The sequence below is a fragment of the Somniosus microcephalus genome, chromosome 2 (assembly GCF_052327205.1).
Source record: "Somniosus microcephalus isolate GS21.2 chromosome 2, FLI_Smic_1.0, whole genome shotgun sequence".
In the NCBI taxonomy this organism is placed as follows: Eukaryota; Metazoa; Chordata; class Chondrichthyes; order Squaliformes; family Somniosidae; genus Somniosus; species Somniosus microcephalus.
Genome location: NC_140988.1, coordinates 383360130 through 383503277, shown reverse-complemented (window position 1 = coordinate 383503277; position 143148 = coordinate 383360130). Strand labels below are relative to the sequence as shown.

At 48.8% G+C, this 143148-nt stretch overlaps 3 protein-coding genes, 1 long non-coding RNA gene and 3 pseudogenes across 4 annotated transcripts; 3 read left to right on the top strand and 4 right to left on the bottom strand.

The window, feature by feature from the left end:
• The window catches only part of LOC147123815 (uncharacterized), a 3274-nt pseudogene extending 3204 nt beyond the window's left edge, over nt 1-70 (bottom strand).
• A 20565-nt stretch (nt 71-20635) lies between these two features.
• Nucleotides 20636-23628, top strand: LOC147123814 (uncharacterized). The gene is made up of 3 exons (XR_015075089.1): nt 20636-20705; nt 22485-22587; nt 23109-23628. It is a non-coding gene; the product is annotated as an uncharacterized LOC147123814 (long non-coding RNA).
• A 4175-nt stretch (nt 23629-27803) lies between these two features.
• On the bottom strand, nt 27804-31342 carry LOC147123813 (uncharacterized; annotated as a pseudogene).
• Nucleotides 31343-51021: 19679 nt separating this feature from the next.
• On the bottom strand, nt 51022-54442 carry LOC147123812 (uncharacterized; annotated as a pseudogene).
• A 6311-nt stretch (nt 54443-60753) lies between these two features.
• On the top strand, nt 60754-72762 carry LOC147123811 (protein TEX261-like). The gene is made up of 5 exons (XM_085976235.1): nt 60754-60844; nt 67892-68045; nt 69738-69805; nt 71579-71681; nt 72243-72762. The coding sequence occupies exons 1-5, from the start codon at nt 60836-60838 to the stop codon at nt 72356-72358; spliced, it is 450 nt and encodes a 149-aa protein (XP_085832361.1). The 5' UTR covers nt 60754-60835; the 3' UTR covers nt 72359-72762.
• Nucleotides 72763-76995: 4233 nt separating this feature from the next.
• Nucleotides 76996-99403, bottom strand: LOC147123810 (ankyrin repeat domain-containing protein 53-like). The gene is made up of 5 exons (XM_086005035.1): nt 99179-99403; nt 94253-94452; nt 87420-87584; nt 80438-80558; nt 76996-78211 (listed from the first exon to the last, which is right to left on the bottom strand). The coding sequence occupies exons 1-5, from the start codon at nt 99314-99316 to the stop codon at nt 77171-77173; spliced, it is 1665 nt and encodes a 554-aa protein (XP_085861161.1). The 5' UTR covers nt 99317-99403; the 3' UTR covers nt 76996-77170.
• Nucleotides 99404-107562: 8159 nt separating this feature from the next.
• LOC147123809 (protein TEX261-like) lies at nt 107563-138714 on the top strand. The gene is made up of 6 exons (XM_085976222.1): nt 107563-108622; nt 116543-116622; nt 130976-131129; nt 135576-135643; nt 137423-137525; nt 138195-138714. The coding sequence occupies exons 1-6, from the start codon at nt 108406-108408 to the stop codon at nt 138308-138310; spliced, it is 738 nt and encodes a 245-aa protein (XP_085832348.1). The 5' UTR covers nt 107563-108405; the 3' UTR covers nt 138311-138714.
• Nucleotides 138715-143148: the final 4434 nt, after the last annotated feature.

Genomic DNA, 143148 nt, shown 5'->3' with positions numbered 1-143148 from the left:
GGGAGGTATCAGCGCTGTGTTACAATGCACTTGGCTTAATACAGACCACTCCCATTACATGAGGCTCCATGATTCCCCTCTGAATACTTACTTCCTTCACAGGCCCTTTATCAGCACTTTACAGCAAAGAGCTGGGCACCTGTTCTAGGGTAGGAGACCAACATAACTCGAGACAGCATGCCATTTTACAGATCTGTGAGGTTTCCCTTGGCTGTCAGGTGGTACTTCTTAGAGGTGGACGGAAGTACTGAGTGGGGTGCCCTAGGGCTCAGTGCTGGGATTATTACTGTCTCGAACTTGCGTCAATGGCTTGGATGCAGAAACTCAATGTAAACTGGTTGAATTTGATGAAGATATCAAACTCGGAGGAGCTCGGGAGTTGGAGGGGGCAGCTCCGAAATGATAGAATGAGGTGGACATAATTTGCAAGTGTGCAGAACAACGGAAGGTGGAATTTACAGTGTAAGGTACAGTAAACAGGAAGGAAAAGTAGATAAAACACATACTTCATGAATGGTATTAAAACAGATAAGGATGATGCTGAACGAGACCTAGGAGTCTCCGTCGAATGGACAGCCAACATGTCCAACCAATGCAGAGGAACAGTGAACAAAGCCCGTAATATGTTGAACAGCATCGTTAGAACAGTAGAATAAAAGTCAGGGGATAACGGTCACACTGTACAGGGTCTCTGGTCAGACAGCTCCTTGAGCACAGTGTCCAGTTCTGGTCAGACCCACCTTGAGCACTGTGTCCAGTTCTGGTCAGATGCACCTTCAGCACTGTGTCCAGTTCTGGTCAGTCCCACCTTGAGCACTGTCCAATTCTGGTCAGTCCCACCTTGAGCACGGTGTCCAGTTCTGGTCAGACCCACCTTGAGCACTGTGTCCAGTTCTGGTCAGTCCCACCTTGAGCACTGTGTCCAGTTCTGGTCAGACCCACCTTGAGCACTGTGTCCAGTTCCGGTCAGTCCCACCTTGAGCACTGTGTCCAGTTCTGGTCAGTCCCACCTTGAGCACTGTGTCCAGTTCTAGTCAGACCCACCTTGAGCACTGTGTCCAGTTCCGGTCAGTCCCACCTTGAGCACTGTGTCCAGCTCCGGTCAGACCCACCTTGAGCACTGTGTCTAGTTCTGGTCAGTCCCACCTTGAGCACTGTGTCCAGTTCCGGTCAGTCCCACCTTGAGCACTGTGTCCAGTTCTGGTCAGTCCCACCTTGAGCACTGTGTCCAGTTCTGGTCAGACCCACCTTGAGCACTGTGTCCAGTTCTGGTCAGTCCCACCATGAGCACTGTGTCCAGTTCCGGTCAGTCCCACCTTGAGAACTGTGTCCAGTTCTGGTCAGACCCACCTTGAGCACTGTGTCCAGTTCTGGTCAGTCCCACCTTGAGCACTGTGTCCAGTTCTGGTCAGACCCACCTTGAGCACTGTGTCCAGTTCTGGTCAGACCCACCTTGAGCACTGTGTCCAGTTCTGGTCGGTCCCACCTTGAGCACTGTGTCCAGTTCTGGTCAGTCCCACCTTGAGCACTGTGTCCAGTTCTGGTCAGACCCACCTTGAGCACTGTGTCCAGTTCTGGTCAGTCCCACCTTGAGCACTGTGTCCAGTTCTGGTCAGTCCCACCTTGAGCACTGTGTCCAGTTCCAGTCAGTCCCACCTTGAGCACTGTGTCCAGTTCTGGTCAGTCCCACCTTGAGCACTGTGTCCAGTTCTGGTCAGACCCACCTTGAGCACTGTATCCAGTTCTGGTCAGACCCACCTTGAGAACTGTGTCCAGTTCTGGTCAGTCCCACCTTGAGCACTGTGTCCAGTTCAGGTCAGACCCACCTTGAGCACTGTGTCCAGTTCTGGTCAGTCCCACTTTGAGCACTGTGTCCAGTTCTGGTCAGACCCACCTTGAGCACTGTGTCCAGTTCTGGTCAGTCCCACCTTGAGCACTGTGTCCAGTTCTGGTCAGTCCCACCTTGAGCACTGTGTCCAGTTCTGGTCAGACCCACCTTGAGCACTGTGTCCAGTTCTGGTCAGACCCACCTTGAGCACTGTGTCCAGTTCTGGTCAGTCCCACCTTGAGCACTGTGTCCAGTTCTGGTCAGTCCCACCTTGAGCACTGTGTCCAGTTCTGGTCAGTCCCACCTTGAGCACTGTGTCCAGTTCTGGTCAGTCCCACCTTGAGCACTGTGTCCAGTTCTGGTCAGACCCACCTTGAGCACTGTGTCCAGTTCCGGTCAGTCCCACCTTGAGCACTGTGTCCAGTTCTGGTCAGACCCACCTTGAGCAATGTGTCCAGTTCTGGTCAGTCCCACCTTGAGCACTGTGTCCAGTTCCGGTCAGTCCCACCTTGAGCACTGTGTCCAGTTCCGGTCAGTCCCACCTTGAGCACTGTGTCCAGTTCTGGTTACCGAGACACAAGGAAGATATTCAAGTGCTGCCGATGATGCTGAGAAGAGGCACGAATCGAATTCCCAGATTCAAGGGTCTGGGTTATCGGCAACGTCTGGAGAGACCTGGCCCTTTTTAAAATTTACCTCCTAACTCCCTATATTCAGCTTTTAGGACCTCATCCCGGTTTTCACCTATATCGTTGGTACCTATATGCACAACGACAACTGGCTGTTCACCCTCCTCTTCCAAAATGCTCTGTAGCCGCTCCGAGACATCCCTGACCCTTGCACCAGGGAGGCAACATACCATCCTGGAGTCTCGTTTGCGGCCGCAGAAACGCCTATCTATTCCCCTTACAATAGAATCCCCTATCACTATAGCTCTCTCGCTCTTTTCCCTCCCGTCCTGTGCAGCAGAACCACCCACGGTGGCAGGAAGTTGGCTGATGCTGCCTTCCTCTGATAAGCATCTCCCTCACCAATATCCAAAGCGGTATATCTTTTTGAGAGGGGGATGGTCACAGGGGACCCCTGCACTACCTGCCTGCTAGGGGGCATAATTTCAGAATAAGGGAGCACCCTTTTAAATCGGAAATGAGGAGGAATTTCTTCTCAGAGGGTCGTGAATCTTTGGAATTCTCTTCCCCAGAGAGCTGTGGAGGTTGGGTCATTGAATGTATTGAAGGTGGAGATAGACAGATTTTTGAACGATAAGGGAGTCGAGCGTTATGGGGAGCGGGCAGGGAAGTGGAGTTGAGGCCAAGATCAGATCAGTTATGATCTTGTTGAACAGCGGAGCAGGCCCGAGGGGCCGAATGGCCGACTCCTGCTCCTATTTCTTATGTTCCTATGTTCTGATGAGCCCACCTATCCACTGTATTCCCTTGGTGCGTTTCTAATAACCCTGAATCCCATTTGTTGATAAGAACCTGTCTAGTTCCTTCTTGAAACCCATTCAGGTTTCTTGTTCCATTATCCCGTGCTTTTAAAATCATCTAGCTGTTTGATTTAGGTGCCTGCGTGGCCCAGTGGTAGCACGTACTCTAAGCTGACACTTCAGTGCCATACTGAGGGAGTGCGGCACTGTCGGAGGTGCCATCTTTCGGATGAGACGTTAAACCAAGGCTCCATCTGTCCTCTCACGTGGAATTAAAAGATCCCATGGCCAGTATTTTGAAGAAGGGTCGGGGAGTTCCCCTGGGCCAACATTTATCCCTCAACCAACATCGCTAAAAAGACAGATTATCTGGTCATTATTTCATCGTTATTTGTGGGAGCTTGCTGTGCGCAAATTGACTGCTGCGTTTCCGACATTGCAGCAGCGATTACACTTTAAGGAAGTGCTTCATTGGCTGTAAAGTGCTTTGCGATGTCCTGATGTTGTGAAAGGTCTATCAATGCAAGTTCTTGATGCACTACTGAGAAATTGGAGGACGTAAATCAAACTTGCCTTGTGCTATTGTTTACCTGGTATCAACATTGGAAAGTTGGTCTTTGCTAAATTCAGCAGCAACCTTTCAGTCGGTCCTTTATCCTTCACCATTGTCCTTGTAATGACCAGACCCTAAACTATTCACCCATTTTTGACGGCAGCACATGGATTGGATCTCAAGGTGCAATATCCTCACTGTTTAACAAAAAATCAATTTGTTTGTGTTTCTAGGCGACACGTGTGAGCATGTTTGTCTATCAAGCTCCAATAGCTCACGTTTGCAAATAGAAGACAATGGGGTAATAAAACCAAGTAATTTAATGTCGGGAGCCGGATAAGAAACAAAAAGGAGAATAAATCTCAGGATTATCATCCAGGGTCATTTCTCACCTTGAAGAACGAGCTGGCTTGACATCTGTTGTGAGGGCGGATTGAAGGTTATCGTCAGCAGCTGTCCAGTGAAGGTGCAGTGTTACTTGTGTCCATTGCTTCTTTCTTAGTATTACTATTTGGCATCTCATTCTACTCTCTAAAGTGCCTCGGGGCACTAACCATGTGAATAGTGTGTTATAAACTCAGTTTATCTGGGGAGAATCCTGGCGCTAAACCGGGGAGGCAGTTCCCAAAATAGTCATTCTCAATGTCAATTGAAAATGAAAGTTCTTTAAACTTCTGGGGAGCGAAGGGTTAACACTGTGCTGATTGGTTGTGAGTTCTAACACCTGTGATTGAAAGGCGATCCAGTTGTTTCTTGGCAAGCCGTGAGGTAATGAGAGTTTGGGAGTTAAGTACTTCCAAAATAAAGTCCATTATATCCCAAGTTAATTACTGTGCCATTAATGTGCAGCCATTCTGTTTGTTAAAGTGTTATTTAGACCCACTTGTGCCTCAGTAGTCAGTGATTATTCAACAGGCTTCACATTCTGCACGTGTGTGTCTTGGTGCCACCCACAATTATCAATGCCTGCTATTATTTTATTTTGTCGTGGTATATAAATGGCGTGAGTCACACAACACGAGTCGCCATCTCTGATTGGACGTATTCCCGGCGCTTTCATCACGTGACCTGCTGGATCCAACCACCTTTTTCCCCCGTCTCCAATATTTTTATAAATGAATGAAAGTGGTCAAAGAAAATGGAAATAAAAAATCATTTTCTTTAATGCCCTGGTGACTTTTATCCCAGGTTTGCTCAAAGCTGCAATTGGGAATGATAGCATAGTGGTTATGTTACCAGACTAGCAATCCAGAGACAGACTTAGATTAAACAATCTGAGAGACATGAGTTTAAATCCCACCACATGGCAGCTGGGGAATTTAAATTCAGTCACGTCAATAAATCTGGAATAAAAAGCTACCATCAGTAATGATGAGCATGAAACTATTGGATGGCGCTACAATCCCACCTTGTTCACTAATGTCCTTTAGGGAAGGACATCTGCTGGCCTATATGTGACTCCAGACCCTGCTGGCCTATATGTGACTCCAGACCCTGCTGGCCTATATGTGACTCCAGACCCTGCTGGCCTATATGTGCTCCCTGTGGGAGCACCTTCACCTCACGGACTGCAGCGGTTCAAGAAGACAGCTCACCACCACCTTCGCAAGGGCAATTAGGGATGGGCAATAAATGCTGGCCTTGCCAGCGAAGCCCACATCCCATGAACGAATAAAAAAAAATCCAGGAGATTAAATTCCTGGAGACTCCGGGACATCCTGCAGAGTTGGAAACCCAAGACACGACTCTGCCTCTCAGTACATGCCAAGTGGTGTCTTGTTTCCCCCACTCAATTCTTCACCCCCAGCCCCTCCCCACTAGTATTTGTTTTTGTACCAATTCACTACTTTGTTGGTTAATTGTGTTTGGAGGAGTTAATTGACGTGGCCTGGGACTTTGAAAGTGCCACTGGTGCTTTAGTGACTGAATAAGCCCAATCCAGGTTTTACTGACTGGGGGATTTGGCAATTTAGTTACTGGAACTTTGGGGATCACATGACAGAATTCCACCAACTTATAATTCCATCCACTGCAACTTTCAGAAGGGAATTGGGTAAATGCTTGAAAAGGAAACATTTGCTGGGCTACGGGGAAAGAGCGGGAGAGTGGGGCTAATTGGATAGTGCATTCAAAGAGCTGGCAGAGGCACGATGGGCTGAATGGCCTCCTTCTGTGCTGTATGATCTTGACCAGTCCCTGAGAGGACATTACCAGTTACAGCGAGAGTTAGTGGTTAGTTTAGATTGTCATGTGTTGGGAGTTGGAGAGCAATTGGCCAGAGGTTTTTCCTGAATTGGCCATGTTTCTTTGTCTGTTTCCAGAGATAGCGTAACTGGTAGGTGGGACGGCAGCATGTGAGGTCATCCTGTCTACTGGATGGGGTGAGCTTAATGGGCCTGATAGTCTTCATCTACTTTTGTATGTCTTTTTGTATGTTTGTATGTGCAGACTGGGGAATCAATCTGGGTCCAGCCTAGTGTGTGGCTCAAAGAGTTCACCCAGTCAGTAACTGAGCCCAGGGACAATCAGAACTCATCTCTTCCCCTTTCTGTTCCCTTCAATGATCCGTGCACAAATCAGGAGTCACACAGTAAGTTTATTCATTTTCAATCCACGTTTATTTTCAGATGTTAAACTTCTCACATTTCAGTTATTGAAAGATGACTTGTACACGAAAAGACTCTCTGGTCCATCCAGCCTTGTCCATCGCAATATATACACCCCCCCACCATGTGATCTCCTGGGAGAGGTGAAAAACCAGACATAAAAACCCAGGCCAATTTGGGAAAAAAATCTGGGAAATTCCTCTCCGACCCCCTTAGGCGATCGAAACTAGTCCAGGAGATCATTATGGCCCAAATATTCTAAGACAATTACTTTCTCACTTCAGCTCTGCTAACATCAATTGAACACAATCCCCGGGAGCCTGGTCTTCAACAATCTCCTGTCTAGTTCTGTAGCAGCAGTCACAAACACAATATTCAGCGATGACGAGAGACTGGTTGGCAGGTTGTCTAGTGTTTCCATTTCTGTCATTCCAGGTTGAACGAAAACTGTCCCCAATCTTTTCTTTAAAGTGTTAACTGTGACACCATTTAATTTGCTGGGAACATCCGTTCCTAAACATTGACAGGCCGAATTGGGGGTGGAACGTGGATCTAATTACCGGGATGCACCGGCACAATTTGCCTGGGGAAAATCTCTTAAGGCGTGACCTTCCCTGTTAAGACATTTTGTTAAGACATCCTAACTTTGAAGGACAAACCCACTTGTTTTTCCCCTCCCTCCCCGACTCCCGTGCAGTGTTAACTTTTAGCACACCCCAGAACCCAGTTTGTTGACACCCAAAGACAACCCAGAACGAGGAAAAGACATACCAACACTCCCCACTAGACCCAAGAGACAACCAGGTGGGTGGCAAATGCCGCGTCACTTGAAGAATGAAGAGGAGCTTACAAGGGAGCAGCTGACATGGGAACAGCTGACAAGGGAGCTGTGATCTTCATTCAGGCATTCTGCACACACAGCTGGCGACTAACCAAGTAGTACAGAGGACGAAGAGGGTGGAGGTACTTGTATGGGAACAGAGGCTTAAATGACCAGGACAGACACAATAAAGTGAGCATTACCCATGAGTGCCGCACTGCTGGTATACCCTAATCTGACGGGCATTCCATCTCAACTGCCAGGCCATCAATCAGAAGCTGGCAGGATCCAAATCCAGATCCTGACGGTTCAGCTTACTGTTTGGATCTGGCGCTGGCGCCCGTGAATAACACCCACTTTGATCTATTTGTCCTGGGAGCCGGAGAGTCTGTTCGCTTGCAGGTACGGTCCGCCCTCCTCACCCTGAGTACCAGTTGGACAGTGTCCAGCAGTGTGTGGAGGATGTCAGAATGAAAAATTCCCTAAAAAAGGTAGGGTCCTCTATACTCTAAAAATGACTTGGATTTCTCCCGTGGGCTCCTGAAATCAAAGTGTATATTCAAAACCCGGGTGTCCCTGAATCACGGTTTGTGAGGTAACCAAAGGGTTAACCAGAACCACCACCTGCTGCAATTTCCTGGAGCATCCTGGAGATCAGGCAACCCTGAGCAACAGAATCCAGAAACAAAAGCACGAAAGACTGTCGGGCCTCCGCCCTGACAGCCTGAGGTCCTCCAGCAGATTGGTGATTATCCGGTGATGCGAGCAAGTCGATCGACCTGGTAAACCCCCCAAGTCCTGAAGGTGTTCTGGACTACCTCACTGTGGATCATCCACTAGTTAGGGTGGACTACAGAGCAGCTGAGTGTGCCGACTGTTGTGTTGTCCTCCCCGGGCCAAATGTGGCACCAAGAGTGTCACCCCGTCGTTCAAGCACCAATGGGAAGCAATGCGTCAACTTGACAGAGGGACCCAGGAAGGAGGGTCCCACCCTGTTTGTTGACTTACCGGACCCTTGTCATATTGTCTGTCTGCAGACACACTGACTTACCCTGCACCGAGTCTGAAAGTGGAGATGTCCTATTATACCGTTCAGACCCCGAGCCTGTTGAAATGCCAAGTGAAATCACTGGCCAAGAAGACCATTCATCCTGAATGTGGCTCCCACCCATATGTCAAAGCATTAGCTGAAGAGCCTGATGGCTGTAGCACCAATGTATGGAGAACACTGCGCTCCCAGGACCACCAGCTCTAGTTCAGATGCTGCGACAAAAGAGACCTGTGGATACATTACTGGCAGAGTGATGGTCATCCAGAAGGCTCAACTGGAGAAATACCCCCAACAGTTGAGCCTTCTGGATGACGATCACACGCTCTCAGTGTGGATGGTAGAAGACCTGCCAGTATGCCCACTAGTAGATGGTTCCTCTGATGGACAAACCAAACATCCAGAGTGATCCACTTGCACAGGGAAGTACTGGAAATAGCCCACCCACACAACTCTGAGGTGGGCTATCCAGGCATGATCACTGCTGGGGGAGGTGGAGCTGGACAGGGTCTCGAATGTTACTTGTGAGCTACCTGCATTCCAGGTCCTAATCTGGAATGACAGGCTAGCAAGATACAAAGGACATTGTGCTCCGGATAAGGCCTTGAATAGGCTGGTGGGGGTGAATGGATTGGTGGTGGTGAGTGGATGGTGGTGGTGAATGGATTGGTGATGGTGAGTGGACTGGTGTTGGTGAGTGGAAGGGGCCTATAGATGGGGTGGGCTAAGCTACAAAGTGAGCAGTGCCCTCCCACCCTTGTGTGTCAATTCGGGAATGCCTGAAGGTTCTGCTACAGCAGATCCTCCACTTGCTCGCCAAAGAAGCCCTCAGCACCAATGGGCATCTGCAGAACCTGAAGGATCCCCAAGGTGTGAGGACAAACTAAGTGGTGATGCAAGATCCACTGGACGATAGATCCTGCTCCTACATTGAGAGCACCCACACAGTCTGCTGCTGCAGCAGATACTCTCTGAAGGTGGTCCTCTCTGGCAGGGATTGCTCCCTCAACTCACCTACTGGTCAGTGAAGCCAGCCCCAGTGGATTTGATGGCAGGGAATTCGGGATATGCGCCAAACCCTGCAGGAAGGTCCGCCAGACCCACATGTCCCACCATTTGGATTCCGGTGGGTGGAACAGGACTAGTTTCCTGAGGCTTTCACGACTGAAGTTCACCAGCTGTACCAGCGAACCTTAAGTTGTGAGGCAGAGTGGCGGGGCTGTCTACCTTGGCCATAACTGGGGCGCGCCTATCAAGTCTGCCCAAACCGCCTTGGAAATTGGGAGGGGGAATCCAACAAAGGTCGCTGCCTGAGGCCTTTGCAAGACCCCAGGTAAAGACTCAACCCCCACAAGTGATGGGACTTCCGGAACTCACAGTTTCAGACTCGAAGTCACCCTTGTTTTGAATACATGGAAAAACCTCAACGCACGGAAGCCGTGGTCAACTCAGGCTCCCAGTTTGGTTTCTGGAGCGCACGCACCCTCCCTGGGAGTGCCTCTCGAGTGTCGTAGGGAGCGGCTGAAGGTGGGTCCACAGTGGTGGGTGGGAGCCACAGATCTATAAATAGAGATCTGCAGCTGCACTCACCAAAGTGGACATCACCTGCAGCATAGGTGACCCTGTGTAGGGTCGAGTCCACCGAGGGTGGTGCCCCCAAATGAGCTGGCGCCAACTGGAGACAATGTCCCGGGGCTGCGTTGGTGTCACCAGAGGGGACGGATGCCTCTGGGGAAGGACACACCAACAGTAGCTGGTGGCGCTTGGGGGAACCAGCCTGATTCTGGCACCAGTAGGCACGGACACCTCCGAACCAGCTGGTGCCAGAGGAGGACTCTTCCTCTATCCTGGGAGGCCTCAGTACAAGTGGTACCGGGGTTTCACCCGATGGAGTTGACTGGGATGGATTGGCTTTAACCAGCTCGTCCCATTCCACACCATCGAGGCAACAACCGGAGCGTCCACACTTGAGACTTTCCTGTTCAGTCCCAACACTTGGACCACCGGTCGACATCGGTCGGAGATGACTGTATGGACTGGGCCCTATCCAGTGCCAGTGCAGTTACCCCTGAGCAATGCCGAACTGAGCCTGGAGTTGGAGCAGGGTTGGTGCTTGATGCCGATGCGGGGACCTGAGGGCTGGACGTGAAGGTCCAGCCCAGGGGAGAACTAGGGAGGAGGGAGAGGGGCGTGGGAAATTTTTTAAAATGGGAAAGAAACGTGCCAGAAGGGAAAGAGTTGGTTTAACACCATCTCCAATCATTGGCTGCGAGTTTAAATGGACCTGTTATTGGCCGTCAAATAAAGAAATTAAAAGATGTACAGTTGACACTAAAGAAATGGATGGGTTGAGGGGTATTTCAGTGTTGCTGTTTCCTCCTTTGTGGTATCTCTGCTGGCATTGATGTGATGTCAGGATGTGTGATCCAGTTGTCTTTGTGGTTTTGTTACTGACAACTTTAGTCTGTTGGTAGTTTGATGAAACCGTCCATTTCCTCTCACTCGTCCTGACACCAACCTGTACCTGTGGCAGAAGAAGAAATGACAAAAATCACTGGATTGCAACAAGGACAACGACAGGCATTTTATCGCTCCCCTCGTATAGTAAACCATATAACCTGTAAAAGGATTTATCAAATTCCCTTTAAAAAGTCAACACCTGTACCAGCGTCGAGCTGTGTGGGCAGGTACCAAGCTCGGTCAAGGCAGCTCCAGTGGCATTACTGCCCAGGAGTACATTCTTCGAGTCTTAACCCTGAGTTCTCAGTACTGGTGAACACTTTGAGAAACTGATTATTCAGTTGTTCACTCTCCCTGTCAGCCTCTCCTCTTATTTAGAGCCGTTCATTCAACACCAATCAGCGGTTTCAAGAGGGACGCTCTTGACTTTTTAATGGTCGGGCTGAGCTGTCCCACAGACTATCCTCGTGTCCAGGACAAGTTGATCAGAACAACCAGCATGTACTGACCTGCTTTCAGTTTCCAGGATTTGAGCCTTTATATCTGCACGGATTTTGCTGTAACTGACTCTGACTTTCACAGGGAATGATACAAGCTGGAAGTACAGCTCCAAACACAGTTAGTCACAGTCAGTAAATAGTTGTCTACATTTACAGATCAGGGAGTGAGCATTAAACCCCAGGACTGGGAGGAGCCGGTCAGTGAGGTGTGGGTCTCAGTAACCATCAGTAACCAGGCTCCGGGACCCAGACTACCTATGAGCAACGCTATGGAAGAACTACCAATAACAAACTGAACTATTCCACCTGACTGTGCATCAATATTACTGTATCTGATAAACTGTTCCTATTACTCATTATGACTTTCACTAATAATACAAGATAAACAGGTTAAGACATAGAAACATAGAAGATAGGAGCAGGAGTAGGCCATTCGGCCCTCGAGCCTGCTCCGCCATTTAATGAGATCATGGCTGATCATCCAAATTCAGTCCCCTGTCCCTGCTTTCTCCCCATATCCCTTGATCCCTTTAGCCTCAAGAAATATATCCAACTCCTTGAATATATTTAATGAATTGGCCTCAACTGCCTTCTGTGGTAGAGAATTCCACAGGTTCACTACTCTCTGGGTGAAGAAATTCCTCCTCATCTCTGTCCTAAATAGGTTACCCCTTATCCTTAGACTGTGACCCCTGGTTCTGGACTCCCCCACCATCGGGAACATCCTTCCTGCATCTAGTCTGTCTAGTCCTGTTAGAATTTTATAAGTTTCAATGAGATCCCCTCTCATTCTTCTAAACTCCAGCGAGTATAAGCCCAATCGACCCAATCTCTCCTCATACGTCATTCCTGCCATCCCAGAAAGACAAACCTTTCAAAGTTCACGAATTCTGTCCAAGCCGCTGGTTGATGATGTTTCAATTGTTCGTGTTGTCTTCACAGAGCAAAGCTGTTCAGATGTTCGAGCCGACCGCATTCAGTCCTGGAAAGAGCAGCCAGTTGTTCAGACTCAATGCAGCTCCCTTGCCTACACAAACTGTTGTATCTCGTCCTGGCTCATTTTTATCTACTTTACAAAGCTGTTGTGATGCCTCATCTCAGTGTGATGCGCAGTGTGAGGGTGGGGCTTACTCTGTGATGTCATGGATTGACCTCACCTTGAAACCATATTTGGGAAAAACCTTTGGGCTTTACTGTGGGACAGCTCAGCCCGACCATTTAACCTTTGGGTTAAACTGACTTGTTTCGCTAGAAAGCAATAACAGGTTTCCATGTGGTCACGACCCAGAGCACAGGGTGCGTGGGCGATGGGCAGTGATGGGATTGTTTGCCTTCTACCAATTATGTTAAGTAATTGCATACATTTAAAGCAACAGGAGTCGGCCATTCAGCCCCGCGAGCCTGCTCCAGCATTCAATTAGACCATGGCTGCTCTGCACCTCAAATCCATTTACCTGTCTTTGATTGATATCTCTTGATCAACTTAGGAACAGGAGGAGGCCATTTGGCCCCTCGAGCCTGCTCCGCCATTCAATGAAATCATGGCAGATCATCCAAATTCAGTACCCTGTCCCTGCCTTCTCCCCGTATCCCTTGATCCCTTTAGCCTTAAGAAATATATCTAACTCCTTCTTGAATATATTTAATGAATTGGCCTCTACTGCCTTCTGTGGTAGAGAATTCCACAGGTTCACCACTCTCTGGGTGAAGAAATTCCTCCTCATCTCAGTCCTAAATGGCTTACCCCTTATCCTTAGACTGTGACCCCTGGTTCTGGACTCCCTGACCATCCGGAACATCCTTCCAGCATTTAGTTTGTCTGGTCCTGTTAGAATTTTATAAGTTTCAATGAGATCCCCTCTCATTCTTCTAAACTCCAGCGAGTATAAGTCCAATCGACCCAATCTCTCCTCATACGTCACTCCTGCCATCCCAGGTATCAGTCTGATAAATCTTCGCTGCACTCCATCCATGGCCAGAACATCCTTCCTCAGATAAGGTGACCAAAACTGCACACAATACTCAAGGTGTGGTCTCACCAAGGCCCTGTACAACTGCAGCAAGACATCCTTGTTCCTGTCTTAATGCGAGGAGCATTCGTAATAAGGTGGATGAATTAGCTGTGCAAATAGATGTAAACAGATATGATATGATTGGGATTACGGAAACATGGCTCCAGGGTGATCAGGGCTAGGAAATCAACATCCAGGGGTATTCAATATTCAGGAAAGACAGGCAAAAAGGAAAAGGAGGTGGGGTAGCATTGCTGGATAAAGAGGAGATTAACACAATTGTAAGGAAGGATATTAGCTCTGATGATGCAGAATCTGTATGGGTAGAGCTGAGAAATACCAACGGACAGAAAACGTTAGTGGGAGTTGTATACTGACCCCTAAACAGTAATGCGGAGGTTGGGGATGGCATTAAACAGGAATCATAGAAACATAGAAGATAGGAGCAGGAGTAGGCTATTCGGCCCCTCGAAGCTGCTCCGCCATTCAATGCGATCATGGCTGATCATCCAAATTCAGTACCCTGTCCCTGCCTTCTCCCCATACCCCTTGATCCCTTTAGCGATAAGAAATATATCCAACTCCTTCTTGAATATATTTAGTGAATTGACCTCTACTGCCATCTGTGGTAGAGAATTCCACAGGTTCACCACTCTCTGGGTGAAGAAATTCCTCCTCATTTCTGTCCTAAATGGCTTACCCCTTATCCTCAGACTGTGACCCCTGGTTCTGGACTCCCCGACCATCGGGAAAATCCTTCCAGCATCTAGTCTGTCTGGTCCTGTTAGAATTTTATAAGTTTCAATGAGATCCCCTCTCATTCTTCTAAACTCCAGCGAGTATAAGCCCAATCGACCCAATCTCTCCTCATACGTCATTCATGCCATCCCAGGTATCAGCCTGGTGAATCTTCGCTGAACTCCTTCCATGGCAAGAACATCCTTCCTCAGATAAGGCGACCAAAACTGCACACAATACTCAAGGTGTGGTCTCACCAAGGCCCTGTACAACTGCAGCAAGACATCCTTGTTCCTGTACTCAAACCCTCTCGCTACGAATGCCAACATACCATTTGCCTTCTTAACTGCCTGCTGCACCTGCATGCTTACCTTCAGCGACTGGTGCACAAGGACACCCAGGTCTCGTTGCACTTCCCCTTCTCCCAATCTATTGCCATTCAGATAATAATCTGCCTTCCTGTTTTTGACACCAAAGTGGATAACCTCGCATTTATCCACGTTATATTGCATCTGCCATGCTTCTACCCAATCACCCAACCTGTCCAAATCATCCTGGAGTTTCTTGGCATCCTCCTCACAGCACACACGCCCACCCAGCTTTGTGTTATCAGCAAACTTGGAGATATTACATCTAGTTCCCTTGTCCAGATCATTAATATATATTGTGAATAGCTGGGGTCCAAGGACCGATCCCTGCGGTACCCGACTAGTCACTGCCTTCCACTCAGAAAAAGACCTGTTTATTCCAACTCTTTGCTTTCTGTCTGCCAACCAGTTCGCTATCCAAGTCAATACCTTGCCCCCAATCCCATGGCCTAGAATTTCAGTATAGCCAGTTTTGGGGCGCTAACGTTAGCGCCCGCCCGAAGTTAGCGCCCGCCCCAAAGTTGCGCCCCCTTGCCGGAAATTCAGTGGCTTCGCCCTAAGAGGTTGCTGGAGCGCTAAAAGAAGCGTTGCACTACTATCTTTAGGCGCTAAGCCGGCGGTGCAGAGGGATAGCGCCGAGGCGGGGCGCAGCGCGGGTGCGGTCATTTTTTGATTGACAGCAGACCCCGTGGCGCCGACCAGCTCTTAAAGGGGGAAGGGATGAATTGGTCTGCTGCCACGCCCTGCACACTGCAGCTTTGCAAATAGGCCTCAACACTGCTGCTCAGCCCCAGGGAGTCATGGCAACGCCAGAGAAGGCCCGTGAGCGTGCCCTGCACTTCTCAGAGCGTGATCTGGAAATAATGGTGACAGCTCTGGAGAAGAGGCGCAGGATCTTTTTCCCAGAGACTGGGAGGAATCCGAACCACCAAGAATACACCAGAGCCTGGAAGCAGATCGCCAACAGGGTGACGTTCACCGGCGATGCCCCCAGGACCCACAAACAATGTCGGAAAAAATACAACGACCTGACCAGGATTGTCAGGGTGAGTACCCTTTCCAGTCTCCTCCTCATTCTTGCATGTACACCTGACATGATGGGCAAAGGGAGCTGAAAGTCCTAATGGCCAGCCCTCAGCCAGCAGCTTTGGGACAGTCATGAGCATCAATTGCCCATTCTGCACTCTACACTCTGGCCAAGCTATTCCACCATGGGAGGCAGTGCACAGTACATCAGGGCTACACTCTGGCCAAGCTATTCCACCATGGCAGGCAGTGCACAGTACATCAGGGCTACACTCTGGCCAAGCTATTGCACCATGGCAGGCAGTGCACTGTACATCAGGGCTACACTCTGGCCAAGCTATTCCACCATGGGAGGCAGTGCACAGTATATCAGGGCTACACTCTGGGCAAGCTATTCCACCATGGGAGGCAGTGCACACTACATCAGGGCTACACTCCGTACTTACAGCCCGTCCTTTCTCTTGCAGGCTAAAGTTGCCTATAATCGCCAGGCCCGTGCCAGGACCAGGGGAGGCCGCGCCAAGCTGCAGAAGCTCACTCGCCTGGAGGAGCACGTGAGTGGGCTCATGGGAGCCCGGCTGATCGTGCCCACAGCGTGCGGAGTAGCCGACCCTCCACTGCCCGGCAATGGTAAGGACCTCGCCTTTTGGCCCTCTCGCGTCGCACTTGCGCATCCGAGCTACTTCCTTTGCCACTGTCCCACCAATGCGCTGAATGCCACCAGTCCTGACTCCCTCGCTGATGCCGTCTCCTCACTCTGAAGCTACTCTTGTGCATTCCTGCTTTCAGCTGGTGACGACCAGGTCCGTGAAGCTGCCAGTGACAGCCCCTCCGAGCAGGAGGAGGAGGAGGAGGAGGAGGAGGAGGAGCAAGAGCAAGCCGGACCATCAGGGGAACACTCAGGTCCCGCAGGAGAGGACGAAATGATTGACACGTCCTCACTGGATGAGTGCCTGGACCAACTGTCGCAGGGGATTGCAGCTTCTGGGACCAGTGGCGTCCAGCCACCCAGGAGCCCTGCGCATGGGCCGCGGCCTTCCCCCCAAAGGGGGGAAGGATCAGAGGGGAGTGCAGTTGATCGGGACACTCGCCGCCACCAACGTGGCAAGGTTCCCCTAGTTCGGTCCCCTGCTCCCCAGCGGGAGAGTCCCGACTCCAGTCCGGACACCTTCACCTCGGAGGAGGCGCGGAAGCTGGACAAGATGGCCGAGGATTCGGACCGGCGCCACACGGAGCTCATGCGTGTGGTGGGGCGCATGCCTGAGGCCATCGAGTCGCTGGCGACCAGTGTGCGCGAGTTCGGGGCATCAACTGCCGCGAGTGGCCGCATGCTCACTGATGCCATCAAGTCCCTGGCGGGTGTGATGCGGGCGCACACCAGGACAACAGGGGCACTCACTGCTGCCACACGCGCTGTCTCAGGCAGGCATCGCCAGGGCACCCGCCGCGCTGCAGCATCCCAGCGAGCCGCCCCTCGGCTGATTGTTGCGGATCCTGCAGTGCGGGCCCGGCCGAGTGCCAGCGCGCCACAGCACCAGCCAGCGCATCCCAGACGCCAGCTTGCCCACATTGCGCCATCCGTCGCCGCCACTCCCCCACTGGGGCGTCAAGGGCAAGCGGCTGGAGCTGATGTTGGCCAGGCTCAGGTGCGCCACTCAGCAGCCGGCCCCTCGAGGTCCAAAGGCCGTGTAGGCCGCCCCCCAAGGGCATCTGGCGGAAGGACATCTGAGCCTCAGGCGCCTTCCCCCAGCCTCGCAGCAGCCACTGGGCAGAGCTTGCGAAGGAGCAGCAGGCCGGGCAGGGGAGGCAAAAGGCTGGACAAGGTCTCGCCCTCGCGGGCCACTCAGTAGAGGGTGTGGCCAGCTTTCGTTTTATATGGCGGTGGCCATCTTTCTTTTGCCCATGGTTGTTTGGTTCGTGGGCTTATTTTTTGCGTTAAGGCCGAGGTTGAGGCCAGGTTTGTACAAATGTGGAGTTACTCCTGCCCAGTTTGTGGGAGTGAGTCGTTTGTTGGGCTTTTTGTGGGGCCCGTTGATTGTTTTTGGGGATTCATGTGGGAAAGGGTTTTCATTTTTGTGTAATAAATAATTATCTTTATTCATAGAGTCTCCATGGTTGTTGTGATGAAATATTTCCATTCATCACTGCCTGTGACTGAGATCGGTTTCAGTGTCATTTCCCTTCCCCCAGACCTCATTGTATTGTGTACTGGAATGTGCTGTATTGTATACTGGAATGTGCTGTGTGTAGGGCTCCGCCCATACCTGGCCCCGTTTGTAAGCTAGCTTCAGTCTAGCCCCAATCTCCAGAAGGACGACATCTCTCTCGCTTACGTGTTTCGTTCTAAGTTAATAAAAGCCTTGTTTTGTTCTGCTACCTTCGAGTCTCGGAATTATTGAGGCACATCAATTTTATTAACTTATTTTTTCAACACTATGGATCAACTCCTGAAACCCGAACGTTTGGATTTGGATCAACATGCTCCGGACGCATCAGCATGCTTCGGACACTGGTTTGAGTGTATGGAATTCTTCCTGGACAATTCCGCAGCCGTCAAAGACGCTACGGACGCTGCAAGGATGAGGCTCGGAATTCTGCGGAATTGGGTAAGCCACCGGGTTTACCCCCTCATCCAAGACGCCGAGACATACCTGGCCGCCTGCGACATCTTAAAGGCGCATTACCAGCAGCCTACGAATGAGGTGTATGCTAGGCACCTGCTCGCCACCTGCGCACAGCGACCTGGGGAATCGGTGGAGGAGTTCCTAAGCACCCTGAAAATGCTTGGCAAAGACTGCAAGTGCCGAGATGTAAAAGCCGCGGTGTACACTGACGAGCTTGTTCGCGATGCCTTCATCACAGGCCTCAGCTCCACTTACATCCGGCAAAGACTGCTGGAAAAAACGGGGTTGGACCTGAAACAGGCTGCGGACACCGCGCGATCCCTGGATGTGGCCCAGAGAAACTCGGACGCCTACTCTTCAGCCCGCGCCGTCCACGCCGCCACGTGTGCACCGAGGGCGCCGCCATCTTGGAAGGCATCTTCCCCGCCCGACAGCCCAACACCGGCTGGGCCCCGCTCTCCCCCCAGAAGCCCTACGACAGCCGCGACGCGTCAGGGACCCAACTGCTACTTCTGCGGGCAGCCAAAGCACACCAGAAACCTGTGCCCGGCGAAAGGCACCACCTGCTTTAAGTGCGGTAAGAAGGGGCACTTCGGGAAGGTGTGCAGAGGGAACCCCGCCGGAAAACCCGCCACCGCCGCGTGTGCGCCGTGGGAGCGGCCATCTTGGACGCCATCTTGCCCGACCTCATGGGGTCCGCCATCTTGTGAGCAGACAGCGTGGACGCCATCTTGTATTGATCAGGGCCCTACAGTGGCATCGGTCACAGTGGACCAGACCAGGCCGCACCCGCTATCCAGATCAATGGTGGACATCGAGGTAAACGGGTGCTGGGTTAAATGCTTAATTGACAGTGGAAGCACGGAGAGCTTTATCCACCCAGAACTGGCACAACAACTCTCCCTAAAGGTGGTCCCTACTCAGGGTACCATCTCTATGGCTGACAAAACCCAGACATCGACCATTCTGGGTTACTGCACGGTACAATTGTGCGTTAACGGAACTGTATATGATAATTTTAAAGTATTAATCATGAAGAACCTATGTGCGAGCGTGATCTTGGGCCTGGATTTCCAGTGCAACCACCAAAGCATCACGCTCAAGTACGGTGGGTCCCAGCCGCCCCTCACAGTGTGCGGTCTGGCTACCCTGAAGGTAAAGCCGCCTTCGCTATTCGCGAACCTTACTGGTGGGGACAGGTCTGTCACTGTATAACACTGGGGTACAGTACTGGTAGGTACAGTTCTTTCACTATAACACTGCGGTACAGTACTGGTGGGGACAGGTCTGTCACTGTATAACACTGGGTTACAGTACTGGTGGGTACAGGTCTGTCACTGTATAACACTAAGGTACAGTACTGGTGGGTACAGGTCTGTCACTGTATAACACTGGGGAACAGTACTGGTGGGGACAGGTCTGTCACTGTATAACACTGGGGTACAGTAGTGGTGGGTACAGGTCTGTCACTGTATAACACTGGGGTACAGTACTGGTGGGTACAGTTCTTTCACTATAACACTGGGATACAGCACTGGTGGGGACAGGTCTGTCACTGTATAACACTGGGGTGCAGTACTGGTTTGTACAGGTCTGTTACTGTATAACACGGGTACAGTACTGGTGGGTACAGGTCTGTCACTGTATAACACTGGGGTACAGTACTGGTGGGTGCAGGTCTGTCACTGTATAACACTGGGGTACAGTACTGGTGGGTACAGGTCTATCACTGTATAACACTGGGGTACAGTACTGGTGGGTACAGTTCTTTCACTATAACACTGGGGTACAGCACTGGTGGGGACAGGTCTGTCACTGTATAACATTGGGGTGCAGTACTGGTTTGTACAGGTCTGTCACTGTATAACACGGCAGTATAGACCTGTACCCACCAGTACTGTACCCCAGTGTTATACTGTGACAGACCTGTACCCACCAATACTGTACCCGTGTTATACTGTGACAGACCTGTACCCACCAGTACTGTACCTCAGTGTTATACAGTGACAGACCTGCACCCACCAGTACTGTACCCCAGTGTTATACTGTGACAGACCTGTACCCACCAGTACTGTACCCCAGTGTTATACAGTGACAGACCTGTCCCCACCAGTACTGTACCCCAGTGTTATACAGTGACAGACCTGTACCCACCAGTACTGTACCCCAGTGTTATACTGTGACAGACCTGTACCCACCAGTACTGTACCCCAGTGTTATACAGTGACAGACCTGCACCCACCAGTACTGTACCCCAGTGTTATACTGTGACAGACCTGTACCCACCAGTACTGTACCCCAGTGTTATACAGTGACAGACCTGTCCCCACCAGTACTGTACCCCAGTGTTATACTGTGACAGACCTGTACCCACCAGTACTGTACCCCAGTGTTATACAGTGACAGACCTGTACCCACCAGTACTGTACCCCAGTGTTACACCGTGACAGACCTGTACCCACCAGTACTGTACCCCAGTGTTATACAGTGACAGACCTGTGCCCCCCCAGTATTGTACCCTCCTGTTGTACAGTGAACTGACGTCTCTGTGGACATGTATATTATTTAATATAACTAGTGTGCCGTGTGTGTGGAGGTTGATGGCGGTTTTACTTGTTCCCACAGTGCTGGTGGTCTATAACCATTACCTGGCATTTCAACACTTTGCCGAAGAGTACTACCCCTTCACTGAGGTAAGCCAGTGTACTGTGGGCGGCAGTGTCTGTCCGAGTTGTGTTGAGCCGCTCTGTGTGAAGAGACTGAAATGAGTGGCCATTGTTTCCCCTGGGGGAATCTAGAACTAGGGGGCAGTTTCAGAATAAGGGGTCGCCCATTTAAAACTGAGATGAGAAATTTCTTCTCTGAGGGTCGTAAATCTGGAATTCTCTGCCCCAGAGGGCTGTGGAGGCTGGGTCACTGAATATATTTAAGGTGGAGAGAGACAGATTTTTGAACAATAAGGGAGTGAAGGGTTATGGGGAGCGGGCAGGGAAACGGAGCTGAGCCCAAGATCAGATCAGCCATGATCTCATTAAATGGCGGAGCAGGCTCGAGGGGCCGAATGGCCTCCTCCTGCTCCTATTTCTTATGTTCTTATGACCCACTCCGATGGATTGGAGACCATCGAGTCACTCAGGCAGTGGCGAAGGTGGGATGTCGCAGATACCCCAACGCACTGAGTGTAGTGGCTTCCTTTAACTGTGTCAGAATGACAAGTCCCAATTGAAGCTTCTCGCTTGTGAAGAGACCCAAGCAAATAAGGTTCGAATCCCACAAGTTAAAAATGAGGAAGTTGGGGGTCAGTCGAGGGGAAATTTCGCACCCAACAAGTAACTAAGCTGTGGATTTTTAAAAAAATCATTTTTGTCATGTGAGCATCTTTGGAAGACCAGCATTTATTGCCCATCTTTAGTTGCCCAGAGTTTGAAACAACTGAGTGACTTGTTAGGCCTCTTCAGGGGGCAGCTAAGAATCAACCATGTTGTTGTGGGACTGGAGTCACAGATCAGCCCAGACCGAGTAAGGACGGCAGGTTTCCTTCCCTAAAGGGCGTTTAGTGAACCAGTTAATTTTCTTACGACAATCTGACAGCTTCGTGGTCACTTTTACTGAGACCAGCTTTTTATTAAGTGAATTCAGATTCTCAAAGGGCCGTGGTGGGATTTGAACTCGCGCGCTCTGGATTACCAGTCCAGTAACATAACCACCAATAAGTTAACCAGGGAAGGATGGTAAAAGCACAGTGGGGCCTGAGCCGCTAGGCTCTGTCTCTGTGGAGAGAGTGGGTGTGGCTTGTCCCAGAGCTTCGTGCGACAGGAGTCCCGGCACGTGGGTTGGGCGAGCAGTCTCACGGCCCCGACCACCTACCGGCCGTTTGAAACTAATGGGCAGACAGTCGTTCCAGGTGTGGTGTCCTCAGAGTCTGAATTCCCAATCTGTTCTTCCGTATGCTGAGGGCAAGCGAGAGGGTTTGTTATATTTTGTTGGTTTTTAGGCGTCGCTGGCAAGGCTGGCATTTATTGCCCATCCCAAGTTGCCCTTGGGGTGGTGAGCCGCCTTCTTCTTGAACTGCTGCAGTTCATGTGGTGAAGGTGCTCCCATAGTGCTGTTAGGTAGGGAATCTCAGGATTTTGATCCAGTGATGATGAAGATATGTTTTGCTCAGTGCCAGTTGGTGTTGGGGCAGTTTCTGGAGATCTTGGAAGTCCATCTGTGGTTGTTTGGCTCTGTCGGGAGGTTGGACGATTGAGTGAAGTCCAGGAGGAGGAATTGCTGCCGGATTGTGTGGAATGAATGGACCGGTGGCTTTTTCCTGCTCCTGTTTGATTCTAGTTACCTTGGCATTGGAAAAGCTACAGCGAAGGGTTTATACATTGGATTGGAAACCTATTGTTGGTTATTCGGTCATTCGTTTGGTTACTCGGTTAATATTTTGGTTACTCAAACGCCTCGTTCTCCTGTGTTCTGTCCAGGTACTAGCTTACTTCACACTGTGCCTGTGGATAACCCCTTTCTCCTTCTTTGTGTCACTGTCCGCTGGAGAGAACGTCCTTCCGTCCACAATTCAGCACGGAGGTGAGTGTCGAGACGCCCGTCCTTAATACTGTCGGCAGGTTTTTGGTTTGGTGGATCGGTTAATGGGTTGAATGGTAGTTTGGTTGATCAGTTTATGGGCTGAATGGTTAATTTACTGGTTGAGTGGTTAGTTTATGATTTGGTCGATTGGTTCATGGGTTGACTGGTTGGTTGGTGGACTGGTCAATTGGTTCATGGGTTGAAGGGTTGTTTGGTGGATTGGTCGATTGGTTCATGGGTTGAATGGTTGGTTGGTGGATTGGTTCATGGGTTGAATGGTTGGTGGATTGATCGATTGGTTCATGGGTTGAATGGTTGGTTGGTTGGTGGATTGGTCGATTGGTTCATGGGTTGAATGGTTGGTGGATTGATCGATTGGTTCATGGGTTGAATGGTTGGTGGATTGATCGATTGGTTCATGGGTTGAATGGTTGGTTTGTGGATTGGTTTGTGAGTTGAATAGTTCGTTTATAGTTTGGTGGGTTAATTGGTTGGCTTATAGTTTCCTTGATTTTCCACAGATGACGTCGTGTCGAATTACTTCACAAAGGGTAAGAGGAGTAAGCGATCGGGTATCCTAGTGATCTTCACCTTCATCAAAGAGGCAATCCTGCCCAGTCGACAGAAGATGTACTGACAGCCACCGAGTGTATACGTTCACGAGCAGTAGCAGAACTGATGGAGAGGATGGAGGAGGGGAGGGAGCAGAGAGACCAAGAAACTGAATAACACGGAGGATGATGAGCTCCTGCCTTGGACTTTAATTTGGAATTAATGTTTGATTTTTTTTTCTTTAAATGGTCCCTCCTCCCTGAAGGAATTTCTGTTGGAAGGTGATTTTAAACGCATTATTTTTGCACAGATTTTGAAATTTAGAAGGACTTCAAACACACAACAAAAAACAAATCTTGTTCCATTTGGAGGGGTCTCCATCGGAGCTCCCCACGCGATGTATTAAATGTAAACGTTGCCATTTTATAATGGAGTGGATGATTGCTGTACATGGTCATTGATGCTTCCAGTAAACCTTGCTCAGTTTAATGCAAATTTCACTTCAATTCCACTTAAAATGTGGTGTCTCTCCACCTCCGCTCCTTCCAAAAAAACCTCTGCACTTACTTTCTGTTGAATTTTTGCTTTCCAATCGGCAGAACTTGCATTGTGTTGTGCTGAGGCTAACACTAGAAGGGAGTAATATTAACATCAGTAGAGGTACAGTCAGTAACACAGGGCACTGGGGGGAGGGGTTACTGAGTGACAGTGTGAGGGAGCTGGATTAACATCAGTAGAGGTACAGTCAGTAACACAGGGCACTGGGGGGAGGGGTTACTGAGTGACAGTGTGAGGGAGCTGGATTAACATCAGTAGAGATACAGTCAGTAACACAAGGCACTGGGGGGAGGGGTTACTGAGTGACAGTGTGAGGGAGCTGGATTAACATCAGTAGAGATACAGTCAGTAACACAGGGCGCTGGGCGGGGGGGGGGGTCACTGAGTGACAGTGTGAGGGAGCTGGATTAACATCAGTAGAGATACAGTCAGTAACACAGGGTGCTGGGGGGAGGGGTTACTGATGTGAGGGAGCTGGATTAACATCAGTAGAGATCCAGTCAGTAACTCAGGGTGCTGGGGGGGGGTTACTGATGTGAGGGAGCTGGATTAACATCAGTAGAGATAGTCAGTAACACAGGGCACTGGGGGAGGGTTGCTGAGTGACCGTGTGAGGGAGCTGGATTAACATCAGTAGAGATATAGTTAGTAACGGCACTGGGGGAGGGGTTACTGAGTGACAGTGTGAGGGAGCTGGATTAACATCAGTAGAGATACAGTCAGTAACACAGGGTGCTGGGGGAGAGGGATTACTGAGTGACAGTATGAGGGAGCTGGATTAACATCAGTAGAGATACAGTCAGTGACACAGGGCACTGGGGGAGGGGCTGCTGAGTGACCGTGTGAGGGAGCTGGATTAACATCAGTAGAGATACAGTCAGTAACACAGGGCACTGGGGAAAGGGGTTACTGAGTGACAGTGTGAGGGAGCTGGATTAACATCAGTAGAGATACAGTCAGTGACACAGGGCGCTGGGGGAGGGTTGCTGAGTGACAGTGTGAGGGTGCTGGATTAACATCAGTAGAGATACAGCCAGTAACAGGGTGCCGGGGGGAGAGGGGTTACTGAGTGACAGTGTGAGGGAGCTGGATTAACATCAGTAGAGATACAGTCAGTAACACAGGGTGCTGGGGGAGGGGTTACTGAGTGACAGTGTGAGGGAGCTGGATTAACATCAGTAGAGATACAGTCAGTAACACAGGGCACTGGGGAGAGGGGTTACTGAGTGACAGTGTGAGGGAGCTGGATTAACATCAGTAGAGGTACAGTCAGTGACACAGGGTGCTGGGGGAGAGGGGTTACTGAGTGACAGTGTGAGGGAGCTGGATTAACATCAGTAGAGATACAGTCAGTGACACAGGGCGCCGGGGGAGGGTTGCTGAGTGACTGTGAGGGAGCTGGATTAACATCAGTAGAGATACAGTCAGTAACACAGGGCGCTGGGGGAAGGGTTACTGAGTGACAGTGTGAGGGAGCTGGATTAACATCAGTAGAGATACAGTCAGTAACACAGGGCACTGGGGGAGAGGGGTTACTGAGTGACAGTGTGAGGGAGCTGGATTAACATCAGTAGAGATACAGCCAGTAACAGGGTGCCTGGGGGTAGTTACTGAAACTGACTGTATCTCGACTGTTAAACTCTCAGTTAGATTGAGGCTCACACAAACACCATTACTCAAGTCCTGGATTAAATGCTTGTTCTGATGAGGCAGGCTCAGTTTCGCTAGCTGGTTTCGAGGGCTGTCATCTCCCTCGATAACTCTCTCCCAACAGTGTCCGACTCTCCCTTGTGTTTCCCGGGCCGGCCGAAAGGTGGGGTGAGAGGGGTGGGGGCTATTCTTCATTTGAGAGATCAGACCGCGTGTTGGCAGACTGTTGCACTCTGGGAAGCATCACCAGGTGGCATTCTGAGTATCACACGAGGGTTTACTGGGCAGTGATCAGGAACAAGAACCCTGGCTGATCTTGTCTCCTTTCTACTTAGATCAGCTAACTAGGCAACAATATTTTTTGATCCAAAAGAATGCAGGATGGAAAGACACCCTCTTTAAGGATGTGTTCTGTGTGGTGTGTATTTTAATTCACCTCCTGTTTCTTTGAAGGACAGAATAAACAGGAGCTGCACAGGTTTTATTTGTAAGATGAGAATAATCTGCTGCTTTGCACAGTCGGTCCGTTAAGACAGCGTATAACCTTTAACCTGTCAGGCTCTGTTCAAATACAGGCCGGACTCCATGACAGGGATCTGGCTGATACTGGAGTCACCACTGCAACGTGGACTCAAATCTCGTCGCGTTTGATGGGGATCAGTTCTCTCTGCTGGAGATTGGTGAGGCTCTATTTTATTGCAGAGGCGTCGGTTCAAAGCCAGCCTGGACTCCGGCTGAAGAATAATGGGCCTTATCGGGCTAGAGTCCATGTTAGGGGAGAGTGTACATGGGCTGTGGGAGAAGATTAAATGGGTGGGTAGAGTCCATGATAGGGGAGAGTGTACATGGGCTGTGGGAGGAGATTAAATGTGTGGGTAGAGTCCATGATAGGATAGAGTGTACATCGGCTGTGGGAGGAGATTAAATGGGAGGGTAGAGTCCATGATAGGATAGAGTGTACATCGGCTGTGGGGGGAGATTAAATGGGTGGGTAGAGTCCGTGATAGGGGAGAGTGTACATGGGCTGTGGGAGGGGATTAAATGGGAGGGTAGAGTCCATGATAGGATAGAGTGTACATGGGCTGTGGGAGGAGATTGGGTGGGTAGAGTCCATGATAGGGGAGAGTGTTCATGGGCTGTGGGAGGAGATTAAATGGGTGGGTAGCATCCATGATACGGGAGAGTGTACATGGGCTGTGGGAGGGGATTAAATGGGAGGGTAGAGTCCATGATAGGATAGAGTGTACATGGGCTGTGGGGGGAGATTAAATGGGTGGGTAGAGTCCATGATAGATACATACATAGACACATAGAGATAGGAACAGGAGTAGGCCATTCGGCCCTTCGAGCCTGCTCCGCCATTCAATGAGATCATGGCTGATCTTCGTCTGAGATCATAGCTGATCTTACCAGTTCAGTACCCCGTCCCCGCCTTTTCTCCGTAACCCTTAATCCCCTTAGCCTTCAGAAATATAGGGGAGAGTGTACATGGGCTGTGGGAGGAGATTAAATGGGTGGGTAGAGTGCATGATAGGGGAGAGTGTACACGGGCTGTGGGAGGAGATTTAATGGTAGGGTAGAGTCCATGATGGGGGGAGAGTGTACATGTGCTGTGGGAGGAGATTAAATGGGTGGGTAGAGTCCATGATAGGATAGAGTGTACATGGGCTGTGGGAGGAGATTAAATGGGTGGGTAGAGTCCATGATAGGGGAGAGTGTACACGGGCTGTGGGAGGAGATTTAATGGTAGGGTAGAGTCCATGATGGGGGAGAGTGTACATGTGCTGTGGGAGGAGATTAAATGGGTGGGTAGAGTCCATGATCGGGGAGAGTGTACATGGGCTGTGGGAGGAGATTAAATGGGTGGGTAGAGTCCATGATAGGGGAGAGTGTACATGGGCCGTGGGAGGAGATTAAATGGGAGGGTAGAGTCCATGATGGGGGAGAGTGTACATGAGCTGTGGGAGGAGATTGGGTGGGTAGAGTCCATGATAGGGGAGAGTTTACATGGGCTGTGGGAGGAGATTAAATGGGAGGGTAGAGTCCATGATGGGGGAGAGTGTACATGGGCTGTGGGAGGAGATTAAATGGGAGGGTAGAGTCCATGATAGGATAGAGTGTACATGGGCTGTGGGAGGAGATTAAATGGATGGGTAGAGCCTGTGATAGGGGAGAGTGTCCATGGGCTGTGGGTGGGTAGAGTCCATGATAGGATAGAGTGTACATGGGCTGTGGGAGGAGATTAAATGGAGGGGTAGAGTCTGTGATAGGGGAGAGTGTACATGGGCTGTGGGAGGAGATTAAATGGGAGGGTAGAGTCCATGATAGGATAGAGTGTACATGGGCTGTGGGAGGAGATTAAATGGATGGGTAGAGTCTGTGATAGGGGAGAGTGTCCATGGGCTGTGGGTGGGTAGAGTCCATGATAGGATAGAGTGTATCCTGTCAATGAGATAATCTGTTATAGTGATGCTGGTTGATGGGTAAATATTGCCCAGGACACCGTTGGGAACTCCCCTGCTCCTCTTCGAATAGTGCCATGGGATCTTATTCATCCACCTGAGAGGGCAGCGGGGCCTCAGTTTAACGTCTCATCCAAAAGACGGTACCTCCGACAGTGCAGCATTCCCTCAGTGCTGCATTGGGAGTGTCAGCCTGGAGTACGGGGCTTAGGTCTCTGGAGTAGGGTTTGAACCCACAACCTAATGATTCAGTCGCGAGAATGCTACTTACTGAGCCATGGTTGAGACTTTGACTCCTTGTTCTACCTTCAAATAAATACTGATTGTCCAAAGACCCAGGTGTCCTTTTGGTACTTGCAGTGGGGATAGTAGACTCCACTTTGCATATGGAGCGTGAGCTGGAAGCGGGGAGGCAGGGTGTGCTCGGCTCCACCCACTCGCGCAGGTGCATGTCTATCTCGGACTTTGCCTTGACCAGGTGCCGTTTCTTGGGAAGGTCGATGACGTGCACCGGCTTGAATTCCTCGGGTATCCTTATCCTATGGTAACTGGAACCCGGGAACAACTCCCTCTTGATGACATCAAAAGGCAGGGTTGGCAGGGGCTCCGATCTCATCCCAACCTTGGCCCTCAGCTCAGGGTGGCCCGCGCTGTCCAGCGCCAGCTCGTGAAAGGGCCCAAAGTCGTGCTGTTGGACCAGGATTTCCGGGCTGATATCCGGATTGGCCTCCACCTGTCTGGAGATATCCGTCACCGGGGGCATAGCCGGATTGGTACTGACGTTCCAGATTGGCTTGATCACGCAGACGGGGGCCTTGCCCTCGCGAGGTGCGTTGCAGGTCACGGTTTGCGAGCCTGGGATCTCGGGGACACCCCCCCCTCTCCTTCCCACTTCGCACCCACAGCAGCCCGGCCTTTACCCATCCCGGACCCCCCTCCGATCGGCAGGGACCCTTGGGCTTTGTGAGCTGCTTGACTTTGAGCGTCTTTTTGCCGCTGCTGGTCTCGCCAGTCTTCACCGACTCCCTCAGCTGTTTGAGCACCTGTTCCACGGCGGTCTTGCGCGGCTTGTAGAAGCTGGAAGATGTCCTCACTATATTGGGCAGGTTCTTCTTCTCTAGCCACAGTGTGTAGGACTCATTGGTGAAGTAACCCTGCTCTTCCTACATCAAAACAAATAAAATCATCAGAACCCTTTAATACATTTAAACCTTAGTAAAAAGCTTGTTTTCATATCTTCGCACTCTTCACTTGGAGAACAGTGTGAAGTGGCAAAAGTTTCGCAGGCTGATCGATGTGAGTGATCCTTCCATGGTCATCTCCATCATCGTTAACAAAAAAGGGAGCATATGGAATGGGAGCCAACCTATTTTAGTTACAAGGAAAGATTGGATAGGCTGGGGTTGTTTTCTTTGGAACAGAGGAGGCCGAGGGGAGACCTTATTGAGGTGTATAAAATGATGCGGGGCCCAGATAGAGTGGATAGGAAGGACCTATTTCCCTTAGCAGAGAGGTCAATAACCAGGGGGGCATAGGTTTAAAGTAATTGGTAGAAGAATTAGAGGGGAGGTGAGGAGAACTTTTTTCACCCAGAGGGTGGTGGGGGCCTGGAACTCACTGCCTGAAAGGGTGGTAGAGGCAGAAACCCTCACCTCATTTAAAACGTTCTTGGATATGCACTTGAAGTGCCGTAACCTGCAGGGCTACGGACCAAGATCTGGTACCTCCCTGGTATTCAAAACTGAAAACCGGTTAGCGAGTGCCACTGGCTTGGGGGATTCCTGCGCTACCTGAGTCTTCCTCCTACTCTGTCTGGTGATCACCCACTCCCTCACCTCCTGCACCTTCTGTGGCAGTAGGGTGACCCACTTCCAGGAAACTCTCGAACTCCCTGATGCACTGCAGTGACTCCAGCCGCTCCTCAAGCTCCGAATCTCACAGCGTGAGCTCGAGCAACTGGCAGAGCTTCGTGCACACCGTGATCCTGCTCTTGGATCACTGTCCAAAGCCCCGGGTTAGGGAGAGGATAGCTCAGCCAGGGTCGCTGCTCTGATTACTATCCAGTGCCCCCATCGGAAAGGTGCATGTGTGTGATAGCATGGGCTTGGGCTTCGCTATGAAAATTCCAATGGTTCAATAACCTGTGATCCTCACTGTTTAGACTCTCGCATTAAGAATGGCCGCATGAGTGAAGGATCGGAGAGGGCCCAGTCATCGTGGAACAATACCGAATCCCCGCCAGAGCCAGCACATTCAGGAGAGGGGAAGTGAAGGCGACAGACACCGCCCCACGCTGGGTACAGGTACCGCCCCGCGCTGGGTACAGGCACCGCCTCACGCTGGGTACAGGCACCGCCCCGCGCTGGGTACAGACACCGCCCCACGCTGGGTACAGGCACCGCCCCGCGCTGGGTACAGGCACCGCCTCACGCTGGGTACATGCACCGCCTCGCTCTGGGTGCAGGCACCACCCTGCGCTGGGTACAGGCACCGCCCCGCGCTCGGTACACGCACCGCCCTGCGCTGGGTACAGGCACCGCCTCGCGCTGGGTACAGGCACCGCCTCGTGCTGGGTACAGGCACCGCCTCGTGCTGGGTACAGGCACCGCCTTGTGCTGGGTGCAGGCACCACCCTGCGCTGGGTACAGGCACCGCCCCGCGCTCGGTACACGCACCGCCTCGCGCTGGGTACAGGCACCGCCTCGTGCTGGGTACAGGCACCGCCTCGCTCTGGGTACAGGCACCACCTCGTGCTGGGTACAGGCACCGCCTCACGCTGGGTACAGGCACCGCCTCACGCTGGGCACAGGCACCGCCTAGTGCTGGGTACAGGCACCGCCTAGTGCTGGGTACAGGCACCGCGTCACGCTGGGTACAGGCACTGCCTCGCGCTGGGTACAGGCACCGCCTCGCGCTGGGTACAGGCACTGCCTCGCGCTGGGTACAGGCACTGCCCCGCGCTGGGTACAGGCACCGCCTCGCGATGGGTACAGGCACCGCCCCGTGCTGGGTACAGGCACCGCCCCACGCTGGGTACAGGCACCGCCCCGTGCTGGGTACAGGCATTGGCCCACATTGGGTACAGGCACCGCCCAGCGCTGGGTAGAGGCACCGCCTAGCACTGGGTACAGGCACCGCCCCACGCTGGGTACAGGCACCGCCCCACACTGGGTACAGGCACTGCCCCATGCTGGGTACAGGCACCACCTTGCGCTGGGTACAGGCTGTGCCTCGCGTTGGGTACAGGCAACATAAGCACAGATTCACGAGGAACATTTTCTCCTAATTGATCAGATCTGGTTCGGTCCAATCAGGTAACATTCAAACATGGCCTCTTCATTCGAGCAGGCCATGACATGTAAATTTTGATTGGGGCAGAGGGGTGGAAGAGGAAAGACCCACCCCAGGAACTTTGGGCCGTGGAGCGGCCCTTAGCATTATTACTAGCTGGAGTATAACACGTGGAAGGTATCAGCGCTGTGTTACAATGCACTTGGCTTAATACAGACCACTCCCATTACATGAGGTTCCATGATTCCCCTCTGAATACTTACTTACTTCCTTCACAGGCCCTTTATCAGCACTTTACAGCAAAGAGCTGGGCACCTGTTCTAGGGTAGGAGACCAACATAACTCGAGACAGCATGCCATTTTACAGATCTGTGAGGTTTCCCTTGGCTGTCAGGTGGTACTTCTTAGAGGTGGACGGAAGTACTGAGTGGGGTGCCCTAGGGCTCAGTGCTGGGATTATTACTGTCTCGAACTTGCGTCAATGGCTTGGATGCAGAAACTCAATGTAAACTGGTTGAATTTGATGATGATATCAAACTAGGAGGAGCTCGGGAGTTGGAGGGGGCAGCTCCGAAATGATAGAATGAGGTGGACATAATTTGCAAGTGTGCAGAACAACGGAAGGTGGAATTTACAGTGTAAGGTACAGTAAACATGAAGGAAAAGTAGATAAAACACATACTTCATGAATGGTATTAAAACAGATAAGGATGATGCTGAATGAGACCTAGGAGTCTCCGTCGAATGGACAGCCAACATGTCCAACCAATGCAGAGGAACAGTGAACAAAGCCCGTAATATGTTGACCAGTGTAAGAGCCATAAAAGCTTAAGAAAATACTTTAAAATAGTGGCTAAATGGCATAATACAGTTAATTTACCTGAACGACTTATTGTATTAAGAAACCCCCTATTTTCTTGCTCCAGTAGTATAGTCCGACAGCCCCTTCATTCTTGCCACAATGGAACAGTCCCTAAGCCACACATGGGTGCAGCCATCTTACAGTTTAAACTGCACGTGGCTGAAGGAGGCAGAAGCTGTGAGGTTTGGAGCAGTACAGTTTTTGACCGTGTTCGCTTATACGTGTTTGCTTTGTAATTCTGTTTGTTAAGTGTTATAGTAAACAGTTTAAAAGACAAAGCTACGTTTGGGAACGTTTTATTTCGACACGCGTCTACTCGTTGTTAAAAGCCCCACAGCCCAGTGGCCTGCCTGTTTGGAAACTAAGAAGCGCCACTACATTAGTCAAAAACTAGCTCCCTAAGAAGGAAGGGACGGAATCGTCGGCGAACGTATACATGAATGGTCACGGAGCCAGACGACAATTTAAGAAAGCAAAGGTACAGTGACTGTTACCTGCTTTGTTCATTCTGTTGAGAAGCTAAATAAGAGCTGCGGGTAAAATGGCCGAGGCCTTACGGAGCCAGGAGCTTCCCCCAGCCAGAAGGATTGCTGGCCAAAAGAGGGAAATAAAGCTCACCCCAAAGGCAAGGGAAGAGAAGTTACATAGAAGCATAGGTGCAAGGAAGGCTAAATTAGTTCAGATAACTGGAAAAATGAAGATAATTGATCGTCTCATGGAAGATAATGCTAATATTAAGAAAGCTGAAGACATGATGTATTACGATTTCTCCAAGCTGCATGAAGAATTTAATATACTCAATGAAGATGTATGAGCACTTCTGTCTGAAGAAGAGGGAAACACTGATCAGCACGACTGGTTTGATCTTAAATCAACCAGCATTAAGGACTATATCAAGGCCACGGAGCAGTGGATGTTAAAAATTCGTCAAGATGCTGATACAGCAGAGAAAGATAAGGTTGACGATGAAGTCGGACCAGACGATAGCATTTCAGAGACTTCCGCCAGACCGAGCAAAAATCGAAAAGAAGGTAGCTCTGTTTCTGGACGCAGGTCAGTCGCTTCTACCACAAGCTCGGCGCGACGCATGAGAACGGAGGCTGAACGGGCGGCGTTGATGGCGCGCACAGCATCTTTAGATGAGAAGCAAGCTCTTGAACGGGAAGAGGCCCAACTGCAGGTCCAAGAGGCCCAACTGCAGGCCCAACTGCAGGCCCAACAGGCCCAACTGCAGGCTCAACTGCAGGCCCAACAGCAGGCCCAAGTGCAGGCCCAACAGGCCCAAGTGCAGGCCCAGCGGGCCCAGGTGCAGGCAAAGAAAGAACGGCTGGAGATGAAAACAGCTATCGAGGTCTCAGATGCCAGGTTGAGTGCGTACGAAGATTATGAAGGCTCACGGGACGGCGGGAGCCACTGCCAGTCAACGTTGCCACATAGAGTTGGATCCAGGGCACCTTCAAGAGTTACAACAGAGCCCGAAAGCAATTCCCCGGCATTACAGCGTGGAAGAGTGGCCTCTCCACTAACAGGAGCACGTGATGCTACCCCAGACGTCAGACGGTCTAGCCTAGACCCTGCTGATGACCACCAGAGGCCTGAAGACACAGGGAGAAGCCTATACCGAGTGATGCAACGTCAGAACGAAATTACAGAGATGCTTGTAAAACAACAGAATCTGTTTCGACTCCCTCAAAGAGACATACCAGTGTTCCAAGGCGACCCACTCAAGTATAAGCCCTTCATCAGATCCTTTGAACAAGCCATTGACTCCAAGACAGAGAGCAGCAGTGATAAGTTGTACTACCTGGGACAGTACACCAGTGGTAAACCACAAGACCTGGTCAGAAGCTGTGAACACATGAGACTGGACCGGGGATACATAGAAGCCAGGAAGTTGCTGCAGGAGCACTATGGTAATGAGCTGAAGATAGCCACTGCATATATCGAAAAGGCTACCAAGTGGCCACAGATCAGATCGGAAGACGGAGAGGCATTGAACGCATATGTTCTCTTCCTCATAGGATGTCGCAACACCATGGAGGATGTTGAATTCATGGAAGAGATGGACAATCCTACGACTATGAGAATCGTCATCTCTAAGCTTCCTTACAGGATGAGAGAACAATGGAGAAGAACAGCCTTTGAGATAATGGAGAGACGGAAAAGTAGAGCCAGGTTTGCAGACTTAGTGAATTTCATAGACAAACAGGCTAAAATTGCTAGGGACCCATTGTTTGGAAACATCCAGGACGCCAGCCCGACCACCGATGGAAGAGTGAAAGCCAAGCCTGCTGAATCAAAGACTCTCAGGAAAGGTGGTTCCAGGGGAAGCAGCTTTGCAACTATCGTCACTCAGGCCGAGGAAGAAAGGCTCCAGAACTCATCTCCCAAAAAGAGCAGCACAGTGACGCCTGCTAATGCCTTTCAGAAGCCATGCTTATTCTGCCAGAAGAATCATACATTGGATTTCTGCAGCGACATCAAAGCACAGCCACATAAGGACAGAATCGAATTCCTGAAGTACAACGGCCTATGTTTTGGATGTCTCTCTCAGGGGCACCTGAGTAGAAACTGTAAGCAAAGAACAACATGCAGAGAGTGCACTCGGAAACATCCCAGTCTGCTGCATATCCATAAAGAAGAACAAGTCTCTAAGAAGAGTGAAGAAAACAATACCGACGAGAAGGTTGTTTCAAGTGCTCTGGTGTCGCTAGAACCAGAGACTTGTGGACTCACTGGGGCCGGTGACAGTGACTGTATTCTTGCCATCGTACCAGTAAGGATCAAGTCTAAGAGGAGTGAGAAGGTTGTGGAGACTTACGCCTTCATGGATCCAGGTAGTTCAGCAACGTTCTGCACAGAATCACTCATGCGACAGCTGAACGTTAGAGGCAGAAGAACAGAAATCCTATTACGCACCATGGGTCATGAGAAGTCAATGCAAAGCTATATCCTGTCAGACCTAGAAGTGTGTGGACTTGAAGAGAAGGACTTCATAGACCTGCCTAATGTTTTCACACAGAGGGAGATTCCTGTTAGAATAGGGAACCTAGCCCTGCAGAAGGATGTGGATAGATGGCCCTACCTAGAAAAGGTGCGTCTCCCATACATTGAAGCAGAAATTGGCCTATTAATTGGAACCAATGCCTACAAAACTATGGAGCCATGGCAGGTGATAAACAGCAAGGATGACGGACCCTACGCCGTCAGGACAGCCCTTGGATGGGTAATCAATGGACCGGTAAGGAGAGATGATGGCCACAAGTCGAACAAGGAGGAACGACAAAACGTCACAGTTAATCGCATCTCTATCGCAAGCATTGAAGAGCTGTTGATACAGCAGTTCAACGCAGACTTCTCAGAAGGCAGCTGTGAGGAAAAGACAGAGATGTCACAAGAAGACCATCAGTTCATGGGTTTGATGACAAGGTCTACACAGTTCATTGATGGCCACTATCACATTGGTTTGCCACTGAGAAGACAGACCGCGAAGATGCCGAACAATCGCTGCATAGCAGAGCAACGCGCCATCAGTCTAAAGAGAAAGCTGAACAAGAACCCCGACTTTCACGAAGACTACAAAGACTTCATGAGAAACATCATAGCGAAAGGCTATGCTGTAAAAGTGCCCGAAGAACAGTTGAACAGAGACGATGGAAGGGTCTGGTACATTCCTCATCACGGGGTGTATCACCCAAAGAAGAAAAAGATCCGTGTAGTGTTTGACTGCGCCGCCTCATTCAGAGGAACCTCATTGAATGACCAGCTGCTTCAAGGTCCTGATCTCACTAATACCCTCATTGGCGTCTTGACTAGGTTTAGACAAGAGCTCGTTGTCATGATGGCAGACATAGAATCAATGTTCTACCAAGTCAGAATCCCTGACGAAGATGCTGATCTTCTGCGTTTCCTTTGGTGGCCAGATGGCGACGTTAGTGAAGCGATGGTGGAATGTAGAATGGCCGTACACCTGTTTGGAGCCACATCATCTCCCAGCTGTGCAAGCTACGCTCTCAGAAAAACTGCAGAAGATGGCAAGGGCAAAGCACCATCCGAGGCTGTGGAGACAATCTTCAGAAACCTTTATGTCGATGACTGTCTGAAGTCCGTGTCAACAGAAGACGATGCCATCGCACTGTCAAGAGACCTTAGAACTCTGTGTTCGAATGGAGGATTCCATCTGACTAAGTGGATAAGCAACAGCAGAGCAGTTCTAGCTTCTATCCCAGAAAAGGAAAGAGCCACTGAAGTCAAAGATCTGGACCTGAGCCACGATGTCCTTCCTATCGAGAGAGCTCTTGGTGTACAATGGTGCATCGAGTCAGACACGTTCAACTTCAGGATAATGGTGAACGAAAGACCATCCACAAGACGAGGGATTCTCTCCGTGGTCAGTTCCATCTACGACCCTCTCGGATTCCTGGCACCACTCATTCTGCCGGTGAAGCTGATGCTACGAGAGCTGTGTAGAGACAAGAGAGGATGGGATGAAGATATCCCAGAAGGTCAAGCTCAGAGATGGCACAGATGGCTGACAGATTTGCAACAACTTTCTAGCTTCAACGTCAGTAGATGCATCAAGCCCGCGAGTTTTGGAGTTACAAAGATGGCTCAACTACATCATTTCTCGGACGCCAGTGAGGACGGCTATGGCACGGCTACCTACCTCTTGCTGACAAATCAACAGGGCCAGAAACATTGTGCCTTCCTCATGGGAAATTCTAGGGTGGCTCCGCTGAAGCAGGTCACCATCCCGAGACTGGAATTGACGGCAGCGGTTGTTGCAGTTAAAGTTGACCAGGTGATGCGTAAAGAGTTACAGCTCCCATTAGAAGAATCTGTCTTCTGGACGGATAGCACGACGGTGCTGAAGTATATAGAGAATGAGAAGATACGCTTCAAGACCTTCGTAGCAAACAGAATCTCATCCATTAGAGAAGCTACACAACCATCTCAATGGAGGGATGTAAACACCTCATTAAACCCAGCAGATCAAGCCTCACGGGGATTGAAGGCTGAAAACTTCATGAGGAGTGAAACTTGGATACAAGGCCCAAGTTATCTGCTGGAAACAGAGAGATCATGGCCAGAAAGACCAGATATGCCAAGTCAGATTACTGAAGACGACGTCGAAGTCAAGAGATCAGTCACAGTAAACTTCATAACTACGAAAGAGAACTTTGACACAGTGAACAAACTTGTTAACCATTTCTCAGGATGGCACCAGTTGAGGAAAGCAGTTGCATGGTTTCTAAGGTTGAAAGAGTTGCTGCTACACCTGAGCGGTAAGAGAAAAGAGTACCGAGCCACTATCAGTCAGTCTGAAAGTAACCCTGATAAGCAGAGAATGCTTCTACAGCAGTATATGCATCAGCACAAGACCACATTGAGCAAGAATTCATTGACCGTGGAGGATTTGGCCAAGGCTGAGAAGGAGATAGTTTGCTTCAGTCAAAGACAAAGATACCCAGAAGAAACCGAAGCTCTACAGCAAAATACTCCAATCAAGAAAGGTAGTCATATCTACAAGCTGGACCCTACACTGCAAGATGGAGTACTGAGGGTGGGAGGGAGACTAAACAAATCTGCTATGCCAGAGGAGGCCAAGCATCCTGCTATCCTTTCTAAGGACCTCCGGGTTGCTACTCTCATTCTTCAGCATATACACCAGAGTATTGGACACAGTGGGAGGAATCACGTGCTTGCGAAGCTAAGACAAAGATACTGGATTCCAGGAGCTAATTCCGTAATAAGAAAAATACTCTCTGAATGTATTGTTTGCAGACGGTTACACGCTAGAGCTGGGGAGCAGAAAATGGCAGACCTGCCTGAAGACCGTTTGTTACCAGACAAGCCCCCATTTACAAACGTAGGGGTGGACTATTTCGGGCCTTTCGAGGTAAAGCGAGGACGGAGCCTTGTCAAGAGATATGGTGTGCCTTTCACTTGTTTGACCATCAGAGCAGTTCATATTGAGGTGGCACACACGCTTGACACTGATTCCTGTATTAACGCCTTGCGGCGCTTTGTCTGTAGAAGAGGACAGGTGTCCATTATGCGTTCTGATAATGGCACTAATTTCGTCGGAGCGGAGAGAGAACTACGGGAAGCTATTGAAGGTTGGAATCAGCTTAAAATACAGGAAGCCATGATGCAAACAGGAATTAAGTGGATCTTCAATCCTCCGGCTGCATCCCACCACGGAGGTGTCTGGGAAAGACAGATACGCACCGTAAGAAAACTACTCAGTTCTGTACTGAAGCAGCAAGCGCTTGACGACGAGGGACTCCAAACCGTTCTGTGCGAGGTCGAAGCCATCATTAATGACCGACCGATAACTAAGACATCAGATGATCCCAATGACCTCGAAGCCCTGACTCCGAACCACCTGTTGTTGTTGAAAACACAGCCAGCCATGCCCCCGGGAGTCTTCAAAAAGGAAGATCTGTATGCCCGTCGGAAGTGGAGGCAAGTTCAGTATATGTCAGACCTCTTCTGGACCAGATGGACAAGAGAATACTTACCTCTGCTACAGGAGCATCAAAAATGGTCCAAAATAAAGAGGAACTTCATCGTCGGAGACATTGTCTTAACTGTGGATGATTCAGCCCCTAGAAATTCTTGGTTGATGGGAAAAATAATTAAGACCATGCCAGACTCCAGAGGCGTCGTTCGTCGCGTCTGTTTGCAAACCAAGACCAGTACCCTGGAGAGACCGATCACAAAGCTCTGCCTGCTACAAGAAGCAGCGTGAAAAGCTCCTGAACAAAAAAAAAAAGTGGACACTTGTATTGTAAATATGTTGAACTCATTAGTTTATGGCTCTTAATGTTTGAGTAATTGATATGCTTCATGTGCCTAGTCAATTAGGGGCCGGAATGTAAGAGCCATAAAAGCTTAAGAAAATACTTTAAAATAGTGGCTAAATGGCATAATACAGTTAATTTACCTGAACGACTTATTGTATTAAGAAACCCCCTATTTTCTTGCTCCAGTAGTATAGTCCGACACCCCCTTCATTCTTGCCACAATGGAACAGCCCCTAAGCCACACATGGGTGCAGCCATCTTACAGTTTTAAACTGCACGTGGTGAAAGAGGCAGAAGCTGTGAGGTTTGGAGCAGTACAGTTTTTGACCGTGTTCGTTTATACGTGTTTGCTTTGTAATTCTGTTTGTTAAGTGTTATAGTAAACCGTTTAAAAGACAAAGCTACGTTTGGGAACGTTTTATTTCGACACGCGTCTACTCGATGTTAAAAGCCCCACAGCCCAGTGGCTGCCTGTTTGGAAACTAAGAAGCGCCACTACAATGATGAAGATATGTTTTGCTCAGTGCCAGTTGGTGTTGGGGCAGTTTCTGGAGATCTTGGAAGTCCATCTGTGGTTGTTTGGCTCTGTCAGGAGGTTGGACGATTGAGTGAAGTCCAGGAGGAGGAATTGCTGCCGGATTGTGTGGAACGAATGGACCGGTGGCTTTTTCCTGCTCCTGTTTGATACTAGTTACCTTGGCATTGGAAAAGCTACAGCGAAGGGTTTATACATTGATACCTTGGATTGGAAACCTATCGTTGGTTATTCGGTCACTCGTTTGGTTACTCGGTTAATATTTTGGTTGCTCAAACGTCTCGTTCTCCTGTGTTCTGTCCAGGTACTAGCTTACTTCACACTGTGCCTGTGGATAACCCCTTTCTCCTTCTTTGTGCCACTGTCTGCTGGAGAGAACGTCCTTCCGTCCACAATTCAGCATGGAGGTGAGTGTCGAGACGCCCGTCCTTAACACTGTCGGCGGGTTTTTGGTTTGGTGGATCAGTTAATGGGTTGAATGGTAGTTTGGTTGATCAGTTTATGGGCTGAATGGTTAATTTACTGGTTGAATGGTTAGTTTATGGTTTGGTCGATTGGTTCATGGGTTGAATGGTTGGTTGGTTTATGGTTTGGTGGATTGCTTTATGAGTTGACTAGTTGGTTGGTGGACTGGTCAATTGGTTCATGGGTTGACTGGTTGGTTGGTCGATTGGTCGATTGGTTCATGGGTTGAATGGTTGGTTCGTTGGTGGATTGGTCGATTGGTTCATGGGTTGAATGGTTGGTTCATTGGTGGATTGGTCGATTGGTTCATGGGTTGACTGGTTCGTTCGTTGGTGGATTGGTCCATTGGTTCATGGGTTGAATGGTTGGTTCGTTGGTGGATTGGTCGATTGGTTCATGGGTTGAATGGTTGGTTCATTGGTGGATTGGTCGATTGGTTCATGGGTTGACTGGTTGGTTGGTGGATTGGCCGATTGGTTCATGGGTTGACTGGTTCGTTCGTTGGTGGATTGGTCCATTGGTTCATGGGTTGAATGGTTGGTTCGTTGGTGGATTGGTTGATTGGTTCATGGGTTGAATGGTTAGTTCGTTGGTGGATTGGTCCATTGGTTCATGGGTTGAATGGTTGGTTCGTTGGTGGATTGGTCGATTGGTTCATGGGTTGAATGGTTGGTTAGTGGATTGGTCGATTGGTTCATGGGTTGACTGGTTGGTTGGTAGATTGGTCGATTGGTTCATGGGTTGAATGGTTGGTTCGTTGGTGGATTGGTTCATGGGTTGAATGGTTGGTTGGTTGGTGGATTGGTCAATTGGTTCATGGGTTGAATGGTTGGTTCGTTGGTGGATTGGTCGATTGGTTCATGGGTTGAATGGTTGGTTGGTTGGTGGATTGGTCAATTGGTTCATGGGTTGAATGGTTGGTTGGTTGGTGGATTGGTCAATTGGTTCATGGGTTGAATGGTTGGTTCGTTGGTGGATTGGTCAGTTGGTTCATGGGTTGAATGGTTGGTTCGTTGGTGGATTGGTCGATTGGTTCATGGGTTGAATGGTTGGTGGATTGATCAATTGGTTCATGGATTGAATGGTTGGTTTGTGGATTGGTTTGTGAGTTGAATAGTTAGTTTATAGTTTGGTGGGTTAATTGGTTGGCTTATAGTTTCCTTGATTTTCCACAGATGACGTCGTGTCGAACTACCGGCGGCAGTTAAAAGCGGCGGCAGATTCAAATCGGCGGCAGTGCGAGGCGAGGCCCGATCAGAGCATCGGACCTGTGAAGGGGCAGTGACCGGCGGCAGTTAAAAGCGGCGGCAGATTCAAATCGGCGGCAGTGCGAGGTGAGGCCCGATCAGAGCATCGGACCTGTGAAGGGGCAGTGACCGGCGGCAGTTAAAAGCGGCGGCAGATTCAAATCGGCGGCAGTGCGAGGTGAGGCCCACCAAATCAACAGCAGAGGAGAGAGGTAAAAAGTAATCAGAGTGTGACGTCACCAGGGAGCAGGTAAGTGATTGGTTGGTGAGTATTTCTCTTTTTTAAACTTTAACTCTGTAGTTTATAGTTACTAGGGTCTTTTCTGGTGTAGCAGGGACTGTTGGTAGACTATACAAGCGCCTTAGAGATATTTTTAATTGGTGGTAGTAAATTAATTTAAATTAAGTAAAGGGAAGGTCATGCCAGGTGAGCCCAGCCCCGTGATATGCTCCTCTTGCTCTATGTGGGAATTCAGGGACCCCGGTGCCCCTGATGATCACGTGTGCCAGAGATGCATCCATCTGCAGCTACTAGCAGACCGCATTGAGGCGCTGGAGCTGCGGGTGGATGGGTTGTTGAGCATTCACGATGCTGAGAGGGTCGTGGATAGCACGTTTAGTGAGTTGGTCACACCGCAGGGAAGGGCTGCACAGGAAGACAGGAAATGGGTGACCACCAGGCGGAGCAATAGAAGCAGGCAGGTAGTGCAGGAGACCCCTGTGACCATTCCCCTCTCAAACAAGTATACCGCTTTGGATACTGTTGGGGGGGATGACTCACCAGGGGAAGGCAGCAGCAGCCAACTTCCTGGCACTGGGGGTGCTCCTGCTGCCCAGGAAGGGGGGAAAAAGAGTGGGAGAGCAACAGTGGTAGGGGATTCTATAGTAAGGGGAACAGATAGGCGTTTCTGTGGCCGTAGACGTGAATCCAGGGTGGTTTGTTGCCTCCCTGGTGCCAGGGTCAAGGATATCACTGAGCGGCTGCAGGGCATTCTGGAGGGGGAGGGTGAACAGCCAGAGGTCGTGGTCCACATTGGTACCAACGACATAGGTAAAAAGAGGGATGAGGTCCTGCAGCAAGAATTTAAGGAGCTAGGTGAAGGATTAAAGAGCAGGACCTCAAAGGTTGTAATCTCTGGATTACTCCCGGTGCCACGTGCTAGTGGGTATAGGAATAGGAAGATAGAACAGATGAATGCGTGGCTAAAGGGATGGTGCAGGGGGGAGGGCTTTAGTTTCCTGGATCACTGGGTCTGCTTCTGGGAAAGGTGGGACTTGTACAAGTCGGACGGTTTACACCTGAACCAGAGGGGAACCAATATCCTTGCGGGGAGGTTTGCTAGCACTGCTGGGGGGGGTTTAAACTAACTTGGCAGGGGGATGGGGTACAGAGTGGAGCTATAGTAGGGGGTGATTTACAGCCAAATACAGAGGAAAAAACAAGTCAGCTGGGAAGGCAGAGCAAATATGTGAAGGCAAAAGGGAATATGGCAGGGCTGGAAGGCATATATTTTAATGCAAGGAGTCTTACAAATAAGGTGGATGAACTGAAGTTGTTGTTGAACACATGGGAGTACGATATTGTTGCTATCACGAAGACATGGTTGAGGGAGGGTCAGGACTGGCAGCTCAATATTCCGGGGTATAGAATCTTCAGGCGAGACAGAGGGGGGTGTAAAAGGGGAGGGGGTGTTGCAATATTAATTAAGGAGTCAATTACTGCTGTAAGGAGGGACGATATATTAGCGGGTTCCTCTAATGAGGCCATATGGGTAGAACTTAAAAACAAAAAGGGGGCAAGCACTTTGCTGGGAGTGTACTATAGGCCCCCAAACAGTCAGGGGGAGATAGAGGAACAGATATGTAGGCAAATCTCAGAGAAGTGCGAAAATAATAGGGTAATAATAGTGGGGGATTTCAACTTCCCCAATATAAATTGGGATAGTCAGAGTGTGAAAGGCTTAGAGGGTGCAGAATTCATAAAGTGCATCCAGGAGAGCTTTTTGAGCCAACATGTAGAAAGTCCTACAAGAGAGGGGGCGGTACTGGACCTAATTCTGGGGAATGTAGCCGGGCAAGTGGTGGAAGTATCAGTAGGAGAGCATTTTGGCGACAGTGACCATAATTCGGTGAGATTTAAGGTGGTCATGGAAAAAGACAAAGACGGCCCGGAAATAAGGGTTCTAAATTGGGGGAAGGCCGATTTTAATATGATAAGGCAGGATCTGGCCAAAGTGGACTGGGAGCAGCTACTTATAGGAAAATCCACATCAAAACAGTGGGAGACTTTCAGAAGGGAAATAGAGAGAGTACAGCGCCAACATGTTCCTGTAAAGGTCAAGGGTGGGACCAACAAGCAAAGGGAACCTTGGATGACAAGGGATATACAAAAATGCATTAGAAATAAAAGGGGGGCTTTTGGCAGTTACAAAAGACTAAAGACGGAAGAAGCCCTAGAGGAGTATAAAAAGTGCAGGGGCATACTTAAAAAAGAAATTAGGAGGGCGAGGAGGGGCCATGAAATAACACTGGCGAGCAAAATAAAGGAAAATCCTAAGATGTTTTATAAGTATATTAAGGGCAAGAGGATAACCAGGGAAAGGGTAGGGCCCATTAGGGACCAAAGTGGCAATCTGTGTGTAGAGCCAGGTGATGTAGGCGGGGTTTTAAATGAATTTTTTGCATCTGTGTTCACTATGGAGAAAGACGATGCAGACATAGAAATCGGGCAAGGGGACTGTGACACACTTGAACATATTAGCATCGAGAGGGAGGAGGTGCTAGCGGTTTTAGCAGGCCAAAAAGTGGATAAATCCCCAGGCCCGGACGAGATGTATCCCAGGCTGCTGTGGGAGGCAAAGGAGGAGATTGCAGGGGCTCTGACACAAATTTTCAGAACCTCTCTGGCCACAGGGGATGTACCAGAGGACTGGAGCACAGCTAATGTAGTACCATTATACAAGAAGGGTAGCAGGGATAAACCAGGGAATTACAGGCCAGTGAGCCTAACATCTGTGGTAGGGAAATTATTGGAAAAAATTCTGAGGGACAAAATTAGTCTCCACTTGGCGAGGCAAGGATTAATCAGGGATAGTCAGCATGGCTTTGTCAAGGGTAAATCATGTCTGACAAATCTGATTGAATTTTTCGAGGGGGTGACTAGGGGGGTGGATGAGGGAAATGCTGTGGATGTGGTTTACATGGACTTCAGTAAAGCCTTTGACAAAGTCCCGCATAGGAGACTGGTCAAGAAGGTAAGAGCCCATGGGATCCAGGGTGCCTTGGCGCGTTGGATCCTAAACTGGCTGAGTGGCAGGAGGCAGAGGGTGATGGTCGAAGGTTGCTTTTGTGACTGGAAGCCTGTGTCCAGTGGGGTACCTCAGGGATCGGTGCTGGGTCCCTTGTTGTTTGTGATCTACATAAATGATTTGGATGAGAATGTAAAAGGTATGATCAGCAAGTTCGCAGATGACACGAAAATTGGTGGGGTGGTCAATTGCGAGGAGGAAAGCCTCAGGCTACAGGACGATATAAATGGGTTGGTCAGATGGGCGGAAAAATGGCAAATGGAATTTAACCCTGAAAAGTGCGAGGTGATGCATTTTGGACGGACAAATAAGGCAAGGGAATACACAATGAGTGGTAGGACCCTAGGAAGTATCGAGGGTCAGAGGGACCTTGGTGTACATGTACATAGATCCCTGAAGGCAGCGGAACAGGTAGATAAGGTGGTTAAAAAGGCATATGGGATACTTGCCTTCATTAGCCGAGGCATAGAATATAAGAGCAGGGAGGTTATGATGGAGCTGTACAAAACGCTGGTGAGGCCACAGCTGGAGTACTGTGTGCAGTTCTGGTCGCCTCACTATAGGAAGGATGTGATTGCTTTGGAGAGGGTGCAGAGAAGATTCACCAGGATGTTACCTGGGATGGAGCGCCTCAGCTATGAAGAAAGACTAAACAGGCTGGGGTGGTTTTCCTTGGAGCAAAGAAGGCTGAGGGGGGACCTGATTGAGGTATACAAAATGATGAGGGGCATAGATAGGGTAGACAAAGAGGAACTTTTCCCCTTAGTAGGGGGGTCAATAACAAGGGGGCATAGATTCAGGGTAAGGGGCAGGAGATTTAGAGGGGATTTGAGGAGGAACTTTTTCACCCAGAGGGTGGTTGGAATGTGGAACTCAATGCCCAAAAGGGTGGTAGAGGCAGGAACCCTCACAACATTCAAGAAGCATTTGGATGAGCACTTGGAATGTCATTGCATACAAGGCTATGGACCAAATGCTGGAAAATGGGATTAGACTGGACAGGGATGGATGGGCGGCGCAGACACGATGGGCCGAAGGGCCTCTTTCTGTGCTGTAAAACTCTATGACTCTATGACTACTTCACAAAGGGTAAGAGGAGTAAGCGATCGGGTATCCTAGTGATCTTCACCTTCATCAAAGAGGCAATCCTGCCCAGTCGACAGAAGATGTACTGACAGCCACCGAGTGTATACGTTCACGAGCAGTAGCAGAACTGATGGAGAGGATGGAGGAGGGGAGGGAGCAGAGAGACCAAGAAACTGAATAACACGGAGGATGATGAGCTCCTGCCTTGGAATTTAATTTGGAATTAATGTTTGATTTTTTTTTCTTTAAATGGTCCCTCCTCCCTGAAGGAATTTCTGTTGGAAGGTGATTTTAAACGCATTATTTTTGCACAGATTTTGAAATTTAGAAGGACTTCAAACACACAACAAAAAACAAATCTTGTTCCATTTGGAGGGGTCTCCATCGGAGCTCCCCACGCGATGTATTAATTGTAAACATTGCCATTTTATAATGGAGTGGATGATTGCTGTACATGGTCATTGATGCTTCCAGTAAACCTTGCTCAGTTTAATGCAAATTTCACTTCAATTCCACTTAAAATGTGGTGTCTCTCCACCTCCGCTCCTTCCAAAAAAACCTCCGCACTTCCTTTCTGTTGAATTTTTGCTTTCCAATCGGCAGAACTTGCATTGTGTTGTGCTGAGGCTAACACTAGAAGGGAGTAATATTAACATCAGTAGAGATACAGTCAGTAACACAGGGCACTGGGGGGAGGGGTTACTGAGTGACAGTGTGAGGGAGCTGGATTAACATCAGTAGAGATACAGTCAGTAACACAGGGCACTGGGGAGAGGGGTTACTGAGTGACAGTGTGAGGGAGCTGGATTAACATCAGTAGAGATACAGTCAGTAACACAGGGCGCTGGGGGGAGGGGTTACTGAGTGACAGTGTGAGGGAGCTGGATTAACATCAGTAGAGATACAGTCAGTAACACAGGGCACTGGGGGGAGGGGTTACTGAGTGACAGTGTGAGGGAGCTGGATTAACATCAGTAGAGATACAGTCAGTAACACAGGGCACTGGGGAGAGGGGTTACTGAGTGACAGTGTGAGGGAGCTGGATTAACATCAGTAGAGATACAGTCAGTGACACAGGGCACTGGGGGGAGGGGTTACTGAGTGACAGTGTGAGGGAGCTGGATTAACATCAGTAGAGATACAATCAGTAACACAGGGCACTGGGGGGAGGGGTTACTGAGTGACAGTGTGAGGGAGCTGGATTAACATCAGTAGAGATACAGTCAGTAACACAGGGCGCTGGGGGGAGGGGTTACTGAGTGACAGCGTGAGGGAGCTGGATTAACATCAGTAGAGATACAGTCAGTAACACAGGGTGCTGGGGAGAGAGGTTACTGAGTGACAGTGTGAGGGAGCTGGATTAACATCAGTAGAGATACAGTCAGTAACACTGCACTGGGGGAGAGGTTACTGAGTGATCGTGTGAGGGAGCTGGATTAACATCAGTAGAGATACAATCAGTCACAGGGCACTGGGGGAGGGCTTACTGAGTGACCGTGTGAGGGAGCTGGATTAACATCAGTAGAGATACAGTCAGTACCACAGAGCGCTGGGGGAGAGGGGTTACTGAGTGACAGTGTGAGGGAGCTGGATTAACATCAGTAGAGATACAGTCAGTAACACAGGGCGCTGGGGGAGAGGGGTTACTGAGTGACAGTGTGAGGGAGCTGGATTAACATCAGTAGAGATACAGTCAGTAACACAGAGCGCTGGGGGAGAGGGGTTACTGAGTGACAGTGTGAGGGAGCTGGATTAACATCAGTAGAGATACAGTCAGTAACACAGGGCACTGGGGGAGGGGTTACTGAGTGACAGTGTGAGGGAGCTGGATTAACATCAGTTGAGATACAGTCAGTGACACAGGGCGCTGGGGAGAGAGGTTACTGAGTGACAGTGTGAGGGAGCTGGATTAACATCAGTAGAGATACAGTCAGTAACACAGGTCACTGGGGGAGGGTTGCTGAGTGACCGTGTGAGGGAGCTGGATTAACATCAGTAGAGATACAGTCAGTAACACAGAGCGCTGGGGGAGAGGGGTTACTGAGTGACCGTGTGAGGGAGCTGGATTAACATCAGTAGAGATACAGTCAGTAACACAGGGCGCTGGGGGAGAGGGGTTACTGGGTGACAGTGTGAGGGAGCTGGATTAACATCAGTAGAGATACAGTCAGTAACACAGGGCACTGGGGGAGGGTTGCTGAGTGACCGTGTGAGGGAGCTGGATTAACATCAGTAGAGATACAGTCAGTAACACAGGGCGCTGGGGGAGAGGGGTTACTGAGTGACAGTGTGAGGGAGCTGGATTAACATCAGTAGAGATACAGTCAGTAACACAGGGCACTGGGGGAGGGTTGCTGAGTGACAGTGTGAGGGAGCTGGATTAACATCAGTAGAGATACAGTCAGTAACACAGGGTGCTGGGGGGAGCGGTTACTGATGTGAGGGAGCTGGATTAACATCAGTAGAGATACAGTCAGTAACACAGGGCACTGGGGGAGAGGGGTTACTGAGTGACAGTGTGAGGGAGCTGGATTAACATCAGTAGAGATACAGTCAGAAACAGGGTGCCGGGGGGTAGTTACTGAAACTGACTGTATCTCGACTGTTAAACTCTCAGTTGGTTTGAGGCTCACACAAACACCATTACTCAAGTCCTGGATTAAATGCTTGTTCTGATGAGGCAGGCTCAGTTTCGCTAGCTGGTTTCGAGGGCTGTCATCTCCCTCGATAACTCTCTCCCAACAGTGTCCGACTCTCCCTTGTGTTTCCCGGGCCGGCCGAAAGGTGGGGTGAGAGGGGTGGGGGCTATTCTTCATTCGAGAGATCAGACCGCGTGTTGGCAGACTGTTGCACTCTGGGAAGCATCACCGGGTGGCATTCTGAGTATCACACGAGGGTTTACTGGGCAGTGATCAGGAACAAGAACCCTGGCTGATCTTGTCTCCTTTCTACTTAGATCAGCTAACTAGGCAACAATATTTTTTGGTCCAAAAGAATGCAGGATGGAAAGACACCCTCTTTAAGGATGTGTTCTGTGTGGTGTGTATTTTAATTCACCTCCCATTTCTTTGAAGGACAGAATAAACAGGAGCTGCACAGGTTTTATTTGTAAGATGAGAATAATCTGCTGCTTTGCACAGTCGGTCCGTTAAGACAGCGTATAACCTGTAACCTGTCGGCTCGGTTCAAATACAGGCCGGACTCCATGACGGGGATCTGGCTGATACTGGAGTCACCACTGCAACGTGGACTCAAATCTCGTCGCGTTTGATGGGGATCAGTTCTCTCTGGCTGGAGATTGGTGAGGCTCTATTTTATTGCAGAGGCGTCGGTTCAAAGCCAGCCTGGACTCCGGCTGAAGAATAATGGGCCTTATCGGGCTAGAGTCCAGGATAGGTGAGAGTGTACATGGGCTGTGGGAGGAGATTAAATGGGTGGGTAGAGTCCATGATAGGAGAGAGTGTACATGGGCTGTGGGAGGAGATTAAATGGGTGGGTAGAGTCCATGGCAGGGGAGAGTGTACATGGGCTGTGGGAGGAGATTAAATGGGAGGGTAGAGTCCATGTTAGGAGAGAGTGTACATGGGTTGTGGGAGGAGATTAAATGGGAGGGTAGAGTCCATGATAGGATACAGTGTACATGGGCTGTGGGGGGAGATTAAATGGGAGGGTAGAGTCCATGTTAGGGGAGAGTGTACATGGGCTGTGGGAGAAGATTAAATGGGAGGATAGAGTCCATGATAGGGGAGAGTGTACATGGGCTGTGGGAGGAGATTAAATGGGAGGGTAGAGTCCATGATAGGGGAGAGTGTACATGGGCTGTGGGAGAAGATTAAATGGGTGGGTAGAGTCTGTGATAGGGGAGAGTGTACATGGGGTGTGGGAGGAGATTAAATGGGTGGGTAGAGCCTGTGATAGGGGAGAGTGTACATGGGCTGTGGGAGGAGATTAAATGGGTGGATAGAGCCCATGATAGGGGAGAGTGTACATGGGCTGTGGGAGGGGATTAAATGGGAGGGTAGAGTCCATGATAGGGGAGAGTGTGCATGGGCTGTGGGAGGAGATTAATTGGGTGGGTAGAGTCCATGATAGGGGAGAGTGTACATGGACTGTGGGAGGAGATTAAATGGGAGGGTAGAGTCCATGATAGGGGAGAGTGTACATGGGCTGTGGGAGGAGATTAAATGGGTGGATAGAGTCCGTGATAGAGGAGAGTGTACATGGGCTGTGGGAGGAGATTAAATGGGTGGATAGAGTCCATGATAGGGGAGAGTGCACATGGGCTGTGGGAGGAGATTAAATGGGTGGGTAGGGTCTGTGATAGGGGAGAGTGTACATGGGCTGCAGGAGGAGATTAAATGGGTGGGTAGGGTCTGTGATAGGGGAGAGTGTACATGGGCCGTGGGAGGAGATTAAATGGGTGGGTAGGGTCTGTGATAGGGGAGAGTGTACATGGGCTGCAGGAGGAGATTAAATGGGTGGGTAGAGTCCATGATGGGGGAGAGTGTACATGTGCTGTAGGAGGAGATTAAATGGGAGGGTAGAGTCCATGATAGGGGAGAGTGTACATGTGCTGTGGGAGGAGGTTAAATGGGAGGGTAGGGTCCATGATAGGATAGAGTGTACATGGGCTGTGGGAGGGTCGAGTCCATGATAGGATAGAGTGTACATGGGCTGTGGGAGGAGATTAAATGGGAGGGTAGAGTCCATGATGGGGGAGAGTGTACATGGGCTGTGGGAGGAGATTAAATGGATGGATAGAGTCCATGATAGGGGAGAGTGTAAATGGGCTGTGGGTGGAGATTAAATGGGTGGATAGAGTCCATGATAGGGGAGAGTGTACATGGGCTGTGGGAGGAGATTAAATGGGAGGGTAGAGTCCATGATGGGGGAGAGTGTACATGGGCTGTGGGAGGAGATTAAATGGGTGGATAGAGTCCATGATAGGGGAGAGTGTACATGGGCTGTGGGAGGAGATTAAATGGGTGGGTAGAGTCCATGATAGGGGAGAGTGTACATGGGCTGTGGGGGGAGATTAAATGGGTGGGTAGAGTCTGTGATAGGGGAGAGTGTACATGGGCTGTGGGAGGAGATTAAATGGGTGGATAGAGTCCATGATAGGGGAGAGTGTACATGGGCTGTGGGAGGAGATTAAATGGGAGGGTAGAGTCTGTGATAGGGGAGAGTGTACATGGGCTGTGGGAGGAGATTAAATGAGTGGGTAGAGTCCATGATAGGGGAGTGTGTACATGGGCTGTGGGAGGAGATTAAATGGGTGGGTAGAGTCTGTGATAGGGGAGAGTGTACATGGGCTGTGGGAAGAGATTAAATGGGTGGGTAGTGTCCATGATAGGGGAGAGTGTACATGGGCTGTGGGAGGGTAGAGTCCATGATAGGATAGAGTGTCCATGGGCTGTGGGAGGGTAGAGTCCATGATAGGATAGAGTGTCCATGGGCCGTGGGTAGGTAGAGTCCATGATAGGATAGTGTGTCCATGGGCTGTGGGTGGGTAGAGTCCATGATAGGATAGAGTGTACATGGGCTGTGGGAGGAGATTAAATGGATGGGTAGAGTCTGTGATAGGGGAGAGTGTACATGGGCTGTGGGAGGGTAGAGTCCATGATAGGATAGAGTGTATACTGTCAATGAGATAATCTGCTATAGTGATGTTGGTTGATGGGTAAATATTGCCCAGGACACCGTTGGGAACTCCCCTGCTCTTCTTCGAATAGTGCCATGGGATCTTATTCATCCACCTGAGAGGGCAGCGGGGCCTCAGTTTAACGTCTCATCCAAAAGACGGTACCTCCGACAGTGCAGCATTCCCTCAGTGCTGCATTGGGAGTGTCAGCCTGGAGTACGGGGCTTAGGTCTCTGGAGTAGGGTTTGAACCCACAACCTAATGATTCAGTCGCGAGAATGCTACTTACTGAGCCATGGTTGAGACTTTGACTCCTTGTTCTACCTTCAAATAAATACTGATTGTCCAAAGACCCAGGTGTCCTTTTGGTACTTGCAGTGGGGATAGTAGACTCCACTTTGCATATGGAGCGTGAGCTGGAAGCGGGGAGGCAGGGTGTGCTCGGCTCCACCCACTCGCGCAGGTGCATGTCTATCTCGGACTTTGCCTTGACCAGGTGCCGTTTCTTGGGAAGGTCGATGACGTGCACCGGCTTGAATTCCTCGGGTATCCTTATCCTATGGTAACTGGAACCCGGGAACAACTCCCTCTTGATGACATCAAAAGGCAGGGTTGGCAGGGGCTCCGATCTCATCCCAACCTTGGCCCTCAGCTCAGGGTGGCCCGCGCTGTCCAGCGCCAGCTCGTGAAAGGGCCCAAAGTCGTGCTGTTGGACCAGGATTTCCGGGCTGATATCCGGATTGGCCTCCACCTGTCTGGAGATATCCGTCACCGGGGGCATAGCCGGATTGGTACTGACGTTCCAGATTGGCTTGATCACGCAGACGGGGGCCTTGCCCTCGCGAGGTGCGTTGCAGGTCATGGTTTGCGAGCCCGGGATCTCGGGGACACCCCCCCTCTCCTTCCCACTTCGCACCCACAGCAGCCCGGCCTTTACCCATCCCGGACCCCCCTCCGATCGGCAGGGACCCTTGGGCTTTGTGAGCTGCACGACTTTGAGCGTCTTTTTGCCGCTGCTGGTCTCGCCAGTCTTCACCGACTCCCTCAGCTGCTCGAGCACCTATTCCGCGGCGGTCCTGCGCGGCTTGTAGAAGCTGGAAGATGTCCTCACTATATTGGGCAGGTTCTTCTTCTCTAGCCACAGTGTGTAGGACTCATTGGTGAAGTAATCCTGCTCTTCCTACATCAAAACAAATAAAATCATCCGAACCCTTTAATACATTTAAACCTTAGTAAAAAGCTTGTTTTCATATCTTCGCACTCTTCACTTGGAGAACAGTGTGAAGTGGCAAAAGTTTCGCAGGCTGATCGATGTGAATGATCCTTCCATGGTCATCTCCATCATCGTTAACAAAAAAGGGAGCATATGGAATGGGAGCCAACCTATTTTAGTTACAAGGAATGATTGGATAGGCTGGGGTTGTTTTCTTTGGAACAGAGGAGGCCGAGGGGAGACCTTATTGAGGTGTATAAAATGATGAGGGGCCCAGATAGAGTGGATGGGAAGGACCTATTTCCCTTAGCAGAGAGGTCAATAACCAGGGGGGCATAGATTTAAAGTAATTGGTAGAAGAATTAGAGGGGAGGTGAGGAGAACTTTTTTCACCCAGAGGGTGGTGGGGGTCTGGATCTCACTGCCTGAAAGGGTGGTAGAGGCAGAAACCCTCACCTCATTTAAAACGTTCTTGGATATGCACTTGAAGTGCCGTAACCTGCAGGGCTACGGACCAAGATCTGGTACCTCCCTGGTATTCAAAACTGAAAACCGGTTAGCGAGTGCCACTGGCTTGGGGGATTCCTGCGCTACCTGAGTCTTCCTCCTACCCTGTCTGGTGATCACCCACTCCCTCACCTCCTGCACCTTCTGTGGCAGTAGGGTGACCCACTTCCAGGAAACTCTCGAACTCCCTGATGCACTGCAGTGACTCCAGTCGCTCCTCAAGCTCCGAATCTCACAGCGTGAGCTCGAGCAACTGGCAGAGCTTCGTGCACACCGTGATCCTGCTCTTGGATCACTGTCCAAACCCCCGGGTTAGGGAGAGGATAGCTCAGCCAGGGTCGCTGCTCTGATTACTATCCAGTGCCCCCATCGGAAAGGTGCATGTGTGTGATAGCATGGGCTTGGGCTTCGCTATGAAAATTCCAATGGTTCAATAACCTGTGATCCTCACTGTTTAGACTCCCGCATTAAGAATGGCCGCATGAGTGAAGGATCGGAGAGGGCCCAGTCATCGTGGAACAATACCGAATCCCCACCAGAGCCAGCACATTCAGGAGAGGGGAAGTGAAGGCTACAGACACCGCCCCACGCTGGGTACAGGCACCGCCCCGCGCTGGGTACAGGCACCGCCTCACGCTGGGTACAGGCACCGCCTCGCTGTGTGTGCAGGCACCACCCTGCGCTGGGTACAGGCACCGCCTCGCGCTGCGTACACGCACCGCCCTGCGCTGGGTACAGGCACCGCCTCGCGTTGGGTACAGGCACCGCCCCGCGCTGGGTACAGGCACCGCCCCGCGCTGGGTACAGGCACCGCCCCGCGCTGGGTACAGGCACCGCCCCGCGCTGGGTACAGGCACCGCCCCGCGCTGGGTACAGGCACCGCCCCGCGCTGGGTACAGGCACCGCCCCTCGCTGGGTACAGGCACCGCCTCGTGCTGGGTACAGGCACCGCCTAGTGCTGGGTACAGGCACCGCCCCGCGCTGGGTACAGGCACTGCCTCGCGCTGGGTACAGGCACCGCCCTGCGCTGGGTATAGGCACCGCCTCGTGCTGGGTAGAGGCACCGCCCCACGCTGGGTACAGGCACTGCCCCACGCTGGGTACAGGCCCTGCCCTGCGCTGGGTACAGGCACTGCCCCATGCTGGGTACAGGCACCACCTTGCGCTGGGTACAGGCACTGCCCCATGCTGGGTACAGACACCACCTCGCGCAGGGTACAGGCATTGGCCCACATTGGGTACAGGCACCGCCCAGCGCTGGGTACAGGCACCGCCCCACGCTGGGTACAGGCACCGCCCCGCGCTGGGTACAGGCACTGCCCCATGCTGGGTACAGGCACCACCTTGCGCTGGGTACAGGCTGTGCCTCGCGTTGGGTACAGTCACCATAAGCACAGATTCACGAGGAACATTTTGTCCTAATTGATCAGATCTGGTTCGGTCCAATCAGGTCACATTCAAACATGGCCTCTTCATTCGAGCAGGCCAGGACCTGTAAATTTTGATTGGGGCAGAGGGGTGGAAGAGGAAAGACCCACCCCAGGAACTTTGGGCTGTGGAGCGGCCCTTAGCATTATTACTAGCTGGAGTATAACACGTGGGAGGTATCAGCGCTGTGTTACAATGCACTTGGCTTAATACAGACCACTCCCATTACATGAGTTTCCATGATTTCCCTCTGAATACTTACTTCCTTCACAGGCCCTTTATCAGCACTTTACAGCAAAGAGCTGGGCACCTGTTCTAGGGTAGGAGACCAACATAACTCGAGACAGCATGCCATTTTACAGATCTGTGAGGTTTCCCTTGGCTGTCAGGTGGTACTTCTTAGAGGTGGACGGAAGTACTGAGTGGGGTGCCCTAGGGCTCAGTGCTGGGATTATTACTGTCTCGAACTTGCGTCAATGGCTTGGATGCAGAAACTCAATGTTGAATTTGATGATGTTATCAAACTAGGAGGAGCTCGGGAGTTGGAGGGGGCAGCTCCGAAATGATAGAATGAGGTGGACATAATTTGCAAGTGTGCAGAACAACGGAAGGTGGAATTTACAGTGTAAGGTACAGTAAACAGGAAGGAAAAGTAGATAAAACACATACTTCATGAATGGTATTAAAACAGATAAGGATGATGCTGAACGAGACCTAGGAGTCTCCGTCGAATGGACAGCCAACATGTCCAACCATTGCAGAGGAACAGTGAACAAAGCCCGTAATATGTTGAACAGCATCATTAGAACAGTAGAATAAAAGTCAGAGGGGATAACGGTCACACTGTACAGGGTCTCTGGTCAGACAGCTCCTTGAGCACTGTGTCCAGTTCTGGTCAGTCCCACCTTGAGCACTGTGTCCAGTTCTGGTCAGACCCACCTTGAGCACTGTGTCCAGTTCTGGTCAGACCCACCTTGAGCACTGTGTCCAGTTCTGGTCAGACCCACCTTGAGCACTGTGTCCAGTTCTGGTCAGACCCACCTTGAGCACTGTGTCCAGTTTTGGTCAGACCCACCTTGAGCACTGTGTCCAGTTCCGGTCAGTCCCACCTTGAGCACTGTGTCCAGTTCTGGTCAGCCCCACCTTGAGCACTGTGTCCAGTTCTGGTCAGTCCCACCTTGAGCACTGTGTCCAGTTCTGGTCAGACCCACCTTGAGCACTGTGTCCAGTTCTGGTCAGACCCACCTTGAGCACTGTGTCCAGTTCTGGTCAGTCCCAGCTTGAGCACTGTGTCCAGTTCCGGTCAGTCCCACCTTGAGCACTGTGTCCAGTTCTGGTCAGACCCACCTTGAGCACTGTGTCCAGTTCTGGTCAGTCCCACCTTGAGCACTGTGTCCAGTTCTGGTCAGATCCACCTTGAGCACTGTGTCCAGTTCTGGTCAGACCCACCTTGAGCACTGTGTCCAGTTCTGGTCAGACCCACCTTGAGCACTGTGTCCAGTTCTGGTCAGTCCCACCTTGAGCACTGTGTCCAGTTCTGGTCAGTCCCACCTTGAGCACTGTGCCCAGTTCTGGTCAGACAGCTCCTTGAGCACTGTGTGCAGTTCTGGTCAGACCCACCTTGAGCACTGTGTCCAGCTCAGGTCAGACCCACCTTGAGCACTGTGTCCAGTTCAGGTCAGTCACACCTTGAGCACTGTGTCCAGTTCTGGTCAGTCCCACCTTGAGCACTGTGTCCAGTTCAGGTCAGACAGCTCCTTGAGCACTGTGTCCAGTTCCGGTCAGTCCCACCTTGAGCACTGTGTCCAGTTCTGGTCAGACCCACCTTGAGCACTGTGTCCAGTTCTGGTCAGACAGCTCCTTGAGCACTGTGTCCAGTTCTGGTCAGTCCCACCTTGAGCACTGTGTCCAGTTCCGGTCAGTCCCACCTTCAGCACTGGGTCCAGTTCTGGTCAATCCCACCTTGAGCACTGTGTCCAGTTCCGGTCAATCCCACCTTGAGCACTGTGTCCAGTTCCGGTCAGTCCCACCTTGAGCACTGTGTCCAGTTCTGGTCAATCCCACCTTGAGCACTGTGTCCAGTTCTGGTCAGTCCCACCTTGAGCACTGTGTCCAGTTCTGGTCAGACCCACCTTGAGCACTGGGTCCAGTTCTGGTCAGACCCACCTTGAGCACTGTGTCCAGTTCTGGTCAGACCCACCTTGAGCACTGTGTCCAGTTCTGGTCAGTCCCACCTTGAGCACTGTGTCCAGTTCTGGTCAGTCCCACCTTGAGCACTGTGTCCAGTTCTGGTCAGACCCACCTTGAGCACTGTGTCTAGTTCTGGTCAGACAGCTCCTTGAGCACTGTGTCCAGTTCTGGTCAGACCCACCTTGAGCACTGTGTCCAGTTCTGGTCACTCCCACCTTGAGCACTGTGTCCAGTTCTGGTCAGTCCCACCTTGAGCACTGTGTCCAGTTCTGGTCAGTCCCACCTTGAGCACTGTGTCCAGTTCTGGTCAGACCCACCTTGAGCACTGTGTCCAGTTCTGGTCAGACCCACCTTGAGCACAGTGTCCAGTTCTGGTCAGCCCCACCTTGAGCACTGTGTCCAGTTCCGGTCAGTCATAGAGTCATAGAGTCATAGAGTTTTACAGCACAGAAAGAGGCCCTTCGGCCCATCGTGTCTGCGCCGCCCATCCATCCCTCTCCAGTCTAATCCCATTTTCCAGCATTTGGTCCATATCCTTGTATGCAATGGCATTTCAAGTGCTCATCCAAATGCTTCTTGAATGTTGTGAGGGTTCCTGCCTCCACCACCCTTTCAGGCATTGAGTTCCACATTCCAACCACCCTCTGAGTGAAAAAGTTCCTCCTCAAATCCCCTCTAAATCTCCTGCCCCTTACCCTGAATCTATGCCCCCTTGTTATTGACCCCCCCACTAAGGGGAAAAGTTCCTCTTTATCTACCCTATCTATGCCCCTCATTATTTTGTACACCTCAACCAGGTCCCCCCTCAGCCTTCTCTGCTCCAAGGAAAACAACTCCAGCCTGTCCAGCCTCTCTTCATAGCTGAGGCGCTCCATCCCAGGTAACATCCTGGTGAATCTTCTCTGCACCCTCTCCAAAGCAATCACATCCTTCCTATAGTGAGGCGACCAGAACTGCACACAGTACTCCAGCTGTGGCCTCACCAGCGTTTTGTACAGCTCCATCATAACCTCCCTGCTCTTATATTCTATGCCTCGGCTAATGAAGGCAAGTATCCCATATGCCTTTTTAACCACCTTATCTACCTGCTCCGCTGCCTTCAGGGATCTATGTACATGTACACCAAGGTCCCTCTGACCCTCTGTACTTCCTAGGGTCCTACCACTCATTGTGTATTCCCTTGCCTTATTTGTCCGTCCAAAATGCATCACCTCGCACTTTTCAGGGTTAAATTCCATTTGCCACTTTTCCGCCCATCTGACCAACCCGTTTATATCGTCCTGTAGCCGGAGGCTTTCCTCCTCGCAATTTACCACCCCACCAATTTTCGGGTCATCTGCGAACTTACTGATCATACCTTTTACATTTTCATCCAAATCATTTATGTAGATCACAAACAATAAGGGACCCAGCACCGATCCCTGAGGTACCCCACTGGACACAGGCTTCCAGTCACAAAAGCAACCTTCGACCATCACCCTCTGCCTCCTGCCACTCAGCCAGTTTAGGATCCAACGCGCCAAGGCACCCTGGATCCCATGGGCTCTTACCTTCTTGACCAGTCTCCTATGCGGGACTTTGTCAAAAGCTTTACTGAAGTCCATGTACACCACATCCACAGCATTTCCCTCATCCACCCCACTAGTCACACCCTCGAAAAATTCAATCAGATTTGTCAGACATGATTTACCCTTGACAAAGCCATGCTGACTATCCCCGATTAATCCTTGCCTCTCCAAGTGGAGACTAATTTTGTCCCTCAGAATTTTTTCCAATAATTTCCCTACCACAGATGTTAGGCTCACTGGCCTGTAATTCCCTGGTTTATCCCTGCTACCCTTCTTGTATAATGGTACTACGTTAGCTGTTCTCCAGTCCTCTGGTACATCCCCTGTGGCCAGAGAGGTTCTGAAAATTTGTGTCAGAGCCCCTGCAATCTCCTCCTTTGCCTCCCACAGCAGCCTGGGATACATCTCGTCCGGGCCTGGGGATTTATCCACTTTTTGGCCTGCTAAAACCGCTAGCACCTCCTCCCTCTCGATGCTAATATGTTCAAGTATGTCACAGTCCCCTTGTCCGATTTCTATGTCTGCACCGTCTTTCTCCATAGTGAACACAGATGCAAAAAATTCATTTAAAACCCCGCCTACATCATCTGGCTCTACACACAGATTGCCACTTTGGTCCCTAATGGGCCCTACCCTTTCCCTGGTTATCCTCTTGCCCTTAATATACTTATAAAACATCTTAGGATTTTCCTTTATTTTGCTCGCCAGTGTTATTTCATGGCCCCTCCTCGCCCTCCTAATTTCTTTTTTAAGTATGCCCCTGCACTTTTTATACTCCTCTAGGGCTTCTTCCGTCTTTAGTCTTTTGTAACTGCCAAAAGCCCCCCTTTTATTTCTAATGCATTTTTGTATATCCCTTGTCATCCAAGGTTCCCTTTGCTTGTTGGTCCCACCCTTGACCTTTACAGGAACATGTTGGCGTTGTACTCTCTCTATTTCCCTTCTGAAAGTCTCCCACTGTTTTGATGTGGATTTTCCTATAAGTAGCTGCTCCCAGTCCACTTTGGCCAGATCCTGCCTTATCATATTAAAATCGGCCTTCCCCCAATTTAGAACCCTTATTTCCGGGCCGTCTTTGTCTTTTTCCATGACCACCTTAAATCTCACCGAATTATGGTCACTGTCGCCAAAATGCTCTCCGACTGATACTTCCACCACTTGCCCGGCTACATTCCCCAGAATTAGGTCCAGTACTGCCCCCTCTCTTGTAGGACTTTCTACATGTTGGCTCAAAAAGCTCTCCTGGATGCACTTTAAGAATTCTGCACCCTCTAAGCCTTTCACACTCTGACTATCCCAATTTATATTGGGGAAGTTGAAATCCCCCACAATTATTACCCTATTATTTTCACACTTCTCTGAGATTTGCCTACATATCTGTTCCTCTATCTCCCCCTGACTGTTTGGGGGCCTATAGTACACTCCCAGCAAAGTGCTTGCCCCCTTTTTGTTTTTAAGTTCTACCCATATGGCCTCATTAGAGGAACCCGCTAATATATCATCCCTCCTTACAGCAGTAATTGACTCCTTAATTAATATTGCAACACCCCCTCCCCTTTTACACCCCCCTCTGTCCCGCCTGAAGATTCTATACCCCGGAATATTGAGCTGCCAGTCCTGACCCTCCCTCAACCATGTCTCCGTGATAGCAACAATATCGTACTCCCATGTGTTCAACAACAATTTCAGTTCATCCACCTTATTTGCAAGATTCATTGTGTGTAAAGCACCTCAAGACGTTTCTGTGACTCGAGGCATGGTTTTCACATGCGGGCGAGACCAGAACCATGGAGTCTTTAAATAGGTGCAAGAAAGATCTACAGGGACCATACCAGAGCTGAGAGGTTGTTACTATCAGGAAAGGTTGAACAGGCTGGGGCTCATACTGAGGGGAGACCTGATAGAGGTCTTTAAGATAAAGGGTTCGATGGGGTAGACAGAGAGAATGTTTCCACTTGCAGACAAGACCAGAACTAGAGGCCATCAATATAAGATAGTCACTAATAAATCCAATCTGGAATTCAGGAGAAACTTCTTTACCCAGAGAGTGGTGAGAATGTGGAACTCGCTCCCACAGGGAGTGGTTGAGACGAATAGTACAGATGCATTTAAGGGGAAGCTGGATAAACACATGAGGGAGAAAGGAATAGAAGGATATGTTGATGGAGTGAGATGAAGAGGGGTGGGAGGAGGCTCGTGTGGAGCATAAACGCCAGCAAGGGTCTGTTGGGCCGGATGACCTGTTTCTGTGCTGTACGTTCTATGTAATGAGCATCAATTGAAGTCTCTCTATTTTATTAGGAGTGCGGCCTCCAGTCTCATACAAGCACGTTACAGGATCTGAGATAGATGCCAGCCCCATTTATTTGAACGTCTCTCCCTTTTTCTGAACCCCCCCTTCTCGCTCTCTCCCCCCTTCTCGCTCTCTCCCCCCTTCTCGCTCTCTCCCCCCCTTCTCGCTCTCTCCCCCCCTTCTCGCTCTCTCCCCCCTTCTCGCTCTCTCCCCCCTTCTCGCTCTCTCCCCCCTTCTCGCTCTCTCCCCCCCTTCTCGCTCTCTCCCCCCTTCTCGCTCTCTGCCCCCTTCTCGCTCTCTCCCCCGTTCTCGCTCTCTCCCCCCTTCTCGCGCTCTCCCCCCCTTCTCGCTCTCTCCCCCCTTCTCGCTCTCTCCCCCCTTCTCGCCCCCTCCCCCCCTTCTCGCCCCCCCCCTCCTGCTCGCTCCCCCCCTTCTCTCTCGCTCCCCCCCCCCACCCTTTGCATTGGATCGGGTTGCCGGTATGTAACGTGTGTGTCTCTCTCTGTCAACAGCTGCAGGCTTGTACTATCTGGCAGAATTAATAGAAGAATACACGGTCATCACCAGTCGTATCATCAAGTATATGATATGGGTGAGTGTCTCGCACGTGACTGGGGGGGAGGGCTGGGGCTGTGAGCACTGGGGGTGGGTGGGTGGGATCCTTGTTTACACTGGGATTGTGGGACACAGCAGACAGGGTAACTGGGGTTCCCTCTCCTGATCACTGGGCAGGAATTCCCTCGTAGCTGGGCACAGTGCATGTCCAGTTGCCTTTTGAAATGATACCCAGACTCCAAGGGTTAAGTTATGAGGTGAGCTTACACAAACTAGGGTTGTATTCCCTGGAGTTTAGAAGGTTACGGGTGATCTGATCGAAGTTTTCAGGATATTAAGGGGAACAGATAGGGTAGATAGAGAGAAACTATTTCCGCTGGTTGGGGATTCTAGGACGAGGGGGCAGAGTCTAAAAATGAGAGCCAGACCTTTCAGGAGTGAAATTAGGAAACACTTCTACACACAAAGGGTGGTAGAAGTGTGGAACTCTCTTCCGCAAACGGCAATCAATGCTAGATCAATTGTTAATTTTAAATCGGAGATTGCTAGCTTTTGTGAACCAAAGGTATTGAAGGATATGGGGCAAAGGCGGGTCTATGGAGTTAGGTCACAGATCAGTCACTGAATGGTGGAACAGGCTCGAGGGGCTGAATGGCCGGCTTCTGTTCCTATGAAATCCAATTGCACCACCCTTTCAGGGAGTGCATTCCAGATCATATCAACCCTCTGTGTGGAAAACAAATGTCCTCATTTCTCCTCTAGTTCTTCTGCCAATTATTTTAAGTCGATGACCTCTGGTTACTGACCCCGTGCCAGAGGAAACAGTTTCTCCCAACTTGCTCTATCCAAACTGCTCATAATTTTGAATACCTCTATTAAATCTCCCCTTAATCTTCCCTGCTCTAAGGAGAATAATTCCAGCCTCTCCACATAACTGAAATCCCTCATCCCCGGTACCATTCTGGTAAATCTCCCCTGCACCCTCTCCAAGGCCTTGACATCCTTCCTAAAGTGCGGTGCCCGGAATTGTCCACAATACTCCAGCTGGGGCCCAACCAGTGATTTGTGAAGGTTTTGATGACTTCCTTGTTTTTGTATTCAATGCCCCTATTTACAAAACCAAGTATCACATTCGCTTTCTTAACTGCCTCATCAACTTACCCTGCCACCTTCAAAGATTTGTGAACAGGTCCCTCTGTTCTTGCACACCCCTCAAAACAGTACCATTTAGATTATACTGCCTCTCGTGCATCACTTCACACTTACCCGCATTAAATTGCATCTGCCATGTGTCTGCCCATTTCACCAATCTGTCTATGTCGCTGGCAAGGCTGATTTTTGTGACCCATCCCTGGTCGTGGCCTCTGACCCTCCTTTCAGGTTTAGACAGGTTGGGTGATTGGGCAGAAGCATGGCAGATGCAGTATAATGTGGATAAATGCGAGGTTATCCACTTTGGTGGCAAAAACAGGAAGGCAGATCTGAACGGCAATAGATTGGGAGAAGGGGAAGTGCAACGAGATCTGGGTGTCCTTGTGCACCAGTCGCTGAAGGTAAGCATGCAGGTGCAGCAGGCGGTTAAGAAGGCAAATGGTATGTTGGCCTTCGCAGCGAGAGGGTTCGAGTACAGGAGCAAGGATGTCTTGCTGCATTTGTACAGGGCCTTGGTGAGACCACACCTTGAGCATTGTGTGCAGTTTTGGTCGCCTTATCTGAGGAAGGATGTTCTTGCCATGGAGGGAGTTCAGCGAAGATTCACCAGGCTGATACCTGGGATGGCAAGGAATGACGTTTGAGGAGAGATTGGGTCGATTGGGCTTATACTCGCTGGAGTTTAGAAGAATGAGAGGGGATCTCATTGAAACTTATAAAATTCTAACAGGACTAGACAGACTAAATGCAGGAAGGATGTTCCCGATGGCCGGGGAGTCCAGAACCAGGGGTCACAGTCTAAGGATAAGGGGTAAGCCATTTAGGATTGAGATGAGGAGGAATTTCTTCACCCAGAGAGTGGTGAACCTGTGGAATTCTCTACCACAGAAGGCAGTGGAGGCCAATTCATTAAATATATTCAAGAAGGAGTTAGATATCTTTCTTAAGGCTAAAGGGATCAAGGGGCATGGGGAGAAGGCAGGGACAGGGTACTGAATTTGGATGATCAGCCATGATCTCATTGAATGGCGGAGCAGGCTCGAGGGGCCGAATGGCCTACTCCTGCTCCTGTCTTCTATGTTTCTTTCACTTGAGCTCTTCGGCACCCATGAAATTCGTTGCCACCAACACCGGCAAAGCTGCCCGCTGAGGCTGAACCAGGTGCTGCCTAACCTGGGTGTCTGGTTCAATCCACAACAGAGCTTCCAACCACATACTATCCACCACCACACCAACCCTCAGTCCTCGCACGATCCTCAGCTGACACTTCACTTCCTTTGCGCCCACCTCGATGGCCCCCTCCCCCCGAGCCCCGCCCTACACAAAACCCGACCATCAAGAACTCGTGACCTGTCTGCACTCCGTCCCCCGCGCCTATAAGCCTATTCCCTCCCACTTGCTCCAAACACGTCAAATTCAAACCCCTCCAAGGCCTTGTCCCATCCTACCGCTGCAGTCTCCTGGCCCTTGCACGCCACCCCATGCCCTCGGTTGCTCTCCCTTGCATCCCCTCCCTGCCCTATCACCATACAGTTGTGGGCAGAGCCTTGAGCTGCCTCGGCCTTGCGCTCTCAATGCCGCTTTGTGCCCATTTCTCCCGCTGTGAAGTGCGTTGGGCCGTTAGACCACACTTGGCGTATAGTGAACTGTTCTGGTCTCCATATTACAAAAAGGATGTAGAGGCACTGAAGCAGGTGCAAATAAGATTCACTAGAATGATGCCAGAACTGGGAGGTTATAACTAACAGGAAAGACTGAACAGGCCGGGGCTCTTTTCTCTAGAAAAGAGAAGACTAAGGGGTGACCTGATCGAGGTCTTTAAGATTATGAAAGGGTTCGATAGGGTAGACGTAGAGAAGGAGTTTCCACTTGTGGGGGAGACCAGAACTAGGGGCCATCAATATAAGACAGTCACTAATAAATCCAATCGGGAATTGAGGAGAAACTTCTTTACCCAGAGAGTGGTGAGAATGTGGAACTCGCTACCACAGGGAGTGGTTGAGGAGAATAGCAGAGATACATTTAAAGGGAACATAACATAAAGAAGGAAGAGCAGGAGTCAGCCATTCGGCCCCTCGAGCCTCCTCCACCATTCAGTAAGATCATGGCTGATCTTTGACTTCAACTCCACTTTCCCGCCCGATCTCCATATCCCTTGATTCACCGAGAGTCCAAAAATCTATCGATCTCAGCCTTGAATATACTCAAAGACTCAGCATTCACAGCCCTCTGGGGCAGAGAATTCCAAAGATTCACAACCCTCGAGTGAAGAAATTCCTCCTCATCTCAGTCCTCAATGGCCGACCCCTTATCCTGAGACTATACCCCCCAGTTCTAGACACTCCAGCCAGGGGGAAACAACCTCTCAGCACCTGCCCTGTCAATCCCCCTCAGAATCTTGTATGTTTCAATGAGATCACCTCTCATTCTTCTAAACTCCAGAGAGTATCGGCCCATTCTACACAATCTCTCCTCATAGGACAGCCCTCTCATCCCAGGAATCAATCTAGTGAACCTTCGCTGCACCGCCTCCAAGGCAAGTATATCCTTCCTTAGATAAGGAGACCAGAACTGTGCCCAGTACTCCAGGTGTGGTCTCACCAAGGCCCTGTACAATTGGAGCAAGACTTCCTCACTCTTATACTCCAACCTCTTGCAATAAAGGCCAACATGCCATTTGCCTTCCTTATTGCTTGCTGTTCCTGCATGCTAACTCTCTGTGTTTCTTGCACAAGGACCCAAATCTCTCTGAACACCAACATTTGAAAGTTTCTCACCATTTAAAAAATATTCTGTTTTTCTATTCTTCCTACCAAAGTGAATAACCTCACATTTCCCTACATTATACTCCATCTGCCACCTTACTGCCCACTCACTCAGTCTATCTATATCCCTTTGCAGATTCTTTGTGTTCTCCTCACAGCTTACTGTCCCACCTAGCTTTGTATCATCAGCAAACTTGGATACATTACACTCGGTCCCTTCATCTAGGTCATTAATATAGATTGTAAATAGCTGAGGCCCCAACACTGATCCTTGCGGCACCCCACTAGTTACAGCCTGCCAACCTGAAAAAGATCCGTTTATCCCTACTCTCTGTTTTCCAATCCTCTATCCATGCTGCTATATTACCCCCAACCCCATGAGTCCTAATCTTGTGTAATAATCTTTTATGTGGCACCTTCTCGAATGCCTTTCGGAAATCCAAATATACTACATCCACTGGTTCCCCTTTATCTACCCTGCTAGTTACATCCTCAAAAAGCTCTAATAAATTTGTCAAACACGATTTCCCTTTCCTAAAACCATGTCGACTCTGCCTAATCATGTTATGATTTTCTCAGTGCCCTGATACCACTTCCTTAACAATGGATTCCAGCATTTTCCCGGTGACTGATGTCAGGCTAACTGGCCTGTCGTTCCCGGTTTTTTCTCTCCCTCCTTTCTTGAATAGCGGTGTTACATTTGTGACTTTCCAATCTGCTGGGACCATTCCAGAATCTAGGGAATTTTGGAAGATCAAAACCAATGCATCCACTATCTCTTCAGCCACTTCTTTTCGAACCCTAGGATGTAGGCCGTCAGGTCCAGGGGATTTATCGGCTTTTAGTCCCATTAGTTTCTCTAGTACTTTTTCTCTACTTACATTAATTACGTTCAGTTCCTCACCCTCATTAGACCCTTGGTTCCCCACCATTTTTGGTGTGCTTTTTGTGTCTTCTACTGTGAAGACAGATACAAAATATATGTTTAACGTTTCTGCCATTTCCTTATTCCCCAAAATAATTTCCCCTGTCTCAGCCTCTAAGGGACCAACGTTTACCTTTGCTACTCTTTTCCTTTTTACATACTTGTAGAAACTCTTACAATCTGCTTTTATATTTCTTGCTAGTTTTCTCTCATTCTATTTTTAACCTTTTTATCAATTTTTTGGTCAACCTTTGCTGGTTTCTGAAACTCTCCCAATCCTCAGGCCTACTATTATTCTTTGCAACATTATAAGCTGCTTCTTTTAAACTAACGCTATCCTTAACTTTTTTTAGTTAGCCACGGTTGGATCACTTTTCCTGTGGAGTTTTTGTTTCTCAATGGAATCTATTTTTGTTGAGAATTATGAAATATTTCTTTAAATGCTAGCCTCTGCTTACCAACCGCTATACCTTTTAATCTATTTTTCCAATCTGCCTTAGCCAACTTGCCCCTCATACCTATGTAATTGGCTTTATTTAAGTTTAAGACTCTAGTTCCAGACTTAGGCAAGTCACTCTCAAAATTAATGTGAAATTCTATCATATTATGATCACTCTGCCCCAGAGGATCCTTTACTATGAGATTGCTAATTAACCCTGTCTCATTACACAATACAAGATCTATAATAGCCTGTTCCCTGGTTGGTTCCATGACATATTGTTCTAGGAAACTGTCCCGAATGCATTCCATGAACTTGTCCTCCAGACTACCTTTGCCAATTTGATCTGTCCAGTCTATATGAAGATTAAAGTCCCCCACGTTTATTGCATTACCTTTGTTGCAAGCTCCTACTATTTCTTGATTAATATTCTGTCCAACGGTATAGCTACTGTTAGGAGGCCTATATACTACCCATACCAGTGTCTTCTGCCCCTTGTTATTCCTTATCTCCACCCATACTGATTCTACTTCCTGATCTTCCGAGCCGAGATCTTTTCTCGCTTCTGTCCTTATGTCATCCTTTATTATCAGGCTACTCCCCCTCCTTTTCCATTATGCCTGTCTTTTCAAAATGTCAAGTACCCTGGAACATTTAGTTCCCAACCTTGGTCACCTTGCAACCACGTCTCTGTAATGGCTATTAGATCAAACCCATTTATCTCTATTTGTGCCTCTAGTTCGTCTATCTTGTTACGAATGCTTCGTGCATTCAGATAAAGAGCCTTTAATTAAAAACATTTTTTACCATTATTCCCTGCTTTGACCTTATTCTCTGCTGCACTGCTACCGTTAAACTCTCTGTCCCTTCCTGTCACACTCTGCTTATTTTTACCCAAATCGCGACCCTGCTCTATTGTCTTGACCTTTCTCTTTAGATTTCTAAATTTCCCCTCACCTGACCCCTCCCCCCCCTTTTTTTTAGTTTAAAGCCCTATCTACAGCCCTAGTTATTCAATTCGCCAGGACGCTCCCTCTTTCCCCAGTACTGGTGCCAGTGCCCCATGAATTGAAACCCCTTTTTCCCACACCACTCTTTGAGCCATGCATTTAACTCTCTGATCTGCTTGACCCTATGCCAATTTGCACGTGGCTCAGGTAGTAATCCAGAGATTATTACCCTTGTGGTTCTGCTTATTAATTAATTTAGACCCTAGCTCCTCAAACTCCCTCAGCAGAACCTCATTCTTAGTTCTACCTATGTCGTTGGGTCCTACATGGACCACAACAACTGGATCCTCCCCCTTCCACTCCAAGTTCTTCTCCAGCCGCGAGGAGATATCCTTAACCCTGGCAGGCAACAGGACTCTCTTTCACGGCTGCAGAGAACAGTATCTATCCCCCTGACTATACCGTCCCCTGCTACTACCACATTCCTTCCTTCTCCCCCCACTTGGATGGCCCCCTGAACCACGGTGCTGTGGTCAGTTTGCCCATCCTCCCTGTAGTCCTTTTCCTCATCCATACAGGTAGAAAGTACCTTGTACCTGTTGGACAAGGTCCAGGGCTTGATAAGCACATGAGGGAGAAAGGAATAGGAGGATATGTTGATGGGGTGAGATGAAGAGGGCTGGGAGGAGGCTCGTGTGGAGCATAAACACCGGCACGGAGCAGTTCGGTGGATGACTTGTTTCTGTGCTGTAGACTTGCTGTAACTCGATGTAATTCTATGTGTTTCTACATTAATGGTGATCTATAAATGCAAGTTGTTGTTTGTCTTCAAATCTCTTTCTTGACTCCTCAGTTCTCCACGGGAGTGCTGGTTGGTCTCTACCTCTTCGAGAATTTCCCCATGTTAATGATTGGAGTCGGACTCTTCACAAACCTCGTCTACTTTGGTCTTTTACAGACGTTTCCATACATCCTGCTCACATCACCCAATTTTATATTGTCCTGCGGTAAGTACCCATCTCAGTGCTTGGTGTATGACCCTGTCTTCTTCTTTGCCAATTGGCTCATCAGTGCGTGACTGTGGCTGGGGTACGGGCACCCGCTCAATGCCGCTACCCTTCACTCCCCACTGGGGTACAGTACTGGTGAATACAGGTCTGTCACAGTATAACACTGGGGTACAGTACTGGTGGGGACAGGTCTGTCACTGTATAACACTGGGTTACAGTACTGGTGGGTACAGGTCTGTCACTGTATAACACTAGGGTACAGTACTGGTGGGTACAGGTCTGTCACTGTATAACACTGGGGAAAAGTACTGGTGGGTACAGGTCTGTCACTGTAACCACTGGGGTACAGTACTGGTGGGTACAGGTCTGTCACTAACACTGGGGTACAGTACTGGTGGGGACAGGTCTGTCACTGTATAACACTGGGGTACAGTACTGGTGGGTACAGGTCTGTCACTGTATAACACGGGTACAGTACTGGTGGGTACAGGTCTATCACTGTATAACACTGGGGTACAGTACTGGTGGGTACAGTTCTTTCACTATAACACTGGGGTACAGCACTGGTGGGGACAGGTCTGTCACTGTATAACATTGGGGTGCAGTACGGGTGGGTACAGTTCTTTCACTATAACACTGGGGTACAGCACTGGTGGGGACAGGTCTGTCACTATAACACTGGGGTGCAGTACTGGTTTGTACAGGTCTGTTACTGTATAACATGGGTACAGTACTGGTGGGTACAGGTCTGTCACTATAACACTGGGGTACAGTACTGGTGGGTGCAGGTCTGTCACTGTATAACACGGGTACAGTACTGGTGGGTACAGGTCTATCACTGTATAACACTGGGGTACAGTAGTGGTGGGTACAGTTCTTTCACTATAACACTGGGGTACAGCACTGGTGGGGACAGGTCTGTCACTGTATAACACTGGGGTGCAGTACTGGTGGGTACAGGCCTGTCACTGTATAACACGGCAGTATAGACCTGTACCCACCAGTACTGTACCCCAGTGTTATACTGTGACAGACCTGTACCCACCAGTACTGTACCTCAGTGTTATACAGTGACAGACCTGTACCCACCAGTACTGTACCCCAGTGTTATACTGTGACAGACCTGTACCCACCAGTACTGTACCTCAGTGTTATATAGTGACAGACCTGTACCCACCAGTACTGTACCACAGTGTTATACAGTGACAGACCTGTACCCACCAGTACTGTACCCCAGTGTCATACTGTGACAGACCTGTACCCACCAGTACTGTACCTCAGTGTTATATAGTGACAGACCTGTACCCACCAGTACTGTACCACAGTGTTATACTGTGACAGACCTGTACCCACCAGTAATGTACCCCAGTTTTATACTGTGACAGACCTGTACCCACCAGTACTGTACCCCAGTGTTATACTGTGACAGACCTGTACCCACCAGTACTGTACCCCAGTGTTATACAGTGACAGACCTGTACCCACCAGTACTGTACCCCAGTGTTACACTGTGACAGACCTGTACCCACCAGTACTGCACCGTATTATACAGTGTCAGACCTGTGCCCCCCCAGTACTGTACCCTCCTGTTGTACAGTGAACTGACGTCTCTGTGGACATGTATATTATTTAATATAACTAGTGTGCCGTGTGTGTGGAGGTTGATGGTGGTTTTACTTGTTCCCACAGTGCTGGTGGTCTATAACCATTACCTGGCATTTCAACACTTTGCCGAAGAGTACTACCCCTTCACTGAGGTAAGCCAGTGTACTGTGGGCGGCAGTGTCTGTCCGAGTTGTGTTGAGCCGCTCTGTGTGAAGAGACTGAAATAAGTGGCCATTGTTTCCCCTGGGGGAATCTAGAACTCGGGGGCAGTTTCAGAATAAGGGGTCGCCCATTTAAAACTGAGATGAGGAATTTCTTCTCTGAGGGTCGTAAATCTGGAATTCTCTGCCCCAGAGGGCTGTGGAGGCTGGGTCACTGAATATATTTAAGGTGGAGAGACAGATTTTTGAACAATAAGGGAGTGAAGGGTTATGGGGAGCGGGCAGGGAAGTGGAGCTGAGCCCAAGATCAGATCAGCCATGATCTCATTAAATGGCGAAGCAGGATCGAGAGGCCGAATGGCCTCCTCCTGCTCCTATTTCTTATGTTCTTATGACCCCCTCCGATGGATTGGAGACCATCGAGTCACTCGGGCAGTGGCGAAGGTGGGATGTCGCAGATACCCCAACGCACTGAGTGTAGTGGCTTCCTTTAACTGTGTCAGAATGACAAGTCCCAATTGAAGCTTCTCGCTTGTGAAGAGACCCAAGCAAATAAGGTTCGAATCCCACAAGTTAAAAATGAGGAAGTTGGGGGTCAGTCGAGGGGAAATATATCACCCAACAAGTAACTAAGCTGTGGATTTTAAAAAAATCATTTTTGTCATGTGAGCATCTTTGGAAGACCAGCATTTATTGCCCATCTTTAGTTGCCCAGAGTTTGAAACAACTGAGTGACTTGTTAGGCCAATTCAGGGGGCAGCTAAGAATCAACCATGTTGTTGTGGGACTGGAGTCACAGATCAGCCCAGACCGAGTAAGGACGGCAGGTTTCCTTCCCTAAAGGGCGTTTAGTGAACCAGTTAATTTTCTTACGACAATCTGACAGCTTCGTGGTCACTTTTACTGAGACCAGCTTTTTATTAAGTGAATTCAGATTCTCAAAGGGCCGTGGTGGGATTTGAACTCGCGCGCTCTGGATTACCAGTCCAGTAACATAACCACCAATAAGTTAACCAGGGAAGGATGGTAAAAGCACAGTGGGGCCTGAGCCGCTAGGCTCTGTCTCTGTGGAGAGAGTGGGTGTGGCTTGTCCCAGAGCTTCGTGCGACAGGAGTCCCGGCACGTGGGTTGGGCGAGCAGTCTCACGGCCCCGACCACCTACCGGCCGTTTGAAACTAATGGGCAGACAGTCGTTCCAGGTGTGGTGTCCTCAGAGTCTGAATTCCCAATGTGTTCTTCCGTATGCTGAGGGCAAGCGAGAGGGTTTGTTATATTTTGTTGGTTTTTAGGCGTTGCTGGCAAGGCTGGCATTTATTGCCCATCCCAAGTTGCCCTTGGGGTGGTGAGCCGCCTTCTTGAACTGCTGCAGTTCATGTGGTGAAGGTGCTCCCATAGTGCTGTTAGGTAGGGAATCTCAGGATTTTGATCCAGTGACGATGAAGATATGTTTTGCTCAGTGCCAGTTGGTGTTGGGGAAGTTTCTGGAGATCTTGGAAGTCCATCTGTGGTTGTTTGGCTCTGTCGGGAGGTTGGACGATTGAGTGAAGTCCAGGAGGAGGAAGTGCTGCCGGATTGTGTGGAATGAATGGACCGGTGGCTTTTTCCTGCTCCTGTTTGATTCTAGTTACCTTGGCATTGGAAAAGCTACAGCGAAGGGTTTATACATTGGATTGGAAACCTATTGTTGGTTATTCGGTCATTCGTTTGGTTACTCGGTTAATATTTTGGTTACTCAAACGCCTCGTTCTCCTGTGTTCTGTCCAGGTACTAGCTTACTTCACACTGTGCCTGTGGATAACCCCTTTCTCCTTCTTTGTGTCACTGTCCGCTGGAGAGAACGTCCTTCCGTCCACAATTCAGCACGGAGGTGAGTGTCGAGACGCCCGTCCTTAATACTGTCGGCAGGTTTTTGGTTTGGTGGATCGGTTAATGGGTTGAATGGTAGTTTGGTTGATCAGTTTATGGGCTGAATGGTTAATTTACTGGTTGAGTGGTTAGTTTATGGTTTGGTCGATTGGTTCATGGGTTGACTGGTTGGTTGGTGGACTGGTCAATTGGTTCATGGGTTGAAGGGTTGGTTGGTGGATTGGTTCATGGGTTGAATGGTTGGTGGATTGATCGATTGGTTCATGGGTTGAATGGTTGGTTGGTTGGTGGATTGGTCGATTGGTTCATGGGTTGAATGGTTGGTGGATTGATCGATTGGTTCATGGGTTGAATGGTTGGTGGATTGATCGATTGGTTCATGGGTTGAATGGTTGGTTGGTTGGTGGATTGGTCGATTGGTTCATGGGTTGAATGGTTGGTGGATTGATCGATTGGTTCATGGGTTGAATGGTTGGTTTGTGGATTGGTTTGTGAGTTGAATAGTTAGTTTATAGTTTGGTGGGTTAATTGGTTGGCTTATAGTTTCCTTGATTTTCCACAGATGACGTCGTGTCGAACTACTTCACAAAGGGTAAGAGGAGTAAGCGATCGGGTATCCTAGTGATCTTCACCTTCATCAAAGAGGCAATCCTGCCCAGTCGACAGAAGATGTACTGACAGCCACCGAGTGTATACGTTCACGAGCAGTAGCAGAACTGATGGAGAGGATGGAGGAGGGGAGGGAGCAGAGAGACCAAGAAACTGAATAACACGGAGGATGATGAGCTCCTGCCTTGGAATTTAATTTGGAATTAATGTTTGATTTTTTTTTCTTTAAATGGTCCCTCCTCCCTGAAGGAATTTCTGTTGGAAGGTGATTTTAAACGCATTATTTTTGCACAGATTTTGAAATTTAGAAGGACTTCAAACACACAACAAAAAACAAATCTTGTTCCATTTGGAGGGGTCTCCATCGGAGCTCCCCACGCGATGTATTAAATGTAAACGTTGCCATTTTATAATGGAGTGGATGATTGCTGTACATGGTCATTGATGCTTCCAGTAAACCTTGCTCAGTTTAATGCAAATTTCACTTCAATTCCACTTAACATGTGGTGTCTCTCCACCTCCGCTCCTTCCAAAAAAACCTCTGCACTTACTTTCTGTTGAATTTTTGCTTTCCAATCGGCAGAACTTGCATTGTGTTGTGCTGAGGCTAACACTAGAAGGGAGTAATATTAACATCAGTAGAGATACAGTCAGTAACACAGGGCACTGGGGGGAGAGGGGTTACTGAGTGACAGTGTGAGGGAGCTGGATTAACATCAGTAGAGATACAGTCAGTAACACAGGGCACTGGGGGGAGGGGTTACTGAGTGACAGTGTGAGGGAGCTGGATTAACATCAGTAGAGATACAGTCAGTAACACAGGGCACTGGGGGGAGGGGTTACTGAGTGACAGTGTGAGGGAGCTGGATTAACATCAGTAGAGGTACAGTCAGTAACACAGGGCACTGGGGGAGGGGTTACTGAGTGACAGTGTGAGGGAGCTGGATTAACATCAGTAGAGATACAGTCAGTGGCAGGGCGCTGGGGGAGGGGTTGCTGAGTGACAGTGTGAGGGTGCTGGATTAACATCAGTAGAGATACAGCCAGTAACAGGGTGCCGGGGGGAGAGGGGTGACTGAGTGACAGTGTGAGGGAGCTGGATTAACATCAGTAGAGATACAGTCAGTAACATGGCACTGGGGGAGGGGTTGCTGAGTGACAGTGTGAGGGAGCTGGATTAACATCAGTAGAGATACAGTCAATAACACGGCGCTGGGGGAGAGGGGTTACTGAGTGACAGTGTGAGGGAGCTGGATTAACATCAGTAGAGATACAGTCAGTAACACAGGGCACTGGGGGGAGGGGTTACTGAGTGACAGTGTGAGGGAGCTGGATTAACATCAGTAGAGATACAGTCAGTAACGGCACTGGGGGAGAGGGGTTACTGAGTGACAGTGTGAGGGAGCTGGATTAACATCAGTAGAGATACAGTCAGTAACACAGGGCACTGGGGGGAGGGGTTACTGAGTGACTGAGGGAGCTGGATTAACATCAGTAGAGATACAGTCAGTAACACAGGGCACTGGTGGGGGGGGGGTTACTGAGTGACAGTGTGAGGGAGCTGGATTAACATCAGTAGAGATACAGTCAGTAACACAGGGCGCTGGGGGGACGGGTCACTGAGTGACAGTGTGAGGGAGCTGGATTAACATCAGTAGAGATACAGTCAGTAACACAGGGTGCTGGGGGGAGGGGTTACTGATGTGAGGGAGCTGGATTAACATCAGTAGAGATACAGTCAGTAACACAGGGTGCTGGGGGAGAGGGATTACTGAGTGACAGTGTGAGGGAGCTGGATTAACATCAGTAGAGATACAGTCAGTGACACAGGGCACTGGGGGAGGGGTTGCTGAGTGACCGTGTGAGGGAGCTGGATTAACATCAGTAGAGATACAGTCAGTAACACAGGGCGCCGGGGGAGGGGTTACTGAGTGACAGTGTGAGGGAGCTGGATTAACATCAGTAGAGATACAGTCAGTGACACAGGGCGCTGGGGGAGGGTTGCTGAGTGACAGTGTGAGGGAGCTGGATTAACATCAGTAGAGATACAGTCAGTAACACAGGGCACTGGGGGAGGGGTTACTGAGTGACAGTGTGAGGGAGCTGGATTAACATCAGTAGAGATACAGCCAGTAACAGGGTGCCGGGGGGAGAGGGGTTACTGAGTGACAGTGTGAGGGAGCTGGATTAACATCAGTGGAGATACAGCCAGTAACAGGGTGCCGGGGGGAGAGGGGTTACTGAGTGACAGTGTGAGGGAGCTGGATTAACATCAGTAGAGATACAGCCAGTAACAGGGTGCCGGGGGGAGAGGGGTTACTGAGTGACAGTGTGAGGGAGCTGGATTAACATCAGTAGAGATACAGTCAGTAACACAGGGTGCTGGGGGAGGGGTTACTGAGTGACAGTGTGAGGGAGCTGGATTAACATCAGTAGAGATACAGTCAGTTACACAGGGCACTGGGGGAGAGGGGTTACTGAGTGACAGTGTGAGGGAGCTGGATTAACATCAGTAGAGATACAGTCAGTGACACAGGGCGCCGGGGGAGGGGTGCTGAGTGACAGTGTGAGGGAGCTGGATTAACATCAGTAGAGGTACAGTCAGTAACACAGGGCGCTGGGGGAAGGGTTACTGAGTGACAGTGTGAGGGAGCTGGATTAACATCAGTAGAGATACAGTCAGTAACATGGCACTGGGGGAGGGGTTGCTGAGTGACAGTGTGAGGGAGCTGGATTAACATCAGTAGAGATACAGTCAGTAACACAGGGCACTGGGGGAGGGGTTACTGAGTGACAGTGTGAGGGAGCTGGATTAACATCAGGAGAGATACAGTCAGTAACACAGGGCACTGGGGGAGAGGGGTTACTGAGTGACAGTGTGAGGGAGCTGGATTAACATCAGGAGAGATACAGTCAGTAACACAGGGCGCTGGGGGAGAGGGGTTACTGAGTGACAGTGTGAGGGAGCTGGATTAACATCAGTAGAGATACAGTCAGTAACACAGGGCGCTGGGGGAGGGTTGCTGAGCGACAGTGTGAGGGAGCTGGATTAACATCAGTAGAGATACAGCCAGTAACAGGGCGCTGGGGGGTAGTTACTGAAACTGACTGTATCTCGACTGTTAAACTCTCAGTTAGATTGAGGCTCACACAAACACCATTACTCAAGTCCTGGATTAAATGCTTGTTCTGATGAGGCAGGCTCAGTTTCGCTAGCTGGTTTCGAGGGCTGTCATCTCCCTCGATAACTCTCTCCCCACAGTGTCCGACTCTCCCTTGTGTTTCCCGGGCCGGCTGAAAGGTGGGGTGAGAGGGGTCAGGGCTATTCTTCATTTGAGAGATCAGACCGCGTGTTGGCAGACTGTTGCACTCTGGGAAGCATCACCAGGTGGCATTCTGAGTATCACACGAGGGTTTACTGGGCAGTGATCAGGAACAAGAACCCTGGCTGATCTTGTCTCCTTTCTACTTAGATCAGCTAACTAGGCAACAATATTTTTTGGTCCAAAAGAATGCAGGATGGAAAGACACCCTCTTTAAGGATGTGTTCTGTGTGGTGTGTATTTTAATTCACCTCCTGTTTCTTAGAAGGACAGAATAAACAGGAGCCGCACAGGTTTTATTTGTAAGATGAGAATAATCTGCTGCTTTGCACAGTCGGTGCGTTAAGACAGCGTATAACCTTTAACCTGTCGGCTCGGTTCAAATACAGGCCGGACTCCATGACAGGGATCTGGCTGATACTGGAGTCACCACTGCAACGTGGACTCAAATCTCGTCGCGTTTGATGGGGATCAGTTCTCTCTGGCTGGAGATTGGTGAGGCTCTATTTTATTGCAGAGGCGTCGGTTCAAACTCCAGCTGAAGAATAATGGGCCTTATCGGGCTAGAGTCCATGATAGGGGAGAGTGTACATGGGCTGTGGGAGGAGATTAAATGGGTGGATAGAGTCCATGATAGGGGAGAGTGTACACGGGCTGTGGGAGGAGATTTAATGGGAGGGTAGAGTCCATGATGGGGGAGAGTGGACATGGGCTGTGGGAGGAGATTAAATGGATGGATAGAGTCCATGATAGGATAGAGTGTACATGGGCTGTGGGAGGAGATTAAATGGGAGGGTAGAGTCCATGATAGGATAGAGTGTACATGGGCTGTGGGAGGAGATTAAATGGGAGGGTAGAGTTCATGATAGGATAGAGTGTACATGGGCTGTGGGAGGAGATTAAATGGGAGGGTAGAGTCCATGATAGGATAGAGTGTACATGGGCTGTGGGGGGAGATTAAATGGGAGGGTAGAGTCCATGATAGGATAGAGTGTACATGGGCTGTGGGAGGAGATTAAATGGATGGGTAGAGTCCACGATAGGATAGAGTGTACATGGGCTGTGGGAGGAGATTAAATGGGAGGGCAGAGTCCATGATAGGGGAGAGTGTACATGGGCTGTGGGAGGAGATTAAATGGGTGGGTAGAGTCCATGATAGGATAGAGTGTACATGGGCTGTGGGAGGAGATTAAATGGGTGGGTAGAGTCCATGATAGGATAGAGTGTACATGGGCTGTGGGAGGAGATTAAATGGATGGGTAGAGTCTGTGATAGGGGAGAGTGTCCATGGGCTGTGGGTGGGTAGGGTCCATGATAGGATAGAGTGTACATGGGCCGTGGGTAGGTAGAGTCCATGATAGGGGAGAGTGTCCATGGGCTGTGGGTGGGTAGAGTCCATGATAGGATAGAGTGTATACCGACAATGCGATAATCTGCTATAGTGATGCTGGTTGATGGGTAAATATTGCCCAGGACACCGTTGGGAACTCCCCTGCTCCTCTTCGAATAGTGCCATGGGATCTTATTCATCCACCTGAGAGGGCAGCGGGGCCTCAGTTTAACGTCTCATCCAAAAGACGGTACCTCCGACAGTGCAGCATTCCCTCAGTGCTGCATTGGGAGTGTCAGCCTGGAGTACGGGGCTTAGGTCTCTGGAGTAGGGTTTGAACCCACAAACTAATGATTCAGTCACGAGAATGCTACTTACTGAGCCATGGTTGAGACTTTGACTCCTTGTTCTACCTTCAAATAAATACTGATTGTCCAAAGACCCAGGTGTCCTTTTGGTACTTGCAGTGGGGATAGTAGACTCCACTTTGCATATGGAGCGTGAGCTGGAAGCGGGGAGGCAGGGTGTGCTCGGCTCCACCCACTCGCGCAGGTGCATGTCTATCTCGGACTTTGCCTTGACCAGGTTCCGTTTCTTGGGAAGGTCGATGACGTGCACCGGCTTGAATTCCTCGGGTATCCTTATCCTATGGTAACTGGAACCCGGGAACAACTCCCTCTTGATGACATCAAAAGGCAGGGTTGGCAGGGGCTCCGATCTCATCCCAACCTTGGCCCTCAGCTCAGGGTGGCCCGCGCTGTCCAGCGCCAGCTCGTGAAAGGGCCCAAAGTCGTGCTGTTGGACCAGGATTTCCGGGCTGATATCCGGATTGGCCTCCACCTGTCTGGAGATATCCGTCACCGGGGGCATAGCCGGATTGGTACTGACGTTCCAGATTGGCTTGATCACGCAGACGGGGGCCTTGCCCTCGCGAGGTGCGTTGCAGGTCACGGTTTGTGAGCCCGGGATCTCGGGGACACCCCCCCTCTCCTTCCCACTTCGCACCCACAGCAGCCCGGCCTTTACCCATCCCGGACTCCCCTCCGATCGGCAGGGACCCTTGGGCTTTGTGAGCTGCACGACTTTGAGCGTCTTTTTGCCGCTGCTGGTCTCACCAGTCTTCACCGACTCCCTCAGCTGCTCGAGCACCTGTTCCGCGGCGGTCCTGCGCGGCTTGTAGAAGCTGGAAGATGTCCTCACTATATTGGGCAGGTTCTTCTTCTCTAGCCACAGTGTGTAGGACTCATTGGTGAAGTAATCCTGCTCTTCCTACATCAAAACAAATAAAATCATCAGAACCCTTTAATACATTTAAACCTTAGTAAAAAGCTTGTTTTCATATCTTCGCACTCTTCACTTGGAGAACAGTGTGAAGTGGCAAAAGTTTCGCAGGCTGATCGATGTGAGTGATCCTTCCATGGTCATCTCCATCATCGTTAACAAAAAAGGGAGCATATGGAATGGGAGCCAACCTATTTTAGTTACAAGGAAAGATTGGATAGGCTGGGGTTGTTTTCTTTGGAACAGAGGAGGCCGAGGGGAGACCTTATTGAGGTGTATAAAATGATGAGGGGCCCAGATAGAGTGGATAGGAAGGACCTATTTCCCTTAGCAGAGAGGTCAATAACCAGGGGGCATAGGTTTAAAGTAATTGGTAGAAGGATTAGAGGGGAGGTGAGGATAACTTTTTTCACTCAGAGGGTGGTGGGGGTCTGGAACTCACTGCCTGAAAGGGTGGTAGAGGCAGAAACCCTCACCTCATTTAAAACGTTCTTGGATATGCACTTGAAGTGCGGTAACCTGCAGGGCTACGGACCCCCCAAGAGCTGGAAAGTGGGATTAGGCTGGAGAGCTCTTTGTCGGCCGGCACAGACAAGATGGGCTGAATGGCCTCCTTCTGTGCTGTAAATTTCTATGATTCTATTGGCTTGGACAGGGAATTGGTTCGGAGGTAGGAGACTGAGTGTAGGATAATGGGTATGTACTCAAATTGGCAGGATGTGACTGGAGGTGTCCCCCTGGGATCAGCTTTTCACACATCCGCAGCATAACCAAGACCGCCTACTTCCACCTCCGTAACATCGCCCGTCTCCGCCCCTGCCTCAGCTCATCCGCTGCTGAAACCCTCATCCATGCCTTTGATACCTCTAGACTTGACGATTCCAACGCACTCCTGGCTGGCCTCCCACATTCCACCCTACATAAACTTATCATCCAAAACTCTGCTGCCCGTGTCTGAACCCGCACCAAGTCCCGTTCGCCCATCACCCCTGTGCTCGATGACCTACATTGGCTCCCGGTTAAGCAATGCCTCGGTTTTAAAATTCTCATCCTTGTTTTCAAATCACTCCATGGCCTCGCCCCTCCCTATCTCTGTAACTTCCTCCAGCCCTACAACCCTCCGAGATCTCTGCCCTCCTCCAATTCTGGCCTCTTGCAGATCCCCGATTTTAATCGCTCCACTATTGGTGGCCGTGCCTTCAGCTGCTGAGGCCCTAAGCTCTGAAATTCTCTCCCTAAACCTCTCCGCCTCTCTCTACTCCTTTAAGACGTGCCTTAAAACCTACCTCTTTGACCAAGCTTTTGGTCACCTGCCCTAATATCTCCTTGCAAAAGCAAAATACTGTGGCTGCTGGAAATCTGAAATAAAAATTGGCGGCAACCAATTTGCGCTCAGCAAGCTCCCACAAGCAGCAATGCGATAATGACCAGATAATATGTTTTAGTGATGTTGGTTGAGGGATAAATATTGTCCCAGGACACTAGGGATAACTCCCCTGCTCTTCTTCGAAATAGTGGCCGTGGGATCTTTTACGTCCACCTGAGAGAGCAGATGGGGCCTCGGTTTAACATCTCATCCGAAAGACGGCACCTCTGACAGTGCAGCACTCCCTCAGCGCTGCACTAGAGTGTCAGCCTAGCTTTATATGCTCAAGTCCCTGGAGTGGGGACTTCGAACCCACAACCTTCTGTCTCAGAGACGAGTGTGCTACCCACTGAGCCACAACTGAGGGGTGGAAGATATATTACAGCTGTACAGAGCTCTGGTCAGACCCCACCTGGACACTGCGTTCCGTTCTGGGCCCCGCCCCTCAGGAAGGATCGATTGGCCTCGGAGGGGGAGCAGCACAGATTCACCAGAATGATACCGGGGCTAAACGGGTTAAATTACGAGGACAGGTTGCACAGACGAGGCTTCCCCACTCCATCCGTGGAAACTTATGAACCCATCTTTTCGGCCAAGGTTCTGGTCGTCCCTCCCAATCTCCCACCCCCACCGCACGGCTTTCCCTTTTTGCCCATTTCTTTTTCCCTTCCCCTTTGGGATTTTTTTCTGCACTAATGATGCTTTTACAAAATGCATGTTGTTGCTTTGTTTGGTTATTTTCAATGCCAGCCCGGGGAATCATGACCCAAGCACAGCCCAGGTGGACAACCCCAGTCTGACGAGCAGAGCTCCATTATCCCTGCCTCTCTACCCAGCAGTTACTTTACCTGTCGGATTTCGCACAGCCGTTTCTCATCCGCCAATAAGACAAGCTTCAGTTTCCGCAGCTTCTGCATTTGCTTGAAAAACTCAGCCCTGTCCGTCTCCGACAAGACATTGGCCAAATACCTGGGAACACAAGAATGGATTCTAGGGTGTATAGCAAAGACAATCCAGTGGAAGACAGGAAAAACCACATAACGTGGTTGACAGGTACAAGACCCTGGCTTGGGCCTCATCAAGAGTCCACTTTTAATCCCCTCACATGCCCTTGAAAAGGTTCAAAGACAGACCACTACAATGATTGCTAGTTTAAAGGCACTTTCGGCCAAAGGTTGTTTGATAATCGCTTCTGTGAAGCACCTCGGCATGTTTTACTATGTTAAACGTGCTACATAAATGCACATTGTGGTTGTTGATAGTTTCTTCGGCAGCATCTCCTAAACCTGTCACCTCCACCCCCGAGAAGGACAACAACAACTTCCATTTATATAGCGCCTTTAACATAGTAAAACGTTCCAAGGCGCTTCACAGGAACAAAATTGGACACCGAACCATATAAGGAGATATTAGGGCAGGTGACCAAAAGTTTGGTCAAAGAGGTAGGTTTTAAGGAACGCCTTAAAGGAGGAAAGAGAGGTAAAGAGGCGGAGAGGTTTAGGGAGCGAATTCCAGTGCAGATGGAGTGATATGTGAGAAAATGTGAGGTTATTCATTTTGGTAGGAAGAATAGAAAAACAGAATATTTTTTCAATGGTGAGAAACTAGTAAATGTTGGTGTTCAGAGAGATTTGGGTGTCCTCGTGCAGGAAACACAGAAAGTTAGCATGCAGGAACAGCAAGCAATTAGTTAGTCAAATGGCATGTTGACCTTTATTGCAAGGGGGTTGGAGTATAAGAGTAAGGAAGTCTTGCTCCAATTGTACAGGGCCTTGGTGAGACCACACCTGGAGTACTGGGCACAGTTCTGGTCTCTTTATTTGAGAAAGGATGCATTTTTTGATGAAGTAACAGGGAGGATTGATGAAGGGAATGCACTGGATGTTGTCTACATGGAATTTCAGAAGGCGTTTGACAAAGTACCACATAGAAGACTGGTTAACAAAATTGAGGCTCATGGAATAGGTGGGTCAGTGGAAGCTTGGATAAGGAATTAGCTTAAGGACAGAAAACAGCGAGTTGTGGTAAATGGTTGTTTTTCAGACTGGAGGATGGTAGACAGTGGTGTTCCCCAAGGGTCAGTGCTGGGGCCACTGCTTTTTTTGATATACATATATATATAAATGACCTGGATATTGGAATAGAGAGTAGAATGACACCAATCGTGGGGGTGTGGCTAACAGTGAGGATGATACCAATCGACTGCAACAGGACACAGAAAGGCTAGCAGAATGGGCAGACAAGTGGCAGATGGAATTTAATACAGAGAAGTGTGAGGTGATGCATTTTGGCAGAAGGAACAGGGAGAGGCAATATACACTTAATGGCACAGTTTTAAAGAATGTGCAGGGACAGAGGGACCTGGAAGTTAATGTGCATAGGTCCCTGAAGGTGGCGCCGGGCATTAGTTGCTTTGCGCCCTCTTAGGGCGTTAACGGGAGGCTCTAATCACGCAAATTTTCCCCCGAAGATGTTAGAGGCTACAGAGATCAGTAATGAGCACTCGTGTGTGGGAATGGTTTTTTTTATTCGTTCCTGGGATGTGGGCATCACTGGCAAGGCCAGCATTTATTGCCCATCCCTAGTTGCCCCTGGAGAAGGTGGTGGTGAGCCATCTTCTTGAACCGCTGCAGTCCGAGTGGTGAAGGTACTCCCACAGTGCTGTGAGGGAGGGAGTTCCAGGATTTTGACCCAGCGACGCTGAAGGAACGGTGATATACTTCCAAGTCAGGATGGTGTGTGACTTGGAAAGGATCTTGAAGGTAGTGGTGTTCCCATGCGCCTGCTGCCCTTGTTCTTCTAAGTGGAAGAGGTCACGGGTTTTGGAGGTGCTGTCAAAGAAGCCTTGGCGAGTTGCTGCAGTGCATCTTGTAGATGGTACACACTGCAGCCACGGTATGCCGGTGGTGGAGGGAGTGAATGTTTAAGGTGGTGGATGGGGTGCCAATCAAGCGGGCTGCTTTGTCCTGGATGGTGTCGAGCTTCTTGAGTGTTGTTGGAGCTGCACTCATCCAGGGAAGTGGAGAGTATTCCATCACACTCCTTACTTGTGCCTTGTAGATGGTGGAAAGGCTTTGGGGAGTCAGGAGGTGAGACACTCACCACAAAATACCTAGCCTCTGACCTGCTCTTGTAGCCACAGTATTTATGTGGCTGGTCCTGTTAAGTTTCTGGTCAATGGTGACCCCCAGGATGTTGATGGTGAGGGATTCAATGACAGTAATGCTGTTGACTGTCAAGGGATGGTGGTTAGACTCTCGTTTGTTGGAGATAGTCATTGCCTGGCACTTGTGTGGCGCGAATGTTACCTGCCACTTATCAGCCCAAGCCTGAATGTTGTCCAGGTCTTGTTGCATGTGGGCACGGACTGCTTCATTATCTGAGGAGTTGCGAATGGAACTGAACACTGTGCAATCATCAGCAAACATCCCCACTTCTGACCTTATGATGGAAGGAAGATCATTGATGAAGCAGCTGAAGATGGTTGGGCCGAGGACACTGCCCTGAGGAACTCCTGCAGCGATGTCCTGGGGCTGTGATGATTGACCTCCAACAACCACAACCACCTTCCTTTGTGCTAGGTATGATGTAGCCAGTGGAGCGTTTTCCCCTTGATTCCTATTGCCTTCAATATGTCCCATGTTTAATAAACAACCCACGTCATTAAATAGGCAGCACAACAAATGATAGCAGTTAACCTTACCACTAAACAGCATACACACAGACTGTAATGATGTAATGTACCCACATTTGTCCTACTTAGTTAAGCCTATAAAAGATACAACACACTGGAGTTCCCTGGGGGGACTTTGTTCTAGTCTTACTGAGGCTAACATAAACATTCCTTGCGACCTCCCGAGGAGTCCTTTGCACATGAGTTATAATCGGTATCTGTCTCATATACATTGCATGTAAGGCATTGTGTTTTATTATCTCATTGACTTGGTTTAATAAAAAACATTAACCAGATGTTTCAGTGTTTACTAGCCCTCAAACTTGTATTCAAGGTAAAGGGTATATGACAATATCCTATAACACCCTCCAGATAAGGACCATGGGGATATCTGACAATATCCTATAATACACCACATAAGGGCAATACAGATATACAACAGTATCCTATTATACCTCTACATAAGGGTAATGGGGCTATCTGACAATATCCTAGAATACCCCCACATAAGGGCAATAAGAATACATGCCCATATCCTGTAATACCCCCCCACAAGGGCATAGGAACATAGGAGCAGGAGGAGGCCATTCAGCACCTTGAGCCTGTTGCACCATTCAATGAGATGAAGGCGACCTAACTCCATATACCCGCCTTTAGCCCATATCCCTTAATACCTTTGGTTAACAAAAAACTATCAATTTCCGATTTAAAATTAACAATTGATCTAGCATCAATTGCCATTTGTGGAAGAGAGTTCCAAACTTCTACCACCCTTTGTGTGTAGAAGTGTTTCCTAATTTCACTCCTGAAAGGTCTGGCTCTAATTTTTAGACTATGTCCCCTAGTCCTAGACTCCCCAACCAGCAGAAATAGTTTCTCTCTATCTACCCGATCTGTTCCCCCCAATATCCTGAAAACTTCGAACTGATCACCCCTTAACCTTCTAAATTCTAGGGAATACAACCTTAATTTGTGTAATCTCTCCTCGTAACTTGACCCTTGAATCATTCTGGTAAACCTCCAAGGCCAATATATCCTTCCTAAGGTGTGGTGCCCAGAACTGCTCCCAGTGCTCCAGGTGTGGTCTAACCAGGGCTTTGTACAGCTGCAGCATAACTTCTACCCCCTTGTACTCTGGTCCTCTAGATATAAAGGCCAGCATTCCATGAGCCTTTTTGATTATTTTCTGTACCCGTTCATGACATTTGAATGATCTATGTACCTGGACCCCCAAGTCTCTTTGGGCCTCCACTGTTTTTATCTTTTCACCATTTAGAAAATACCCTGTTCTATCCTTTTTAGGTCCAAAGTGGATGACCTCACTTTTGCTTACATCAAAATCCATTTGCCACAGTTTTGCCCATTCACTTAATCTATCAATATCTCTTTGTAATTTTATGCTTCCATCGACACTGCTTACAATGCTGTCTATCTTTGTGTCATCGGCAAATTTGGATAAATGACTTTCTATGCCATCATCTAAGTCATTAATAAATATTGTGAATAGTTGAGGCCCCAACACAGATCCCTGCGGGACACCACTAGTCACCTCCTGCCAATTTGAGTACCTGCCCATTATCCCTACTGGCTGTCTCCTGCCGCTCAGCCAATTTCCTAACCAGGTCAATAATTTGCCCTCAATTCCATGTATATAACAGTCTCTTATGTGGGATAACAGTCTCTTTGGTGGGACTTTATCAAATGCCTTCTGGATGTCCATATAAATAACATCTATAGACATTCTCCTGTCCACTACTTTAGTCACCTCTTCAAAAGATTCAATCAGGTTTGTCAGGCATGACCTACCTTTCACAAATCCACGCTGGCTCTCTCTGATCAACTGAAAATTTTCAAGGTGTTCAGTCACCCTATCCTTAATTATAGACTCTAGCAATTTCCCGACAACTGGCGTTAGGCTAACTGGTCTATAATTCCCTGGTTTCCCTCTCTCGCCATTCTTAAATAGCAGAGTGATGTGCGCAATTTTCCAATCTAAAGGAATGGTTCCTGAATCAAGAGGACTTTGGAAGATTATAGTTAGGGCATCTGTAATGTGCTCACCGACTTCCTTTAAAACCCTGGGATGGAAACCATCTGGCCCTGGCGATTTGTCACTCTTTAGTGCCATTATTTTCTTCATTACTGTTAATTTACTTAGGTTAATTTTATTGAGTCCCTGTCCCCGATTCAGTATTAGTTTCTTTGGGATTTCCAGCATGCTATCCTCTTCTACTGTAAATACTGACGCAAAGTAATTATTCAACATGTTCACCATTTCCCCATTGTCATTGACAATATCACCACTTTCAGTTTTTAAGGGGCCAACATTGCTCCTGACCACCCTCTTTTTCCTAATGTACAGGAAACTCTCGATTTACCAGCACCTAAATAACCGGAAATCTCTGTTAACCGGCAAAATTCAGGAGTAGGTTCAGGTAAGTTTTACTTCATATTAGTGGCCGTTCCTGGATCTGTGGCTGTGTAACGGGGTTCCTGCACCTGTTGCTAAGCAACAGGGATGCTTGGTCTGTGGCGGGGTTCCTGCACCTGTTGCTAAGCAACAGGGATGCCTGGATTTGTGGCTGTGTACGGAGCTCTCGTACCTTTTAACTATACCTCTCTGTAATCTGGACTTTTTGATAAACCGGCACCACGCCGGTCCCGTCGGTGCCAGATAAAAAAGAGTTTCCTGTAACTGTAAAAAAAATTCATATTAATTTTGATATCCCTTGCAAGTTTCTTTTCATACTCCCTTTTTGTAGCTCTTACTACCTGTTTTGTGACCCTTTGCTGTTCTGTGTATCTTTCCCATTCGCCAGGGTCTGTGCTATTTTTTGCATTTTTGTATGCCCTTTCCTTTAGTTTTATGCTGTCCCTTACTCTGTAGTTGTCCATGGTTGGTTTTTTTTGGCAAGTCGAGCTCTTGCCCCTCAGAGGTATAAAGTGGTTCTGTATCACATTGAATTATTTTTTGAACATCTCCCACTAATCTTTTACCCATTAGCAGATTTGCCCAGTTTGCTGTGGACAGTTTCTGTCTCATCCTGTTGAAGTTGGCCTTACCTAAATCTAGAATCTTAGTAGCGGTTTCGCGTTTCTCCCTTTCAAACACTATGTTGAACTCAATCATGTTATGATCGCTATTGGATAAATGTTCATGCACAGTTAGGCTGTTAACTAAATCTGGCTCATTACTCATTACTAAGTCTAATATGACATGCCCCCTTGTTGTCTCCAGGACATATTGTTGTAGATAACTATCCCGGACACACTCAAGAAATTCACTACCCTTCTGACAGGTGTCAGTCTGCTTTTCCCAATCTATATGAAAGTTAAAATCCCCCATTAAAACCACACTGCCTTTACTACATGCTTGTCTAATCTCTGCATTTATACAATCTAGCACTTCACAGCTGCTACCAGGGGGCCTATACACAACTCCCAATACAGCCTTAGATCCTTTCCTATTTCTTAATTCAACCCATAAAGTCTCCACTGGCTGCTTACCTCTCTTTAAATCCTCTCTTATCATTGAAGTGATTTCACCCTTGATCACTAAAGCTACTCCTCCCCCTCTGCCGTTTCCCCTATCTGTCCTGTAGACCTTATAACCCGGTATAATTAGTTCCCAGTCCTGACTGTCTTGCAGCCATGTCTCAGTAATGGCTGCCATGTCATATCCCCCAATTTGAATTTGTGTCTGCAGTTCCTTCAATGTATTCCTTATACTCCGTGCGTTTGTATAAAGAACACCTTTTTGGGCCACACACCCTGGCCTGTCTTTCAGCTCTGATGTTTTACTGACATGTTTCTTATTTCTCTCTCCTGGTTTAATCGCTTTACATCTTTAAGTTTTCCCTTTACCTGTAGTGCCTAAAGCACAATTTCAGACAGTTACTCTACTCTCTTCCCTTTCGTTTGTTTTTGAATTATTATTTGTACTGCAATTTCCCCGAGCCCCCCCCCACCCCACAGTTACTAGTTTAAAGTCCTTGTGACCGCCCTATTTATCCTTTCCTCAATAGGGAAACACGACCACATCCTGTAATACGCCCACATAAGGGCATTAGGCATATGACAATATCCTATATATAAACCCGAGAAGTCAGTGAGACACTTTGCTCTGCGGAGGGATAAGCCAGTGGCACTGCACTAACCTTGCACACAGACGGTGACCCCAGATTTTGGCCAGGTCAATCGGTCGTTGTCCTCTAGCATCTTTGACTTTCACTTTAGCTCCTGCTTCAACTAGAGTGATGACACAATTTAGTAAACCTACTTCAGCCGCCTGATGAAGTGGGGACAGACCTTCGACTGTCTGGCTGAAAAACAAGGAAGGGCCGTCAATATTTGAGCTTGGGAATAGTTTACAGTAAGAACATGAGGTTTAGCAGAGGACAATTCATTGCTTGAACCCTCTCCCCTATCACAGACTCTACCCACCCATTTAATCTCCTCCCACAGCCCATGTACACTCTCCCCTATCACAGACTCTACCCACCCATTTAATCTCCTCCCACAGCCCATGTACACTCTCCCCTAGCATGAACCATTTAATTCAACCAATATTAGTAAAAAAAATTATCTGGTCATTATCACATTGCTGTTTGTGGGATCTTGCTGTGTGCAAATTTGCTCCTGATTTTCCTACATTACAACAGTGACTACACTTCAAAAGACCTTCATTGGCTGTAAAGCAGTTTGGGATGGCCTGAGGTCATGAAAGGCGCTATAGAAATGCAAGTCTTTGTTTATAGCTGGTTCCCAAAGCTCTTCACCACTGGGTCTTAAATCTAAACAAAGCAAATTATGTAGGTATGAGGGGCGAGTTGGCTAAGGTAGATTGGGAAACTACATTAAAAGGTATGATGGTAGACAAGCAATGGCTAGCTTTTAAATAATTAATATGTAATTTACAACAAATATACATTCCTTTAAGGCACAAAAACCCCACAGGAAAAGTGGTCCAACCGTGGCTAACAAGAGAAGTTAAAGATAGTATTAGATCAAAGGAAGAGGCTTATAATGTTGCCAAAAAGAGCAGTAAGCCTGAGGATTAGGAGGATTTTAGAATTCAGCAAAGGAGAATCAAGAAATTGATAAAGAAAGGGAAAATAGAATATGAGAGTAAACTAGCTGAGACATAAAAACAGACTGTAAAAGCTTCTATAGGTACGTAAAAAGGAAAAGATTAGCGAAAGTAAATGTGGGTCCCTTACAGGCTGAGACAGGAGAAATTATAATGGGGAATAAGGAAATGGCAGAGAAATTAAACAAATACTTTGTGTCTGTCTTCACGGAAAAAGACGCAAAAAAACCTGCTGTAAATAACGGAGAACCAAGAGTCTAGTGAGAATGAGGAACTGAAAGAAATTAGTATTAGTAAAAAAAACAATACTGGAGAAATTAATGGGACTGAAAGCTGATAAATCCCCTGGACCTGATGGCCTACATCCTAGGGTTTTGAAAGAGGTGGCTAGAGAGATAGTGGATGCATTGGTTGTCATCTTCCAAAATTCCATAGATTCTAGAACGGTTCCCGTGGACTGGAAGGTGGCAAATGTAACCCGAATATTAAAGAAAGGAGGGAGAGAGAAACCGTGCAACTACAGACCAGTTAGCCTGACATCAGTAGTAGGGAAAATGTTAGAATCTATTATTAAGGACGTGGTAACAGGGCACTTAGAAAATAATAATAGGTTTGGGCAGAGTCAACACGGATTTATGAAAGGGAAATCGTGTTTGACGATTCTGTTCAAGTTTTTTGAGGTTGTAACTAGCAGAATAGATATGGGGGAACCAGTGGATGTGGTGTATTTGGATTTTCAGATAAAGTGCCACACAAGAGGTTATTAAACAAAATTAAGGCTCATGGGATTGGGGGCAATATACTAACATGGATTGAAGATTGGTTAACGGACAGAAAACAGAGAGTAGGAATAAACAGGTCATTTTATGTAGGTATGTAAAAAGGAAAGGAAGGTCATTGATGAACCATCTTCAGCTGCTTCATCAATGACCTTCCCTCCAACATAAGATCAGGGCCTTGGTGAGACTACATCTTGAATATTGTGTGCAGTTTTGGTCGCCTTATCTGAGGAAGGATGTTCTTGCCATGGAAGGAGTGCAGCGAAAATTCACCAGGCTGATACCTGGGATGGCAGGAATGACGTATGAGGAGAGATTGGGTCGATTGGGCTTATACTCGCTGGAGTTTAGAAGCATGAGAGGGGATCTCATTGAAACTTATAAAATTCTGACAGGACTGAACAGACTAGATGCAGGAAGGATGTTCCCAATGGTCGGGGAGTCCAGAACCAGGGGTCACAGTCTAAGGATAAGGGGTAAGCCATTTAGGACAGAAATGAGGAGGAATTTCTTCACCCAGAGAGTGGTGAACCTGTGGAATTCTCTACCACAGAAGGCAGTAGAGGCCAATTCATTAAATAGATTCAAGAAGGAGTTGGATATATTTCTTAAGGCTAAAGGGATCAAGGGGTTTGGGGAGAAAGCAGGGACAGGGTACTGAATTTGGATGATCAGTCATGATCGCATTGAATAGCGGAGCAGGCTCGAGGGGCCAAACGGCCTATTCCTGCTCCTATTTCTTATGTTCTTATGTTCTAAAAGATCCTATTTCAAAGAAGAGCAGGGAAGTTATCCCCTGTGTCCTGGCCAATATTTATCACTCAATCAACATCACTTTAAAAAAAACCAGACGATCTGGTCATTATCACCTTGCTGTTTGTGGGAGCTTGCTGTCTGCAAATGTGTTGCTGCATTTCCTACATTACAACAGTGACTACACTTCAAAAAGTACTTCACTGTAATAAAAACAGAAAATGCTGGAGATACTCAGCAGGTCAGGCAGCATCTGTGGAGTGAGAAACAGAGTTAACGTTTCAGGTCGATGACCTTTCATCAGAACTGGAAAAAAAGCAGGAAATGGAACAGATTTTAAAGCAAGTTTAGGGGCTGGGAAATGGGGGAGGGGATGAAAGAACAAAAGGGAAGGTCTGTGATAGGCTGGAAGGCAGGAGAAGTAAAGAGACATTAAGAGATATTCAAGGCAAAAGGAGATGGTAATGGGACAGGTTAAGAAACAAAGGATGGCTCTAGATGAAGTGTGAATTGCGCTGGCAGAATGAAAGACAGCTGCCCTGTGGGAGAGAAGAACAGAAGGCACAAACAAAAAGTGTGGATAAAAAATATATAAATATGACAGGGGCCGAGGTTATGATCTGAAATTGTTGAACTCTATGTTGACTCCTTCACTGTAAACTGCTTTGGGATGTCCGGTGGTTGTGAAAGGCGCTATAGAAATGCAAGTCTTTCTTTTTTCAAGGAATTCCAGTCAGAGAACTTTAGCTAAGTACAAGTCACTGCACAAACTCAGAACAAGCAGGGACAATCTTGGCTGATAAGCTTTCTATGTCCGAGGCTGATGGAGACCTCTGCTGTCCTCCTGGGGATTAATTCCTCCAAGGACACATCTGTGCAAGGCAAGTGATAACTCATCTGACAGTCCTGGGTCCCTGCACCTGTCTCCAGTTGAATGACTGGATTGACAGTTCAGACAAGGTGAAGGCTTGGGGAGTGATTCATGTTAAAGCTGAAGTCCAGCTAATTGGATGAGGTAATTGTTAAGTCTGTGTGTTCCAGTTGTATTAAGATTAATTACTGACACAGACTACAAGAATAAAGTTCAACAGGTCTTTACTAGTTGGAGGTCAGGACTATACTAAATACAATATCACTACACAGTACTTATATACCGGTGGTCACCACCGGTATTACGTATACAGCAGCCAGAGAAAGTAGTACATCTCTTAAGGTGGAACAGGCTTAAGTTCTCTTAAGGTGGAACAGGTTACATACACCACAGTAATACTTTGAAACGTGCGGATTCTCACGTGGCAAGAGTGAAAGGTATAAAAAGTGGCGGGGGGTGGGGGCGGGTTCGAAGAGATACTCCAGAATTCGACAAGGCTTGAGCAGCCGAACCCCTTGAGCTCGAAACCTGCGACGCAGTCAATTCCCTGGTAATTCGTTTTATCGTTAAGTTTCTCAAGTATAAGAGTAATTATTGTTCATAATAGTTATCATTGTATTCTTAGAATCATACAGCACAGAAGGAGGCCATTCATCCTATCGAGTCTGTGCCGGCTCCTTCGAAGAGCAATCCAGTTAATCCCACTCCCCGCTCTTTCCCCATATCCCTACAATTTTCTCCTCTTCAAGTATTTCTCCAATTCCCTTTCCGAAAGTTACTACTGAATCTGCTTCCACCGCACATTGTGCAGCGCATTCCAGATCACAACAGCAGGTTACGGCACTTCAAGTGCATATCCAAGTACTTTGTAAATGCGGTGAGGCTTTCTGCCTCTACCACCCTTTCAGGCAGTGAGTTCCAGACCCCCACCACCCTCTGGGTGAAAAAATCTCTCCGCAACTCCCCTCCTACCAATTACTTTAAATCTATGCCCCCCTGGTTACTGACCTCTCTGCTAAGGCAAATAAGTCCTTCCTGTCCACTCGATCGAGGCCCCTCATAATTTTACACACCACAATTATAGAATCATAGAATAGAGTCATGGAATGGTTACAGCACAGAAGGACGCCAATCAGCCCGTCCCGGCTCCCTGCAAGAGCACTTCAGCTAGTCCCACTCCCCCGCCCTTTCCACAGTGCTCTGAATTTTTTTTTCCCACAATGTATTTATTCAACTCCCTTTTGAAAGCCGTAAATAAATCTGTCTCCGCCACCGTTTCAGGCAGTGCATTCCAGATCCTAAGTCTCAATTCAGCCTCCTCTCCTGCAAAGAAAACAACCCCAGCCTCTGCAAACTTTACACTGTCTCATCAAACACTCCCAGGGCAGATCCAGCACGGGTTAGATACAGAGTAAAGCTCCCTCTACACTGTCCCATCAAACACTCCCAGGACAGGTACAGCACGGGTTAGATACAGAGTAAAGCTCCCTCTACACTGTCCCATCAAACACTCCCAGGGCAGGTACAGCACGGGTTAGATACAGAGTAAAGCTCCCTCTACACTGTCCCATCAAACACTCCCAGGGCAGGTACAGCACGGGTTAGATACAGAGTAAAGCTCCCTCTACACTGTCCCATCAAACACTCCCAGGGCAGGTACAGCACGAGTTAGATACAGAGTAAAGCTCCCTCTACACTGCCCCATCAAACACTCCCAGGGCAGGTACAACATGGGTTAGATACAGAGTGAAGCTCCTTCTACACTGTCCCATCAAACACTCCCAGGGCAGGTACAGCACGGGGTAGATACAGAGTAAAGCTCCCTCTACACTGTCCCATCAAACACTCCCAGGGCAGGGACAGCACGGGTTAGATACAGAGTAAAGCTCCCCCTACACTGTCCCATCAAACACTCCCAGGGCAGGTACAGCACGGGTTAGATACAGAGCAAAGCTCCCTCTACACTGTCCCATCAAAAACTCCCAGGGCAGGGATAGCATGGGTTAGATACAGAGTAAAGCTCCCTCTACACTGTCCCATCAAACACTCCCAGGGCAGGAACAGCACGGGTTAGACACAGAGTAAAGCTCACTCTACACTGTCCCATCAAACACTCACAGGGCAGGTACAGCACGGGTTAGATACAGAGTAAAGCTCTCTCTACACTGTCCCATCAAACACTCCCAGGGCAGGTACAGCACGGGTTAGATACAGAGTAAAGCTCCCTCTACACTGTCCCATCAAACACTCCCAGGGCAGATACAGCACGTGTTAGATACAGAGTAAAGCTCCCTCTACACTGTCCCATCAAACAATCCCAGGGCAGATACAGCACGTGTTAGATACAGAGTAAAGCTGCCTCTACACTGTCCCATCAAACACTCCCAGGGCAGGTACAAAACAGGTTAGATACAGAGTAAAGCTCCCTCTACACTGTCCCATCAAACACTCCCAGGGCAGATACAGCACGGGTTAGATACAGAGTAAAGCTCCCTCTACACTGTCCCATCAAACACTCCCAGGGCAGGTACAGCACGGATTAGATACAGAGCAAAGCTTCCTCTACACTGTCGCATCAAACGCTACCAGGGCAGATACAGCACGGGTTAGATACAGAGTAAAGCTCCCTCTACACTGTCCCATCAAACACTCCCAGGGCAGGTACAGCACGGGTTAGATACAGAGTAAAGCTCCCTCTACACTGCCCCATCAAACACTCCCAGGGCATGTACAGCACAGGGTTAGATACAGAGTAAAGCTCCCTCTACACTGTCCCATCAAACACTCCCAGGGCAGGTACAGCACGGGTTAGATACAGAGTAAAGCTCCCTCTACACTGTCCCATCAAACACTCCCAGGGCAGGTACCGCACGGGTTAGATACAGAGTAAAGCTCCCTCTACACTGCCCCATCAAACACTCCCAGGGCAGGTACAGCACGGGTTAGATACAGAGTAAAGCTCCCTCTACACTGCCCCATCAAACACTCCCAGGGCAGGTACAGCACGGGTTAGATACAGAGTAAAGTTCCCTCTACACTGTCCCATCAAACACTCCCAGGGCAGGTACAGCATGGGTTAGATACAGAGTAAAGCTCCCTCTACACTGTCCCATCAAACACTCCCAGGGCAGGTACAGCACGGGTTAGATACAGAGTAAAGCTCCCTCTACACTGTCCCATCAAACAATCCCAGGGCAGGTACAGCACGGGGTTAGATACAGAGTAAAGCTCCCTCTACACTGTCCCATCAAACACTCCCAGGGCAGGTACAGCATGGTTCACTCTCAAACAGTGGTCGGTTACCTTAATTAACTTATTAGTAAGAATGTCCATTCCCTAACAATGCGACTACCAGGATGGTAGGAGCCAAACTAGATGGACTTTATTGTTTTTGCAGCTGGTGATTGCTATGTTCCCACCAGCTAACTTCAGACCACAACAGATAATACATTTAACCACCATGACTCCAGAGTTAGTGAAGCAGACACTGCCACGTACACATTTGGATCGGCCCCGATACTGAGCAGGTACTTCAGACACTTGTGCGTGCGGAATTTGACTTCTTCGATGAGGATCAGGTGGATGGCGCTCCAGCCCTTTGGGTTGGCCAAGTTCACGTCCATGTGGTAATCTTCCACCAGTATCTTCATACACTCAAGCCTCCCATTCAGGGCAGCCAAATGCACTGCGTTGTAACCCTAAAACAGCGAGGGTAAGGGAAGGCAGAGCGACAACACAGGGTTAGTGCCGTCAGAGCACATCCAAAACCATACACACAGAATATCCGACCGCAGTATATATCGCACACTGACCGTAGTAGAAAGAGGGAGCTTTCCCGTGCTGTACCTGCCCTGGGAGTGTTTGATGGGACAGTGTAGAGGGAGCTTTACTCTGTATCTAACCCGTGTTGCACCTGCCCTGGGAGTGTTTGATGAGACAGTGTAGAGGGAGCTTTACTCTGTATCTAACCCGTGCTGTACCTGCCCTGGGAGTGTTTGATGGGACAGTGTAGAGGGAGCTTTACTCTGTATCTAACCCGTGCTGTACCTGCCCTGGGAGTGTTTGATGGGGTAGTGTAGAGGGAGCTTTACTCTGTATCTAACCCGTGCTGTACCTGCCCTGGGAGTGTTTGATGAGACAGTGTAGAGGGAGCTTTAGTCTGTATCTAACCCGTGCTGTACCTGCCGTGGGAGTGTTTGATGGGACAGTGTAGAGGGAGCTTTACTCTGTATCTAACCCGTGCTGTACCTGCCTTGGGAGTGTTTGATGGGGCAGTGTAGAGGGAGCTTTACTCTGTATCTAACCCGTGCTGCACCTGCCCTGGGAGTGTTTGATGGGGCAGTGTAGAGGGAGCTTTACTCTGTATCTAACCCATGCTGTACCTGCCCTGGGAGTGTCTGATGGGACAGTGCTTTTTTTAAAATTTGTTTATGAGATGTGGCCATCGCTGGCAAGGCCAGGATTTATTGCCCATCCCTAATTGCCCTTGAGCGGGAACTTTACTCTATCTAGCCCCTGATGATTTCAGCAGCTGAGTTGAGGCAGGGGCGGAGACAGCTGATGATACGGAGGTGGAAATAGGCGATCTTGGTGATGGAGAGGAGATGGTGTTGGAAGCTCAGCTCAGGATCAAATATGACGCCAAGGCGACGGACTGGATGGTTCAGCCTCAAATAGTGGTCAGTGAGAGGGATGGAGTGGTCGGTGAGAGGGATGGAGTGGTCGGTGAGAGGGGTGGAGTGGTCGGTGAGAGGGGTGGAGTGGTCGGTGAGAGGGGTGGAGTGGTCGGTGAGAGGGGTGGAGTGGTCGGTGAGAGGGGTGGAGTGGTCGGTGAGAGGGGTGGAGTGGTCGGTGAGAGGGGTGGAGTGGTCGGTGAGAGGGATGGAGTGGTCGGTGAGAGTGATGGAGTGGTCAGTGAGAGGGATGGAGTGGTCAGTGAGAGGGATGGAGTGGTCAGTGAGAGCGATGGAGTGGTCAGTGAGAGCGATGGAGTGGTCAGTGAGAGCGATGGAGTGGTCAGTGAGAGCGATGGAGTGGTCAGTGAGAGCGATGGAGTGGTCAGTGAGAGGGATGGAGTGGTCAGTGAGAGGGATGGAGTGGTCAGTGAGAGCGATGGAGTGGTCAGTGAGAGCGATGGAGTGGTCAGTGAGAGCGATGGAGTGGTCAGTGAGAGCGATGGAGTGGTCAGTGAGAGCGATGGAGTGGTCAGTGAGAGCGATGGAGTGGTCGGTGAGAGCGATGGAGTGGTCGGTGAGAGCGATGGAGTGGTCGGTGAGAGCGATGGAGTGGTCGGTGAGAGCGATGGAGTGGTCGGTGAGAGGGGTGGAGTGGTCCGTGAGAGGGATGGAGTGGTCGGTGAGAGGGGTGGAGTGGTCGGTGAGAGGGGTGGAGTGGTCAGTGAGAGGGGTGGAGTGGTCAGTGAGAGGGGTGGAGTGGTCAGTGAGAGGGGTGGAGTGGTCAGTGAGAGGGGTGGAGTGGTCAGTGAGAGGGGTGGAGTGGTCAGTGAGAGGGGTGGAGTGGTCAGTGAGAGGGGTGGAGTGGTCAGTGAGAGGGGTGGAGTGGTCAGTGAGAGGGGTGGAGTGGTCAGTGAGAGGGGTGGAGTGGTCAGTGAGAGGGGTGGAGTGGTCGGTGAGAGGGGTTGAGAGGTCAGTGAGAGGAATGGAGTGGTCAGTGAGAGCGATGGAGTGGTCGGTGAGAGCGATGGAGTGGTCGGTGAGAGGGGTGGAGTGGTCAGTGAGAGGGATGGAGTGGTCGGTGAGAGGGGTGGAGTGGTCAGTGAGAGGGGTGGAGTGGTCAGTGAGAGGGGTGGAGTGGTCAGTGAGAGGGGTGGAGTGGTCAGTGAGAGGGGTGGAGTGGTCAGTGAGAGGGGTGGAGTGGTCAGTGAGAGGGGTGGAGTGGTCAGTGAGAGGGATGGAGTGGTCAGTGAGAGTAATGGAGTGGTCAGTGAGAGGGATGGAGTGGTCAGTGAGAGGGATGGAGTGGTCAGTGAGAGGGATGGAGTGGTCAGTGAGAGGGATGGAGTGGTCAGTGAGAGGGATGGAGTGGTCAGTGAGAGGAATGGAGTGGTCAGTGAGAGTGATGGAGTGGTCAGTGAGAGGGATGGAGTGGTCAGTGAGAGTGATGGAGTGGTCAGTGAGAGGGGTGGAGTGGTCAGTGAGAGGGGTTGAGAGGTCAGTGAGAGGAATGGAGTGGTCAGTGAGAGCGATGGAGTGGTCAGTGAGAGCGATGGAGTGGTCAGTGAGAGCGATGGAGTGGTCAGTGAGAGCGATGGAGTGGTCAGTGAGAGCGATGGAGTGGTCAGTGAGAGCGATGGAGTGGTCAGTGAGAGGGATGGAGTGGTCAGTGAGAGGGATGGAGTGGTCAGTGAGAGGGATGGAGTGGTCAGTGAGAGGGATGGAGTGGTCAGTGAGAGGGATGGAGTGGTCGGTGAGAGGGATGGAGTGGTCGGTGAGAGGGATGGTGTGGTCGGTGAGAGGGATGGAGTGGTCGGTGAGAGGGATGGAGTGGTCGGTGAGAGGGATGGAGTGGTCTGTGAGAGGGATGGAGTGGTCTGTCAGAGGGATGGAGTGGTCGGTGAGAGGGATGGAGTGGTCGGTGAGAAGGATGGAGTGGTCGGTGAGAGGGATGGAGTGGTCGGTGAGAGGGATGGAGTGGTCGGTGAGAGGGATGGTGTGGTCGGTGAGAGGGATGGAGTGGTCGGTGAGAGGGATGGAGTGGTCGGTGAGAGGGATGGAGTGGTCGGTGAGAGGGATGGAGTGGTCGGTGAGAGGGATGGAGTGGTCGGTGAGAGGGATGGAGTGGTCAGTGAGAGGGATGGAGTGGTCAGTGAGAGGGATGGAGTGGTCAGTGAGAGTGATGGAGTGGTCAGTGAGAGGGGTGGAGTGGTCAGTGAGAGGGGTTGAGAGGTCAGTGAGAGGAATGGAGTGGTCAGTGAGAGGGATGGAGTGGTCAGTGAGAGCGATGGAGTGGTCAGTGAGAGCGATGGAGTGGTCAGTGAGAGCGATGGAGTGGTCAGTGAGAGCGATGGAGTGGTCAGTGAGAGCGATGGAGTGGTCAGTGAGAGCGATGGAGTGGTCAGTGAGAGCGATGGAGTGGTCAGTGAGAGCGATGGAGTGGTCAGTGAGAGCGATGGAGTGGTCAGTGAGAGGGATGGAGTGGTCAGTGAGAGGGATGGAGTGGTCAGTGAGAGGGATGGAGTGGTCAGTGAGAGGGATGGAGTGGTCAGTGAGAGGGATGGAGTGGTCAGTGAGAGTGATGGAGTGGTCAGTGAGAGGGGTGGAGTGGTCAGTGAGAGGGGTGGAGTGGTCGGTGAGAGGGGTTGAGAGGTCAGTGAGAGGAATGGAGTGGTCAGTGAGAGCGATGGAGTGGTCGGTGAGAGCGATGGAGTGGTCGGTGAGAGGGGTGGAGTGGTCAGTGAGAGGGATGGAGTGGTCGGTGAGAGGGGTGGAGTGGTCAGTGAGAGGGGTGGAGTGGTCAGTGAGAGGGGTGGAGTGGTCAGTGAGAGGGGTGGAGTGGTCAGTGAGAGGGGTGGAGTGGTCAGTGAGAGGGGTGGAGTGGTCAGTGAGAGGGGTGGAGTGGTCAGTGAGAGGGATGGAGTGGTCAGTGAGAGTGATGGAGTGGTCAGTGAGAGGGATGGAGTGGTCAGTGAGAGTGATGGAGTGGTCAGTGAGAGGGATGGAGTGGTCAGTGAGAGGAATGGAGTGGTCAGTGAGAGTGATGGAGTGGTCAGTGAGAGTGATGGAGTGGTCAGTGAGAGGGATGGAGTGGTCAGTGAGAGTGATGGAGTGGTCAGTGAGAGTGATGGAGTGGTCAGTGAGAGGGGTGGAGTGGTCAGTGAGAGGGATGGAGTGGTCAGTGAGAGGGATGGAGTGGTCAGTGAGAGGGATGGAGTGGAGTGGTCAGTGAGAGGGATTGAGTGGTCAGTGAGAGGGATGGAGTGGTCAGTGAGAGGGGTGGAGTGGTCAGTGAGAGGGGTGGAGTGGTCAGTGAGAGGAATGGAGTGGTCAGTGAGATGGATGGAGTGAGCGGTGAGAGGGATGGAGTGGGTGGCTAGGGAATGGAGTTCGTGGCGGGGACCAAAGGCAATGCATTTAGTCTTATTGATATTTAATTGGAGGAAATTTCTGCTCATCCGGGTAGTGGATATTGGACAAGCAGTGTGAAAAGTCAGAGACAGTGGAGGGGTCGAGCGAGGTGGTGGTGAGGTACAGTTGGGTGTCATCAGCGTACATATGGAAACTGACGCTGTGCTTTCAGATAATGTCGCCGAGGGGCAGCATGTAGATGAGAAATAGGAGGGGGCCATGGATAGATCCTTGGGGGTCACCAGAGGTAACAGTGTGGGAGCGGGAAGAGAAGCCATTGCAGGAGATTCTCTGGCTATGACTGGATAGACAGGAACGGAACCAGGCAAGGAACACTTACATTTTGGTCCACTGCAACGTTGCCTTTTGCCTTGTTTAGACTGAGTCGCAGCCAATCGATATCACCCACAGTGGCTGCCATCAACTCATCGCTCAGCATCTCCCCGCGATGCCACTTCTTGACTTGGCCCGGCGCCATGGGGAATCCTTTCACTGGACACGTGCCAGAGTCACCAGAGCAAAAAACGGAATGCGCGTCACACCAGCGCGACACTGCCCTGCTTCCTCCAAGCTCGACCTGCAAGAACATCCATCCAGTGTTAGTGTCCACCCACCCACAACATGGACCCTTGCGTTTAACCAGTGGGAAAGCAGCAGAAGATAAAGAGGGAGTTAGGAGAAGGGATAGATTCCAGATGGATGGATAGGCAGATTATTATCTGAATGGCAATAGATTGGGAGAAGGGGAAGTGCAACGAGACCTGGGTGTCCTTGTGCACCAGTCGCTGAAGGTAAGCATGCAGGTGCAGCGGGCAGTTAAGAAGGCAAATGGCATGTTGGCCTTCGTAGCGAGAGGGTTCAAGTACAGGAACAAGGATGTCTTGCTGCAGTTGTACAGGGCCTTGGTGAGACCACATCTTGAGTATTGTGTGCAGTTTTGGTCGCCTTATCTGAGGAAGGATGTTCTTGCCATGGAGGGAGCGCAGCGAAGTTTCACCAGGCTGATACCTGGGATGGCAGGAATGACGTATGAGGAGAGATTGGATTGATTGGGCTTATACTCGCTGGAGTTTAGGAGAATGAGAGGGGATCTCATTGAAACTTATAACATTCTAACAGGACTAGACAGACTAGATGCAGGAAGGATGTTCCCGATGGTCAGGGAGTCCAGAACCAGGGGTCACAGTCTAAGGATAAGGGGTAAGCCATTTAGGAGAGAGATGAGGAGGAATTTCTTCACCCAGAGTGTGGTGAACCTGTGGAATTCTCTACCACAGAAGGCAGTGGAGGCCAATTCATTAAATATATTCAAGAAGGAGTTGGATATATTTCTTAAGGTTAAAGGGATCAAGGGATATGGGGAGAAGGCAGGGACAGGGTCCTGAATTTGGATGATCAGCCATGATCTCGTTGAATGGCGGAGCAGGCTCGAGGGGCCGAATGGCCTACTCCTGCTCCTATCTTCTATGTTTCTATGTAGGCACTGAAGTGTTAAAAATTAAGGCATAGACACCGAGAGATTGAGGATCAAGCATCAGACCCAGGCAAACTGAAGAAAGAGGGATAGAAACACAGGAACAGGAGTGGGCCATTTGGCCACTCGAGCCTGTTCCACTATTCAGTTAGATCACAGCTGATCGGTATCTTAACTCCATTTACTCACCTTTGCTCCATAGCCCTTGATACCCTTCCCCAACAAAAATCTATCAATCTCAGGTCTTGAAAACTCCAACTGACCCCCAGCATCCACAGCCTTTTTGGGGGAGAGAGTTCCAGACTTCCACCACCCTTTGTGTGAAGAAGTGCTTCCTGACATCACCCCTGAACGGCCTGGCTCTAATTTTAAGGTTCTGCCCCCTTGTTCTGGACTCCCCCCACCAGAGGAAACAGTTTCTCTCTCTCTATCCCATCAACTCCTTTAATCATCTTAAACACCTCGATTAGATCACGCTCAACCGCCCAAACTCAAGGAATACAATCAAAGTTTATGCAACCAGATAGAATCATAGATACAGCACAGAAGGCCATTCGGTCCATCATGGCTGTGCTGGCTCTTTGAAAGAGGTCTCCAATTAATCTGCTCTTTCCCCAGAGCCCTGCAATTTTTTCCCTTAACTTTTTATCCAATTCCCTTTTGTTAAGGTTATTGAATCTGCTTCCACCGCCCTTTCAGGCAGCGCGTTCCAGATCACAACAACTCACTGCGTAAAAAACATTTCTCCTCATCTCCCCTCTGGTTCTTTTGCCAATCACCTTTAATCTGTGTCCTCTGGTTACCGACCCTCCTGCCACTGGAAACAGTTTCTCCTTATTTACTCTATCAAAACCCTTCATGATTTTGAACACCTCTATGAATACTCCTCTTAACCTTCTCTGCTCAAAGGAGAACAGCCCCAGCTTCTCCAGTCTCTCCACATAGCTGAAGTCCCTCATCCCTGGAACCATTCTAGTAAATCTCCTCTGCACCCTCTCCAAGGCCTTGACATCCTTCCTAAATGTGGTGCCCAGAATTGGACCCAATACTCCAGCTGCTGCCCAAACAATGATTGATAAAGGTTCAGCACAAACTCCTTGCTTTTGTACTCTATGCCTCTATTAATAAAGCCAAGGATCCCGTATCATATCATAGAATCATAGAAATTTACCTCACAGAAGGAGGCCATTTGGCCCATCTTGTCCGTGCCAGCCAACAAAGAGCTCTCCAGCCTAATCCCACTTTCCAGCTCTTGGTCCGTAGCCCGGCAGGTTACCGCACTTCAAGTGCATATCCAAGTACTTTGTAAATGTGATGAGGGTCTCTGCCTCCACCACCCTTTCAGGCAGTGAGTTCCAGACCCCCACCACCCTCTGGGTGAAAACATTTCTCATCAAATCCCCTCTAAACTTCCGGCCAATTACTTTAAATCTATGCCCCCCTGGTTATTGACCTCTCTGCTAAGGGAAATAGGTCCTTCCTATCCACTCTATCTAGGCCCCTCAATTTTATACACCTCAATTAAGTGCTTTTGTAACAGCCTTCTTAACTTGTTCTGAATATAAGAACATAAGAAACAGGAGCAGGAGTCGGCCATTCGGCCCCTCGAGCCTGCTCCACCATTCAATAAGATCATGGCTGATCTTCGACCTCAACTCCACTTTCCCGCCTGATCCCCATATCCCTTGATTCCCCTAGAGTCCAGAAATCTATCGATCTCAGCCTTGAATATACTCAAAGACTCAGCATCCACAGATCCACAGTCCTTTGGGGTAGAGAATTCCAAATATTCACAACCCTCTGAGTGAAGAAATTCCTCCTCATCTCAACTGTGGCTAACAAGGGAAATTAGGGATAGCATAAGATCCAAGGAGAGGACATATAAATTGGACAGAAAAAGCAGTAAACCTGAGCATTGGGAGCAGTTTAGGATTCAACAAAGGAGGACTAAGGGATTAATTAAGAAAGGGAAAATAGAATATGAGAGTAAGCTTTCAGGGAACATAAAAACTAACAGTAAAATCTTTTTTAGATACGCGAAGAGAAAAAGATTGGTGAAGTCAAGCGTAGGTCCCTTGCAGTCAGAATCAGGGGAATTTATAATGGGGAACAAAGAAATGGCAGACCAATTAAATACATTTTTTGGTTCTGTCTTCACAAAGGAGGACACAAATAACCTCCCAGAGATGTCTGGGAACATAGGGTCTGATGAAAGGGAGGAACTGAAAGAAATCAGTATTTGTAGGGAAATGGTGTTGGGGATGTTGACGGGATTGAAGGCCAATAAATCCCCAGGGCCTGATAATCTACATCCTAGGGTACTTAAGGAAGTGGCCCTAGAAATAGTTGATGCTTTGCTGATCATCTTCCAGCATTCGATGGAATCTGGAACAGTACCCATGGATTGGAGGGTAGCTAATGTTACCCCACTATTCAAAAAAGGTGGTAGAGAGAAAACGGGGAATTACAGACCAGTAAGCCTGACATCGGTAGTGTGGAAAATGCTAGAGTCCATTATAAAAGATGTAATAGCAGAACACTTGGAAAACAGTGACAGGATCGGACAAAGTCAACATGGATTTACAAAAGGTAAATCGTGCTTGACTAATCTACTGGAATTTTTTGAGGATGTAACTGGTAAAATAGATAAGGGAGAACCAGTGGATGTGGTGTATTTGGACTTTCAGAAGGCTTTTGATAAGGTCCCGCATAACAGATTAGCATGTAAAGTTAAGGCACATGGGATTGGGGGCAAGGTATTGACTTGGATAGAGAACTGGTTGGCAGACAGAAAGCAAAGAGTTGGAATAAACGGGTCTTTTTCCGAGTGGCAGGCAGTGACTAGTGGGGTACCACAGGGATCGGTCCTTGGACCCCAGCTATTCACAATATATATTAATGATCTAGACAAGGGAACTAGATGTAATATCTCCAAATTTGCTGATAACACAAAGCTGGGTGGACATGTGTGCTGTGAGGAGGATGCCGAGAAACTCCAGGATGATTTGGACAGGTTGGGTGATTGGGCAGAAGCATGGCAGATGCAATATAACGTGGATAAGTGCGAGGTTATCCACTTTGGTGGCAAAAACAGGAAGGCAGATTATTATCTGAATGGCAATAGATTGGGAGAAGGGGAAGTGCAACGAGACCTGGGTGTCCTTGTGCACCAGTCGCTGAAGGTAAGCATGCAGGTGCAGCAGGCGGTTAAGAAGGCAAGTGGCATGTTGGCCTTCGTAGCGAGAGGATTTGAGTACAGGAACAAGGATGTCTTGCTGCAGTTGTACAGGGCCTTGGTGAGACCACATCTCAAGTATTGTGTGCAGTTTTGGTTGCCTTATCTGAGGAAGGATGTTCTTGTCATGGAAGGAGTGCAGCGAAGATTCACCAGGCTGATACCCGGGATGGCAGGAATGACGTATGAGGAGAGATTGGGTCGATTGGGCTTGTACTCGCTGGAGTTTAGAAGAATGAGAGGGGATCTCATTGAAACTTATAAAATTCTGACAGGACTGGACAGACTAGATGCAGGAAGGATGTTCCTGATGGCGGGGGAGTCCAGAACCAGGGGTCACAGTCTAAGGATAAGGGGTAACCCATTTAGGACAGAAATGAGGAGGAATTTCTTCATCCAGAGAGTGGTGAACCTGTGGAATTCTCTACCACAGAAGGCAGTGGAGGCCAATTCATTAAATATATTCAAGAAGGAGTTGGATATATTTCTTAAGGCTAAAGGGATCAAGGGTTATGGGGAGAAAGCAGGGACCGGGTACTGAATTTGGATGATCAGCCATGATTGCATTGAATAGCGGAGCAGGCTCGAGGGGCCGAATGGCCTACTCCTGCTCCTATCTTCTATGTTTCTATGTCCTAAATGGCCGACCCCTTATCCTGAGACTATCCCCCTAGTTCTAGACTCTCCAGCCAGGGGAAACAACCTCTCGGCATCTACCCTGTCAATCCCCTTCAGAATCTTGTATGTTTCAATGAGATCACCTCTCATTCTTCTAAACTCCAGAGAGTATCGGCCCATTCTACACAATCTCCCCTCATAGGACAGCCCTCTCATCCCAGGAATCAATCTAGTGAACCTTCGTTGCACCGCCTCCAAGGCAAGTATATCCTTCTTTCGATAAGGAGACCAAAACTGTGCCCAGTACTCCAGGTGTGGTCTCACCAAGGCCCTGTACAATTGGAGCAAGACTTCCTTACTCTTATACTCCAACCCCCTTGCAATAAAGGCCAACATGCCATTTGCCTTCCTTATTGCTTGCTGTACCTGCATGCTAACTCTTTGTGTTTCCTGTACGAGGACACCCAAATCTCTCTCAACACCAACATTTAACTACTTAAAAAATATTCTGTTTTTCTATTCTTCCTACCAAAGTGAATAACCTCACATTTCCCCACATTTTACTCCAAAGATTTGAGTACATACACCCTCAGGCCTCTCGGTTCCTTTACCACCTTTAAAATTGTAGCATTTCGTTTAGAATGTCTCTCATTTTTCCTACCAAAATGAATCACTTCACACTTCTCTGTGTTAAGTTGCATCTGCCACATGTCTGCCCATTTCACCAGTTTCTCTATATCCTCCTGCAGTCTGTTACTATTCTCCTCATTGTTTATAGTCCTCATAATTTAACCCGTTTAGCCCCGGTATCATTCTGGTGAATCTGCGCTGCTCCCCCTCCGAGGCCAATGGATCCTTCCTGAGGGGCGGGGCCCAGAACGGAACGCAGTGTCCAGATGGGGTCTGACCAGAGCTCGGTACAGCTGGAACAGAACTTCCACCCCTTTGTGTTCCAGACCCCGGGAGATAAAGGCCAACATTCCGTGAGCCTTTAAATTATTTTTCCACCTGCCCACTAACTTCTAGTATTTTATGTATATGGACACCCAAATCCCACTGTTGCCCTCTCTCTCCCTCTGTTACCCTCTCTCTCTCTCTCTCTCCCTCCCTCTGTTGTCCCCTCTCTCTCTCTCCCTCTGTTGCCCTCTCTCTCTCTCTCCGTCTGTTGCCCTCTCTCCCCCTCTGTTGCCCTCTCCCTCTCTCTTCCTCTGTTGCCCTGGACCTGATGGCTTACATCCTAGGGTCTTGAGGGAAGTGGCGGTAGGGATTGTGGATGCATTGGTAATAATTTTCCAAAACTCCCTGGACTCAGCAAAGGTCCCGGCAGACTGGAAAACTGCTGATGTAACACCCTTATTTAAAAAGGGCAGTAGACAGAAGGCTGGAAACTATAGACTGGTTAGCCTAACATCTGTGGTAGGTAAAATTTTGGAGTCCATTATTAAGGAGACAGTAACAGGACATTTGGATAATCATAATTTAATAGGACAAAGTCAGCATGGTTTTATGAAGGGGAAGTCATGTTTGACAAATTTGCTGGAGTTCTTTGAGGAAGTAACATTTCGGGTGGATAAAGGTGAACCAGTGGACGTAGTGTATTTAGACTTCCAAAAGGCATTTGACAAGGTGCCACACAAAAGATTATTGCTTAAGATAAAAAATCACGGGATTGGGGGTAATATTCTGGCATGGATAGAGGATTGGCTATCTAACAGAAGGCAGAGAGTTGGGATAAATGGTTCATTCTCAGACTGGCAATCAGTAACTAGTGGTGTTCCGCAGGGGTCCGTGCTGGGTCCCCAACTCTTTACAATCTATATTAACGATTTGGAGGAGGGGACCGAGTGTAACATATCAAAGTTTGCAGATGATACTAAGATGGGAGGGAAAGTAGTGAGTGAGGAGGACATAAAAAACCTGCAAGGGGACATAGACAGGCTAAGTAAGTGGGCAGAGATTTGGCAGATGGAATACAATACTGGAAAGTGTGAGGTTATGCACTTTGGCAGGAAAAATTGTAGAGCAAGTTATTATCTTAATGGCAAGAAACTGGAAAGTACTGAAGTACAAAGGGATCTGGGGGTCCTGGTGCACGAAACTCAAAAGGTTAGTATGCAGGTGCAGCAAGTGATTAAGAAGGCCAATGGAATGTTGGCTTTCATTGCTAGGGGGATAGAATATAAAAATAGGGAGGTATTGCTTCAGTTGTACAAGGTATTGGTGAGACCGCACCTGGAATACTGTGTACAGTTTTGGTGTCCATACTTAAGAAAAGACATACTTGCTCTCGAGTCAGTACAAAGAAGGTTCACTCGGTTAATCCTGGGGATGAGGGGATGGACATATGAGGAGAGGTTGAGTAGATTGGGACTCTACTCATTGGAGTTCAGAAGAATGAGAGGCGATCTTATTGAAACATATAAGATTGTGAAGGGGTTGGATCGGGTGGATGCGGGGAGGATGTTCCCGATGATGGGTGAAACTAGAACTAGGGGGCATAGTCTTAGAATAAGGGGCTGCTCTTTCAAAACTGAGATGAGGAGGAACTACTTCACTCAGAGGGTGGTAGGTCCATGGAATATGCTGCCCCAAAAAGCTGTAGAAGCTACATCATTACATAAATTTAAAACAGAAATAGGCAGTTTCCTAGAAGTAAAGGGAAATAAGGGTTACGGGGAGCGGACAGGAATTTGGACATGAGTCCAGGTTCGGATCGGACATGGCCCTGTGGGTAGCGGAGCGGGCCCAGGGGCCGTGTAGCCTGATTCTGCTGCTATTTTGTGTGTCTAATTCTGTTAGATTCAGGAGATGGTTCTGTGATAGTGGATTGGCGGTTAGGATCAGATCAGCCATGATCTTATTGAATGGCGGAGCAGGCTCGAGGGGCCGATTGGCCTACTCCTGCTCCTATTTCTTATGTTCTTATGTTCTCTCTCTCCCTCTGTTGCCCTCTCTCTCTCTCTCCCTCTGTTGCCCTCTCTCTCTCCCTCTGTTGCCCTCCCCCACTCTCTCATTCAGCCGATTTTAATTGTTGATCCGGTGGAGCTCCCGCCGATCCCTTTAAATCAGAGACGTGAAGTCGTCACTATGGAAACAGGAAACGGCAACAGCGAGAGAGAGAGATCGGGAGGAGCGGCCCGAACCGGGACAGCAAATAAGAGGCCTGGGGAGGGTGAACGGGAGGCCCAGAGACCGGGAGATCGGAGATCGGGAGGAGCGGCCCGAACCGGGACAGCAAATAAGAGATAACAACAGAAAATGCTGGAAAAACTCAGCAAGTCAGGCAACATCCGTGGAGAGAAATTTGAGTTGACGTTTCGGGTTTGACAAGGGTCAAACCCGAAACGTCAACTCACATTTCCCTCCATGGATGTTGCCTGACTTGCTGAGTTTTTCCAGCATTTTCTGTTGTTATTTCGGATTTCCAACATCTGCAGTATTTTGCTATCGAACTAGCAAATAAGAGGCCTGGGGAGGGCGAACGCGAGGCCCAGAGACAGCGGGATCGGAGACCGGGAGGAGCGGCCCGAACCGGGAAAGCGAGTAAGAGACCTGGGGAGGGTGAACCCAAGACCACGAGGCCCAGAGACCGCGAGGTCGGAGAACGGGAGGAGCGGCCCGAACCAGGACAGTGAATAAGAGGCCTGGGGAGGGTGAACACGAGGCCCAGAGACAGCGGGATCGGAGACCGGGAGACCAGGGCAGGAAACAGCCTGGTGAGTCAAAAAACCCGGGGGCCTGAGACCGATACGACGACGCGAGGAGAGCCGCCCGGAGCGCGGAGAGCAAACGAGTCCGAGGAACGGAGAGTGGACGATTTTGGAGCAAGGAGAGAGAGAGCGAGTCTGAGGCCCGGAGAGCGAGTGAGAGAGTTGGAAGAGGAAAACACCGGAGAAAAAAGTTTTACATAATTCTACCTAAGTTTCATTTTATTCAAATTTAGTTCGAAAAAAAAAGTTTAATCTTATCTAAATTTATTTCGAAAAAAAGAAAAAACCTGAAAAAAGAACAAACCCGCGAGAAAAAGGAATAGAAACCCGAGAGAATAGATAAACTACCCGAACCAAGAGCCTGTGAAAGAAAGAGAAAGAGAAACTTTTAAGAGCAACTATATCAAAGATGAACCCCTGAAAAACTTTCAATTTTGGACCTAAAAGTGGGATAAAGTGGAACACGAAAAAAAAAAGAAAAAAAAAAAAGAAAAAAAGTTATATATCTGAGACAAAAACAAACGACTACAATGAGCAGGGAAATGACATATCCTGAGCATTACACAAAAAATAAAACAAAGGAAAAATACAAGGACATAACACTAAAAAGTAACCCAGAGGTCCTCTACATTGACTATACCACACACAGAGGGATTAAGACGAAGAACAACCTCATATTCTACACCGACTCCACTCCCTCATGGAAGGAGACTTTAAAAAAACACTATGCATACGTCTTCAGTGAAGGTATTGGCAGTGGAGGCAGACTGAAAATATGTAAAGATGGAAATCTAGATAAAGATGACCCCCTGTTAACCATAAGCTACTACATCAAAACAGGAAAGATCATGATACAGGGGAATGCAGAAAATCTGAACTCCTTCGAAAAAGATTTCTCCCAGTTGAAAACTAATGCAGCCACAAAGAGGACCAATGGACAGGAGGCAATAGAGATTCGAACAGAGGATGAGGAGAGTGAGGGGCACAGACTGAAATACAGAGACACACAAGGGAGACTGAGTGAGGGGCACAGACTGAAATACAGAGACACACAGGGAGACTGAGTGAGGGGCACAGACTGAAATACAGAGACACACAGGGAGACTGAGTGAGGGGCACAGACTGAAATACACAGATTGAAACAGGCAGAGACTGAACTATTGTCAAATAGAGGTTTAAATGTGCAGAAGATTATACAGAGGCTGCAAGGATTGAAATATGAAACAAATAGGCAGATTGAGACATACTGATATAGAGACTGAGACATACTGATATAGAGACTGAGACAGAGAGTGAGAGAGAGACAGAGAAAGCGAGAGATAGAGAGAGAGTGAGAGAGAAAGCAAGAGTGAGTGATAGAGAGAGTGATAGAGAGTGGGTGATAGATACCAGTTTTGTGGTAGGTGTGACCTATACAAAAGGGACGGTCTACACCTGTGCAGAGATGGAACTGATGTTCTCGGGGTAATTTTTGATAAAGCAGTTCGGGAGCATTTAAACTAGTATGGCAGGGGGCTAGAAACCTATGTAGTGAAATAGAGGAAAGTGAAAGGCAGACAGAAATAAATGATAAAAGGGTGAGGAACAAAAAACAAAGGGCCAAACTAATTCATAAAAAATGTGAGCATAAAAAAAGCCTGAGGGTTTTATACCTTAATGCGAGAAGCATCAGGAACAAGGTAGATGAATTAGCTGTGGAAATAGAGGTTAATAATTATGACCTAATTGGGATTACGGAAACATGGTTGCAGGGTGAGCAGGGCTGGGAGCTTAACATACAGGGGTATTCAGTATTTAGGAAGGATCGACAAAAAAGGGAGGAGGGGTAGCATTGCTAGTAAAAGAGGGGATAAATGCAATTGAAAGGAAGGATATTAACTCAGTTAATACAGAATCTATATGGGTGGAGCTAAGAAATAGCGAGGGGCGAAAAACATTAATAGGAGTGGTATATAGGCCTCCAAATAGTAAAATAGAGGTTAGGGAGGGCATCACGAGGGAAATTAGAGAAGCGTGCAATAAGAGCACAGCTGTCATCATAGGTGACTTTAACTTACATATAGATTGGACTAGCCTAATCAGTAAAAATAATGAGGAGGAGGAATTCCTTGAGTGTTTGAGGGATGGTTATCTGGATCAATATGTCGAGGAACCAACTCGGGAACAGGCTATATTGGACTGGGTACTGTGCAATGAGAAGGGACTAATCAGTAATCTTGTTGTACGGGGACCCTTGGGTCAGAGCGATCATAACATGATCGATTTCTCACTCGAAATGGAGAGCGAAGAAATTGACTCAGAGACTAAGGTCCTGAATTTAAACAAGGGGAATTATGATGCCATGAGACGGGAACTGAGTAGGTCTGATTGGACAACGTTCCTGGGAGGACTGGAGGTAGATAAACAATGGCAAACATTTAAAGATAGAATGACAAAATTGCAAAAATTGTTTATACCAATCTGGCATAAAAGGAAATCTAAAAAGGTGACTCAACCGTGGATAACAGGGGAAATTAGAGACAGCATAAAATCCAAAGATAGGGCGTATAAAATAGCCAAAAAAAGCGCCAGAGCGGAAGATTGGGAACAGTTTAAGATAGAGCAAAGGAGGGCAAAGGGCATAATCAAGAGGGGCAAAATAGCTTACGAAAACAAGCTGGCGGAAAATATAAAAACTAACTCCAAAAGCTTTTATAAGTATATCAAAAGGAAAAGACTGGTGAAAACCAAAGTTGGTCCATTGCAGTCAGATACGGGGGAATATATAATGGGAAATAAGGAAATGGCAGATCAACTAAATGCATACTTTGGGTCAGTCTTTACGAAGGAAGACACAAAAAACCTCCCTGGGATATCGGGAAAAATAGGGACATTGGCAAAGGAGGAACTGACGCAAATCAATATCTCTAAGGATATGGTGTTAAGGAAGCTAAAGGGATTGAAGGTGGACAAATCCCCAGGGCCTGATAACATGCATCCTAGGGTACTGAAGGAGGTGGCCCTAGAGATAGCGGATGCACTAAGGATGATTTTTCAGAATTCATTAGACTCGGGAACAGTGCCGATGGATTGGAGGGTAGCTAACGTTACCCCACTATTCAAAAAGGGGGGTAGGGAAAAAGCAGGTAATTACAGACCTGTAAGCCTTACATCAGTTGTGGGCAAAATGCTGGAGTCCATCATTAAGGATGAAATAGCGGAGCACTTAGCAAATGGGGACAGGATAGGACAGAGTCAACATGGATTTACAAAGGGTAAATCGTGCTTGACTAATCTATTGGAATTTTTTGAGGGAGTAACTGGTAGAATAGATGGGGGAGAGCCAGTAGATGTGGTGTACCTGGACTTCCAAAAGGCCTTCGATAAGGTCCCACATAAAAGATTAGCATGGAAAATTGAGGCTCATGGGATAAAGAGGAAAGTTTTGGCGTGGATAGGGAACTGGCTGTCAGATAGAAAACAGAGAGTTGGAATAAACGGCTCATTTTCTGAATGGCAGGCAGTAACAAGTGGGGTACCACAGGGATCTGTCCTGGGCCCCCAGCTGTTCACAATTTACATTAATGACCTGGATCAGGGAGTCGGATGCAGCATTTCCAAATTTGCAGACGACACTAAACTAGGAGGGGGGGGTGGGCTCAGAGGAAGAGACCAGGAAGCTCCAGAGCGATTTGGACAGACTGGGCGATTGGGCGGATAAATGGCAGATGCACTATAATGTGGACAAGTGCGAAGTTATCCACCTTGGGTGCAGGAACGGGAGGGCAAATTATTATTTAAATGGCAATAGATTGGGAGAGGGGGAAGTACAGAGAGACCTGGGTGTTCTTGTACACCAGTCACTGAAGGCGAGCATGCAGGTGCAACAGGCGGTCAAGAAGGCAAACGGTATGCTGGCCTTCATAGCAAAAGGGTTAGAATACAGGAACAGGGATACCTTGCTGCAGCTGTACAGGGCACTGGTGAGACCACACCTCGAGTACTGTGTACAGTTTTGGTCGCCTCATCTGAGGAAGGATGTTCTTGCCATGGAGGGGGTGCAGCGGCGATTCACCAGGCTGATACCAGGAATGGCGGGAATGACCTATGAGGAGAGACTATGTAGTTTAGGGATGTACACACTGGAGTTTAGAAGATTGAGAGGGGACCTCATAGAAGTGTATAAAATTCTGACAGGTCTAGACAGACTGGATGCAGAAGGAATGTTTCCCTTGGCGGGTGAGAACAGAACTAGAGGACATAATTTAAGGATAAGGGCTAAACCATTTAGGACAGAGATGAGGGGGAATTTCTTCACTCAGAGAGTGGTGAACCTGTGGAACTCATTGCCACAGAGGGCAGTGTACGCCAGCTCATTAAATATATTTAAGAGGGAATTAGATATATTTCTACGGGCAAAAGGGGTTAAGGGTTACGGAGAGAAGGCGGGGACGGGATACTGAATTAAAGGATCAGCCATGATCTCATCGAATGGCGGAGCAGGCACGAAGGGCCGAATGGCCTACTCCTGCTCCTATCTTCTATGTATTCTATGTATTCTATGATCCCTGAGGTACCCCACTGGACACAGGCTTCCAGTCACAAAAGCAACCTTCGACCATCACCCTCTGCCTCCTGCCACTCAGCCAGTTTAGGATCCAACGCGCCAAGGCACCCTGGATCCCATGGGCTCTTACCTTCTTGACCAGTCTCCTATGCGGGACTTTGTCAGAAGCTTTACTGAAGTCCATGTAAACCACATCCACAGCATTTCCCTCATCCACCCCCCTAGTCACCCCCTCGAAAAATTCAATCAGATTTGTCAGACATGATTTACCCTTGACAAAGCCATGCTGACTATCCCCGATTAATCCTTGCCTCTCCAAGTGGAGACTAATTTTGTCCCTCAGAATTTTTTCCAATAATTTCCCTACCACAGATGTTAGGCTCACTGGCCTGTAATTCCCTGGTTTATCCCTGCTACCCTTCTTGTATAATGGTACTACATTAGCTGTTCTCCAGTCCTCTGGTACATCCCTTGTGGCCAGAGAGGTTCTGAAAATTTGTGTCAGTGCCCCTGCAATCTCCTCCTTTGCCTCCCACAGCAGCCTGGGATACATCTCGTCCGGGCCTGGGGATTTATCCACTTTTTGGCCTGCTAAAACCGCTAGCACCTCCTCCCTCTCGATGCTAATATGTTCAAGTATGTCACAGTCCCCTTGCCCGATTTCTATGTCTGCATCGTCTTTCTCCATAGTGAACACAGATGCAAAAAATTCATTTAAAACCCCGCCTACATCATCTGGCTCTACACACAGATTGCCACTTTGGTCCCTAATGGGCCCTACCCTTTCCCTGGTTATCCTCTTGCCCTTAATATACTTATAAAACATCTTAGGATTTTCCTTTATTTTGCTCGCCAGTGTTATTTCATGGCCCATCCTCGCCCTCCTAATTTCTTTTTTAAGTATGCCCCTGCACTTTTTTTACTCCTCTAGGGCTTCTTCCGTCTTTAGTCTTTTGTAACTGCCAAAAGCCCCCCTTTTATTTCTGATGCATTTTTGTATATCCCTTGTCATCCAAGGTTCCCTTTGCTTGTTGGTCCCACCCTTGACCTTTACAGGAACATGTTGGCGTTGTACTCTCTCTATTTCCCTTCTGAAAGTCTCCCACTGTTTTGATGTGGATTTTCCTATAAGTAGCTGCTCCCAGTCCACTTTGGCCAGATCCTGCCTTATCATATTAAAATCGGCCTTCCCCCAATTTAGAACCCTTATTTCCGGGCCGTCTTTGTCTTTTTCCATGACCACCTTAAATCTCACCGAATTATGGTCACTGTCGCCAAAATGCTCTCCGACTGATACTTCCACCACTTGCCCGGCTACATTCCCCAGAATTAGGTCCAGTACCGCCCCCTCTCTTGTAGGACTTTCTACATGTTGGCTCAAAAAGCTCTCCTGGATGCACTTTAAGAATTCTGCACCCTCTAAGCCTTTCACACTCTGACTATCCCAATTTATATTGGGGAAGTTGAAATCCCCCACAATTATTACCCTATTATTTTCACACTTCTCTGAGATTTGCCTACATATCTGTTCCTCTATCTCCCCCTGACTGTTTGGGGGCCTATAGTACACTCCCAGCAAAGTGCTTGCCCCCTTTTTGTTTTTAAGTTCTACCCATATGGCCTCATTAGTGGAACCCGCTAATATATCATCCCTCCTTACAGCAGCAATTGACTCCTTAATTAATATTGCAACACCCCCTCCCCTTTTACACCCCCCTCTGTCCCGCCTGAAGATTCTATACCCCGGAATATTGAGCTGCCAGTCCTGACCCTCCCTCAACCATGTCTCCGTGATAGCAACAATATCGTACTCCCATGTGTTCAACAACAACTTCAGTTCATCCACCTTATTTGCAAGATTCATTGTGTGTAAAGCACCTCAAGACGTTTCTGTGACTCGAGGCATGGTTTTCACATGCGGGCGAGACCAGAACCATGGAGTCTTTAAATAGGTGCAAGAAAGATCTACAGGGATCATACCAGAGCTGAGAGGTTGTAACTATCAGGAAAGGTTGAACAGGCTGGGGCTCATACTGAGGGGAGACCTGATAGAGGTCTTTAAATAAAGGGTTCGATGGGGTAGACAGAGAGAATGTTTCCACTTGCAGACAAGACCAGAACTAGAGGCCATCAATATAAGATAGTCACTAATAAATCCAATCGGGAATTGAGGAGAAACTTCTTTACCCAGAGAGTGGTGAGAATGTGGAACTCGCTCCCACAGGGAGTGGTTGAGGCTAATAGTACAGATGCATTTAAGGGGAAGCTGGATAAACACATGAGGGAGAAAGGAATAGAAGGATATGTTGATGGAGTGAGATGAAGAGGGGTGGGAGGAGGCTCGTGTGGAGCATAAACGCCAGCAAGGATCTTTTGGGCCGGATGACCTGTTTCTGTGTTGTACGTTCTATGTATTGAGCATCAATTGAAGTCTCTCTATTTTATTAGGAGTGCGGCCTCCAGTCTCATACAAGCACGTTGCAGGATCTGAGATAGATGCCAGCCCCATTTATTTGAACGTCTCTCCCTTTTTCTGAACACCCCCTTCTCGCTCTCTCCCCCCTTCTCTCTCTCTCCCCCCTTCTCGCTCTCTCCCCCCTTCTCGCTCTCTCCCCCCTTCTCGCTCTCTCCCCCCTTCTCGCTCTCTCCCCCCTTCTCGCTCTCTCCCCCTTCTCGCTCTCTCCCCCTTCTCGCTCTCTCCCCCCCTTCTCGCTCTCTCCCCCCTTCTCCCTCTCTCCCCCCTTCTCGCTCTCTACCCCCTTCTCGCTCTCTCCCCCTTCTCGCTCTCTCCCCCCTTCTCGCTCTCTCCCCCTTCTCGCTCTCTCCCCCCTTCTCGCTCTCTCCCCCTTCTCGCTCTCTCCCCCCCTTCTCGCTCTCTCCCCCTTCTCGCTCTCTCCCCCCTTCTCGCTCTCTCCCCCCTTCTCGCTCTCTCCCCCCTTCTCGCTCTCTCCCCCTTCTCCCTCTCTCCCCCTTCTCGCTCTCCTCCCCCCTTCTCGCTCTCTCCCCCCTTCTCGCTCTCTCCCCCCTTCTCGCTCTCTCCCCCCTTCTCCCTCTCTCCCCCCTTCTCGCTCTCTCCCCCCTTCTCGCTCTCTCCCCCCTTCTCGCTCTCTCCCCCTTCTCGCTCTCTCCCCCCTTCTCGCTCTCTCCCCCCTTCTCGCTCTCTCCCCCCTTCTCCCTCTCTCCCCCCTTCTCGCTCTCTACCCCCTTCTCGCTCTCTCCCCCCTTCTCGCTCTCTCCCCCCTTCTCGCTCTCTCCCCCTTCTCGCTCTCTCCCCCTTCTCGCTCTCTCCCCCTTCTCGCTCTCTCCCCCCCTTCTCGCTCTCTCCCCCTTCTCGCTCTCTCCCCCCTTCTCGCTCTCTCCCCCTTCTCGCTCTCTCCCCCCTTCTCGCTCTCTCCCCCCTTCTCCCTCTCTCCCCCTTCTCGCTCTCTCCCCCCTTCTCGCTCTCTCCCCCCTTCTCGCTCTCTCCCCCCTTCTCGCTCTCTCCCCCCTTCTCCCTCTCTCCCCCCTTCTCGCTCTCTCCCCCTTCTCGCTCTCTCCCCCCTTCTCGCTCTCTCCCCCTTCTCTCTCTCCCCCCTTCTCGCTCTCTCCCCCCTTCTCGCTCTCTCCCCCCTTCTCGCTCTCTCCCCCCTTCTCGCTCTCTCCCCCTTCTCGATCTCTCCCCCCTTCTCTCTCTCCCCCCTTCTCGCTCTCTCCCCCCTTCTCGCTCTCTCCCCCCCTCTTGCTCTCTCCCCCCTTCTCGCTCTCCCCCCTTCTCGCTCTCTCCCCCCTTCTCGCTCTCCCCCCTTCTCGCTCTCTCCCCCTTCTCGCTCTCCCCCCTTCTCGCTCTCTCCCCCTTCTCGCCCTCCCTCCCCCTTCTCGCTCTCTCCCCCCCTTCTCGCTCTCTCCCCCCCTTCTCGCGCTCTCCCCCCTTCTCGCTCTCTCCCCCTTCTCGCTCTCTCCCCCCTTCTCGTTCGCTCTCCCCCCTTCTCGCGCTCTCCCCCCTTCTCTCGCTCTCTCCCCCCTTCTTGCGCTCTCCCCCCCGCCTTCTCGCTCGCCGCCCCCCCCTTCTCTCTCGTTCCCCCCCCCCTTTGCATTGGATCGGGTTGCCGGTATGTAACGTGTGTGTCTCTCTCTGTCAACAGCTGCAGGCTTGTACTATCTGGCAGAATTAATAGAAGAATACACGGTCATCACCAGCCGTATCATCAAGTATATGATATGGGTGAGTGTCTCGCACGTGACTGGGGGGGGAGGGCTGGGGCTGTGAGCACTGGGGGTGGGTGGGTGGGATCCTTGTTTACACTGGGATTGTGGGACACAGCAGACAGGGTAACTGGGGTTCCCTCTCCTGATCACTGGGCAGGAATTCCCTCGTAGCTGGGCACAGTGCATGTCCAGTTGCCTTTTGAAATGATACCCAGACTCCAAGGGTTAAGTTACGAGGTGAGCTTACACAAACTAGGGTTGTATTCCCTGGAGTTTAGAAGGTTACGGGTGATCTGATCGAAGTTTTCAGGATATTAAGGGGAACAGATAGGGTAGATAGAGAGAAACTATTTCCGCTGGTTGGGGATTCTAGGACGAGGGGGCATAGTCTAAAAATGAGAGCCAGACCTTTCAGGAGTGAAATTAGGAAACACTTCTACACACAAAGGGTGGTAGAAGTGTGGAACTCTCTTCCGCAAACGGCAATCAATGCTAGATCAATTGTTAATTTTAAATCGGAGATTGCTAGCTTTTGTTAACCAAAGGTATTGAAGGATATGGGGCAAAGGCGGGTCTATGGAGTTAGGTCACAGATCAGTCACTGAATGGTGGAACAGGCTCGAGGGGCTGAATGGCCGGCTTCTGTTCCTATGAAATCCAATTGCACCACCCTTTCAGGGAGTGCATTCCAGATCATATCAACCCTCTGTGTGGAAAACAAATGTCCTCATTTCTCCTCTCGTTCTTCTGCCAATTATTTTAAGTCGATGACCTCTGGTTACTGACCCCGTGCCAGAGGAAACAGTTTCTCCCAACTTGCTCTATCCAAACTGCTCATAATTTTCAATACCTCTATTAAATCTCCCCTTAATCTTCCCTGCTCTAAGGAGAATAATTCCAGCCTCTCCACATAACTGAAATCCCTCATCCCCGGTACCATTCTGGTAAATCTCCCCTGCACCCTCTCCAAGGCCTTGACATCTTTCCTAAAGTGCGGTGCCCGGAATTGTCCACAATACTCCAGCTGGGGCCCAACCAGTGATTTGTGAAGGTTTTGATGACTTCCTTGTTTTTGTATTCAATGCCCCTATTTACAAAACCAAGTATCACATTCGCTTTCTTAACTGCCTCATCAACTTACCCTGCCACCTTCAAAGATTTGTGAGCAGGTCCCTCTGTTCTTGCACACCCCTCAAAACAGTACCATTTAGATTATACTGCCTCTCGTGCATCACTTCACACTTACCCTCATTAAATTGCATCTGCCATGTGTCTGCCCATTTCACCAATCTGTCTATGTCGCTGGCAAGGCTGATTTTTATGACCCATCCCTGGTCGTGGCCTCTGACCCTCCTTTCAGGTTTGGACAGGTTGGGTGATTGGGCAGAAGCATGGCAGATGCAGTATAATGTGGATAAATGCGAGGTTATCCACTTTGGTGGCAAAAACAGGAAGGCAGATCTGAACGGCAATAGATTGGGAGAAGGGGAAGTGCAACGAGACCTGGGTGTCCTTGTGCACCAGTCGCTGAAGGTAAGCATGCAGGTGCAGCAGGCAGTTAAGAAGGCAAATGGTATGTTGGCCTTTGTAGCGAGAGGGTTCGAGTACAGGAACAAGGATGTCTTGCTGCAGTTGTACAGGACCTTGGTGAGACCACATCTTGAGTATTGTGTGCAGTTTTGGTCGCCTTATCTGAGGAAGGATGTTCTTGCCATGGAGGGAGTGCAGCGAAGATTCACCAGGCTGATACCTGGGATGGCAGGAATGACGTTTGAGGAGAGATTGGGTCGATTGGGCTGATACTCGCTGGAGTTTAGAAGAATGAGAGGGGATCTCATTGAAACTTATAAAATTCTAACAGGACTAGACAGACTAGATGCAGGAAGGATGTTCCCGATGGTCGGGGAGTCCAGAACCAGGGGCCACAGTCTAAGGATAAGGGGTAAGCCATTTAGGACTGAGATGAGGAGGAATTTCTTCACCCAGAGAGTGGTGAACCTGTGGAATTCTCTACCACAGAAGGCAGTGGAGGCCAATTCATTAAATATATTCAAGAAGGAGTTAGATATCTTTCTTAAGGCTAAAGGGATCAAGGGATATGGGGAGAAGGCAGGGACAGGGTACTGAATTTGGATGATCAGCCATGATCGCATTGAATGGTGGAGCAGGCTCGAGGGGCCGAATGGCCTACTCCTGCTCCTGTCTTCTATGTTTCTTTCACTTGACCTCTTCGGCACCCATGAAATTCGTTGCCACCAACACCGGCAAAGCTGCCCGCTGAGGCTGAACCAGGTGCTGCCTAACCTGGGTGTCTGGTTCAATCCACAACAGAGCTTCCAACCACATACTATCCACCACCACACCAACCCTCAGTCCTCGCACGATCCTCAGCTGACACTTCACTTCCTTTGCGCCCACCTCGATGGCCCCCTCCCCCCGAGCCCCGCCCTATGCAAAACCCGACCGTCCAGAACTCGTGACCTGTCTGCACTCCGTCCCCCGCGCCTATAAGCCTGTTGCCTCCCACTTGCTCCAAACACGTCAAATTCAAACCCCTCCAAGGCCTTGTCCCATCCTGCAGCTGCAGTCTCCTGGCCCTTACACGCCACCCCATGCCCTCGGTTGCTCTCCCTTGCATCCCCTCCCTGTCCTATCACCATACAGTTGCGGGCAGAGCCTTGAGCTGCCTCGGCCTCGCTCTCTCAATGCCGCTTTGTGCCCATTTCTCCCGCTGTGAAGTGCGTTGGGCCGTTAGACCACACTTGGCGTATAGGGAACAGTTTTGGTCTCCATATTACAAAAAGGATGTAGAGGCACTGAAGCAGGTGCAAATAAGATTCACTAGAATGATGCCAGAACTGGGAGGTTATAACTAACAGGAAAGACTGAACAGGCCGGGGCTCTTTTCTCTAGAAAAGAGAAGACTAAGGGGTGACCTGATAGAGGTCTTTAAGATTATGAAAGGGTTCGATAGGGTAGACGTAGAGAAGGAGTTTCCACTTGTGGGGGAGACCAGAACTAGGGGCCGTCAATATAAGACAGTCACTAATAAATCCAATCGGGAATTGAGGAGAAACTTCTTTACCCAGAGAGTGGTGAGAATGTGGAACTCGCTACCACAGGGAGTGGTTGAGGAGAATAGCAGAGATACATTTAAAGGGAACATAACATAAAGAAGTAAGAGCAGGAGTCAGCCATTCGGCCCCTCGAGCCTGCTCCACCATTCAGTAAGATCATGGCTGATCATCGACCTCAACTCCACTTTCCCGCCCGATCTCCATATCCCTCGATTCACCGAGAGTCCAAAAATCTATCGATCTCAGCCTTGAATATACTCAAAGACTCAGCATTCACAGCCCTCTGGGGCAGAGAATTCCAAAGATTCACAACCCTCTGAGTGAAGAAATTCCTCCTCATCTCAGTCTTAAATGGCCGACCCCTTATCCTGAGACTATCCCCCTAGTTCTAGACACTCCAGCCAGGGGAAACAACCTCAGCGTCTACCCTGTCAATCCCCCTCAGAATCTTGTATGTTTCAATGAGATCACCTCTCATTATTCTAAACTCCAGAGAGTATCGGCCCATTCTACACAATCTCTCCTCATAGGACAACCCTCTCATCCCAGGAATCAATCTAGTGAACCTTCGTTGCACCGCCTCCAAGGCAAGTATATCCTTCCTTAGATAAGGAGACCAAAACTGTGCCCAGTACTCCAGGTGTGGTCTCACCAAGGCCCTGTACAATTGTAGCAAGACTTCCTCACTCTTATACTCCAACCCCCTTGCAATAAAGGCCAACATGCCATTTGCCTTCCTTATTGCTTGCTGTTCCTGCATGCTAACTCTCTGTGTTTCCTGTACGAGGACACCCAAATCTCTCTGAACACCAACATTTGAAAGTTTCTCACCATTTAAAAAATATTCTGTTTTTCTATTCTTCGTACCAAAGTGAATAACCTCACATTTCCCCACATTATACTCCATCTGCCACCTTACTGCCCACTCACTCAGTCTATCTATATCCCTTTGCAGACTCGGTGTTCTCCTCACAGCTTACTGTCCCACCTCGCTTTGTATCGTCAGCAAACTTGGATACATTACACTCGGTCCCTTCATCTAGGTCATTAATATAGATTGTAAATAGCTGAGGCCCCAACACTGATCCTTGCGGCACCCCACTAGTTACAGCCTGCCAACCTGAAAAATACCCGTTTATCCCTACTCTCTGTTTTCCAATCCTCTATCCATGCTACTATATTACCCCCAACCCCATGAGTCCTAATCTTGTGTAATAATCTTTTATGTGGCACCTTCTCGAATGCCTTTCGGAAATCCAAATATACTACATCCCCTGGTTCCCCTTTATCTACCCTGCTAGTTACATCCTCAAAAAACTCTAATAAATTTGTCAAACACGATTTCCCTTTCCTAAAACCATGTTGACTCTGCCTAATCATGTTATGATTTTCTAAGTGACTTGACGCCACTTCCTTAACAATGGATTCCAGCATTTTCCCGGCGACTGATGTCAGGCTAACTGGCCTGTAGTTCCCTGTTTTTTCTCTCCCTCCTTTCTTGAATAGCGGTGCTACATTTGTGACCTTCCAATCTGCTGGGACCATTCTAGAATCGGGAATTTTGGAAGATCAAAACCAATGCATCCACTATCTCTTCAGCCACTTCTTTTCGAACCCTAGGATGTCGGCCGTCAGGTCCAGGGGATTTATCGGCTTTTAGTCCCATTAGTTTCTCTCGTACTTTTTCTCTACTTATATTAATTACGTTCAGTTCCTCACTCTCATTAGACCCTTGGTTCCCCACCATTTCTTTTACTGTGAAGACAGATACAAAATATTTGTTTAACATTTCTGCCATTTCCTTATACCCCGTAATAATTTCCCCTGTCTCAGCCTCTAAGGGACCAACGTTTACCTTTGCTACTCTTTTCCTTTTTACATACTTGTAGAAACTCTTACAATCTGCTTTTATATTTCTTGCTAGTTTTCTCTCATTCTATTTTTAACCTTTTTATCAATTTTTTCGTCAACCTTTGCTGGTTTCTGAAACTCTCCCAATCCTCAGGCCTACTATTATTCTTTGCAACATTATAAGCTTCTTTTAAACTAATTGTAGTGTCCGTGTGTTGATAAAGACACTGAAGACAGGAGTTGGTTCATAGGTATTGATGCGCTATCAACAACTAACCAGTACATCATATTTTAAGTAATTATTAATTACATGTTATAAGCAAAATAATATACATTGTTGTAGTTAATTAATTATAAGTCAGTCTCTCAGGAGGCTTCCTGACTCGGTCCGGATAACGCCTCGGGGGTGTAGTAGTTTCTGGTGGTGTAGTAGGTTCTTCTGGCAAGGCTGATTCGGCTTGAATGCCAGTGTCGGGTTCATCGGATTCCAGTATCACCGGATCGGAGGTAGATATGGGTATCTCTACTTCATCGTTAGATGTATAGAGTTGTGGTGTAGGTTGTCCCTTTTTGGATGACTCTATGATTTGGTCAGCATGGCGCCTTATTATGCTTTCTCCGATGCCCACGGTATACATCAGTGGTCCTAGTCGTGTGCAGATAGTTCCAGGCTGCCATTTCTCGGTACGGTAGTCCCGGGCCAAAACTTGTTGACCTATCTGGAAGGTTCTAGTTGGCCTTTCATTCATGCCTTGAAACTGCCGGTTCTCCACGTCCCTTCTGATGTTGGGCTTGACCAAATCCAACCGGCATCTTAGGTTTCTATTGAAGAACATCATGGCGGGAGTTTGGTTGGTAACCATATGTGTTGCATTCCTGTATGCGAATAAGAAGTTATCCACCTTGTGCTGAAGTTTTATGTCTTCATTACCCATGGCCTTTATGGCCTTCTTGAAGGTCTGGACAAACCTTTCAGCCAATCCATTGGTGGCGGGATGGTATGGGGCGGACGTGTAGTGCTTAACCCCATTGTTTTTTAAGAACTTTCTGAATTCTTCGGACACAAATTGCGGTCCATTATCAGAACAGATCTGTTCCGGCAGCCCATTCCTGGCAAATATGGTCTTTAATACTGTGATGGTTTTTTCCGTGGTGGTGGAGGACATCTTTATTACCTCCGGCCACTTGGAGTGTGCATCAACCGCGATTAAGAACATTGAGTCCATAAATGGACCAGCAAAGTCGATGTGTACCCTTTGCCAGGGAGATGAGGGCCACTCCCATGGATGTAGAGGGGCTTGTGGTGGAGCGTTTTGGACCTTCTGGCATCCTAGGCAGCTCTTGGTCATTTCTTCGATGTCTCCATTGATACTTGGCCACCATACAAACGCCCTGGCTAGGTTCTACATTTTCACTCCACCCAGATGCCCCTCGTGAAGCTCCTTTAGCACTTTATCCTGGAGTTTGGGTGGAATCACCACTCTGGATCCACACATCAAGATTCCTCGGCACACTGACAGCTGTTCTCTTCTTTGCGAGAATGCTGGCAACTGGTTCGCCATGTGCTGGCCATCCCTTCACTGTTAAATCGTAGACCCGTGAAAAAGTCGGGTCATTTCTCGTTTCCCTTTCAATGGCAGAATTTGTTACTGGTAGACATTCCACTATGGTAGAGTGGAACATCTCCATTGGGTCTACTGTAGGTGCCTCTTCTACCATTGGCAACGGTAGGCACGATAAACCGTCAGCATTCCCATGCTGTTTTGACCCTTTGTATTCTATGTTGTATTGGTGTGCCCCTAGGAAAAGGGACCACCTCTAGCCTTTGCTGTCATAATGGGAACACCCTTTTTAGGGTTGAATATGGAGATGAGGGGTTGATGGTCAGTCAACAAGGTAAATTTTTGTCCGTGTAGGTAATGGTTGAATTTCTTTACTCCCCATACCAGGCTGAGTGCTTCCCTGTCGATTTGGGCATAGTTACGCTCAGCTGCATTCAATGAGCGTGACGCAAAAGCTATCGGCCGTTCCGAGCCATCAGGGAATTTATGCGATAATACTGCTCCTATGCCGTAAGGGGCTGCATCGCACGCCAGTCTGATTGGCAGTGATGGGTTGTAATGAGCCAAAACTTCTTTGGACGTGATTAAGTCTTTGCATTTATGGAAGGCACGTTTACAGTCTTCGTTCCATTTCCAAATTACTCCTGTTTGTAGCAGTTCATTAAGAGGGTGTAGAAGAGTTGATAAGTTCGGTAAAAATTTATGATAGTAATTTATTAATCCCAGGAACGACCTTAATTGTGAAACATTTTCAGGTGCTGGGGCTTTTATGACCGCCTCAATTTTTTCAGGTGACTTATGCAACCCTTCCTTATTTACTATGTGGCCACAATATGATATTTGATTTCGGAAAAATTCGCACTTGGGGCGATTTGCTCGTAGGCCCCGTTCTCTCAGCCTAGTGAGCACCTGCTCTAAATTGGCAAGGTGCTCGTTGTCGTTTTCTCCTGTTACAAGGATGTCGTCTAGGTAGCATTGAGTCCCCGGAATCCCTTGGAGGACTTACTCCATAGCTCTTTGCCAGATAGCTGGAGCGGATGCTACTCCGAAAACCAGTCGATTGTACTGGTACAGACCTTTGTGTGTATTTATCGTGAGATTTTTTAGAGGCCTCTTCAACCTCCATCTGTAGATATGCCTGTGCCAAGTCAATTTTGGTGAAACGTTTCCCTCCGGATCGTGAGGCGAAAATACCTTCTATCCTCGGAAGAGGATACTGTACCGTGTGAAGGATCGGGTTTACAGTCACCTTGAAGTCTCCACAGATGCGAATTTTTCTCTGTTCTTCAGATTTATCATTCTTCAATGCTTTCTTCACGACTGGGACGATGGGTGTTGCCCACTCGCTCCAATCTATTTTAGATAATACGCCTGCCTTTTCCAAATTCTCCTGCTCTGCCTCGACTGCTGGACGAATTGCGTATGGTACCGGTCTTGCCTTAAAAAACTTGGGAATTGCTGCATCTTCCACTTTTATTGAGGCGGTGATGCCTTTCAAGGTTCCTAGTTTCTCTTGAAATACTTCCTTGGCGTTGGCCAAGATGTCTTTTAATCGTTCAGGTATGACGTCATCATCATTTTTTTTCTTACTGGTCACCGTCAGTGCCTGAATGGAGTGCCAGTCTAAACGTATTTTTCTGATCCATTCACGTCCCAACAGCGGTGGACCACCATCTTGTAGAACGTATAAATACAACTTCTGTATTTCCTTGCCGTTGTATACAACAGGCACCCTTATTTTTCCTTTGGGGTATACTTTCTGCCCCGTATATGTTTTCAAGATAATGGATGTGTCTTTTAAAGGTATATGCGGAAATAGCCGCTCGTAATCCTGTCGATTTATGACGGTCAGAGCTGATCCTGTATCTAGCTCCATTTTAACTGGGGACCCTGCTATTGTGAGGGTAACCCAAATGGTCTGGTAATCTTCTTTGGCAATTACATTATGTAATTTGAGAGAGCTTAGTCTCTTGTTCCCGGAGTCGCTATCGCTCTTCTGGTCTTCGGAGCTACTGTCCGTCATCATTTGTACCTTTCTGTGCTTTTCCTTATTGATTCTTTTCCCGTTAGTGGATTTTTTTGTTTTCAGATCGGCACACACGTGGAATGTGTCCCATCTTTCCGCATCGCCTGCATGCTTTTTCCTTGAACCAGCAGTCCCTCTGGTCATGGGTGGATCTGCCGCAGCGATAACATCTCTCGAAACCCCGTGTCATTTCATGGGTGCCGAAGTCCTGTGGCCTTTGCTGTATCTTTGCAGCTCCTATTGAACTGAAAGCCTTGTCCAGTGTTAAATTTTTCTCAGAAGATACCTTTTTTTGTGTTTCTACACTTAGGGGATCGCAGATGAATTTGTCTCGCAGAGAATCTGCCAGTCCTGCCTCGAATTGGCAGTGTCCTCAAAATTCTTGTCCATCGGTTCGGCTGGAGGAGTGATTAAGTTTCGTAACAGCTTGTATGTCTTTGCGCCCATTAGATCCAGAAGCACTGAAGCTTTTTTTTCATCTTCTATTCCATTTGCGGTGCAATACACCTCCACTCTTTCCACATATGTGGTCCAATCCTCTATCTCGTTATCAAAAACATCAATATTGCCAGAATTAGGCATCTTAGAAAAGATATGGCGCTTCCCGCGCTTTTCTTTCTTTTCTGTAGAAAAGATATGGCGCTTCCCGCGCTTTCCCGCCGCTGCTGCCAATGACAACGCTGTTTACTGCGGTTTCCGTTTGTTTTATTTTTTTTTAATTTACTGTTGGAGACTCGTTCCCGCCGGAGTTTCCAGGTCTGAACGCTGACCTGCTTGCCGCGCCGGCCGTCTCCCGAGTGCTCCCTCCCAGTCCGTTATTGCTTGCCTCCAATTTCGCTGCCTGTCTCAGCTGTAGAGCCAGCCGCTGGAGCCCCAGCCTGACGCCCAGGAAGGATTAGCGCAGTACCTGCCACCAGCTTGGCCAGCTGGTGAAACCACAGCTTCTCTCACTTCCTTGAGTCTTCAGGATGCCCGAGGAATCGATGTCCTTGAGGTGCTGCCAAATTGCAGGTAAGTCCGTTTCCACTTCGTCGCCACTGTAGTGTCCGCGTGTTGATAAAGACACTGAAGACAGTCATAGAGTCATAGAGTCATAGAGTTTTACAGCACAGAAAGAGGCCCTTCGGCCCATCGTGTCTGCGCCGCCCATCCATCCCTGTCCAGTCTAATCCCATTTTCCAGCATTTGGTCCATAGCCTTGTATGCAATGGCATTTCAAGTGCTCATCCAAATGCTTCTTGAATGTTGTGAGGGTTCCTGCCTCTACCACCCTTTCAGGCATTGAGTTCCACATTCCAACCACCCTCTGGGTGAAAAAGTTCCTCCTCAAATCCCCTCTAAATCTCCTGCCCCTTACCCTGAATCTATGCCCCCTTGTTATTGACCCCCCTACTAAGGGGAAAAGTTCCTCTTTTTCTACCCTATCTATGCCCCTCATCATTTTGTACACCTCAATCAGGTCCCCCCTCAGCCTTCTTTGCTCCAAGGAAAACAACCCCAGCCTGTCCAGCCTCTCTTCATAGCTGAGGCGCTCCATCCCAGGTAACATCCTGGTGAATCTTCTCTGCACCCTCTCCAAAGCAATCACATCCTTCCTATAGTGAGGCGACCAGAACTGCACACAGTACTCCAGCTGTGGCCTCACCAGCGTTTTGTACAGTTCCATCATAACCTCCCTGCTCTTATATTCTATGCCTCGGCTAATGAAGGCAAGTATCCCATATGCCTTTTTAACCACCTTATCTACCTGTTCCGCTGCCTTCAGGGATCTATGTACATGTACACCAAGGTCCCTCTGACCCTCTGTACTTCCTAGGGTCCTACCACTCATTGTGTATTCCCTTGCCTTATTTGTCCGTCCAAAATGCATCACCTCGCACTTTTCAGGGTTAAATTCCATTTGCCACTTTTCCGCCCATCTGACCAACCCGTTTATATCGTCCTGTAGCCTGAGGCTTTCCTCCTCACAATTTACCACCCCACCAATTTTCGTGTCATCTGCGAACTTACTGATCATACCTTTTACATTCTCATCCAAATCATTTATGTAGATCACAAACAACAAGGGACCCAGCACCGATCCCTGAGGTACCCCACTGGACACAGGCTTCCAGTCACAAAAGCAACCTTCGACCATCACCCTCTGCCTCCTGCCACTCAGCCAGTTTAGGATCCAACGCGCCAAGGCACCCTGGATCCCATGGGCTCTTACCTTCTTGACCAGTCTCCTATGCGGGACTTTGTCAAAAGCTTTACTGAAGTCCATGTAAACCACATCCACAGCATTTCCCTCATCCACCCCCCTAGTCACCCCCTCGAAAAATTCAATCAGATTTGTCAGACATGATTTACCCTTGACAAAGCCATGCTGACTATCCCCGATTAATCCTTGCCTCTCCAAGTGGAGACTAATTTTGTCCCTCAGAATTTTTTCCAATAATTTCCCTACCACAGATGTTAGGCTCACTGGCCTGTAATTCCCTGGTTTATCCCTGCTACCATTCTTGAATAATGGTACTACGTTAGCTGTTCTCCAGTCCTCTGGTACATCCCCTGTGGCCAGAGAGGTTCTGAAAATTTGTGTCAGAGCCCCTGCAATCTCCTCCTTTGCCTCCCACAGCAGCCTGGGATACATCTCGTCTGGGCCTGGGGATTTATCCACTTTTTGGCCTGCTAAAACCGCTAGCACCTCCTCCCTCTCGATGCTAATATGTTCAAGTATGTCACAGCCCCCTTGCCCGATTTCTATGTCTGCATCGTCTTTCTCCATAGTGAACACAGATGCAAAAAATTCATTTAAAACCCCGCCTACATCATCTGGCTCTACACACAGATTGCCACTTTGGTCCCTAATGGGCCCTACCCTTTCCCTGGTTATCCTCTTGCCCTTAATATACTTATAAAACATCTTAGGATTTTCCTTTATTTTGCTCGCCAGTGTTATTTCATGGCCCCTCCTCGCCCTCCTAATTTCTTTTTTAAGTATGCCCCTGCATTTTTTATACTCCTCTAGGGCTTCTTCCGTCTTTAGTCTTTTGTAACTGCCAAAAGCCCCCCTTTTATTTCTAATGCATTTTTGTATATCCCTTGTCATCCAAGGTTCCCTTTGCTTGTTGGTCCCACCCTTGACCTTTACAGGAACATGTTGGCGTTGTACTCTCTCTATTTCCCTTCTGAAAGTCTCCCACTGTTTTGATGCGGATTTTCCTATAAGTAGCTGCTCCCATTCCAATTTGGCCAGATCCTGCCTTATCATATTAAAATCGGCCTTCCCCCAATTTAGAACCCTTATTTCCGGGCCGTCTTTGTCTTTTTCCATGACCACCTTAAATCTCACCGAATTGTGGTCACTGTCGCCAAAATGCTCTCCTACTGACACTTCCACCACTTGCCCGGCTACATTCCCCAGAATTAGGTCCAGTACCGCCCCCTCTCTTGTAGGGCTTTCTACATGTTGGCTCAAAAAGCTCTCCTGGATGCACTTTAAGAATTCTGCACCCTCTAAGCCTTTCACACTCTGACTATCCCAATTTATATTGGGGAAGTTGAAATCCCCCACTATTATTACCCTATTATTTTCGCACTTTTCTGAGATTTGCCTACATATCTGTTCCTCTATCTCCCCCTGACTGTTTGGGGGCCTATAGTACACTCCCAGCAAAGTGCTTGCCCCCTTTTTGTTTTTAAGTTCTACCCATATGGCCTCATTAGAGGAACCCGCTAATATATCATCCCTCCTTACAGCAGTAATTGACAGGAGTTGGTTCATAGGTATTTACTAAGCAAAGTCTGGGGGGGGTTCTAACGGATATACACAATACACAGGCTTATATAGCCCGAGTGGCAATCACCGGCACCACAGCACACCTGGGGCTCTTAAAGGCACATACACTACACTAATGCTATCCTTAACTTCTTTAGTTAGCCACGGTTGGATCACTTTTCCTGTGGAGTTTTTGTTTCTCAATGGAATGTATTTTTGTTGAGAATTATGAAATATTTCTTTAACTGCTAGCCTCTGCTTATCTACCGCCATACCTTTTAATCTATTTTTCCAATCTGCCTTAGCCAACTTGCCCCTCATACCCATGTAATTGGCTTTATTTAAGTTTAAGACTCTAGTTTCGGACTTAGGCAAGTCACTCTCAAAATTAATGTGAAATTCTATCATATTATGATCACTCTGCCCCAGAGGATCCTTTACTATGAGATTGCTAATTAACCCTGTCTCATAACACAATACAAGATCTAAAATAGCCTGTTCCCTGGTTGGTTCCGGACACATTGTTCTAGGAAACTGTCCCGAATGCATTCCATGAACTCGTCCTCCAGACTACCTTTGCCAATTTGATTTGTCCAGTCTATATGAAGATTAAAGTCCCCCAAGATTATTGCATTACCTTTGTTGCAAGCTCCTACTATTTCTTGATTAATATTCTGTCCAACGGTATAGCTACTGTTAGGGGGCCTATATACTACTCCTACCAGTGTTTTCTGTCACTTGTTATTCCTTATTTCCACACAGACTGATTCTACTTCCTGATCTTCCGAGCCGAGATCCTTTCTCGCTACTGTCCTTATCTCGTCCTTTATTATCAGGGCTACTCCCCCTCCTTTTCCATTCTGCCTGTCTTTTCGAAATGTCAAGTACCCTGGAACATTTAGTTCCCAACCTTGGCCACCTTGCAACCACATCTCTGTAATGGCTATTAGATCAAACCCATTTATCTCTATTTGTGCCTCTAGTTCATCTATCTTGTTACGAATGCTTCGTGCATTCAGATAAAGAGCCGTAATTTACATTTTTTTACCATTATTCCCTGCTTTGACCTTATTCTCTGCTGCACTGCTACCATTAAACTCTCTGTCCCTTCCTCTCACTCTCTGCTTATTTTTACCCAGATTGCTTCACTGCTCTATTGCCTTGACCTTTCTCTTTAGATTTCTAAATTTCCCCTCACCTGACACCTTCACCCCCCCCCTTTTTTAGTTTAAAGCCCTGTCTACAACCTTAGTTATTCGATTCGCCAGGACGCTGGTCCCAGCCCGGTTTAAGTGGAGCCCGTCTCGACAGAACAGCTCCTTCTTTCCCCAGTACTGGTGCCAGTGCCCCATGAATTGAAACCCCTTTTTCCCACACCACTCTTTGAGCCACGCATTTAACTCTCTGATCTGCTTGACCCTATGCCAATTTGCACGTGGCTCAGGTAGTAATCCAGAGATTATTACCCTTGTGGTTCTGCTTATTAATTAATTTAGACCCTAGCTCCTCAAACTCCCTCAGCAGAACCTCATTCTTAGTTCTACCTATGTCGTTGGGTCCTACATGGACCACAACAACTGGATCCTCCCCCTTCCACTCCAAGTTCTTCTCCAGCCGCAAGGAGATATCCTTAACCCTGGCAGGCAACAGGACTCTCTTTCACGGCTGCAGAGAACAGTATCTATCCCCCTGACTATACCGTCCCCTACTACTACCACATTCCTTCCTTCTCCCCCCACTTGGATGGCCCCCTGTACCACGGTGCTGTGGTCAGTTTGCCCATCCTCCCTGTAGCCCTTTTCCTCATCCATACAGGCAGCAAGTACCTCGTACCTGTTGGACAAGGTCCAGGGCTTGATAAGCACATGAGGGAGAAAGGAATAGGAGGATATGTTGATGGGGTGAGATGAAGAGGGGTGGGAGGAGGCTTGTGTGGAGCATAAACACCGGCATGGAGCAGTTCGGTGGATGACTTGTTTCTGTGCTGTAGACTTGCTGTAACTCGACGTAATTCTATGTGTTTCTACATTAATGGTGATCTATAAATGCAAGTTGTTGTTTGTCTTCAAATCTCTTTCTTGACTCCTCAGTCCTCCACGGGAGTGCTGGTTGGTCTCTACCTCTTCGAGAATTTCCCCATGTTAATGATTGGAGTCGGACTCTTCACAAACCTCGTCTACTTTGGTCTTTTACAGACGTTTCCATACATCCTGCTCACATCACCCAATTTTATATTGTCCTGCGGTAAGTACCCATCTCAGTGCTTGGTGTATGACCCTGTCTTAGGGTCATACACCACTTAGGGATAGCATAAGATCCAAGGAGAGCACATACAAATTGGCCAGAAAAAGCAATAATACTGAGGATTGGGAGCAGTTTAGGATTCAACAAAGGAGGACAAAGGGATTAATTAAGAAAGGGAAAATAGAATATGAGAGTAAGCTTGCAGGGAACATAAAAACTGACTATAAAAGCTTTTATAGATATGTAAAGAGAAAAAGATTGGTGAAGTCAAGCGTAGGTCCCTTGCAGTCAGAATCGGGGGAATTTATAATGGGGAGCAAAGAAATAGCAGACCAACTAAATACATATTTTGGTTCTGTCTTCACAAAGGAGGACATAAATAACCTCCCAGAGATACCGCGGAACATAGGGTCTGATGAAAGGGTGGAACTGAAAGAAATCAGTATTTGTAGGGAAATGGTGTTAGGAAAATTGATGGGACTGAAGGCCGATAAATCCCCAGGGCCTGGTAATCTACATCCCAGGGTACTTAAGGAAGTGGCCCTGGAAATAGTAGATGCATTGCTGGTCATCTTCCAGAACTCGATAGACTCTGGAACAGTACCCATGGATTGGAGGGTAGCTAATGTTACCCCACTATTCAAAAAAGGTGGCAGAGAAAAAGCGGGGAATTATAGACCGGTAAGCCTGACATCGGTAGTGGGGAAAATGCTAGAGTCCATTATAAAAGATGTAATAGCAGAGCACTTGGAAAGCAGTGACAGGATCGGACAAAGTCAACATGGATTTACAAAAGGTAAATCATGCTTGACTAATCTACTGGAATTTTTTGAGGATGTAACTGGTAAAATAGATAAGGGAGAACCAGTGGATGTGGTGTATTTGGACTTTCAGAAGGCTTTCGATAAGGTCCCGCATAAGAGGTTAGTGCGCAAAATTAAGGCACATGGGATTGGGGGCAAGGTATTGACTTGGATAGAGAACTGGTTGGCGGACAGAAAGCAAAGAGTTGGAATAAACGGGTCGTTTTCCGAGTGGCAGGCAGTGACTAGTGGGGTACTGCAAGGATCGGTCCTAGGACCCCAGCTGTTCACAATATATATTAATGATCTGGACGAGGGAATTGGATGTAATATCTCCAAATTTGCAGATGACACAAAGCTGGGTGGGAGGGTATGCTGTGAGGAGGATGTCATGAAACTCCAGTATGATTTGGACAGGTTGGGTGATTGGGCAGAAACATGGCAAATGCACTATAATGTGGATAAATGTGAGGTTATCCACTTTGGTGGCAAAAACAGGAAGGCAGATTATTATTTGAATGACAATAGATTGGGAGAAGGGGAAGTGCAAAGAGACCTGGGTGTTCTTGTGCACCAGTCGCTGAAGGTAACCATGCAGGTGCAGCAGGCGGTTAAGAAGGCAAATGGTATGTTGGCCTTTGTAGCAAGAGGGTTCGAGTACAAGAACAAGGATGTCTTGCTGCAGTTGTACAGGGCCTTGGTGAGACCGCACCTTGAGTATTGTGTGCAGTTTTGGTCACCTTACCTGAGGAAGGACGTTATTGCCATGGAGGGAGTGCAGCAAAGATTCACCAGGCTGATACCTGGGATGGCAGGAATGACGTACGAGGAGAGATTGTGTCAATTGAGCTTATACTCACTGGAGTTTAGAAGATTGAGAGGGGATCTCATCGAAACCTATAAAATTCTGTCAGATCTGGACAGACTAGATGCAGAAAGGATGTTTCTGATGGCCGGGGAGTCCAGAACCAGGGGTCACAGTCTAAGGATAAGGGGTAAGCCATTTAGGACTGAAATGAGGAGGAATTTCTTCACCCAGAGAGTGGTGAACCTGTGGAATTCTCTGCCACAGAGGGCGGTGGAGGCCAGTTCATTAAATATATTCAAGAAAGAGTTGGATATATTTCTTGAGGCTAAAGGGATCAAGGGATATGGGGAGAAGGCAGGGACAGGGTACTGAATTTGGATGATCAGCCATGATCTCATTGAATGGCGGAGCAGGCTCGAAGGTCCGAATGGCCTACTCCTGCTCCTATCTTCTATGTTTCTATGTCTTCTTTGCCAATTGGTTCATCAATGCGTGACTGTGGCTGGGGTACGGGCACCCGCTCAATGCCGCTGCCCTTCACTCCCCACTGGGGTACAGTACTGGTGGATACAGGTCTGTCACAGTATAACACTGGGGTACAGGTCTGCCACTGTATAACACTGGGGTACAGCACTGGTGGGGACAGGTCTGTCACTATATAACACTGGGGTACAATACTGGTGGGTACAGGTCTGTCACTGTATAACACTGGGCTACAGTACTGGTGGGTACAGGTCTGTCACTGTATAACACTGGGGTATAGTACTGGTGGGGACAGGTCTGTCGCTGTATAACACTGAGGTACAGTACTGGTGGGTACAGGTCTGTCACTATAACACTGGGGTACAGTACTGGTTGGTACAGGTCTGTTACTGTATAACGGGTACAGTACTGGTGGGTACAGGTCTGTCACTATAACACTGGGGTACAGTACTGGCGGGTACAGGTCAGTCACTGTACAACACGGGTACAGTACTGGTGGGTACAGGTCTGTCACTATAACACGGGTACAGTACTGGTGGGCACAGGTCTGTCACTAGAACACTGGGTTACAGTACTGGTGGGTACAGGTCTGTCACTAACACTGGGGTACAGTACTGGTGGGGACAGGTCTGTCACTAACACTGGGGTACAGTACTGGTGGGGACAGGTCTGTCACTGTATAACACTGGGGTACAGTACTGGTGGGTACAGGTCTGTCACTGTATAACACTGGGATACAGTACTGGTGGGTACAGCTCTGTCACTGTATAACTGGGTACAGTACTGGTGGGCACAGGTCTGTCACTAACACTGGGGTACAGTACTGGTGGGTACAGGTCTGTGTCACTGTATAACACGGGTACAGTACTGGTGGGTACAGGTCTGTTACTGTATAACACGGGTACAGTACTGGTGGGTGCAGGTCTGTCACTGTATAACACGGGTACAGTACTGGTGGGTACAGGTCTGTCACTGTATAACACTGGGGTGCAGTACTGGTGGGTACAGGTCTGTCACTGTATAACACTGGGGTACAGTACTGGTGGGTACAGGTCTGTCACTGTATAACACTGGGGTACAGCACTGGTGGGGACAGGTCTGTCACTGTGTAACACTGGTACAGTACTGGTGGGTACAGGCCTGTCACTGTATAACACTGGGGTACAGTACTGGTGGGGACAGGTCAGTCACTGTATAACACTGGGGTACAGTACTGGTGGGGACAGGTCAGTCACTGTATAACACTGGGGTACAGTACTGGTGGGGACAGGTCAGTCACTGTATAACACTGGGGTACAGTACTGGTGGGGACAGGTCTGTCACTGTATAACACTGGGGTATAGTACTGGTGGGTACAGGTCTGTCACTGTATAACACTGAGGTACAGTACTGGTGGGTACAGGTCTGTCACTGTATAACACTGGGGTACAGTACTGGTGGGGACAGGTCTGCCACTGTATAACACTGGGGTACAGTACTGGTGGGTACAGGTCTGTCACTGTATAACACTGGGGTACAGTACTGGTGGGGACAGGTCTGTCACTGTATAACACTGGGGTACAGTACTGGTGGGGACAGGTCTGTCACTGTATAACACTGGGGTATAGTACTGGTGGGTACAGGTCTGTCACTGTATAACACTGGGGTACAGTACTGGTGGGGACAGGTCAGTCACTGTATAACACTGGGGTGCTTTACTGGTGGGGACAGGTCAGTCACTGTATAACACTGGGGTACAGTACTGGTGGGGACAGGTCAGTCACTGTATAACACTGGGGTACAGTACTGGTGGGGACAGGTCAGTCACTGTATAACACTGGGGTACAGTACTGGTGGGTACAGGTCAGTCACTGTATAACACTGGGGTATAGTACTGGTGGGGACAGGTCTGTCACTGTATAACACTGGGGTACAGTACTGGTGGGGACAGGTCTGTCACTGTATAACACTGGGGTATAGTACTGGTGGGGACAGGTCAGTCACTGTATAACACTGGGGTACAGTACTGGTGGGTACAGGTCAGTCACTGTATAACACTGGCGTATAGTACTGGTGGGGACAGGTCTGTCACTGTATAACACTGGGGTATAGTACTGGTGGGGACAGGTCTGTCACTGTATAACACTGGGGTACAGTACTGGTGGGGACAGGTCTGTCACTGTATAACACTGCAGTATAGACCTGTACCCACCAGTACTGTACCCCAGTGTTATACAGTGACAGACCTGTACCCACCAGTACTGTACCCAGTGTTATACAGTGAACTGACGTCTCTGTGGACATGTATATTATTTAATATAACTAGTGTGCCGTGTGTGTGGAGGTTGATGGTGGTTTTACTTGTTCCCACAGTGCTGGTGGTCTATAACCATTACCTGGCATTTCAACACTTTGCCGAAGAGTACTACCCCTTCACTGAGGTAAGCCAGTGTACTGTGGGCGGCAGTGTCTGTCCGAGTTGTGTTGAGCCGCTCTGTGTGAAGAGACTGAAATGAGTGGCCATTGTTTCCCCTGGGGGAATCTAGAACTCGGGGGCAGTTTCAGAATAAGGGGTCGCCCATTTAAAACTGAGATGAGGAATTTCTTCTCTGAGGGTCGTAAATCTGGAATTCTCTGCCCCAGAGGGCTGTGGAGGCTGGGTCATTGAATATATTTAAGGTGGAGATAGACAGATTTTTGAACAATAAGGGAGTGAAGGGTTATGGGGAGCGGGCAGGGAAATGGAGCTGAGCCCAAGATCAGATCAGCCATGATCTCATTAAATGGCGAAGCAGGCTCGAGAGGCCGAATGGCCTCCTGCTCCTGTTTCTTATGTTCTTTTGACCCCCTCCGATGGATTGGAGACCATCGAGTCACTCGGGCAGTGGCGAAGGTGGGATGTCGCAGATACCCCAACGCACTGAGTGTAGTGGCTTCCTTTAACTGTGTCAGAATGACAAGTCCCAATTGAAGCTTCTCGCTTGTGAAGAGACCCAAGCAAATAAGATTCGAATCCCACAAGTTAAAAATGAGGAAGTTGGGGGTCAGTCGAGGGGAAATATATCACCCAACAAGTAACTAAGCTGTGGATTTTTAAAAAAATCATTTTTGTCATGTGAGCATCTTTGGAAGACCAGCATTTATTGCCCATCTTTAGTTGCCCAGAGTTTGAAACAACTGAGTGACTTGTTAGGCCTCTTCAGGGGGCAGCTAAGAATCAACCATGTTGTTGTGGGACTGGAGTCACAGATCAGCCCAGACCGAGTAAGGACGGCAGGTTTCCTTCCCTAAAGGGCCTTTAGTGAACCAGTTAATTTTCTTATGACAATCTGACAGCTTCGTGGTCACTTTTACTGAGACCAGCTTTTTATTAAGTGAATTCAGATTCTCAAAGGGCCGTGGTGGGATTTGAACTCGCGCGCTCTGGATTACCAGTCCAGTAACATCCACCAATAAGTTAACCAGGGAAGGATGGTAAAAGCACAGTGGGGCCTGAGCCGCTAGGCTCTGTCTCTGTGGAGAGAGTGGGTGTGGCTTGTCCCAGAGCTTCGTGCGACAGGAGTCCCGGCACGTGGGTTGGGCGAGCAGTCTCACGGCCCCGACCACCTACCGGCCGTTTGAAACTAATGGGCAGACAGTCGTTCCAGGTGTGGTGTCCTCAGAGTCTGAATTCCCAATGTGTTCTTCCGTATGCTGAGGGCAAGCGAGAGGGTTTGTTATATTTTGTTGGTTTTTAGGCGTTGCTGGCAAGGCTGGCATTTATTGCCCATCCCAAGTTGCCCTTGGGGTGGTGAGCCGCCTTCTTGAACTGCTGCAGTTCATGTGGTGAAGGTGCTCCCATAGTGCTGTTAGGTAGGGAATCTCAGGATTTTGATCCAGTGACGATGAAGATATGTTTTGCTCAGTGCCAGTTGGTGTTGGGGCAGTTTCTGGAGATCTTGGAAGTCCATCTGTGGTTGTTTGGCTCTGTCGGGAGGTTGGACGATTGAGTGAAGTCCAGGAGGAGGAATTGCTGCCGGATTGTGTGGAATGAATGGACCGGTGGCTTTTTCCTGCTCCTGTTTGATTCTAGTTACCTTGGCATTGGAAAAGCTACAGCGAAGGGTTTATACATTGATACATTGGATTGGAAACCTATTGTTGGTTATTCGGTCATTCGTTTGGTTACTCGGTTAATATTTTGGTTACTCAAACGCCTCGTTCTCCTGTGTTCTGTCCAGGTACTAGCTTACTTCACACTGTGCCTGTGGATAACCCCTTTCTCCTTCTTTGTGTCACTGTCCGCTGGAGAGAACGTCCTTCCGTCCACAATTCAGCACGGAGGTGATTGTCGAGACGCCCGTCCTTAACACTGTCGGCGGGTTTTTGGTTTGGCGGATCGGTTAATGGGTTGAATGGTAGTTTGGTTGATCAGTTTATGGGCTGAATGGTTAATTTACTGGTTGAATGGTTAGTTTATGGTTTGGTCGATTGGTTCATGGGTTGACTGGTTGGTTGGTGGACTGGTCAATTGGTTCATGGGTTGAAGGGTTGGTTGGTGGATTGGTCGATTGGTTCATGGGTTGAATGGTTGGTTGGTGGATTGGTTCATGGGTTGAATGGTTGGTGGATTGATCGATTGGTTCATGGGTTGAATGGTTGGTGGATTGATCGATTGGTTCATGGGTTGAAATGTTGGTGGATTGATCGATTGGTTCATGGGTTGAATGGTTGGTTGGTTGGTGGATTGGTTCATGGGTTGAATAGTTGGTGGATTGATCGATTGGTTCATGGGTTGAATGGTTGGTTGGTTGGTTGGTGGATTGGTCGATTGGTTCATGGGTTGAATGCTTGGTGGATTGGTCGATTGGTTCATGGGTTGAATGGTTGGTGGATTGATCGATTGGTTCATGGGTTGAATGGTTGGTTTGTGGATTGGTTTGTGAGTTGAATAGTTAGTTTATAGTTTGGTGGGTTAATTGGTTGGCTTATAGTTTCCTTGATTTTCCACAGATGACGTCGTGTCGAACTACTTCACAAAGGGTAAGAGGAGTAAGCGATCGGGTATCCTAGTGATCTTCACCTTCATCAAAGAGGCAATCCTGCCCAGTCGACAGAAGATGTACTGACAGCCACCGAGTGTATACGTTCACGAGCAGTAGCAGAACTGATGGAGAGGATGGAGGAGGGGAGGGAGCAGAGAGATCATGAAACTGAATAACACGGAGGATGATGAGCTCCTGCCTTGGACTTTAATTTGGAATTAATGTTTGATTTTTTTTTCTTTAAATGGTCCCTCCTCCCTGAAGGAATTTCTGTTGGAAGGTGATTTTAAACGCATTATTTTTGCACAGATTTTGAAATTTAGAAGGACTTCAAACACACAACAAAAAACAAATCTTGTTCCATTTGGAGGGGTCTCCATCAGAGCTCCCCACGCGATGTATTAAATGTAAACGTTGCCATTTTATAATGGAGTGGATGATTGCTGTACATGGTCATTGATGCTTCCAGTAAACCTTGCTCAGTTTAATGCAAATTTCACTTCAATTCCACTTAAAATGTGGTGTCTCTCCACCTCCGCGCTTTCCAAAAAAACCTCCGCACTTACTTTCTGTTGAATTTTTGCTTTCCAATCGGCAGAACTTGCATTGTGTTGTGCTGAGGTTAACACTAGAAGGGAGTAATATTAACATCAGTAGAGGTACAGTCAGTAACACAGGGCACTGGGGGGAGGGGTTACTGAGTGACTGTGTGAGGGAGCTGGATTAACATCAGTAGAGATACAGTCAGTAACACAGGGCACTGGGAGAGAGGGGTTACTGAGTGACAGTGTGAGGGAGCTGGATTAACATCAGTAGAGATACAGTCAATAACACAGGGTGCTGGGGGGAGGGGTTACTGAGTGACAGTGTGAGGGAGCTGGATTAACATCAGTAGAGATACAGTCAGTAACACAGAGCGCTGGGAGAGAGGGGTTACTGAGTGACAGTGTGAGGGAGCTGGATTAACATCAGTAGAGATACAGTCAGTAACACAGGGTGCTGGGGGGAGGGGTTACTGATGTGAGGGAGCTAGATTAACATCAGTAGAGATACAGTCAGTGACACAGGGTGCTGGGGGGAGGGGTTACTGATGTGAGGGAGCTGGATTAACATCAGTAGAGATAGTCAGTAACGCTGGGGGAAGGGTTACTGAGTGACAGTGTGAGGGAGCTGGATTAACATCAGTAGAGATACAGTCAGTAACACAGGGCACTGGGGGGGAGGGGTCACTGAGTGACAGTGTGAGGGAGCTGGATTAACATCAGTAGAGATACAGTCAGTGACACAGGGTGCTGGGGAGAGGGGTTACTGAGTGACAGTGTGAGGGAGCTGGATTAACATCAGTAGAGATACAGTCAGTAACACGGCGCTGTGGGGGAGGGGTTACTGAGTGACAGTGTGAGGGAGCTGGATTAACATCAGTAGAGATACAGTCAGTAACACAGGGTGCTGGGGAGAGGGGTTACTGAGTGACAGTGTGAGGGAGCTGGATTAACATCAGTAGAGATACAGTCAGTGACACAGGGTGCTGGGGGGAGGGGTTACTGAGTGACAGTGTGAGGGAGCTGGATTAACATCAGTAGAGATACAGTCAGTAACACAGGGTGCTGGGGAGAGGGGTTACTGAGTGACAGTGTGAGGGAGCTGGATTAACATCAGTAGAGATACAGTCAGTAACACAGGGTGCTGGGGAGAGGGGTTACTGAGTGACAGTGTGAGGGAGCTGGATTAACATCAGTAGAGATACAGCCAGTAACACAGGGCGCTGGGGGAGGGGTTACTGAGTGACAGTGTGAGGGAGCTGGATTAACATCAGTAGAGATACAGTCAGTAACACAGGGCGCTGGGGGAGAGGTTACTGAGTGACCGTGTGAGGGAGCTGGATTAACATCAGTAGAGATACAGCCAGTAACAGGGTGCCGGGGGGTAGTTACTGAGTGACCGTGTGAGGGAGCTGGATTAACATCAGTAGAGATTGTAAAGTCTGTAGGTTGTGCAGTAAATAACTTCAGAGACTTTAGAAGTACAAACAAAACAGGTCTTTACTATTCAGAGGTCTGGGCGATTTCTGCCCTAGTTAACGTATCACAACCCTTATATACTGGTGTGGTCACTATCGGTATTACAGTATACATGAGCCAATAAATAGTGCCACCCTGAAGTAGTGCTCTTAAAGGCGAACGGTCACATTCTATAGTTCCCTTAAAGGTAAACGGTTACATACACAACACTCCTTCCTTCCTAGCTTATTACTTACAGAATCCCGTTAAACATACAATCTTCAATTTTATATAAACAGGTTGCAGATATACTCTCGATGGAGTCAACGTCATATAACAATTTACAGATATACTCTCGATGGAGTCAACGTCATATAACTTCATGTTTAACATAACATAATAACATATATAACTTCATGTCAAAACAGATCACAGATTCAGTCTCTGTGGAAAACAGTTCATAGATTCAGTCTCTGTGGTGTAGTCGGTTCACATTGCTGGAGTGACTCATTCAATAGTCCTTCCATGGGTTTAACAGTTTGAACTTCCGAACTGAATTGGCTCCGTTCGGAGGGACCACGTGTGTGATCTGGTAGAGGTAATCATGGTTCAGATGGGTCATCTTCTGTTTCGACTTTTCCTTTTCTGCTTCTTGGAGACTCTCTGGGCTCCACTGTCAGCTGCCAGCTGCATGCGCAGTTCCTCCTTCTCTTCCTCCTTTTTCCGTAGTAGAGCCACCTTCTCCCGATGTTCCGTAGACTTTCGGTGCTCCTCCATGATTTCTGTATGGTGGGAGTCGAAGTTACAAGTTGGGCAGGACAGGACATAGTAATATTCGGAGTCGTCCTGAGCTAGGCCAGCGAGAGGGTCTTCTATGTCCTCCCTACCCAGCTGGACGTCCGCCAGCTTTTGTTCCAAATCCAGACATCTTTCCTGAAGAGACTTCTTCACGTGTTCCGCTTCCTCTAACTTTTTCTGGGCTTTCAGCAAGTTGTTTACTAATGACCTCATTTGTGATTTTAATACTTCAACTTCCTTTGGAGATTGATTGATCGGACTATTCAATCCCTCTACCGGAGCAGTTGTTTCAGCGTTCTGTTGTTCAACCTTGACATGAGTCAGCGTACTTTTGGTATCTAAGGGTTGCTCTGCTGCCATCTTCTCAGTCTGTGTTGCAACCTCGGCTATTTCAATAACTTTTGAGAGCTCCAAACCCTTCTCCTCTGACGATTTAAGCTCATGTTCATGGCCCATTCTTACGGTCTCTGTGTTTCTTACAGTTCCCTTTTCTTCCACTGAAAAGATTTCCAGTTGCATCTGTTCTTCAAGTCGTTGGACCTCGGCCATTGCCGCTTCATATTTATTTTGTGTTTCCTTTAATAATTTAACGAGTTCTTGGACATCCTGTATTCCCTGTTCTGGTATGTCTTCCACCACTAATTTTTTTCCTATGGATTGAATCCCTAACGATGAGTCAGCCTTGGCCTGAAGCTCATCAAACATTTCCTGCAGACTTTGTAATTCTTGCTTATGGTCAACCTTTAGTCGTTCATGTTCTTTCACTAACACGAGCTTTTCGGAAGTTGCCAAGTTAACCCCTTCCAGGATTGTAGTCCGAGCCTGTTCATACTGTTCTTTCAACTCGTTACACTCTGCTTGCAACAAGTCGTAGAGGTGAACTGGAATACCATCCTGACTTCCTGAAGATTCCTCTTCCTTTGGATCGTTCTGTGTATATTCTAGTTCCTGAACAGCCTCAGGGAGATGTGATTGGTACTTGGCCACGATGGCTCTATGGTCGCTCTCTGCTTGAGCGAGCTGTCTCTGTTGTCTTTCCAGGGACTCCCATTCGGTGTCCCAGAACTTTTTCACCTTTTCCATCTCTTGTAGGAGACGGGCACTCAACTGTTCTAATTGTCGTTGTACTTTGACATAACGTTGAGTTCTAGCCCGGTGTTCCTCCGTAATGCATCTGTCTGTAGCTTGAACAGACTCAGAATTCTCTGTCTTTATGCACGCCATCGATTTCCCAACCTTAGTCCGTGAGTTCATGTTAATCTTGTTTTTCATACATAAGCTGGACTTATCGTCTTCCGGCTCGGAGTCTGAGCTGCTTGTCTGCACCGAGTCCTCACTCGTCATTGCTTGTCGGTAGTGCCATTCCATGTCTATTTTCTTGATCCACTCCCGTCCCAGAAGTGGTGGTCCTCCCTCAGGTAGTACGTACAGATACATTCGTGGGTGTTCTTTACCCCTATCTCTCACCTTGACTCGTATTTTTCCCAGGGGGTATACATGATGCCCCGTGTATGTCTGTAATACGAATTTGGTATTTCTTAAGGGTATGTGAGAGAATAGCCGGTGATAGTCCTTTTGGTTGATGACGGATACAGCTGATCCCGTGTCCAGTTCCATTCGTACTTGGACTCCCGCTATTTTTAGTGTGACCCAGATCAACGGTAGATCAGTTACTTTACCCACATGGTGGATTCTCAGACTATCCAGCTCCTGGCTGTTTGGGTCTGAGTCTGAATTTTGTTCGTCTGAACTCTTTTCAGCCACCTGATGCACCTTGTTGTACTTTCCTTGTGGTGGTGGCTTCCTTTGCTTGTTGGTCTTCTTTCCGGACCTGCATACCTTCGCGATGTGACCCAGTTTGCCACATTTCCTGCACTCTTGGTTCTTAAACCAGCACTGATTCTGGTCGTGCGTTGTCTTTCCACAACGGTAGCATTTGGGAGTGCTTGTTGTAATTTGGTCCACCCCGAGTGCCGCCGCCTTTAGCTGCATTTCCGCCGTCCCTTTCGCTGCGGCTTCGTGCGATGAAGCTATGAGGACAGCCCTGTCCAGTGTGAGGTCGTTTTCTTCCAGAAGTCGCTTCTGCGTTCCTTCTTTGGCCAAGCCGCATACGAACTTGTCCCG

What these genes read in the sequence shown, in the direction of transcription:
- LOC147123811 (XM_085976235.1), top strand. An exon ending in AGTACTACCCCTTCACTGAG is followed by an intron (nt 69,806 to 71,578) that starts GTAAGCCAGTGT and finishes TGTTCTGTCCAG; the next exon opens with GTACTAGCTTACTTCACACT. An exon ending in GTCCACAATTCAGCACGGAG is followed by an intron (nt 71,682 to 72,242) that starts GTGAGTGTCGAG and finishes GATTTTCCACAG; the next exon opens with ATGACGTCGTGTCGAACTAC.
- LOC147123809 (XM_085976222.1), top strand. Translation starts at nt 108,406, where the DNA reads ATGAGCAGGGAAATGACATATCCTGAGCATTACACAAAAAATAAAACA. An exon ending in TGCATACGTCTTCAGTGAAG is followed by an intron (nt 108,623 to 116,542) that starts GTATTGGCAGTG and finishes CTCTGTCAACAG; the next exon opens with CTGCAGGCTTGTACTATCTG. An exon ending in GTCCACAATTCAGCACGGAG is followed by an intron (nt 137,526 to 138,194) that starts GTGATTGTCGAG and finishes GATTTTCCACAG; the next exon opens with ATGACGTCGTGTCGAACTAC.
- LOC147123810 (XM_086005035.1), bottom strand. Translation starts at nt 99,316, where the DNA reads ATGGCGCCGGGCCAAGTCAAGAAGTGGCATCGCGGGGAGATGCTGAGC. An exon ending in ATCGGGGCCGATCCAAATGT is followed by an intron (nt 87,585 to 94,252) that starts GTACGTGGCAGT and finishes CTTGTTTTTCAG; the next exon opens with CCAGACAGTCGAAGGTCTGT. An exon ending in GGTCACCGTCTGTGTGCAAG is followed by an intron (nt 80,559 to 87,419) that starts GTTAGTGCAGTG and finishes TTGTGTTCCCAG; the next exon opens with GTATTTGGCCAATGTCTTGT.